At 40.5% G+C, this 143,779-nt stretch overlaps 2 protein-coding genes across 2 annotated transcripts; both read left to right on the forward strand.

Annotated features, from left to right (window-relative positions):
* Positions 1-3,865: 3,865 nt before the first annotated feature.
* On the forward strand, positions 3,866-83,446 carry UBR5 (ubiquitin protein ligase E3 component n-recognin 5). Its single transcript, XM_048939052.1, has 59 exons — positions 3,866-3,998; positions 16,689-16,733; positions 17,246-17,327; positions 17,510-17,586; positions 18,358-18,477; positions 21,646-21,835; positions 23,855-24,014; positions 30,016-30,165; positions 32,132-32,343; positions 35,719-35,835; positions 35,917-36,027; positions 36,755-36,909; positions 39,106-39,223; positions 40,168-40,352; positions 40,888-40,997; positions 42,379-42,491; positions 45,449-45,592; positions 45,686-45,797; positions 45,960-46,114; positions 47,023-47,220; positions 48,606-48,816; positions 52,114-52,240; positions 52,841-52,992; positions 53,364-53,459; positions 53,847-53,970; positions 54,322-54,419; positions 55,544-55,692; positions 56,091-56,182; positions 57,127-57,273; positions 57,374-57,492; positions 57,585-57,711; positions 57,805-57,934; positions 58,473-58,633; positions 59,160-59,399; positions 60,271-60,394; positions 61,081-61,192; positions 62,277-62,408; positions 63,298-63,555; positions 63,930-64,198; positions 66,249-66,460; positions 66,814-67,044; positions 68,255-68,328; positions 68,820-68,992; positions 69,092-69,205; positions 69,745-69,965; positions 71,619-71,739; positions 71,829-71,927; positions 72,213-72,456; positions 73,014-73,125; positions 73,646-73,790; positions 74,077-74,207; positions 74,435-74,495; positions 74,816-74,991; positions 75,343-75,427; positions 76,751-76,906; positions 77,291-77,404; positions 78,540-78,684; positions 79,180-79,265; positions 80,491-83,446. Exons 1-59 carry the CDS (start codon positions 3,937-3,939, stop codon positions 80,701-80,703), a joined length of 8,397 nt encoding a protein of 2,798 aa, XP_048795009.1. The 5' UTR covers positions 3,866-3,936; the 3' UTR covers positions 80,704-83,446.
* Positions 83,447-87,496: 4,050 nt separating this feature from the next.
* Positions 87,497-103,564, forward strand: RRM2B (ribonucleotide reductase regulatory TP53 inducible subunit M2B). The gene is made up of 9 exons (XM_048939644.1): positions 87,497-87,599; positions 91,248-91,397; positions 93,012-93,128; positions 94,030-94,163; positions 95,140-95,234; positions 97,177-97,310; positions 99,632-99,736; positions 100,738-100,851; positions 101,291-103,564. The coding sequence occupies exons 1-9, from the start codon at positions 87,546-87,548 to the stop codon at positions 101,441-101,443; spliced, it is 1,056 nt and encodes a 351-aa protein (XP_048795601.1). The 5' UTR covers positions 87,497-87,545; the 3' UTR covers positions 101,444-103,564.
* Positions 103,565-143,779: the final 40,215 nt, after the last annotated feature.

Consider the following 143,779-nt stretch of genomic DNA (forward strand, 5'->3'; position numbering starts at 1 on the left):
AAGCCTCTTTCAGCCAAATTTTGGCTGGTCTCAGAGGCCTCTGCTAGCTTCACTGACCCAACGAAGGGAAAGAATGCAGCAGATTTCAATGTTTTTTAGTTATTGGAGAATCCAGAGCAGAGAGCCATGACACGTACTTTACCAGACCCACTATAAGAAAAAACTTATGCGAAACAAGTTTTCATCGACTCTGAGCCTTACTAAACTACCTTATTTTTTTTTGTGGCCTCAAACAACAATTCTTCCTCAAGACCAGAATCATTTTGATGAGAGAACAAAGAAATGATTTTTCTCTTACAGCAACCTTGTCACTATACAGCCAGATACAAGTCAGAAAATTAGAGATTATAAACAATACCTGGCATCTCTTGGCATCAAGATGAAGTTTCAGCTATCATGTCAGCAACATATTAAAAAAATCAGGCTATTAAAATCTGAGATGAGAGCACGACAGAATGTAACCCAAGACAGCAGAAAGCAAATGACAAGCAGCACAGACCTCCACGCCTGGAATTTTTTAATTCCTAGTGTTAACTCACAAACAATGGACAGCTAGTTTAAGTGATGCAAAAAACACTGATGTGGTTTAAAACTTCATATTCCCACCCCAAACAAAATACTCTTACTCTGTACCTAGACAGAAGTAGCAAGGGACTTTCTTTGCTTGGGTTTGTAGCACAAGGTGCTAGGAACAAGATTTCTTTCTTTGTAGTGCACCTTGCTGATCACTCTAGAAGCTTCTATTCAGTCTTGGGAATCATCTGGAAGCTGAAGTTTTCTATGGAGCACTCTTGTTGACATTTCCAAGAATGTCGGCCTCATTTCTTCTATGGCAAAATATCATGTTAAGCTGCCAGCCTCATGTCACCTTTGCTGACATCCGAAGTTAACAGCCTGGAAGATGCACAGTAGTGTCCTCCTTGGATGCCTGAGGCTTTTGCTTTTGTTCAGGGCCTCTTCCCTTACATCAGTGTGCTGCATCAGCCATGGGTACCATTGCCGATGGCACACGCGCCACCACCTGCTTCCACTGTTTACAGAACAAAGTCCCTTCTACTCCAATCCTCCCACTTCTACCGAGTTCCCTCCCTTCAGGACTAACAGATTTGCAATAGAAACCACCAGACCTGTAGCTGTGGAGTGAGTTGAGCAAGCTGCTGGGAATAATCCTGCCCTGTTGCACATTTTTCAGAAGATGTTTCTGGTGGAAATTTCCCATCCACTTGAGCTGGGTGTGCCTTCAGCAGAGAGCTTCACAGGACGGCCTCCAGAAGCCCCTTCCACACGACGTGCTTCTCAGATTCCAAGAACTTCAGATGCTGACAATTGTCAAAGTTCCAATTTCAGACATGACACAGTAAGTCCACAGGAGTTAATTTATATGGCATTTCCAAGCTGGCAAAAATTCAAATTACACAAAAATACCAGCAAGAAACTTGTTCTGCTGGTTGGGTGTTGGTGTATTTATAGCTGCACCTTCACAAGGAAGCTTCTCTGTTATCAGTAGGCCTGAAAATAGCAACATTTGTGTGCAGAAGAGTTGTGCAACAAAGGGAACTGAATTTCTTAGGCCAAGACAGAAGTCCTGTCTTAAAAACACACTTTATAAAGCAAGAAAATGTGGCTGTGTTCTTGAGTTTTTTTCATGACTTAGTAAATACAATTTTTTTGATGTTGTCATCCAGCAGACTTGGACAACCCAAAGGTTTTAGGAAAAGTCATTTATTTTGAAGTCCTTAACAAACATGACTGAATGAACAGTCCTACGATCAGAAAGCAACTCTATCTGGATTCATTTCAGAGGATTCAAAGGTCCAACTAACACCATCACCTATGTGATTCTTACAAAAGAAATACACCAGCGGATAACGGGAGACATTCCAGAGGTCAGTTGGTGAAATGTAGCCTTTCATCCTTGTTCTAAGGTGCTTCTGACAGTATGCTGAACCTTTCGTTGTGTTACACATTCACATCAGAATAACAAATGTCAGCTAAACATTAGGACTGATGTCCTCTCATCTACATTTGGGATTATCTGCCATTTGAAACAAGGTATAAACTCTTGGGGTGAACAATAAAAGCTGAGATTTGCATTACTGAAGTTTATTCTGGATCTGAGCACAAGTTCCAGTGGAATCAATTTTTTCTTCCCTTTTGCTTATGCTGAGTGTTTGTGTTGGCACAGCCATAGGCAATGGCTAAAACTGAGGTTCAGTCATAATGTAAAGAAAGCCACAGAAAACGACTACTTAGAAATACCAGCAGCAGACTGCTGAGCTCTAACAGACATATGCTCCATTTGGACTTTTCAAGCTCTTTTCCTGTCCTTTATCTGATAGGCTTCCATACCCCATTAACTTTTAAGACTTGCTTGTGAAGGGCGCAAGGAATAGAGTAATTGAAAGTAATTGAAATCTCATCCTTATGCCCAACCCTTAAGAGAACTCCATTGAACAAGTCATGTTATTTGGAAATGTCAATGCTTTGGAAACTAGGTTTTAATCCTGGGAGCAAACATAAATTAACTATATCTTCCCAAGTTCCACTAAATATAGTAGAAACACGCCCAAGGATGCAGCAAGACCTACCACAGGACTTCACTTAGCCCAACAGCTCGACAAAAAAGAGAAATGACTGCTAAAAGCAAATATGCAATTACTGTCTGTCGAAAATAAAATAAATACAAATTGAGCTGCCAAGTTTTTAGGTGACTGTCGGAACACGCCAGAGATTGTGATAAAATGGCTGAGGTTGTGACGATTTAGAAGAAATCTCCCACTGCAATAGACAACGGGAATACTTCAGGGAAATCGTCAGCAGTGGTAATAAAACATAACAAAACAAATGCTGTGCTATGAGTTAAGTCATCCAGAAGGTCCTAGCTCCGTTCTAACAGGAAAAGAAGAAAAAAGAAAAGCATCTGCCCGTTTCTAAAAGCACAGCTACCGTGTTGTCTCAGCACAGAGCAGAATCAATCACACTCCACGCCCCGTGTATCGCTAGAAACCTGTTAGGCTCTGCCTTAACGACAATCTGAATAGCTTACACGTGCAGCCCCGGCCCAGGTGTTGGTTTCTATAAGGATAAGCGCGCGTTTTGCTGACTTTGTTACTCAGTTTCCACTGAAGTGAGATGGCAAGGCGTTACGCGCGGCTCCCTGCTCAGCGCTGCGGGACGGAGCTCTCGGCGCCGCACGGCCGCGCGCTCCTCAAGCGTGAGGGGCGACTCCGTCACGGAGCGGCCGGGCCGCGCCGCCGCGAGTCATACACGCGCCGTCAGCTCCGGAAAACGACCCAGCGCAGGCAGCGAGAGGGCAAGGAAACCCCACGGCCGGCACAAGGGCGGCGAACCCCACCCCCGAGAGCTGCGGGCGGCCCGCCAGGCACGGGGCTGAGAGGACGCTGGGAGGGGAGGGGGAGGGGGAGGGGCGGCGCGCGGGTCTCCCCGAGGCGCGGGCTAGGCTCTCGCCGCCCCCCCTCACGTGGTCTACTACGGCCCCCGCGCATGACGTCACCGCGCACGGCGCGAGCCGCCTACCTATCGGCGGCGGTTTTAGTGAAACGGCCCCGCCCGGCAGCGCGTCCGCCACTCGGTGCGAGCGTTGCAGCGTGGTTACGCGACGCGGCCCCGCCCCGCCCGGCTCGGCGCACGGAGGGAGGGAGAAGGGCCCGCTGGAAGTTAAGATGGCGGCGCGTGTGTGAGCGCGGTGCGGGACGAGCTTCTTCCCGGCGCCGACGCAGCTTAGCCGGATCTCCTTCGAGTCCTGCGCGTCTCCCAGCGAGCCCGGCGCTCCGCCGGCGGCTGCGAGCACTCCCGGGGGAGGGCCGGAGGCTGAGCGCCCCCCTCCCCCCCGCCCCCATTGTGTGCCCGGCCCCCGCCCGCCCGCCTCCCTCTCTCCCGCCGCCGGGGGGGGCGGCGGCGGCGGCGGCGCCGACCATGACCTCGATCCACTTCGTGGTGCACCCGCTGCCGGGCACCGAGGATCAGCTCAATGACCGGTGAGGGGCAGGCCCCGCGCGGCGGGGGGCGGAGGGGAGGGGCCGCCGGCGCGGCTCGGCCCCCGGCGGGGCGGGGGAGGGACCGGGGAGCTCCGGGAGGCGCGGAGGGATCCCCCCTCTTCCCGTACGGCCGCCTGGTGGTTGTCCCGGGGGGCCTCGGCGCCCGCCTCTACCAGAACCCCCGTCTCTGCGCAGCCTTGGCCCCAAAGTTTGCCCCCCCCCCCCCCCCCCGCTCCCCAGAGAAGCTCCAGGCTGCGGGGGGGGGGGCGATGCGGGGCGGCCGTAACGGTGCGGGGGGATGGCTGCGTTACGCTGCGCTGTGCTGCTCTGCTCCGCTCCGCGCTGCCTGCCGGGCTGTGCGGCTGCTGAGGCGATAAAGGCACGGCCCGGCTCCTCCTGATGGCCGCTGCGGGCGGCTCGGCAAAGATCGGCCGGGAAACCTCGCGGCCAACTTTGTTAGTCGCCGCGGAGGGAGCCAAAGCGGAGCACTCGGGAGGAAATACATCTTGGGAGCGAGGTCTCCTGCCTGCTTGGTGCGGATTTGACAGCACTGTGCGTTGCAGCCCAGTGTTTTCCTGCAGTAATTGCGGTCAGCCCGCATCGTAGTTTGTAAATGCCACCGCTGCGCTTACCTCGTCGTTCCTAAGAACGTGTAGGTCCTAATCTTTGTTTCTTACAGACATATGTGCAAATAGCTCTGGATTTTTAATCGTTTCTGTATAAAGACTTAAATTTATTATTTTTTTTTACACTGCTGAAAAGTGTTGCTTATTTTTTATGAATATCTTCTTGATAATTATAATTTATAGAAGTGCAGGCTTGTATTGCCGTTCCTCTGGTTTCTCATCTGACCAGGCTGCAGGGTAGGTCAGGGTCCAGCTAACTTTGCTGCTGTTGGCACTTTGCATTAGGAGAAGTGGCAAATCTCTGCTGAGACATCTCCATTAATGCACAGCTGAGGTCCCAGAGCTTATGGCACGGAAAATAGGTCATCATAGAGATAAAACTTCTGCCAAACTGCATCATCCCTGCCCTTACAGAGGGAAAGGAAACGGGTCCTGGACTTGAAACATCTCAATGTGATGTGTTTGTTTATTTGTTAACCTGCTGATGCGTTTTTCAGGACCCAGAGGAGGCCTGCCCATTTGTAGGGGGTTGCTTGGCTGCCTGCTGGCTGCCACACAGCTTTGGCATGCATCCTGCACCCTTAGAGTGACAGACAGACAGGTGATGCTGTGCTAGGAGTTCTGTTTCCTCCTTGGGCTGTTTTCACTTAGGGCAGTGGTTGAGGACTTTCAACTTGAAAGGACCCCAGTGTTTTTTCTTTATCTTTCTTTTTATTTTTTAATGTTGATGGACCTTTTAGAAAACATTTAGTATGTAATTATCGTGCCTTGTTTAGAGTGAGAGAGCTTGTCAGTTTTTTCTTTAATGTTATGTGTTTTATTGACTTACCATTTAATATGGTGGCCCTGAAGTCTTGATAATGCTTCCCAAGTTATTTTTTCTGCTCCTTAATGCAGCAGCAGCACTTGTGACTTCTGGTTGATACAGGAAGCTTCATCAGGTGTGGTAATTAATATGTGGAGAAGGCAGTAGAGGTGCCCTGAAGTAGTGTCTTATTCAGAAAAAATCAGGTAGCTCTTGATCTGAGCTGCAAGGCATACATTTCTATTTCATAAGTGTCATTTTACAAGTGTGGTGGCTGTGCTTCAGAACTTATAGTGCAGTGAAGTTGCAACGATTTATAAATAGGGTGCTGGAAATGCCAGGTCAGTGTTAGCAGTAGCTGTTCTGTCCCTATAGATCAGGATCAAGAGAGCTTAATGAATTTTCATATTTATGCAAGTAGCAGTTAGGATCTTGGAACTTATCATTTCTGTATGATGGGATGCCCCATCCCTGGAGGCATTCAGGGCCAGGCTGGATGTGGCTCTGGGCAGCCCGATCTAGCGATTGGTGACCCTGCACGTAGCAGGGGGATTGAAATTAGTTGATCTTCGTGGTCCTTTTCAACTCATGTTGTTCTATGGTTCATTCTATGATGTTTCTTCCACCCTTTGCCCATTACAGTCAGTGCTGCATATGGTGGCCATAGCCTGACTTGTTTCCTATCTGCTTTCTGAGTAATGATCACATCTTAAAATCTGTGCTGGGGACTATGACTCTTTGTTGTGTAAGTTCATTAGTAGTGCACAAAGAACATGGTCGATTATATTCCTTTCATGGATGCAGTAATCACGTTTAAAACCTGTTTTCTTGATGTGTTCAGGATACTTGATGGCTTTCAATTTTTTATAAGAAAGTATTTGATAACACTATGCTTAATCATCTTTGTAGATATGGTAAGTGGGTGAATTGAATTTGGAAAGCATCCTTCTGTTGAAGTATTGTTCTTACGCTGTCTCCACAATATGAGGTGGCAGTTCTCTTCAGCTGGGTTTGGTGCAGTTTATGTCATTCTGTCCTGCACTTTTTATTCACTTTTCTGTGCAATTAGGTATCCCTTTTACTCATGCAGCAACTTGGAGAGCAGTGAAAAAGTAACTGTAGAACCCAACAGTTCGGAAGATGCCTGATTGCACAGGTGTAATGGGACAGTACTCCTTAATTAGCATTTTTGGAAATGGTTAGCATTGTGTCTTGATGGTGGTCACTGGAATTCTCTCTGCTTCCAACGTTTGCTTGTTCATGGTGCTTGTTCAGATGTTCAGAAGCTGGAAAAAGCCCATGGAGTGCACTGTTAGGTTTGCTTCTGAAGCTGAAGCTGTTAGGATTCATTCGCTTGAAATCCTAGAATCGTGGAATCAATAAGGTTGAAAAAGGCCCACAGGAACACCCTGTCCAACCATCCGTGAGTGACAGACTGTGCTTGGGTTTTGGATGAAGTAGTTAAGACTTTTCTGGTAAATTTATTTGGGAAGATGGGCAACTTGGGGTTCCCCAACCCCAGCATTCTGTTTGAACTGAATATGAAAGCCCTAATGTGAGGAAAAATCAGTATGACCTGCAGTTTAAGAAACAACTTCATAAAGCATTTGGGACGTAAATAATTACTTTAACCTTTGAAAAGGAGATGCCTAGCTTCTGTTGCAGTGTGAGTTAAATATATTTATTGGTTATCCACCTGTTCCATGTATGTTTCAGGGTTGGGGACTTCGCACTTTGTAAAGGAAGCTTGGCACGCAATTGGATAGATACCAAGTGTTAGTTAATGGCTTTTTTTTGGTTTGTTTCCTATTTTTTTTATTTTATGTTAGGGTAGGAAATGGGTATAATGATGACAAATAACCATTTCTTGGCTGTTATGAAACCTCACAGGAGCAGCTGAACTTGCTGCTGTGTGGAAAGGGAAGTCTTTCACCTTGCATTAGGCTTTGTGGCTTTCTGAACACGAGCTCCCGTTAAGGACAGGATTTGTCTTAAGGCTTTGCCTTTGCTATTACATTCTTACAAGAAAATTTTCATCAGCTAAGCCATTCGAGTTACAGCATAAAGAAGGTAAGATGCCATTTCTGAAGTGGTTATTGACGCATGGTTAATAGGCTTTTTTTCTCCCCTGTGAAGATGAGACCTAATGAATTTAGTTAAACTGGGTATTCTGAATGTAAGGTGAGTGGTATGAAATACGTTTTCTCACGGTACGCTCTTTGAAGTAAGTAATGGGACTGAGAAGGCTCATTCTGGGCTTCTGGGGGTATTTATGCGCAGTCAGCTTTGGGGGAAGAAAGAAGTCTCTTGCTTCTAAGTGAGTTTATTCTCCCTTAATACATTCAGTGCCTTTCTCTGTTATCTGAACGTTACTTAATTTAGGCCATGTCTAAACTGAGAAATGAACTCGCATTCTAAATTTACATAGTCCATGTTGCTTATGCTCTCTGATAACCAACCTCCATGAAAAAAGTACCTGGCAAGAGATATTCTTTTAAGCTGTGCCTGTGTGTCTCCTTGCTTGGGTACCCAAAAGCATCATTTCCAAGTAATGGGCGAGTGAAGAATGGATGCGTGGGCTGCTGCTCCAGCAGACTTTCTATCCCCTCTGCGTATACCGATGAACAAATCAGTTAAAAATCCCTAGCAGATGTTGCTGGAAGGAGCTGGGGCAGGGTGTGGTGTGGCTCTGTGCAGGAAGCCAGCAGGGATGAGGAGCTGTGTCCTGGCCTCAGATGCCTGCAGGAGAGGGAATGTTCCAAGTGCCTGAAGTCCAGAGCTCCATCTTCCATGTCCTCGGTCCTACTGGGAGACTTCCTGCCCAGGAGAGGGAGGGGTGCACTACTGCAGCCTTCTGTAATTACTTGAGCTCCGGTCAGTGGTTTATTTTGGTATGCTTTAAACTGCTTCCTAATCTAGTGTAGCACAAGTGAAATTAGCTTACCTCTAAGAGAAATAGGTGTGTTCGTTTGTGGGGAAACATTGCTAATATGGCATTTGAATTCCACGAGTTACAACTGCTTCATGAGCTTCAGTGACTGGAGATGTGCCGACTTCTTCTAGGCTGGAGTGAGGGAATGGCAGGGCTGTCAAGGTGTTATTATTGCCAGACTTTAGGTTTGTACCACCAGTGAGGTTCATGCAGTAGAAAGCAGGGCGTTAATGTTTGATCTCTTGATTTCAGTATTGCTTAAGGAGAATAATTTGGGAACTTGAGCATGTTCTTCAGTTTATTATCATCTTCATCTATGAACCGAAGTAGGTTCCGTCGAAATTCTGCCTGCACATTCTTTCTTTACTTTCTTAAATGTGTGAGGCATTTTTTTTTCTTTTTCCTTGTAGATCTGAATAAGAAATCCGACTCATCTTTGGGCAGCCTCATTCTAATTTAGTTGGTAAATAAGAATATGATTTATTCCACACTTAAACTAATTTAACTTCTATTGTTTAAACAGCTTAAATAAATTGCGTGTATGTATACTTCATAACTTCCAAGGCAAATTTTTCACTAGCTGCTCAGAGTTTACTTGTGAGCATCCTTTGATACTTGGCTGATTGTCTGAGGTTACTTACACATACATTGTCTGTGCCTGTTTGGACTTTGCTTTGCCAGGGTCCTTTTCTGTCTGTATTTTGTGCTGTGGCCCAAAGGCTGTTTCCTTTGAGCGCAGGTGTGATTGACTGTGAATGTCCTTGCTGGAACTTTGATGAGAAAGTGTAAATCAAAGTAACTGCCCTCATTGAATGAGAAAGGTTTGTTTGTCTCACCTCTCATGTTCCATCAGCTGTGAGTCTGATCCCACAGTGAATGGCTTGATGGTAAACTACAGTAAGCACAGTTTTGTGGATTGATGAGTATAACTCTGGAGTGGGTACACATCAGGGTAGTGTTCAGTCTACACTGAACAAGGGAGGATTTTGGAAAGTGCTGCAGGAGGGAGAATGGGAGTGAAGAGCAAGGGAAGAGGAAACGAGACTGAGTTCCTTCCATTTTGAAAGCAGCAAGTTTATTTTGGCTACTGTAACGCGAAACTGCACTGTGAATGTGATCTGGGATGAGAGTAGTTGTGAGCAGTCACGAGGAACTCAGGAAAATAGCAATTGGGCCACAAACACAGCCTCGTTTTTCTTCGTTCTCAAATTATCTGTGCAGTTTGGGCATTTTTGTTGATTCTACCAATGAAGAAGTAAGGATTAATATCTTGATAGCTGTGTTTTAGGGATGGCAGTGTATGTCAGAGCTGTCAGAAAACAACTTTAATTCTGAGAAATCTAAGCTATCAGTCAGTGTCCACGTTCTAATTATTTTCTAAAGGTTAAAGTCTGTGATCAATTGCATATTTCTAAGGCAACTCTGGTATAGTAAGTGTGTTTATTAAATCTTGCAGAAGTATGCTTTGTGGAAACTCAAAGGAGGTACGTCATAAATATATAACTAAGCCACGTGGTTTAATGAATGTGCATAATACCCTTTTTCTTAAACTTTCTGAAGTTTGAGTAAATAAATGTGATTGTGTACTGAACAGTTATGTAAGAAGTTACTTAATGCTTCAGTAAAGCAACCAAAGATGTACCAGAGCATGGCAAGCTCTGCAGTGTGCTCTAGCTGTGCTGTAACACTTATGGTCAGCTGTTCTTGAATTAAATGAAATAGAATGTGGGATGTGTTTGAAAATGGGGGGGGGGGAGGGCTTTGGAGTACTTTCCATAGTGGTGATTACACTGTCTGCAGTCTTGGTAGCTAATTTTATTCTATGTTAAAAGTTCTGTCTTTCCTTGTATCAACTCAACAGCCACCTTAAGGGAAAGAAAATCAGATAGGAAAAACTACATGTGCTTTTCAGTTGATTGTTTTACACTTGAATTCAGTGAACTCCTATATGGGCTTGGTTTTGATTAATGCACATAGAAGGCCACGCTCAGTGGGCATCTCTGTGCCCCAGAGAACATGGGGCCAAGGCCTAGTTATAGTGGCTAGAGGATTTTAAAGTGGGAAATTAAAAATTGAAGGTAAGGAAGTATTGAATTAAGCATGGAAATGGAATTTTCAAGGTATGCATGTTTTTGGGGCAAGGTTTTGAACTAATCAGTTTAAATGAAAGTGGTCACAGTACAGATTAGTCCACTATAGCAACAGTTATTCACCTTTCACATCAATTTGGTATCTTTTTGGCCTAGTGTTATTTTAATATTATTTTGACAATTAAAATGTAGAGCACAGTGTTAAGAGTTTGTCAGTGTTCCCCAGTAGCGTTTACTTCACTCTTCCCTTCCAGAGACAAAAAAAAAAAAAAAAAGAAAAAGAAAAAGAGCAGTTTTGTATTTATTTCAAGATCTTTGGTACATTTGACAGAGAAGTTGTACCCATAGAAAGGTATGGAGCTTGCCTCTTGTTGAAGTGCAGACATGCTCAGTGGCTGTTTTTGTAATCCCAAGTCTGTTATGTTATACCATAAGATGTCTCTTGGAGACTCCTATATTGTGTGTATCCAAAAATAGATGAAATTTGGGTAGCTCTTTTTCAGTAGGCCAGTTGCTACCTGTTGCCAGAAAAGATGCGTCAAAATAGCCTTGATCCCCTGCATTTCTGATATTTAACTTTTTATGTAAATCTTATATTATAGAATGTGGAATAAAAACCAGAATCACTCAAATGATTAATGCTATTTTGGAAGTTGACTGTGTTGGAGCTACCAACTATCAGTGTTGGTTTATTGCCAGCCATGAGGTCTGCCAACTGAGTTTTGTGACAGCAGTAGTGTAACTCGGCAGATGATTGCATGGAGGCTGCTGGAGGCTCTCACCACTTTATGAAATCTGTGTCTTTAGGAAAAAAGAGTGGAAAGGAGTACATAGGAGCATACTTTGTTTGATTGGCTTGGGGTTTTTCTTTTTTCTGTGCTCCAACCATCACCGTAGACACTTGGGAATATCACAAGTGATCCAGGGCTGTGATGGCCATACAGCTGCAGTTGCTGGAAAGCAGCTCCTGGGGAAGCTTCAGCGCTCTGTGCTCAGGACTTTGTGGTATTGCTTTCTGCAGCGTGTTTGCCTTCATCTCAGCGGTGAGGTGGATCTTAACTGGGGTCTCTGAACACTGTTACATGTTGTTTCATCACATATTTTCCTCTGTGGAGTCTGACACTGCTTATACATAGAAGTATCTGTTCTACACTATCTTTTATCAAAGCTTTAACTGGAAAAGAAATATTTACTGATCTGGAAGTGGTTTTGATGACAGCTGTAGGCCTTACTCTTATCGCTGGAAGTTGCAGATTTGTGATGCTTCCTTTGGTGAAGGTGGGATCAATTGGATTGCTCTTCATCTTGCAAGATTTTGTTTTCTTAAACATCTCTGTGTACGTTCTTTCGTTTTCAACATGCAGATTTGCCATTCTGTATCAACTGTGAAAATGATCACAGGTACATCTTTTTCTTTCTGGTAAATACAAAGAAGTTCAAAAAAAAGAAAGGAGAGAAAATGAGAAAAGAATTTGAGTTTTAATTTTTTTTTTTTTTTTTAAGCTCTTGAGAGAGCAGAGGTGTTGTCTGACCTTCAGTGAAGGTCTGAAGATCTTTCTGTTCAGCTTTGACCTCACTTTAAGCATCACTACCTGCAACCCTCCCTGCCACCGAAAGACACTGACACAATTTGCTGACTTTGGTGAACTGTATCTGTTTCTACAGCAGGGATTTAAAGGTCCTTAATGAAGCATTCCAGTGAGATGAGCCATGTAGTGGGGACAGATCATGTGTTGGGGATTGCCCTCCCTGGATGATTAGGTGTGGGAGGTTAGCAGGGGTTTGCTGGTGTGCTGTCTGCTTCTCTTGTGGCACTAAGGTGTATTGAGTGAAGCTGTGCCCTGAAACTGGACTGCTGTAGGCCAGATGTGAAAGAGGAGGTACTGTGCTGCTTTACGAGCTCCTGTAGAGGAGTCAGAATGCTAGCTGCACTGAGGGGAAGCACCTGGAGTGCTGTGCCTGCAGTATGGCTGGAGAAGAGAGAATCTACTTTTCAGCAAAGCAGAAAAAGGGCTGTGATGAGCTGTGCGCCCCAGAAAGCCCGGTTTGCTTTGGAGGGATTTCACCTATACTGTAATGCTGCAAAGGAACAACTTCAGGAGAAAAAATGAAGAGAATCCTTTGATACTGTGTCTGGGACTGCACAGTGTGGGAACATCTTTACTTCTCTGTATTTAAATGCCATGTTTGGATTGTTTCACTTCAGTGAGTTTTGCGGTGTGTTCTTTAAATACCCAGTTGACGCTTAGAAATTTAGGCTAAAGTTACAGAGAGAAGTGAAAAGTTGCTTCCTCTGCTTCAGTGAAGGTTTTCATCTTGGAGATGGTGGAAATTGCTTTAATTGTTTTAATGTACTCTTATTAGCCTAAAGCTGCAACACGTCAGATTAGATGTTAGCACCTGTAAATGTTTTTTGTTGCTGTTCAGTGGTGAGTAAGTCTTTGAAGAGAATATGATGCAATTCTTGCTGCAGCTATTGGATGAGATTTCTATTTACAGTGCATCATGCTTTCATGATACTTACCAGATTAAGAAGGTCTTGCACATGTCTAGTGAGTGTCAAAAATGTTTTTCCTTTCTTTTTAACTACTAGTTTCCTAACACATGGCTTGGAGAGGAAGATGGACGTACATAAGTGGAACAAGTAAAAAAATCCTTAGAGTGGTCAGGTAGTTTGGCTCATGTCCTCTGGTTGCTTTGTTGGGCAGTGAGCTGAGCCTGGCGTGATGAAAGTGCTCATGAAAGATGGCTGTTCCCAAAGGATGACCAGCAAGGGATGCATTTTGAAAGCTGAGTGTGGTGAATGTTTCCGTTGAAAGCCTATATTAAATCTTAGGACAGCTTGCTTACTTTCATGAAGAAAGCTTCCATTCTTATCAAATGGATAAAAGTTATGAAATGAAATTTAACTTGTGTGAATTTCAGCACTTGTGTAAGTTAAGTAAAATTGCTTTAAAATTTACAGAAGAACTTCAGTACTGTACCTGGTAGTATGAACTGAGTTTGCTCTGCAGCTCTCTTGCATTTCTGAGCCTTGCTTGATTTTCTGTGGTGAGATAGCACAGATGGAAGGCTCCTCGGATAAATTTCTCTGGAAAGATAAGCGTATTTTGAGAGAAATAACTTCTGGTGCATAGAGTGCCCCATGTGAAGGCTGAGCTCCTGTGATCCTGACCTGGAGTCTTTTGTGTTGCTTGATGTGAGTGTAGCTCCTTTCTCTACTGCTCAGTTTGAAGAAGCTAGAAGTTGTAGCTGCTCAAACGGAAATAAGGGAAATCCCGACATGGCTGCAGGCTGACTGCTTGTCTTTCTTCACAACTGATTTTTGCATCAGTTTTGGCTGGGCTATTTAAAGAATGTGCATCTCAACACAGAAGCCATCGACACTGACATTTTGTCCAGTGTATTTCACCAAAAATCTGCTTGTGAGCCAAACACACAGTGCTTCAGCCTTTATCCTTTGAAATAGCTTAACTGCCTTTAATGAGATTTTGCTTTTTAAGGCTTAACCTCCCTGCACATTCATATTGGAGATCAGATATAAGAAAGATTGAATAAGAGATTTCAGTGTTGGCATTCCTTAATGCAAGAATTGATTAAATCATCTCTGCCTCTGTTTCTGCTTTTGGGACACCATCAGTGGAGATGATGGAATCTCACTGTTACAGTTAACCTGATCTTAAAGCTGCACTTAGCATTTGTCCTGTGAAGGGTCTGTAGCACAATACCCAGCAGCTCTGCAAGCACGGTAATGGATCGCTGCAGGAAACAGTTTTTGTGAAACGATTTAGAATTTTAATTGCACAAACACGTTCTCTGCATAAACATCCAACATGGTTGTTTTATGCTTACCTTTCAGCGGGCTTAGTTCTGTGATTGTGGTTGGCACAGACCCCAGTGGCAGCAGGGATGAGGTGAGGCCCCTGCAGGGACGGGGCACTGACCTCCTCCTGGCTTTTTGTTTGGTCGGGGCATTTGTGTTTTTTAAACTTAGTGATGTTCTGTAACAAATTCAAGTCTTTGTGGTTCAAGTCTGATACAGCAGCTGCAGAACAGATGGGGAGGTTTGTGCAAGCATAATACTTTCAGTATTGTAGCTTATAACCTGCTCTCACTCTGGGTGTTGTCAGAAACCTCTCTGAGCCATGTTAGCTCTCTTTTGATCTTGACTTGTTGCAGGTAGATCTGCTCTTCAGACTGGCATTGCTGACAGTCTCATAGAACACGCAACTCTTACCTTGCTGAATGTTTTCCCTATCACTTTTTTTTTAACAAGTTAAAAAAAGGTGAAGATGATTTTTTACAAATTGGGTAAGTCTCTTACTATAGTCATGACATAAAGCTCATAAAGGAGCTAGATGTTGTGGGTAGACCATTAATAACTGTTCCCAGTGAAGCATTACTTTATGTGCTGCCAGCTTTTCTTCAGGCAATGCTGTGAACTTAGAGGTGGTTTTCCCATTCCTGCTTGCCAAGAGGAGGAATGCTAACAGAGACCTAGTCAGTATTCCTTGTAATCTCCTGGTGATACGTTTAAGACATGAAACCTCAAGGATGTTTACCTAGCCATATGTTGTGCAGCACATCGCTGCTGGTTTATAGGACTTTGTAGCATTTAGACTATGTGGCACTCATCTTTGGGGTTTCATTCAGTATCCCACAGTAATTCATAACTGGTATGGGGTACCTTCTATGGTATATGGTGGAATATGAAGTTCACGTTCAGTAGTCGCTTTTTGGATGCGGCCTTCACGGAATCTTCCTTTCTCTGTGTGAAGAAGCTGTGGCTGGTAGTTGGGATGCTGCCACTGCCCCCCTGGAAGAGCAGCAGCTTGGCTGGGAGTGCAGAGTGTGGCTGCCAGTGTTTGCCTCCTGCCTGCTCCCCTTTCACTGGGATACTTCTATTTTGTGCTTGTATTGAGTGTAAAGCTATTTCTATCAGCGTAAATTATTTTGTTTCTCTAACAGATGTGGTTTCTTTCTCCCCTCCACTCTCCATCCTCCCCCCCCGGGTGCTGTGTAGTTGGTTACTGGATAACCTAACTTGATAACTAATCTTGGTATTAAGATAAACATAATAAAGAAGAGTCTTCCATTAGGAAGACTTTTATTTTACAGGCTTCATCTCTTGATTTTTTTTTTTTTTTTTTTTTATGTTTCTATAACGCAAATACTCTAGCTAAAGTTTGGAAGGTCTGTAGGAACTCTTTCAGGTTGCTTGTATTTTGGAAGGCAGAAGCCCAAGATTTACCTGAAATGCCTACCTGGTATTATGAGAGCATCTTTTCTAGGTCAGTGGTAAGGGTAGGAATTACTGTGTTGGTTTCTATTTTGGGACTCTGTGCTGGCTAAGCAGAAGTAGTCTGTGGATTGACCAACTTTTTGGGTTCTTATCTTCCACTTTGCTGCTGTACCATACAAGTGAGCTGAGCTGGAGGTTCTTTTGGAAACAGTTTCCCTTTTAATAAATGTGATATTTTTAATAATCCCATAGAGAATGATGAGTTTTATTTGAGTTATTTTTTCTACTGGTCAGTTTTTTGTTTGTGCCTTTTGATGCTGGCTTTTGTATGTATTTTCCTGTCCATTTGGTTCTGGGGAGCTTACTGTTTAGCTCAAACATAGCATGTACTTGGATTCCTTAGAACGTGGAAATCAAGTCTGCTGTGGGATTCTGTATTGAAACTCATTAGAAGGAAGTAAAAACGTATCTAGAGTTAGTGCTTGTTGCTTCCTCTGCTTGTGTGTGAAGTTATTAATGACTGTAACAAGGCACTCTTCTGATAGTGACTTGTAAAAGATACCAAAATGCAGGAGAAGGAGGATTCTGTGGCAAGGTAGTAGGTGGAAGGGTAACACTGTAAAACAAAAAACCTTCAAAACAAAAACTTAATTTGAAACTGAGTACCCTCATTTCTGATGTAGTCTCCGAGCAGTGAGTACCATTTATATTAAGCTTCATTGCATCTGGTAGTAAATTGATTCCAATAATGCACTTTCACTGTCCCCTACTGTAATGTCAGCGGGTTTGTTTGCTGTTCAGCAGATTGTTAATAGTTAAATGTGAGATTCAGATTTTCTATTTAATCAGTGTGTAGTATCTTGAAGTATCCCTGCCAACTATGCAAAATCATGTTGTAATTGTGCCAGTTATGTGGGTGTTATGTACAATAGAAGGATATTTCTCAAATAACATCTAACATCTTCATTTCTTTTTTTTTTTTTTTTTTTTTTCAGGCTAAGGGAAGTATCAGAGAAGCTGAACAAATATAATTTAAACAGGTAAGGTGTATTACATGATGCTGTAAGTAATTTAGGAAAGTATGATATTTCCAACAAGAATTTAGTCTGTATTGTATCTGTAGCCTTAAAGCTTCAGTACTAGTACTAATGTTCAGAAATGCCTTACGTAAGAGAATTGTTATTAAGGTGAACATGTTACATTTTTGGTGATGATATGCTAAATTATTAAATACCCACTTTATTAAATGACTCCTGAAATACGGCACTTTTTGTTAATGAGCAAATCAAATGAAGAATCTGTCATTTTTAATGTTTTGTTTTACATTTTCTGTTCTTAATAACTGGAAACACATCACAGTTGCTTTAACCGATACATGTTTAGTCATTCTTGAATGTTTTTATCAGTGACCTTTGCTGCACACTGTTCCTTCCATGTACCACTTGTTTGTTTGTTGCTTGCTTTTTTTGTTTGTTTTTTTTTTTGTTTTGTTTTTGTTTTCTTCCAGGCTTCAAAAGTTTAAAAATATTACATGCTCACTTTTTGTTTTCAGCCACCCCCCTCTGAATGTATTGGAACAGGCTACTATTAAACAGTGTGTGGTGGGACCAAATCATGCTGCATTTCTTCTTGAGGTAAATGATTCAATCTGTTCAGATAACAAATTTGATGCTGTAGAGTTAAAACCAATTCTTCAAATGTCAAATTGATAAATATTCTTCAGCAACTGAAAAGTTGTTTTTGCTTGCTTTTTTTTCCTGTAACGCTGTCTTGCATTTCAATTTTGTACGCTTCATTTTCTTGTTTTTAAATATAGGATGGTAGAGTCTGCAGGATTGGTTTTTCAGTTCAGCCAGACAGATTGGAATTGGGTAAACCTGATAATAGCGATGGGTAAGAAACACTTTTCTTTATATTAAATGTTTCTTTGAAGTGTATAAGCAGTTGACTGCTTTTTTGGTTTGGTATTTGTTTGCCTATGGAATGGGTATTTTGAGTAGATACATAACAGTTACGGTGATGCAGCCAAACAGCCTAGCTTGACAAACTGGTGTAGGAATAAACACTAGATTTGGCTCTAAAACGTAAGTGAGATAGGATGTCAATAAATTAAAGAAACATACCCTACCAAAAATAGTCATTGTGAAAGAAACTGTTTTAAAGTGTTAAGCCTGTTGTAGAATCCACTCTGAAAGCGGTCCCATCTGGAAAGGCTTACTTTCTAGATCTGCTACTTTCAGCTCCAGGTAAGTCCTCAACAGGACTACGTAACAGTTACTGTTTGGATGTAAAATACTTATTAATCTTGAAGAAGCAAATTCAGGCTCAGGTCTACAGATAGCATATGTGTACAAATGATAATTGCCAATTCTAACTGAAAACACAGTGGCTATCTCAAATCACTGATTAGCTTAATGTGTATTTGCAGCTGTGCTGTTACGGATTGCTGGTGTACATACAAACTAGTAGACATGCTTTCCATTTTCTTTCTTCAGTTTACCTCTTAATATACAGTTAGATTAGTTTGGAATATTCCCCAAGGGTGTTGCTTAAGCTGGTATGTTACCAGACTAAGTCCCTGAGAATTTAGACCTGGGATTCCAGGTTTTGTTCTTAACCCATTTGGGATTGTTTTGTGACTGATTTACCATCTTTTACTTTCAGTTCAAAGTTGAGCAGTGGCTCAGGGGCAGGAAGGACATCCAGGCCAGGCAGGACTAGTGACTCCCCATGGTTTCTGTCTGGTTCTGAAACTCTGGGCAGACTGGCAGGCAACACCCTTGGGTAAGTTTTGATAGGATTGAGGCTGCAATCTGTTTGTTCCATATTTGAGTATATGTGTATACACATATATAAATTGTATGCAGTATGTGTAAGGGAACATATCATTAATTATACAGCAGTTGTATAGATAGGGTATAATAAACATTATTGACTTGGTTAAAATGACAGATATGCAAGTGACCCTTCAGTACTTAGGATATGGAGCATTCTTCGTGTATGTGTGGAAAGTAACTTGTTTTGGCTGTGTTGTCTTCTTCTGACTGTTTCTTTTGGTTACTTCATTGTGAAATACAGTTTCTTTAGAGGGACGCAATCAATTTAAGCTATCTGATAGGATTGTCTTGTAAAGTAAAAGGAGTGCACTTCTGCAGGAAGAGTCTTCATTCTGTACTCTGTATGGGCTCATGTACTCAGTTTTATTGTGCCTTCCCTTACTCCTGCCCTAAGTAATAAGCTGCATTTTGTTAGTTGGGGTTTTTATCCATATTAATAGGAAGGAAACATTCTAAAAGGTTATCACTTAGGACCTTTGAAGTTTTACTATGTACTGAATCAACTCTACAGACTCAATTTTTTAAACGTTAGCTTTAAAATTGATGGTGTCCCTCCATATAGCAATTTTAAATAAATCATGTGTACGTAATCACGTACAGATTCACAATTCAAAGTAAATTGTTACGTACTTTTAGAAGAAGTTGAACATGCTTTTCTGAGGTAACTGACCATAATAAAGAGCTTTGCTTTTAGAAACTGTACTTTCTGCATATGAACATCTTGTTAAAGGGGGAGAAGAACTACAGTTTTTCCTTCAATGTGAATTTATTACCACAGAAGCTAATTTTGCTGGAAGATTAGTTACATGAAAGATACCCCATACCCCAGCTTCCTGTGAAACTTTAGTACTCCTGAATTTAAATTCATTTGTTAAACTTTAAAGGCATATTAGTCCTGTTGTGTTTAAAAACCTGCTGATGAAAGTGCGAGATGTCTCTCCTCAGATCAGGAATGTGTTGAACTTATTTTTACCTGACCGTAACCATTAAAATTATGCATGCACCAAATTCATAGAGTAACATTGGGTACTGTAACTTCTCCATTAAGTGAGAGTGCTTGCCTCATAAACCGAATCTTAAAATATTGAAATGGTGGAGTCCTTAAGTTAGATGGTGGGATTTGGAAGATGGCCGTCGTTCTAGTGGGCGGTGGGGAGATGTGGGAACATGAAGACTGCCATTCAACGTCAGTAATCTCTTTAGGTTAGAAAGCTTAGGTCAGAATTATGTCCTTATGGTTGTTTTGGTTTTTTTTTTTCTTCCACTGTTGTGGGTGAATGCAAGTTTACTTGAAAGGTGTCTGGATAGAGGGGGGAAGAAAAAAAAAAGGCTTTGCAAACAAAAGGGAGGTGGATTTTATGAAGGTGTTTTTGTACCAAGGTTATATAAAGGAGTGCGTGTATTAAATGCTATAGAGTTGAAGGAGTTAAGCCTGTCTCCTGTCGTTTTTTAAAGAACAGGTTTCAACCACATTTTAGTTATCTTCTAGTTACACTAAAATTAATGCCTGAAGATGGCAATGCACTAAGTCAGTGGGTGTCCCCAGACCTGATCTAACTTGAGCTAGTACAGTAAATAGCTGGTGTGGTGTGATTTTTTTCATTTTTATTTTTTTAAAGAAAACAGTTTTCTGATGCCTCTTAGTTGTCAAGATAGGACACACTTGGAATATTTGAGCCATTATATATATACAAATATTTTCAACTGTTAGATCTCTCAACTGTCATCGACACTGAAGTAGAGAGATGCATCGGTAGTCAAGTATTAACATGTAATACATAAGCTTTTCTTAAACCTGTCTTCCCTGCCAAGAGTTGAAATGGACTTTCAACTTGTCTTCTCTCAGCCCTTTTACCAGCCTGCAGAAGCAAAATAACTAGCTTACTTTAAATCAAATTTCTCTTTTTTCTCCCTGCTAGTATCTTTTTGTGAGCTCTTTTTCCAAATCATGAGATAAGACATTTGCTGATGTCATGATTGTATTGCTTATTGTCTTGTACTGAGCTACTGTCTGTGTGTTTGCTGACTAGAATCCTGAAAATGTGGTTGTGTCTGTGAAAGGGCCTCACCTTAGGTAGATGCTTGAGTTACTCTGTGTGGTCTTGTCAGAAGGAAAGAGAAAGATGTTGACAATTAACTTAAACTACAAAATATAAGGCAGTTATTTTTTATTTTAATTAGCTTTTTCATCTGCAGATGATACACTTTTAATGTGAATTTTAGATATTGTTTCAGAGAACATTTCTCTTGTCTTGATAGATTTTTCCATACTAGATCTTTGAAAATTATTTTAAAAATAACAATAATACCATGTGCAATACCCTTTACAGTTGATTTGTGCAGTAACCATGAAGACAAACTGGAGTCTCTTCTAGCTTTTCAGGACAACAGAGCATCTAGTCTTACTTCCAGAGCAGATTCATTTAACTCAGTTCTATGGTGTTAAGATTAGTAGGAAGTTGTAATGCTGTGAGATGTCTGTTTCCACGAATCAGTTTTTTATTATCTTGTTTTAATACTGACTTACAAAAAAAAAAAAAAAGCTGCTTATTCAGTCAGTTTCTGCATTTCTGGAGAGTTGGTCCTGATTTCTCCAGTAGCAGTAGGGCCAGAGTAGAGTATCTCTTGAAAACCTGTGTGAATTGAAGAACTACCTGGTATCAGGTTTGTCTTGCAGTCAAGTCTGTTACATGATCTTTTTCAGTGTAGTGTAAGGCAGTTTATTAATGTGAATCAAGTCTCAGAATTTTGAAGAGCCATGGGAGTATAGAGACCTTATGTCAATCCACTGACCTTGGAGCTTTGCTTTTGTGCTTTTATAGTAAAAAGTTAACAGTTGAGTGTTAGATATTATACCTCTGATCCTGTTGCTTTTAGAAGCTCAGGGAATTGGCCTGGGCATCTTCCACTTGGAGTCCTGCTTTATATGTCTTGTCTGATTCAGAACTTTATCAAATAACCTTGTGCTCTTATCAGTTTTGTGACAGACTTTAGTAATGTCTGCCTATGAAGTCAATCTCTTGTACTTTTTAGACAGTCTACAAGTTATTATTAATAGTAAAACTGACGCCATATTTCTGGAAATGGTGCCATAAGAATATCTAAATCCTTCTAGGAGCCGCTGGAGTTCAGGGGTTGGTGGAAGTGGAGGAGGATCTTCAGGGAGGTCATCTGCTGGAGCTCGAGATTCTCGAAGGCAGACCAGAGTTATACGCACAGGGAGAGACAGAGGATCCGGTCTGCTGGGGAGTCAGCCACAACCTGTGATTCCAGCATCAGTCATTCCAGAGGAACTCATTTCACAGGTACCTGAGCTTTTTCTCAAAAACTTGAGCAGGAAAGTGTTTTAATAGTACTGTGCTTTCTCCAAGGGCTGATGGTATATAATGCTTGCATTTTCATTTCCCAAACTTTCCCTAAGACAAGATACATTTGTAATCTGTTCAGTGTCGAGGAGGAATGTCGTGTGTTCTTCATTTGAAGAGTCAAATATTTGAAAGTCATAAAGTGTGTAGATAACAAAAGTTGTTTCTTGAGTGAGCGTAAGAAAAGGGGACAGGCTGAGGTTTGTTGCTTTTGTTTTTTGTTTTTTTAGTGAAAGGAGCAATCCCTATTAGATTTAGGTGAAAAACATTCAACCTATTTAATCTTATAAATATTTTTTCTTCATGAAAACCTGCACTTAATTGTTTAGCAAATGGAACTGATTATTTTCTTGTATAAATTGTTCTTCTTTTACCTGTCAGTGCACCACAACCTGGATAAACTGATGGATTTTTTGTGATTTATGAGTCAGTAGTTTCTTGAAGCAATTTCTTCTCCATGCTTCAAGAAAATATGTTCAGAATACGCAACAAATTAATGCATTTTAATTCTTAGTGCAAGTTGCTGGTCTGCTACACTTAGAATACGTATGCTAAGTTGCTAGGGCAAAGATAATCTGCTCACATGCTTTCTGTGGCCTATAGCATGGCTAGCACGAGATAGGAACCAGCAGGCTTAGTATTTGCAGACACACCAGTAGCAGGCTGATTTCCTGTCTCTTCTTTAATTGCAAACGTAGTAAAACCTGGGAGCTTCTGTCTTCACAGCAGCAAGATACTGGAGGTGTTAGTTACCTCACCTTAGCCCTGCTTTCAGCAAGTTATGTGACCTCCAGATATATCTTTAAGCTGTGCTTTTTGTTGTGTCTACCTTGTTCGTATCCACATGGGGTTGTTTTTTTTGAGAGCTTATGGAAGTATTTGATATCGTACATAAAAAAGAAGCACTGCTCTGTTCTGTATTTTAATATGTGGCTTGTTGGTAAAGTCTTAGCATTGCTTCCATTCCTATCATCTTTTTCCTTTTTCTTTGTATATTGTATTTTTTAAAAAGCATACTTTGTCTTTTGAACAAAAATGTTTAAAACAGACTAGTGGGAAGGAGCTCCAGAGCTGGTCTATAAAACATACATTCTGCTGTATACCAAAAATTTGTAAATAACTTCTGGCATTTAATATTATGGCAAAGTTTGCCTTTGTACCCTGTTAAATCTTGTTCTGTTTCCCTCCCTTGCCTCCCTCCCTTCTTTTTCTTATTACCAAACTATTTTATTTGGTGCCTCATTTTTACAGTATTATGAGAACGTCCAGTAGTAGTTTAGTATTTACCTTCGTGTTGCTTGTAACCTTCCAGAAGTCTGTCATCTTTTCTGCGAGTAGTCAGTCTGGAAATGTAAAATGCTCTGGGGCCTTGAGTTTGTGGAAGAAACCAGAATGCTTCTGTTTAATATTTGGAAGGTTTCTTTCATATTTATGCTTTTCTAGTATAAACCCAGGAGAAACTGCTGAAAGTGAGCCTCTAGGAACAGAATGGTAAGAAAAGCAGAGGAGGTGGCTATATGTTAAAGAACACTGGAAAGAGAATCGAGTGTCAAAAAAACAGGGATTGAAGTGTAGTTTTTGAAAGCAAAAATCAGCAGAAATCTGCTGATTGACATACTTTAACACTACTGTGGAAACATACAGGAAATTCTCAGAAATAGATTGTTTCAGTGTTATTCCTTGCCTACCACATTAAGTGTTTCAGTGAGTAAATCCTAAGGTGACCCATAAGGAAATGCAGCACCAAGGTTGGAGTAATTCAGCCTAAATTAAAATGATAGAAAGTAAAATATCTAGTACAAGGTGCTGAGAAAAGAAATGAGTCTTTGCATGTATGTACTGTCAGTGACTTCTGAGACTCTTGGTTTTTGTTAGACTACCTCTAGAATTAAGCATCCTTATCTAAGGAAAAATAGTGAGCTGACCATGGTTAGTAATAATTATTCTCTGTACTTACAGGCACAAGTTGTTTTACAAGGAAAGTCCAGAAGTATTATCATTCGGGAACTCCAGCGAACAAATCTTGATGTAAATCTTGCTGTAAATAATTTGTTAAGTCGGGATGATGAAGATGGAGATGATGGGGATGACACAGCAAGTGAATCATACCTTCCTGGAGGTTTGTATCCTGTAACTTTTGATAAGGAAATATCAGTATGTTCTTATTTTTCTGCATATAAATACTCATAGCATGCTCCGTGCTGTGCAAGGTGTGCAGTGAAGACAGTTATTTCAGGAGCAAAGTGTAAAGATGCACAAAACAAAAGATGCAGTGGGATGTTTTGAGGGATTAGATTAGGCATTAAAGGATAACTTGATTCCATGGATGGCATGAAAGCGATTTATTTTTTAAGAACCCTAGCTTTGTAACATGAGCATTTCTTACATCTGTATTTTGCTGCTTGATGAGGTGCTGAGACTGCTATGTGGCTTGTAAAAGCTAATTCTAAGACTTTCCAGTCAGTCACCTGCATGTTATTTTTAATACTAACGCATATTCTCAAAGTGTAGCGGTTAAGTGAGGGCAAAGTGGTTTGCAGTTGTTACAGTTAAACTGAGAATTTGTCATCTCAAGTACCTCTCATGAACAGTGTAGTATTTGGCAATACAGATTTAATGCTATAATTGAAGTCCAGCTATTCCTGAAATATTGTCTGTCCCGTGTAATTGATTTTTTAGGAAAGACTTTGAGTCATTTCATTGGCTAAATAAGGTAACCCAATTCTTGCCAAGCAAACATTTGAAAACTGCAGCCAAATCTACTGTTTGTACCAGGTGCACTGTGTGATAAGAGCACATCTAAACTCTGGCTACATATTAATTCTTTCTGTGTGTCAGAATGACGTTTTGCTGTTTTTCTAACAGATTTTTTTTTTTCTGCTCATCTGGTTCACCAGGAAGATTCATGGGCTTCCTTCATCTTTATCTTGTCCACCATGCAAATAGACAAAGGCTTTTTTGTTCTGCAGCAAAGCTGCAGCTCTGTCAAAGCTTCTTTGCTCCTTGAGTCTTTATTTTAGCAGTCAGTTTCATAGCATTAGGTGCATTGGTGTAATTGAATTCTCTTAATGCTTTGCATGTATTCAAAGCAGTAGTTCCTACTACAAATGTACCAGGTCTAATGACTGATGACTGCTAGTAATCATTCACAGTAAATGCTCCTTTTAACTGTACTAACCAGCTTTCTACAGCACTATCTATTGCCTTAACACCTCTTGGGATCATAGAGGTCAGTGAATAGGGGACTACCTGACAACCTGTAACTAGCTGCTTTTATTTTTAAGGTGCCTGCGCTGCCTCTCGTAATTGAGATTATAGGTTAAACCAGGGTGCAGAGTTTCACTGTCTATGGTAGCTGTCTAGAAACCGACTTTGTGGCTGAATTTTTAAAGCATCTCACCTCTTTAGGCTAATCTTTCCTGTAAGAGATGAATGTTGTTATACGATGAGATTAATATGAATATTTTTTCCCTTTTATCCCACAGAGCAACTGAGCTAAATTTTGCCAGTTTTTGTGGGAAAAGAGATGGAGTTTCAATTGAAATGAAATGTTATGTCTTAGTACCAGTCTGCAAGGATGTAATTCACAGTTCTTAGAGCTTGCGGTGTTTTCTGTGTCTGTTACTTTTGCCAGTAGTACTCAAATAACTTTGTTGCACAGAAATGCACTTTTAACGGAATGTGATCAAAACATGAGGAGAAGTGGAGCTGAGCAGTGGTCAGTGCTGTTGTGACTCCACTGCTGGTATATGACGTGGTATAAATTACCAGTCTCTACTTGTATCATTTGATTACAAGAAAACCTGATGACTAGAGAACCTTGCCTATAGGAGTGTGGCAAAAAAACCAACAACGTTTTGCCCTTCAGAACAACGTAGAACCAATTTTTAAGTTTTTTGCTCTATGAGATTTCCATTCTTCTTGTGGTCTTGCCTCTGTATGTTCTTTTTGGACCTGTAACAAAGTTCATAGAAAAAAAATGTAGATAACTAATAATTGCTATTTGCATTCTATTTTTAGTCAGGGTATCCATAAGTGATTCTGAAAGGTGAAGAGCTTTTGCTTTTTATGATGTCAGATTAAAAGGTTTTATTCCTTCCAAACACAACAAAAGTAAATGACAAGGCTGCTCCTTGCCTTGGGGTTTTGGAAGGTCTGTGTTTTAATTAACAAGAGTATGCTAATTTCTATGTTCTCCCTTTTGCATGTCTGGTGCTGTTCTTAAATTAAGCCCTTTGGGTTACTCCTCTAAACTTCCCAAGGCAGAGAGGTTTGGTGTGCTTTTTTATTTTTATTTTTTAAAGAGAAACTTACACTTGGTTTAAAGTAATGAATGAAAGAAAGAAATTTCGCTGTGGCTGGAAAATAAGTTTGTGTTTAATACATCAGGATTTCATTGGTATATCAGTTGTGCTATAGTTCCTGTTAGAATTTGTAAGGGTTATCATCTGATTTTTGTTTTTTATAAAAGAAGCAATTCTTCACAAGTGTCTTAAGAGAACAAAAAGTGTCTTAAAAGCTTTCTGTACAAATTGCTCTAATGAAGTTCTCTTAGTAATTGTATTTCTAGAGCCTTATGTACTCTGACTTTTCTGACGAGTCCCATTTCTTTTGTTTTATGGTAGTAATGTGAACAGAGTGGGGTTTCGTTTGATAAATAACAAATATATGAGGAAAAATCAAGGAAGAAGCTGCATAGAATAAAATCATTTCTCATAGCAAAGACTCAAAGTTGCGTAGAAAAAATTTCCTGTTCATTTCAAATTGTGCTACAGGCTTCTTCCAGGCTTTGTGCTATCAGTGTCTGGTTTGGTAGAATTCAGATACGTGCATATTTGCTTGGTAACTTCCGCTTCATGTATTAGGTTCTCACTAGCGGAGTTTGTGAAACTTGTTTGTGAAACTTGGTTTTGGCAGCATCCGGAGTACTTTGACTTTTGGAATCGGAGATGAATTGTTTAAAAAAAAAAAAAAAAAAAAAGAAAAAAGAAAAAAGTAAAAATCCACTTTTTTGGAAGAGAGAAGAGACTGGCTTGCATCAGCGGTATTTACTGTATTGGTTTGCAGTGAGGAGAGGTGGGAACCAGAACAAAGTGTAGGGATCAGTTTAAAACCTGGGTGTTCAGTGGCTTTCCTTTAGCGAGGACAGTTATGTGCATGTTAGCTATGGTTTTGTTAGTGTGCTTTTTTTGTTTTGCTTTTTATTTTTCTTCTTGATTTTGAGGATGAACATGAAATTTAGTAATAGTTTGAATAAACATAAGTTACCAAGAAATGAATTCTGGAGTTCTGCTGATGTCTGGTTGACTAGGAAACCAAAATTTTGTCTTTGGTGTCACAGTATTGCCAGTTTGAAAGAAGTGGAGAAACTGAAGACTTATTTCTGCATGTTTCATAAAAATATGCAGCTGAGAATAAGGAAGACCTCATGATTCCCTCCTTATGTGTAAATATCTGATGTGAGCTCTGCTGGATGTCCTGATCAGTCTTGGCAATGCCTTGAAATAATGGATCTGTAGGAAATGGTGTTAATGCTATCCATGGAGCTATTGGAAAATAGAAATATTTTCAGTACTTGAATTGGTGTTGATGTATTTACTGGTAGTGTCTTTTCCTCATCTTTTTTTTTCTTTTTTTTTTTTTTTTCTTTTTTCATTTCTTCTGCCCTGGCTATGTTTTTCATGCCAATTTTCAATCAAATTTACTCAGGAAATGATAGGTCCTTCCTTACTTAAATGGACTGATCAGAATCATCATCACATCTAAGTTAGTATTTGAGGGGTTTGATTCTGATCTTTCACTGCGCAGGAAATGAATGATATCATCTTATGGGACTCTCCTGAAAAACGGGGGAAAAAAAAGTCATAGAAAGGGTTTAGTGGGCTTTTTTTTCTTTTCTCCCTCTGCTCCCACACCTGGATTCTTAAACTGGATGTAGCCTTGCAGTATCTGTGTTTTCACAGAACTAAAAAATTCCAGTGATGTTCGGAGGGGACTGGATTTGGCTCTTATCCCTACTGGTTTTAGCACCTTTGTTTGCTGGTATAGAGGATGGCAGAAGGGGGATCTCTTGCAGAAATATTGGAAGAAAACTTAAAATCTGATTTGAAGCTGAAAGAAGAGGGTAAGAAAGGTTTGATTTCTTCACTTGCATTAATGCGTATGTAGCCAAAAATGCATAGTTTTGGTTCTTGGATCTGATTGTTTGAATTTTAACTCTCCTGTTTGGAAACAAGGCTCAAGATTTTTAGAATACTTCCAGGGGTGTGTGTGTGTTAGTGTTCCAAGTTAGTTAGTTCCAAAATTCTCTTAGAAGAGAATTTCTAGCTTAGCGTAAAGCACACACCATGCATTTTGAATGAGGCTGGCAAGTTCTTTTCTGTGCTGACCAATTCTGTTCCTAATAGAGATCAGGATTATTTTTTTTTTTTCAGTTCATACCTGGGTGCAAGAACAAGTTGTGAGACTGTATAAAGGTTGGAGCTTACCTAGGAATAAGTGATAGGGTTGAATGTGGGAAGAGGGAAGACCAGCAGTGTGTGAACATCAAAATGTACAACAAAATATTGTCTGTCTTTCCAACTTCTCAACTATTGTTCTTACAAGTTGATGCTCTTAAGGTGAGGTGTTCTGCTACTTCAGTGTTTCAGTGCAAAATGGATAAAACAGGCAGTAGGTAAAACCACCCTGAGACATCTAAAATGTTCTGGTAAGGTGGAGCATGTTTGCCAAATAAGACTTTTTTCTTTTACTAGGCTTCATGAGCAGGATGACTTTCTAAAATGTACTGCATGGACTACTCAATTCCAAATGTTGTGCTTCTAGCACAGACTATGCTTTTAGTGGGTAACATTTTTTATTTATTTATTTATTTATTTATTTATTACAAAAATCTCTCCCAGCATGTTTTGAAGTCCACAGAGCTCACTTCTATAGCTCTGTTTTTATGTCAGCTCATTTCTGCTGGGGACGACTGATGGCTGGTATATATTGAAGTTCTAAACTTTCTCTGAAAAATGCAAGGATGAGTGTTGTGATTTGCAGGGGTGTGAATGTCTCTAACACCTTTCGTGTCACTAAAGGAAACAGTTGAGCTCTCACAGTGAGTGAGGATATCAGGCAACTGTTCAGTTTCTGGATACCCTCTTGTTTGTATGTTAGTGGTTGTTTGTTTGGCAAGTTTATGGCCTGAAATTACTTTTTTTAGATTCGGATTTCCCACATTGGCCCAAGGAGATTCCTTGCCATAGAGCTAAAGGAGAGAATTAGGACTGTTCCTTCTGTAGCAGCAAGATGGTCATCTGGTTTACTTGTCTTGTTGGGCAGCGTTCTTGGACTTTGCTAAATTACATGCATTTTCAGTAGCCTTGTGTGGTAGCTAGCTATTGGTTATAAGCAGAAGGAAGTTGTTTGATAATTCAGTGAAATTCACTATTCAGAGAAATTTGGGTTTTTAGGAGTAGCTCGGGTTGTCACAAGATCATATAGTTTCATCCTCTGGGTATTTTTTTTTTTTTTTTTTAAATGTGTGATGTTAAATAAATGGAAACAAATGCTTTTCTTCCAGATAACTGCTGTTGTTCTTAATGTAGCTACCATGTGAAGATTAAGTATGTAATTGTCTGAAAGAAACATTCAGTAGAGGAACTGTAGTCTTTGACATCAAAAATGCGGCTTTGCAAAGGCCGGCTTTCACCATCCTTCCTTAATTCTAGATCATCTTAAGAGTTTCATGTGCACGAGTGCTGTGCACATCTGTGTACTTGTATCCACCTTGCTGTAGGTCTTTGTTCTTCCAAGTGAAAGGCTAAAATTTGAAAAAAAAAAAATATGAAAAAAAAAATGTTTTGGGCAAGACTTGTGTGTGAAATGTGGTTAGATAAGAGACAGAGAGCAGTTTTGGTAAGGAAGCTAGTTTTGTGCACTAGACCACCATGCTTGATTGTAAATGTGGGTGTGTAGGAGGCACATGAGTTGGAACTGGTGAATCTGAAGAGCAGAAATTCGACTAATAGATAGGTTGTTTTGGTTTTTTTTTAATGTTTATTTAGTTGATGGTCTCTCTAGCTGATGTTTTAAGTAGCTGATTATTCACTTAAGACCCTTGTCTCCTCTTATAGAGGATCTTATGTCTCTTCTGGATGCTGACATACATTCTGCTCACCCAAGTGTCATTATTGATGCTGATGCTATGTTTTCAGAAGATATTAGTTACTTTGGTTATCCATCCTTTCGGCGCTCATCACTTTCCAGGCTAGGCTCATCCAGAGGTAATTTTGCACCTTTTTTTCTTTGTAATAAGTAGTTTACTGTGCAAAGCTAGTGGTAGTACACAGTGGTGGTTTAGATTCCAATTTAACATGAAATTAGACTGTGATGCCATGTCAGATACAGAGTAGACAAGTAGATTTTTTTTGTTATTCATCAAAATTATTATTGAATTCTGAGCCTCAGCAGGTAAGTTCTATAAGAACCTTCATTATCATGTGTTGTTAAAAATCTTATTGTTGATATTGCAAGGTGCAAAATTTCTGCATGCTAAATTTTTTTTTAAACTCTGTAGTGTTTGCTAATATATATTATGCAATACAAATATTTAATGTGGTTCAAAAATAAGCAACAACTCATGACATGCAGCATTCTTAATCAATTTTTTCCTGTTTTGGGTTATTCTTTACACAGTGTTTTTTCACATTTCCTGAGGTAATCCATGACAGAAGTTAGCTTTGTGAAATGAGAAGTGTGTAACTGTCAGGGAGAGAGAAGAAACCTCATTTTTTTTCACTTTTTTTTCTTTGAAGGCGTTTTTGTAGCTGGTTTGGGAGAACTATTGGCAGTTGATATAAACACCTTCATCAATGCTAAGGTGTTTTTTTTTTGTTGTTTGCTTTGTAAAACGTATTACAGTTATAACATTTAAACAGAACATGTAGCAACTTGGAGCTTTTTGAACCCACTGTACAAATGCCTAGAGTATTTCCAGACTGTTAATCCAACCTCTCCTGTGCTTTTTTTTTTTAGTACAGATTTATTGCCTTTCATGAACCTGTTTCAGTATATTAATTGTTGAATGAGTAAGTTCCAGTTACAAAATGATTAGTCAAGGGTCAGAGTGATGTTTGCTAGAAAAGAAATAGAGTATTTTATGTAATATATCTGTAAGACAAGCTGTTGTGTTTGGCTTATGTAAAAACTTTGCCAGTTTTCTAATACCCAAGACTTGGCATGATTTATTGAAACTATGATACAGTAATGTGGTCATCTCATCTCATGCATATAATTCCAGTTGACTTGTGTAAGCATAAGTGAAGTATTGAATAGGTTAAATGCATTATGTGCATGTACAAATATTCAGCATCTGACTTGACTTCTTCTAAATTCCTCCTTTTTTTTTTTTTTTTTCCTTTCCTAAGGTTATTCTATATAAGACGTTACCACGAATTTTATAATCCTTATTTTCCATGCATAGTTGACTCTTGGGAAGTTAGTTTGATTACCTGATTTAAAAAATTTATCTGCATGAGCGAACTGCAGAGTACTGCCTTTAGACAGTTTGTAGGCCAATTGGAGGGGAAGCATTTTGGTAAGGAACGTTTTCCTACAAGGATCCTTTTTAAAACTTGTCTGACTATTGAAAAGTTTTCATTTGATCTACTCAAAACAGATGCACTTTAATTTATTACATCCAGTCCTATAGAATATTGCTTTAAACAAAGGGGTTGGATTATCAAGCTTGTATACCAAGAGCTTTTTTAATGCTTGCTTTCTTTTAACCTTTTCAAATTACTGTTTTTGGGAAACATTATTTATGAAACTCTCTAATAAATACTCTTTTTGGTTTGCATAAATGAATCTAACAGACAGTATAGATCAGTATTTTTTTTGTTGTTTCTTCATTGATTAAGAACAATACTACAAAAATGCATATGATACTGTAAAACGTTAAATTGCTGTTTTTCAAGTATTTGGCCTCTTACAATGCAAGTAAAAGTGCTGTAGCATTTTTGATAGCACACAAAACTCTGAGACTTCTTTATTTTTAGCTTACTGTTTTTATATTTAGTAATTCTAAAGTACACATGCTTGGAAAGGTTATTAAACTGAATGTTGCATGTCAGGACTTTATTATTTTTAATCTTTGTGAGTAGATTTAACTGCTGTTAGTTGCATCCTGAAGGGTCTTTACTAGAGAGTGGCTTACTTTTATCCCACTGGTGTGACCCAATTGCATACCAGTTCTCCTTCTTCCCTTAGAGAGAGACTCTGAGCTGTTGCGTGAACGTGAGTCCGTTTTACGTTTGCGTGAACGAAGGTGGCTTGATGGAGCCTCATTTGATAATGAAAGAGGCTCTACAAGTAAGGAGGGGGAACCAAACCTGGACAAGAAGAATGCACCTGTTCAAAGTCCTGTTTCTCTAGGAGAAGACTTGCAATGGTGGCCAGATAAGGTACTGAAAATTTTTGTCTGTTTTATTTGCAATAAGCCTGTCTTTATTTTTCACCAAATAAATACTGTGTTTTCTTCTTGAATATTTCATTTTAGCTTGTGAGAGAGAATGCAATAAAGTATATTCTTTGTTATAAGCTTAGGAAGATTATAAATAACTAGTTATTCCTTTTGATAGTTAGTTGTTCTTTTTTAATCCTGTTTTTATTTCCTTATGTTTTGCATCCCCTGCTAAAATCATAAGATTTGTTGTTTTTTTTTTCCTTTTGTAGGTATTAAAAAATTTAATAGGCACTAGGAAACTCATAAAGCAACGGATTCAGTTTAATGCTTTATTATTTTCTTGCCTTTTTTTTATTTTTTTTATTTTTTAATTTTCTTTTCCCTTTAGACACAGCATAGATAGATTGAAGAGGGAGGTAAACTTCAAATCTTATTACTGTTTACAGCCATTCACCTCTAATTCCTGTCTTGGTTTTGGTGTTCGAATTGAGAAATGTAGATACTCAAAAAAAGAATAGCTGGTCAGATGATTCCTCTCCCAGCCAGACCTTGTCTGGCAGTTGACTTTGAGCTTCCGTGTCAGTGAAAATTAGCAGTGTTTGTCCCTCTCTTTCATAATTGTTGAATGGAAAGGTCATCTAACTTGGAAAGAGAGATTTTAGGGTTTTTAACATAAGAGAATAAATTAGTTCATGTTAGGAATACTGTACTGTCTTTCTCATATAAAACGCTGTTGTGTTTTTAAAACGTAACATTATCATCATCATTATTACTGTTTTATCTTATTATTCTGCTACTTCAGGATGTTTGTCCTATTCATTCCTTCTGTTTTCCACTCAAGATGTTTTTATTTGCAGACTCAGCAAGTTATGCCCTATGATAATTACTGCAGTCTTTTATTGGATGTATTTTATGGAATTAACTTGCTAGAGTATGTAATTTCATAGTTGTGCAATTTAAGTATATGGAACTTCTTCCCACAGACATTTTTGCATATGCAGTCTTGTAATCCCTAGCTTCCAGTTAAATGAAGGTGTGCCTTACTGGAAAGGCCTCTCATCTTTGTGCAACATTAGTCAATCCTTCTATTCTGTCCTTCAGCTGAACATCCATAGCCCCTTTTTTAAGTTCTGTTGGTGGTATTTCCTGACAGAAGTTCTTCATGGTAAATCATGAGGGAGGTGATTTAGTTGAAAGGCCATCCCAAGTATTTCTTCTGTTTTGAGAGTCCTAAAGGAGATGCTGGAGATATGGAAGTTAAAAGCAAGTTAGATGAAAGATTCAAGGATGTGAAGAATTGCTACGAAATAGGCATTTGAGACAGAGCTGTATTACTCTGTGGTAAGGATGGATGGTAAATTTGAGTTTATGAGAGGTAGAATACCAACAGAACACTAATGTTGTGAAATACGTTGCATACGGAGTTTTTTTTCACCAAATTAGTAAAGTCAGATGTCTAAGAATTCAAATAAACTAATTCTAATAGATCAAATCTTATTAGATTAGAACTGCTGATATTTTAATGGGAGAAAAGACTTTGAATGTTGAGTCTCTTTAGTCTTGAATTTGTCATATAAATCTGCTTATAAAAAATTATAAAACAGATCAGCAAGAATAAAAAATCATGGTGAAAAATTGCTTTTCCTACTGAACTTCTGAAGTCTCCTTTGTGCTGATGAGATAGAAACATGTTTTGTTAAGACTACAGTAGGCTCTCTTTTGGAATATGCAATACTTACATGACGGCAATTAATCATGACTTGGATTCGCATGCAGGTTCTGTGCTGCATTGAGAGATGCCCTCTGGAGCAAAACTGTTATGACTTAACTAATTTTAGATTTTGTTATCATATTATTAAAGAGAGTTATTTGTGATTTCTTCCATTCTTGTCTGTTGCCATCTTTCTCTTCTTTCCCAAGATATTGTTGAACTACTGATAAGAGGCATAATAAATTTTGTTATTGAAGGGATATGCTCATATTCTTTGAAGTGTCTGTATTTCTGTGCATGAAAATAGTGAAATAAATAATCTTTCACAAGAAAGTGAATCCAGATTTATGAAAAACCAAAATAGGTGGTGGCTTTTTCTTGTGTTTTTCTTTGTTTGTTTGTTTTTCCCCCCAGTTGTGAATTTCTGAAGCTGAAAGGAAAGCCTTGTAATTTAGGGAGCAGATCAGTGTACTGGATGGTGGGTTCTGTTAGTAGTCTGACATGGGTTCCCATCAGCTGGCTGAATTGCTTGTATCTTTCAATTCAAAAGAGGCAGTTAAATATGCTAATGTGTATGATCTCTATTCTACTGCAGGTTATGTGCACTTCCTTCAGATTTTGAAGCTGTAGAAGACAGAATTTTCTATCACTTGATTTTATACTAGTTTAGGTTATTGTTTCATTTTTAAGAGCTATATTTTTCCCCAAGTGAATTTTTACTTCCTACCAGCAGAAAAAAAAAATTCAGAAAAAACAAGTATTTTTCTTTTAGCTGCAATTGCTGAGGAGTGTTAAATGCTCTGGCCTTGCAAATATTTCTCAATAAGCAGAAGTAAATTTTTTGTGAAGCTATCGCTGTTCCCAAGTCTGTAATTTGAAATTCCTTTTCATTGTAAAGGGAAACTGAAATTTGGAGAGGTGTTGTTACAACTGTCGAATAGTTGATGTAATGCAGATATGCAACCAAATGCAAGAGAAAAAGGGGCCTGTAATATCCAGGTGGTGTACAGTACAAAGTGTTGAGCAAAGCAATGCTGTCTGGAAGTAGGACGATGTTGTATGACATTTCTTAAAACAAGAAGAAAAAAAGAGGGAAGAAAAGTAACCTATAATCGAAAGCTTGTTTGGCTTGCTAGATATTCGTGATGCATTAAAGTGATATTTAGCACACTGATTTTTTTTTTTAACTTTTTTTTTCTTGTTTGACCTTGTTTGTTATTTCTCTTCAGACACAGAAGATAGAATTGTTTTATTAATGGGGTAATGGATTTGAAAATTCTTAGAAGATATTTGCATGAGAATGCTTAGGAATGGAATAATGGGATTTCATTGCTTTTCTATTCTTTTCAGAAAGCTAGACTTTTAGAAGCAATCTGTTTTTAAGATACCAGAAATCAAGGGAGATTCCCATCATTAATTCCACGAATAGTGTTTTATTCTTAAAATATTGTGGAAATTCTTAGTAAATGGCCAGAGGTAATTGCCAAATATTTTCCTGCAATTAAACAATAAAATGTATCTGAACACTTTTTCTTTCTTTCCTCACCCTATCAATGGCAGTACCGCAGGTTTTCTTGTTGTTTGAGGTAATGCTGAGCTTTAGACAAGCTGAATACATCTTTGTTTTCGAGTTCAGCAGACTTCATATGTCTGTTTTCGCAGGATGGAACAAAATTTATCTCTATTGGAGCCCTATATTCTGAGCTTGTGGCAGTTAATAGTAAAGGAGAGCTCTATCAATGGAAGTGGAGCGAATCGGAGCCTTATAGAAATGCACAGGTACTACTCGTCTTTAAGTCCCACCTTCAGAATGTTTCATATGCTCTGAATATCTAAAATACTGTTTTATTGTCTCCAAAGAATCCTTCCCTCCACCACCCACGCGCCATGTTCTTGGGATTAACCAATGAAAAGATTGTCCTCCTTTCTGCAAATAGTATTAGAGCAACTGTTGCCACTGAAAATAACAAGGTAGGAGACGTACACCGGTTTCTGAATTTGACAATGCTGGGGTGTGTTTTTTTTTTTTTTTTTTTTTTTTTTTTTTCCCCCAGATATTGCAGTGTATCTTAGAGAAGTTGATCCTTCACAGTACCTGAGCTTCAACAGTAGTAGAAAATACTTCACTAATTTGTTCATCTCTCTTCATTTTCCCCTACTGTGGTATTAAAAAAAAAAAAAAAAAAAAAAAAAAAAAAAAGAGAGCAAATACCCAATTGATGTCTTGTAACAGTGCAAAAAAGTTAACAGTCAGGAACAAGCAATGAAACCAAAAACACAACTAAGCAACCAAAACCACTCAGATCTGATAGACTTGCAATTGAACAGTTGAGAGAATGTCTGAAGCATATCTGTTTAACCTCATTACCTGAAATGCTTGAGTTCTTGCTATTACAGCAGAAACTGATGTGGAGTCTGGAGCAAAAATGCTTGTTAGCATTCTGTATGTAAGAACTGGAAAAACTAGGGACACTGAAGATTTCAGTACTGCAAATGAATTTATCTAAATTCACTTTTCTACCCAGTTGAGTGAATGTGAAACTCTGAAGCTTTTGGTTTGGTGAAGTACAGCCTTTGCTGTATTTTTATGACACTTGTCTGCATTTTTGTCACTTTTTTTGTTGTGTTTTCTGATTTATTTTTTTTATTTCCCCCGCACTCCTTCCATCTTCTGTTTCTTTATTCCTTTCTCCCTTAGGTTGCTACCTGGGTGGATGAAACTTTAAGCTCAGTAGCATCTAAATTAGAACACACTGCACAGACATACTCAGAGCTTCAGGGAGAACGGATTGTTTCCTTACACTGTTGTGCTCTTTATACATGTGCTCAGCTAGAGAATAACTTGTACTGGTGGTAAGTAAATATTGTTTACATGTAGTAGCAGCTGTCTTCATCTCCTTGCTTGTGAGAAATGTTGCAAAATTACTGAACCACAGTTCTCTTAGATTCTGAAACTCTCCTCTTGAGCTTAGATTCCCTTTTAATAATGTGTTTATTCTCTTCTTTCACGCCTAAAGCTTTTTAGCTGAGTTATACCATCTTTAAGAGAAAAAGATTATTCTTTTAGGGGATGCACACAAGTGTTTTAGCATTTAGTTGTATCAGAACTACATAATATCAAAAAATAACCTTTTTAGGCTTTTCATGTGTGTTTTTTTTTTTTTTTTTTTTTGACTAAAAACAGGAAACTTACCCAAGGTCCACCTTCTTCTGTCAGTTCTGTTAGAAGTTCTAGTCTGTTGTTTGTGTTCCCATTCTAAAGAAGAGAGGAATAACATCAAATGCTCCCTCTGGAACTTGCTGTTGAAATTATCTAACTTATAAACATTGTAAAATACAGAATGTTAAAATATTTTAATATTTAAAAGATTTTCGGTGGAATCCTCAGAAATAAGACACTCAAAAGAGATTTGACACTTATTTGTAATTTGAATGAATTAGTTGAATATTACTAATAAGTTGTCAGTATGCATTATTTTTGTCAGATTGTTAGGAGTAGCACACTGCGTTATACATTGTACCCAAAGCTTCAGTAGCTTTTTAGACATGGATTGAATTAAATGCTTGAAGATAAGTTGGAAATTGGAGCACTTAAAATTGATTCTGTGAAATAGCTTTCTTACTAAATTCTCATTACTCTGGACAGTTGTAACTAGGCTTGTAGTTAAACACAGCTATATTTTATTCTAACTTGTGGTCTCAGATAACAAAATTACATTTCTAGTTCCTGGTGCTTTTGTTATGCCACTGTTGACATACCTCATTTAGTTTCCAGAGTTATTACTCTGATAGCATTGGAGATACTTGTCTGTTAGAAACAGTAAAAGCATTGAATTCTGGAATGGTTGGTCCAATTTATAAAAAGGCTTGCTAGCCCTTACTCAGAGAGTGGTGAGAATCTGGCACAGGCTGCCCAGAGGAGCTGTGGGTGCCCCATCCCTGGAGGTGTTCAAGGCCACGTTGGAGGGCACACTGGGCAGCCTGATGTGGTGGTTGGTAGCTGTGCCCATGGCAGGGTGGTTGGAACTGGGTGGACTTTAAAGTCCTTTCCAACCCAAACCACTGTAGGATTTTATCATTCAAATTTCTATTGAAGACTGTATTTATTTATAAATTGTGTCCTTTCTGGAAATATTGTCATTGGTTTTATGCTAGTAGGATGTAGGGAGAGCCTTGTGCTGCTAGTAGTGTATTAGAATGTATTTAAAGTTGTTTGTAGTATATTAGTCAAGATTTTTGGTCCCTGCAACACTAGCAGTTGTTGCATTTTGTCTTTTACTTACTATAAAGAAGGATGGTTTCTAAGAAAAGCATCCAAAGCTTTAACCCACTGGTTAAAACGTGAAGCGCTGCAGTTCTGTAGTATCAAAATAAGCATGCCAACTGTGCATGTAAATGTTATTTTCAGCTGAGCTGAGTGGATATCATTATAAAAACAGTGTTTTGGTTTCTTGCGTGGTTTTCGTTCTTTTTTTTTGTCTTGTATCAGCTTGTCTGTGATAGGAGTCTGAAGTCCCTCAGCCATATCCCCAGAGAGGAGGAGAGGCTTTTAAAAGCTTTTTTTTTTTTAATTGAAAAAAATATTTTTTTAATTTAAAAAAAATATATTTTTTATTTAAAAAAAAGAAAAAAGTGCGTCCATCTCCCCAGTAACTGCAAATTTGGACAGTACCCACTAGTCATAGGAGCGAGGATGCTGCCAAGATAAGAGAGGAGAATGTGCAACTTTAAGGCAGTGACTGGAACATACCATCTGAGATAGAGATCTCAAAGCACATCAAACTAAAATGAAAGTCTTTCAGCAGCTCTGTGTTTTGCAGACTCTTTCTATTCCTCCTTCTCCAATACAGTGACTGTTGGAGGTGAATTTGGTAAGTGAGGATGAAGAGAGAGAAACGTGTCGTTTTTGCAGTTCTTCAGGTTTTTGGGGAAAGTGATGAGGGCTTGTATATTGAATCATAAGTACATGAAGCAGAAGGAACAAGTTGTTCAAAGATAGAAATAAAATTTCTTTTGCTGCCTTTTAAAAAAATATTTATTTTTCCCCAGGGGTGTAGTTCCTTTCAGCCAAAGGAAGAAAATGCTAGAAAAGGCCAGAGCAAAAAATAAGAAGCCCAAGTCCAGTGCTGGTATTTCTTCCATGCCAAATATAACTGTTGGAACCCAGGCAAGTGTAACTATCACCTGATGTTTTTCCAGTGTTGTATGATGAGCTTACAAATAATAACAATATAAAAGTCAGGTTCCATTCTTGTTGTACACAAGTATATCAGTAAGGTTAAGGTGGTATACTTCAATTACACGTCTCTAAAGTGAGGTGGTGTGACCCATTAATGTTACTTCTTACTGGTATGGAAATTGCTGCAAATGTGGAGGAATTAACTGTGCCTGTACAGGATGGGGTTTTCTGTTGGTTTTTAACTCAACGACCAATTTTGTATTTTGAGAAGGTGAAATTTTAGTAATACCGTGAGGTATCAGGTACCGTGAGGTAATAGTGAGGTACCTGGCTTTGTAGTTGTGTGGGTTGGTTGGTTGTGGGGTTGGTTTTCTTGTTCTTTTTGGTTTTTTGTTGTTGTTGTTGTTGTTGTTGTTGTTTTTTTGTTTGTTTTTGCGTTTCAGGTGTCTGCAAAATCAAGACCTGGGATTTATTACATATTCAATGGAAAATTGAATTTGAAGCCTTTACCAAAATGGTTAATAGCTGATTCAGAGAGAGAGCATTCTTTGTGTGATTATTATTAGAAGTAGTGTGAGAGAAAGCAATCCCTTCCTTGGGAACACATTTCTTTTGGTTACCAGACCATTCTAGTCAGCTCTGGGATGAGTCTTTGTTTTCAGCTGAATCATTCCTTTTGTTGTTGAGCATCTGAATGTTGTGTATTAAACAGTTACGCTGCTAAAGCTGTTGTTTTCAGCTGTGAATTGCACAGTAGTCTTTCTTCTAGCAAAGTGCATAGTACATCATGCTGACTTTTCTTTTCACCTGCTTCCATAAGGTTTCTTTCCTATTTTTTGATTACTACATATGTTACCAAGAAAACGCACACCAATGTGGTTTCCTTTGGCATAATGGATTCTTCTCATATAAATGAATATTTCTACCTGTAGGTATGCTTAAGAAATAACCCCCTGTACCATGCTGGAGCTGTTGCTTTTTCAATCAGTGCTGGAATTCCGAAAGTGGGTGTGTTAATGGAATCTGTTTGGAACATGAATGACAGCTGTCGATTTCAGCTTCGGTCACCAGAGAGCTTGAAAAATATGGAGAAAGCTAGCAAGACTACAGAGGCCAAGTAAGTGTGTTTAGATTGAGAATGCACACACACAGGACGTGTATTTGATATTCTTTTGAATTGCTGATTGATGCAGACTTAAGGGAGGTCATGTTTTTGAGTTTCTAACTTTCTTGCAAACTGCAGAAATGCTCTCTGCTTGAAAGGTGTGTCAGTGATGTAAAAGCTGAAATGCAGAAGGGCTGTTAAATGAGAATTTTTCCTCTCATGTTTCTGAGGTTTTATATTTGAATAACTGAATAACTGGAATTGTTTTTGTTTATGGAGCTTGAGGGCTTGAAAAGATAGTTTTCATGGCATTGAGACCTTTTCCAGCCCCTCCAAGGTTGGGATGGTTGTTTGGATCAGTGATAGCAATTTATTTTGAGAAACTAGCAAAACTCTTCTTGAAAAACCTCAACAGTAGTTCTTCTGTGCTGCTGCTATTTGAAGTATAGAACATGGCTGGTTTCTTGGACACAGTGGCACTTCATCCATTACCATGGAGGAGGCGACCTTTTTCTTTCTTAATTTTAAATAACAATTTTCATTCTAGGCCTGAAAATAAACAGGAACCAGTGAAAACTGAGATGGGTCCTCCGCCTTCCCCAGCTTCCACTTGCAGTGATGCATCTTCAATAGCAAGCAGTGCATCGATGCCATATAGTGAGTAGCATACAGCTCGTAGTAACATTAAATATTTCTATAGATAAGAACCTCTTGTAGAAGGCAGTTCTAGAAAGATACTGTACTAACTTAAGAATCTAATTAAAAACTGAAAAGGCTTTTCATATTACAGTCTGGCCCACAATATATGTAAAGGCTTAATAGTCTTTAGATAAGCAGCGAATTATCACCGTTAAACGTAATTGTAGTAGGACAAGCAGTGACTACTTGATGCAAGGTGTATCTAAGCAAATAAAACATTCACTTCTCAGAATAAAAGTATCTTTGGGACATAATAAAATAAACTTAAGTATGTGAAGTTTGTCTTTTTACACAAAGTGCATAAAACCAGATGTTATGTACTAATGTATAAAAGCACTCGGAAGTTTTTGATGGCATCAGCTGTTCTTAGCAGGTGTTTTTTGTTTTGTTTTTTTAATGTTTAAATCCACACATCTATAAGTGGTTAATTACAATACTGTCAGTGGAAGGAGTCTTCTTTGCCTTCGTTTTGTCTATATAGTGCAATTTTAAGAAGTGTCGCTTAAAGAATTAAATGGCCTCATTTTGTGACCAAGAGTCATTTGTGCTTAGATGTGCAGAACTAATTTACTGAACGGTACGAGTGCTCGCTACTGATGTGTTCTGCTACATGCATCTGTAATTAATTACTGAATAAACTTTGCTTGGGATTTTGATACGGTGTTTGAAGTTAATCTCATAGCTTGTTCTCTGCTTCTTGCTTTCAATAATTTGATTGTTTTCATTACACTTATAGAAACTTCAGTAGATAAAAGTTCTTGGCTTAATTTAGCAATAGAAGCTTAAATTTGATACTGAGTTGATTTGAGCTTCCTGTGCAGATAGCTATTTGGACAGCATTTGCTGCTAAAGACACTATTTTCTGCCTCACATGCTGCTCATTTAATTGCTTACCAAATAATTTGTAACTTAGTGGACAAACAGACTTTATGCAAGGATGATAGAAGGCACCGTAGCAGAGTTAAATGAAGAGTCTTACAATGTCAGTCATGTTACCTACAACTTGAATGCCTGAGCCCTACCAAAGTAATTTCTTGTAATTATTTTGTTTAAAAGTCTTTAAAACTAGCTTTCTTTATCTAGTAGTCTTTATTTGCCCTAATCTCACAGGAGGAAAAAAGCATTGAAGTGGCATAGTATGCTGTTAGGTATCTCTAATGTCTGTAACTCCAGCTTTCTGTTAACCTGTCCTTAATTTCTAGATTTGAACACTGATGTTCTTTTGCAGAGGAAACAGAGTTTGATGAAGAATGCCTTTTGGTACTTTGATTAAATATTTCAAGTAGTTACTTGAAGAGTTACTACTCTTTTTTTCAGTAGTTACTTTTTCTTGTCTCAGAGCGACGACGATCAACTCCTGCTCCAAAAGAGGAGGAGAAAGTGAATGAGGAGCAGTGGTCTCTGAGGGAAGTTGTGTTTGTGGAAGACGTTAAGAATGTTCCTGTTGGCAAGGTTTGTCTGAAATCTACCTTTTTTTTTTTTTTTTTTTTTTTTATTACTTTAGACAAACTAATTGTCCAAGTGGTATAGGAGTTAAATCATCTAGGCAGTTCAGTGCTAAGCTTGTCCAAACCAAGAAAAATGGGAAGGCCCTGAGAAGTTTTCCACAAGTTTTAAAGACTGGGTTGTTTTCAGCTTCATTCATGGAGGACCTTACATACATAACATTAAGAATTGTATAAAAATCCAGAATAGGAACTGATTGTCCAAGAGAAGGCAGTAGATTTAGCCAAGGATATTATAGTTCCATACTTAGTGGTATTACTTGTACAGAAGTGGAAGATGTGCCTTGAGCAGTACCTCTGAGTGGAAGAGACCCACAATGAATTTTTGTGTTTTAGATAATTTTTGCATGAGGTCTAAAAAATGAGGTTTTGAGGTCTCATTGAAGTCGCTGACATCATTGTTTGCCTCTTAAATAAGCTTTTTAGTTCTATTTGTAATGGTGTTTGTGAGATGCTTCAAGACACAGTGCTGTAAGAAATAGAGAACAGTTTGAATTTTGATGTTTTCATATTTTCACTGAAGTGCTTGAACCAATAAGTAGAAAAAACAATGAGTAGGATATCTTCTGAATAGAATGTCTGATTCCAAATCTATTTTGTAACTGTTGTTTATGATAAGGATGCTTCTTTTCTCGTAGAGCGTGCTGCTATTTGCAGTGATGTATTCGGTCATTCACTTTCTTCCTGTCACTTTTTTTTGTTTAATGCTTCATCTTTGAAGATCGAATAAAATCCTGCAGGCAAAACCGCTACAAGAAAAAAATAGCCCAGTGATGCCTCTTGAAACACAGTTCATACCATGTTACGTGTTTTACATGCAATTTGGATCAGTTGTGGCGAAAAAAAGGCTGGAAGCATCTCAGTCTACCAAAGGGTTGCTTGCTCTTTGCGGCGTTTTCCTGCAGGCTTCTGGAATTGTTGTTTCTACTCATTATTAAGTAGTTATGTTAGAATACAACAAGCTGAATTAAGCAGAAAGAATCTGACTGCTAAAGAATCAGGCTGGTCAGTGTGTAGATAACTTCTGAAGCATATGGAAGTTTTGGCTGCAGAAATGTATTTAAATGAGTTTGGAGTCATTTAAAACTTTCTGGGTTAAGAAGTACTGGCCTTTTAGAGTTGTAAATATACTTTCAGCTGGTCTTGCACAGCCATCTGTTTGCTGAATGATGTTCTAAAAAAATCACATCTTTGATGTATTGCTCTGGGTGATCTCAGCTTACAAAGCTTTGTGTAGCAGCTTTGGTCACTTAGAAAATATAAAAATTCTGCATGTAAAACTGGAAGTTGTGTTTGAACAAATGGCATGTGATTTCAGGCTGTCAAGTTAGTTCGACTGACTGAAGAAAATAAAATCTAAATGAGCTTTCATTAAATTTTGTAATCAAACAGGAAGCATTTAGACAGTGCTCTCAGATGTATGGTTTAATTTTCAGGTGATCATGTGTGGAGCCAGGAGTTGATGATCTTTGTGGATCTTTTCCAATTCAATATACTCTGATCCTATGATCTTTGTCTAGAGTCTTGTTAGTCTCAGAACAAATGTTTGTATGTTGTAGATCAGTCGATGTTCATGAATCTTGTGAGTAGGTCTGAGTTTTCAAAGGTTCCATAGCATTCTTGCAGCTAGCACTGTTGCTCTGCTGATACAACTAGCAATTCTGCTACTCGAGTAAAATTTCATTATGTGGTTACTAAGTGCTCTGACTATCCATGATACTCTTTGTAGTAGAAATTTTCTAACACCTTCATGATTGTCAGTAAATCCTTTTCTCTTGTGTACTTGGTAGAGAGACAAATTGGGGGCAAAAAGCAAGGAAATGCCTGGATTGTTATTCTTTTCTATATCTTGAAAGTTGCTTTTTATTCCTCTTAGATAGTAAGCTTATTACGGTTAGGTTTTATTGCTTTGTAGGCACTTTCTATGTAGGAAATATTGAGAAATCAGAGCCTGGTCAAGACTGATAGTTACTAGTATCTAGTTCTGTTGTAACTGCTAGTTAGCTTTGTTTTTCTTTTGAGAAGATTATGGTCTCAGGTGGAAACTCAAAGGGCCTTGCTGTTTGGTGATACTCTCAGCTGTCAAGGAAAACTATTTTGGCAGTTCTGATTAGATATGCATGGCAGCAGTGCTTCAGAGAGGCTTACAGTAGCAGAAATAACTCTGCAGGTGCAGGACAGAAAAAAATCATTTCCTTGGGGGGAAGAGAAAGACATAATACATGTGAAGTGTTTCTGGATGGACTTTATCCTTCAGTCCTAAGGGACTGAGTGGAGAACTTTATTACTGAGTATAAGCAATGGGTAGTAAACTCAAACGATTTTTTTCATAATGCATTCACCTTGAGGAATGAGCACTAAGACACAGAACAGACTAAGAACAAAAACCCAAAAATATGGCAGAAAAAAAGTGATTTCCTGTTTTCTGTAGTAAAAGAGCTAATAGGCAGTTAAAGTCTACATCGACTTTATTCAGCTGTTAGATAATGTTCGGAATTCACTGCCAAAAGATAGTGTGTGTTTCCAAAACTGGTTAAACAAATCAGTAAGAGAAGTATGCATCCACGGTATTAAACCTGAAGTTGTTACTGCTGCTTCCAGTAGATGAAAAGATGTACAAATAGAATAACAGTAGGAACTTCTCCAGTCAGTTGCATTGGTTTCTGTTGGAGGTAGGATACTGAAGGGAAGAGGCCTTCATCCTGCTTATGAAATAATTAAGTTTTTAAGTGTTCAGAAACTTCAGCAGAACAGCAAGGCTAATGACCAAGAGCTGTAGGGTTTTATCACTGATGGTCAACTTTTTTATTTTCCTGACAGAAGTCTGGTTTATTTTGAAGAATGTTAGGCTAAACAGTGTCTATTCAAAGCCTTAATTAAAACTGTAATGTTTTCTGCTTGTAGGTGCTAAAAGTGGATGGTGCTTATGTTGCTGTCAAATTTCCAGGCACCTCCAGTAATGCAAATTGTCAGAGCAGTTCTAATTCAGATCCAGATCCCTCCTCTCTTCTCCAGGATTGCAGGCTGCTCAGGATAGATGAACTACAGGTGTGTATTTGTGAAATACTGAAAAAACGAAGTGTTTTGAGATGTCAGCAGGATGTGTTTTACTGCATCTTAATGTTTTATGGATGTTTCTAGGTTGTGAAAACTGGGGGAACTCCGAAAGTTCCAGACTGTTTTCAAAGGACACCTAAAAAGCTGTGTATTCCTGAAAAAACAGAGATTCTAGCAGTAAATGTAGATTCAAAAGGTAACTAGGAATTAACCTCTTAAAGGTACTCCACTATGTCCTTCACTTCCCTTCTTTCTCCTTAGTGGGAAACTGTAACTGTTAGATTCGATTAAATAGTCATTTTCGTTGATCTCAGTAATGCAGTAGTTAAAGAGGTTTTTTTTCCATGTATTTCTGAAGGAGTTCATGCTGTCCTGAAAACTGGGAATTGGGTTCGATACTGCATATTTGACCTCGCTACTGGAAAGGCTGAACAGGAAAACAACTTCCCTACTAGCAGCATTGCATTCCTGGGTCAGAACGAGAGAAGTGTTGCTATTTTTACAGCTGGACAGGTTTGTGGTGTTGCATTTCAATCATTTAACCTCACTGCCTTTCACTCTAGTCATCTTTAAGTGAAATGGTGCAATCTTTCTGTAAGGCCTCTCTAACTACTGGTAGCTTTTAAAGGAGTCGATTGTGAAAAACTTGGTACCACCATTAGTGTTTTGAAGGGATATGTGGAATAGAAGTCTAACACACACTTAAGCACTTTTTAGTTATATTATTTAAAATACAATTTTAATAAAAAGTAAGAAGGGAGATAGCAACCACTGTCAAGTTGTCTGTTAGCATAAACTCTCTATTCAGCTAAGTTCTGGAAGCGAGACAGATAAAAATGTTGAAATTGAAGTTCAGAAGTGTTCAGATGGAAGTGTTAACAAAAAATCTGCTAGCAGAAAGGATAAGGTTTTGCGCAACTCTTAACTATCTATTGTTAAATATTCTGTTTTATCGGTTATGCAGCTGATTACACTGTGCAGGAATACATCAGTTGATCCTAGAAAAAATTAGTGAAGTCTTTCAGTGATAAACTTAAGGTAGTTGAAAGAAACTTTTTTGGTAAAGGGACTGAATTTTTATTGTATTTCAGCATATTCAGCTTTATTGGGAATATTTAAATAATCTGAAAGTGTAATGTAAGTACTATATATGTGTTTCATTAGCAATGTTTCTTTGTGAACACTTGTAAAATAGGTACTCTAAATAATATTTACTGTCTTAAGCGAATCTTGGGCATTTGAACAAAGGAGTTTACTGTGCTTTGCTGCCTTGTTTGGAATTATAGGAGACAATGACATAAATGAGAGTTTTAGGTCAACTGTTGTTTCTGTTGGCAATCAAGTGTAAAATGGACTCTTTTGTGAAGTGTAATATTTGTAAATTGTGGAGTTTAATTCTAAAATACTGTTTCCCAATGCAGGAATCTCCTATTATTCTTAGAGATGGAAATGGTACAATCTATCCAATGGCAAAAGACTGTATGGGCGGGATACGAGACCCTGACTGGCTTGATCTTCCACCTATTAGTAGTCTCGGAATGGGTGTTCATTCCTTAACAAATCTTCCTGCCAACTCAACCATCAAAAAGAAAGCTGCAATTATTATTATGGCTGTTGAGGTAAAATAGTTTCTATAATACAGAATTATATTTCTCTAATTTTTCTCTTGCTTTTATGAAATTATGCTTCAGGCAATTTTGTGTTTAGATACCAGTTTGTGTTTTTACTACATAAACCATTTCACAGAATCACAGAAACACCAAGGTTGGAAAAGGACCTACAAGATTATCCAGTCCAACCATCCTATCACCACTAGTTCTCACTAAACCATATTCCCTCAACACAATATCCAAATGTTCCTTGAACAGCTCCAGGGTCGGTGACTCCTCAACCTCCCTGGGCAGCCCAAGATTCTCATAGAAACATGAAAGCACAAATTGATGTAGTAAAGTGGAAGATCCATTTTTGGTAGTCCATATCTTCTTATCAGGTATTAATAAATAACTCTTATGTACAACTAATATACAATTTTGTTTCAAGGGCTCAAAGCTTCTCTGAGAGGTCCAGGCATCTTATTTTTTTTTTGAAAGTAGCACATTTTTGTACCTTCATATTTACCATAAATTATCAAAATAATTGACAAAATAAAAAAAAAAAATTTTTACTTGAATTTCATAGAATTTGCTCAGGTTGGAAAAGACCTTAAGGATCATCGAGTCCAGCCACAACCTAACCATACTACCCAAACTCTAACAACCCTATGCTAAATCATGTCCCTGAGCACCACGTCCAAACAGTTCTTAAACACATCCCCACCTCCCTGGGGAGCCTATTCCACTGCTTAACAACCGTTTCAGTAAAGAAGTTTTTCCTGTGCTCATCCCTGGTGCTGAATGAACAGTTTTAGCTGTGAATTTATCTATCATGCTAACATAAACCAATCATTGATTTGTTTGTTTGTTTTTAGTTAAATCTGTGCTGTGGTGCTATGCACCCGTTAGGCTGGGACTGATTTCACAGTGGAGTATTCAGCTGCTGAATATAACCATGTTACATTGGGGATGAACCTCCCAGACCTTCAACAGCTTCTAGTTATTTACTCCTCAGCGTGCATTATCATTTCTCTAAAACAAATATGTAAAAGCTAGTTCATGTTGATTTTTTTTCAGTTATACCACTTTTCTCATGTTAAATTAAATGGAAGTGATTTGTCTGAAGAACTTATCTGCAAAGCCAGAGGCGTGCTTTTGCAAGTCTTGATAACTTCTGCTGCTTGAACCTGCCCTTCCTTTTAATTCCTGTGCCTGGCTGCTTTTTTTTTTTTTTTGCCGTTTTTTAGTAGTGCTGTAACTGAGATTGTGTTCTCAGCAGTTCCTGCTCAGAATGTCCTATGCTTAGGCTATTCTTTTAATTTAAAAAATTAAAGATGGGAAGCACCTATAAAACTTGTATGCCTATGGTTTTTTGCATTTTCATTTAACTTACTCTATTCTTTTGAGTACAGAAACAAACCTTAATGCAACACATTCTCCGATGTGACTTTGAGGCTTGCAGACAATACCTGATGAATCTTGAACAAGCAGTTGTCTTGGATCAGAACCCACAAGTGCTGCAGACATTCCTTGGCCACAGATGTGATGGAAACCGCAATATTCTGCATGCTTGTGTGTCTGTATGCTTTCCAACCAGCAACAAAGAAACAAAAGAGGAAGAGGGTGAGCTCAACAGAGTCATGAAAATAGTTTGAAAGTAAACTTTTATGCATTGTCCAGATAACTTTATTTGAAAGCTGCATTCCTCAGATACGAGTACCTTAAATTTTAGCACCTAAAATGTTTCTGAGCCTGCCAAAGGTGATGTAAAGATTTTAAAAGAATTCAGTGGTTGGGAATACTATTTTTACTCATTATAAAAGGCAAGGTTTTTGCATCCCTTTTTAATTTTAAATGAGAGCAAACACTTTTTTCCTTTGTTGGTAGTATCCCTGTTGCATCACTAACAAGCTTTTAAAGGAACAGTATTTAATATTTTTCAAGTGTTAAATGAATGCTTCCAATGTTACTTGCAATTGACACAGTAAGAGACGAGACTTTTTGTTAATGCTAATCACTGACACCATTTAAAAATGTTTATTAAATACTGTTATGCATAAAATATGTTAACAGAACAAGGTTGCTAAGTCAAGCACTCAAAAAAAAAAAAAAAACCCCCAAAAAAGACCAACATAACCCTAACAAAATAAAAATAAAAATTCGGAGATGGCAGAATTAAGTTGACCCAGGTGCTGTACGTGGGTATGCATTGTGAAATGGTCTTTAATTACACCGTCATACTATTTTTTCCACAGGACTACCTCATTCAGTGCACAAGATGGACGGTGCTCACCGAATGGGTAGCTATTCAATATTTCTTTTTATCCTCATCATTCAGTGTGTGGCCCCATTCCTTACTTATGCACACCATACAAACATGCACTGAATAATGAATGAACTCTCTTGTGAGATTTTTTTGTATGGTGTTGTCATTGAGTTTTAGTCATTTGTAGACTTCAATTGTTTCTCAGTATCCCTATCTATTTGATAGGGATAATGGTACAGATTTCTTATCTTTTGAAGATAGTATAGCTTGACATTTTTCTGCATTCAAAGCTGTTGGCTAATTTTGAGAGTTCTGTTGGAGAAACCAGGGCATAATCTCACCTTCTTGTGTAGGTGTTATTTTAAAACGTTTTATTCCAGAGATGGATTCAATAGTAGTTTTATTTGTTCTGTGAATGTTAATTATTTCTGTGAGTCAGGCACCTTTTATGTGTCCACAGTTGAGTTAAATGTATTGCTGTAATTTATGAAAACGTGTTTAACAAAGTTCTCTGTGCTGCTAGATGTGATGGAAATAGGATCCCATTCTCCAGAGTGGTGTTCAATGATGTTAAACACAGGACGGTGCTTTCCCCTTTCCTTTCCAAGCTGTTAATGCTTTACTACATGCTAATCGGGCATTGCAGCAAACAAGACACAAACAGCTTGCCCATTGTACAACCCTTCATCTCTAGTGTGTCGTCCATCCTGTGCACTGATTGAGGCAGGGGTCTTTTTGAGGGGGAAAAATAAACAAAACAAAGCAAAAAAAGAAAATCACCACCACCAAAAAGCTATCTGCGTAACTGAAGACTGTTTTGATTATAAGCGCATCAGGAAGCTGAAATAAGGATGCATGGGCAAATTAAATCTGACTTTTCCTGATTTGAGTGCTTGTCTTTGCAACCTTGGCATTCTTTCAGTAATTTCATTTGGATGTAATTTAACTTTCTGAAACACAAAAAATGTGAATCTGATGGACTTCAACACCCCTCTGCCTCTCTCTCACAAATGTTGTTTATAAGAGGGTATTCATGTCTTTATATTCAATTCACATTCACCTTCTACTTGTAACTGCTAGTGAGTGATACTAGGACAAGCTTATTTTCTGTGCATCATCTGGAGGGCAGTGGTGATTAATGTTACTGTCTGTAAGGTATGCAGCCATTTGTTGGACTGAAAGAAGATTGATGTAGGACTAAAGGCTTTAATTCCAGGCTCTGGATTTGATGTCCCTTGGCAATTACGGAACATAAGATCCCTTCTCAGCTGGTGCCTGACTGAGACCTTTCTGTCTACCTCCTGAACTGCCAGAAAGGGAATAAGTGAGGGCAGGGATAAGTTTTTTGTCTTCTCAGATCTCGTATCTAGTTGTCTCACAGCTCCTGCTTTGGATAAAAGAAACGCGGGAGAAGTGGACCTAGACCATACGGAACTGGGGACAGGTTACTGTGTTTCTCTGTGATTTGATGTTTCCTGAGTCTAGCCAGTAGAAGTGATTTAGGAAAGACAGGTCTAGAGGAAATGTCCAAAGTAGGTAAAATACTTGAAGACTTAGATGGAGAATTTCAGATAACTTTAATGAATACCCATGAACTGAGTATTGTTTGTTGGTTTTCTTTTGAGTGAGCAGTAGCTGTAGCAGCTATAGGAAGTGTTCTGAAAGAACGATCAGATTCACTTCAAAGATTTTCTTTTTAGTCAGAAAGGCACCCTTTTCTTGTAGGTTGTAATAAAAATAGCTGTTGGCTCTGTTGACATGAAAGTTGTCTCTCTCCTGGCCTTTGTCCTGCTAAATGTAGTTTCTCCTTCCATTCTTTTTGGATCCATTGCAACAGTGACTTGTAATTTGCTATGTAATGGCTGTGTCATCCTTGCTAGTAGTCCTAAAGAAGGGGTGGCTGTTAGTTGTGCACAGCTGACTTTCTACCACTTTATTTTGTATGTTTTTTGCAATGAAATTTAGTTTCTTGTTCAAGTGGTTGCTTCAAGTTGTACTATGTACAATTAGGTAGGATTTTCTAATTTGTACAGCACCTGGCACAACTCAATCCTGGCTATGACTAGGACTTTTAGGTATTGTGGTGCTTAGGTTTTAGATACCAGAAATAATGCTTGTACTTGAATTTGAACTGGTAGCAGTACCATATTATATTCTCACTGCAGTTAATTTTCCTAAGCATACTCATAAGTAGAGCACATCTTAGAGGCTTGGAACTGTGTTGCTGCTCATTGTGAAGTATTTTATTTTTTTTGTTTCATTTTGTTCTGTTTTTGTTGTTGGTTTTTTTTTTTTTTTTTTATTGTCATTACTTTGGAACCTTGTACTCAGCAAGTGTCTGCAGTCAGCTATATTAGATCCTTGTCTGATGATACTGAAAACTTGTTCTGGAATGTGTGTACTTTTTATTTCCTTCCTTTTGGAAATCAAGCCCTGTCAAAATCATAGCTAACGCTTGTCCATTTAAAAAAAAAAAAAAAAAGCAAAATAAAACACAGGAACAGAAAAAAAATCAAAAAAAGAAAACCCAAAGTAACTGCTTGAGCCTACTGTGTCCCTCTAAATCTTAATAAAATAAATTGCAGGGAACGTATTACGATTGGTGGCATTTCTTACGTTATGCTCCTTCCTTATAATTTTCTTATTTTTTTCAGAAGCAGAGCGCTCTGAAAGGAATACATTTGCTGAAAGGCTCTCAGCTGTGGAAGCAATTGCAAATGCAATTTCAGTTGTGTCAAGTAATGGCCCAGGAAGTCGAGCAGGATCATCAAGTAGCAGAAGGTAAACTGACTAATGTTTTTCTCTTGTTTTCTGATTTTTGGTACTACTTCTAACCTCTGATTTCTTTCCTTCAGTATAGCTCAAAAATGGCTCTCTTATTAGTTTGAAGTCAGATCTCACATCTTCGAATAGTCCTTCTGGATTGGTAGCTAATGGGATATTTCTGAACTAATTCCATTTTCTGGGGTTTAGGTGTTTCTTTTCGGTAGCAAAGTGGAAATGTTTCTCCTTATGAGGAAAGAGAATTTGAGGATAAGCTCTCATGTTCTTCAAGATGAATTAAGTATCTTGGAAGTACTTCAATGGTGAACAAGTTTGTTTTTTTTTAAAAGAGAATTTCTGTGGAAAAATGGTCACTTAATCAGATAAATAGAACATGAGAGGGGAAGAACTGATTTGGATTCTTTTTATCCTAAACATCATTGTCATATAGTTGTTTTTATTGAGGTGACTCTGAAGGATAGGCTTACCTCTTTGTTCATTCTAGTCCATGCTGAAGAAGAGTTCGGTTTCTTTTTCCAGTGTGAAAGTTTGCTTTAAGATGTTCTAATTGTAGATTACAATTTTACTATCTTGACTCTTTTTAATTTTATTATTCAGTCTGAGGTTAAGAGAAATGATGAGAAGATCCTTGAGAGCTGCTGGACTGGGCAGACAGGAAGCTGGTGCTTCATCGAGTGATCACCAGGACCCAGTTTCTCCACCAATAGCTCCTCCCAGCTGGGTTCCAGATCCTCCTGCGATAGATACAGGCAAGTCTGCTATTGCAATAAATTGAACTGTAAAATGAGAGATTTACTGAAGGAACCGATGGCATTTAAGGTGAATTTATTAGACTTCATTTTGAGACTTAAACACTGAATGTCAGTGAGGTAGCAAGAAGTGCTTTAAGAGTTTACTGAACACTCTTTTTAAATTTAATATGTGTTTTTCTAGTGCTCATGTCAGACTTTAGTAAAATATGCCTAGTAGTTGATTGCTAGTCTAGGAACATGGCCGTTTGTAGGAAAGAGTACCAGTTAAATACAGAAAACCTGCAGTGTGTTAGACATTGCAGAAAGAGCATGTTGTCAGGGATGTCTTGATATATTGATATACATCCTGCTGTTCTGTTTACTGAAAGATGGTGACATTGATTTTATCCTGGCCCCCGCTGTGGGATCTCTTACCACAGCAGCGACCGGCACCGGCCAAGGACCGAGCACCTCCACGATACCAGGTGAGAGCATTGTGCTTATCTGATAATGCTTCAGAAGCAAAATGAACTGAAAAGATGGAAAGCTTGCACACACCTTCTACACATGCAAATGCCTCTTACCAAATGAAGACTGTGTTGAATCTGAACTTCATGAGTGTGCAGAATACGTGAAGTTTTAAGCAAAAAAATTATTCTTAGCTAAGTAAAATTAGACTTACCGTCTCTTTTTAGGAATGTAACTTGGGACTGAAATTCTCAGTACTTCAGTGAAATATTACTGCACCTAGCAAACTGCTGAATAGTCCTACTGATTAATCACCCAAGTAAAACATTCTATTATTTGCCTTTAATAGATAGTCATTTTTTGAGGGAAAACGACTCCTGTGCACTTTCATTTTGTCATTATAGGGCCTTCTACTGAACCATCTGTAGTGGAATCAAAAGATCGGAAGGCAAATGCTCATTTCATACTGAAATTACTGTGTGATAGTGTTGTTTTACAACCTTATCTTCGAGAACTGCTCTCAGCCAAGTAAGTGTTTTCGAGTACATTCTCACTATTCCTTTAATGTTATATCACATTAAGTGTATTGCACAGAAGCCCTTTAAAAATGTTATTTAAAGGCACATTTTGTAAAATGGAGAATTGCTACAAAGTTGTCAGTGTTTGCATCTTGACATGCTTTGAAATTAGATTTATTTCATGGAAGTAAACTGAGTAAGAGTACTTAATCTTACTGAACGTTTTTCTGGTTTGCATGAGGTTAGCACTGTTGAGCATTTGTATTTATTTTGTACTTTTCCTGTTTAAAATGAAATGAATTCAGTGTTTTCATTTGTTTGATTTTTTTTCTTTAAATTTTTTTTTCCTCCCACCACCCAGGGATGCAAGAGGCATGACACCATTCATGTCGGCAGTTAGTGGCCGGGCATACCCTGCTGCAATTACAATTCTAGAAACTGCACAGAAAATTGCTAAAGGTACGCTAGTTTCACAAGTTATTGGTGTGTTGTTTCCTTCTCAGGTTTGGCCCTGACATGTATTCGGATTCATTGCTAACAGTGTATCATGTTTGTGAGATTGTGTGTTTGAGCTACTGATGGTTGGACTCTCTTTACAGAACAGTGTAGACTGCTGCATGTTTTGGAAAGCTTCTTATTTCATGCCAACTTAGATGCTGTTACAGAGAAGACTTTTATGCAAATACAGACTTTGTGACTTTTAAGCAGCAGTGTTTAACTAGTCATATATGAAGCTAAATTTGAGGGTCATAAGCAGATTAGAAGCGATGTGTGACAGCGTCTTTCAGACTGCGAGTGTTCCTTAGAAGAATATTGCTCGTAGATAATTTTTTAAATCCTTCAAAGTGGTGATGTCTTATACTGATCAGTGTATCAGTGAATTTAAAACAGGGAAAGAATTGTTGGCGATAGCAGCTTCTAAACACCTGTGATGTGACCGTTGTGGTTTAATCCAGCACGTAGCTAAGCACCATGCAGTCATTTGCTTGCTCCCCCCACGTCCCAGTGTGATACCTATATAGATATCTATATATAGATAGATATAGTGATGCACAAGCAGTTGCTCACCACTGATGCCCCTCTAATTCCTGCACAGTGGCAGCCAGCCCAATGAACTCCCTTTTTTTAGTTTCATAGTTTTCTTCTGTATCTTCTGTGTGATCTCATATGGTGTGGAGTATCCCTTTGTCCAGGTAAGATCAGCTGTCCTGATTCTGTCACTTCCCATCTCCTTGTTTCACCTCAGCCCCTTGCTGGTAGGGCAGCATGAGAAGCTGAGAAAACTAAAACAGCCTTGACTCTTTGCAGCACTGCTCAGCAACAGCTAGAAACATCAGTGTTTTTCTCCTAAAACCAAACCTAGCATCATAGCAGACACTATGAAGAGAATAACTGTCCCAGCTGAAACTAAGACATGACAAAAAAGGGTTTTCTCAAAAAATCTGTAAAGAAGACTTTAGTGAAACTTAAAATTCTGTACATGATTTTGTACTGTCATTCCTCTGTTTTGTATGGGTACTGTTAGTGATTTTTATTGTGGTGTGTTCTTTTTTTTTAACACTGGTATTCTACTGTTCCTTTAGCTGAAGCAACTTCAAGTGAAAAAGAAGATGATGTATTTATGGGAATGGTTTGTCCTTCTGGTACAAATCCAGATGACTCTCCTTTGTATGTTTTGTGTTGTAATGATACATGCAGTTTTACCTGGACTGGTGCAGAGCATATTAACCAAGTAAGCCTTTTTTTTTTTTTTTTTAATTTAAATTATATTTTCAGCCACGTATTGTATTGGTCTAGTGATCTGATTTTTTTCAAATGATTAAAGTGATATTGTTCTAATTATTGTAACTGTTAATTGTATATTGTCATTGCCTCCCCTGGTTGCTTCTTACTTTTGAGGCTGGCAGTATTGGTCAGACTATTGCTGTTAATGGGTGTAGTTTTCCCCTCACTATCTTTAACAAAAACTTTAATGGAAACTGCTCTTTGAAAACAGTCAGTATTCTAGCGCCAGTTTCACTTCCTAGAACTGACTGACTGCTAAGTGAAGACATCATTTTGAACATGTGCAATTTTTTTAACCTCTGATGTTCTGACAGAATTACATAACATTTTGGTTAACTTTTTTAGGATATATTTGAATGCCGAACATGTGGTCTATTAGAATCTCTTTGCTGTTGCACAGAGTGTGCAAGAGTGTGTCACAAAGGACACGACTGCAAGTAAGTATTTTGTTCTGTTTCTTACAATAAAACTAATCTTGTGGCTTCATTTCTCTCTCACAGATTAATTGGTTTAGGTTGTTTTTTTTCCCTTGGTTAAAGTCTTTAGATACTATAAGATTAATAAACTATTTTTAATGCCTTTATTTTCCTTCTCTTCTCTGTAAAATTGATTTTATGGGTCAGAATTGAAATAGTAACATAGTGGTCTTTTATTTTCCACTTTATAAAATTCAGAGTAAACAAGCAAGTCCAACATCCATAAGTGCTTAATTATCTAAGAGTAATATTCTTCATTTTGGGTATCTCCAGAAGTTTGCTGAAGCCAGTGAATCCCAATGACAGCTCATTCTGTGAACTTTCAGAAAGAAGTGTAGTATATTCATCCCTGAAATTAGAGGATTTCAGGTAAAAAGGGAGGAATGAGCTAGCAGTTAAATAAGCAGTCAGAATGTCTGATCAGTCTAGTACAGCTTTGAAGTTGTAGATGTTTTACACCACTGTTACTGTATGTAAACATTACCATGTTAATATCCTTGCTGTAATAAACAGTGCTAACAGACTCAATTATAAAGATTTTTCTCAACATTATAAAATGACTGGGACTTTACTGCATGTAGAACAGATTCTCAGTCTAACTTTCTTAGCTGTGTGCTAATTTTGGATGTGTCTGTTTTCTTGGATGAGCTTTAAAGCACTGTGAAAAGCTGTCCAGTGAAGCTGCCTTCATAAAGTGAGCATAAGAAATAAGAACAGCAAATGCCAAGTGTAGAAATACACAGTTCTACACTGCTCTTTTAAGCCGTACTTCAGTATCTTGCTAATAAGGGAAAGCTCTAGTGGGAATCTTAATATTTACACTTACACTCCAGCCTGTGTAGGAAATACTTGATGCATTGTGGACTGCTGTAACATTGCTTTGCTTTTTTTCTTCCTTCTTGTAGACTGAAGCGAACATCACCCACAGCTTACTGTGATTGCTGGGAGAAGTGCAAGTGTAAAACACTAATTGCAGGACAGAAGTCTGCTCGCCTTGATCTCCTTTATCGTCTGCTTACCACCACAAATCTTGTAACTATGCCAAACAGCAGGCAAGTTCATACATGCAATAACTAGAGCAGATTAATCTTTATTACTTTAAAATACATAGTATATCATATCTCCATTAACTGACTTTTTTTTTCATTATAGGGGAGAACATCTTCTGCTGTTTTTAGTACAGACAGTTGCCAGGCAAACTGTGGAACACTGCCAATACAGACCACCTAGAATTAGGGAAGATCGCAATCGTAAAACTGCAAATCCTGAGGGTAAGGATTTCACTTAATAAATGGTATTTATAATAAATGGCAAACTCTGTATTCCAGTACCTCCTTCTTATATTGCTTTTTTCTCTCTTTAGATTCTGATATGCCTGATCACGATTTAGAACCTCCTCGATTTGCCCAGCTTGCTTTGGAACGTGTTTTGCAAGACTGGAATGCACTGAAATCTATGATAATGTTTGGCTCCCAAGAAAATAAAGACCCGTGTGTATTTACAAATAGTCATCAATGTAAAATTTGATCTAATGTTTGAGACCCGCTGACTTACATGAATTTTATTTGTTTTTCTTTCCCAAGTCTTAGTGCAAGCAGTAGGATAGGCCATCTTTTGCCTGAAGAACAAGTTTACCTCAACCAGCAGAGTGGGACTATTCGCTTGGACTGTTTTACACACTGCCTTATTGTTAAGTGCACAGCTGACATTTTGGTAAGCAGATTTAGCCATGTCTTACGTAGATTCTGAATAATTGTAGAACAGCATGGGTTGGGAGGAACCCTTGAAGATCACGTACTCCACCTGCCTGCCGTGGGCAGACATATTTCTATTGATCATGTTGCTCATAGCCTTTTGCAACTTCAGAAGCTTCCATTAACGGGCTGTATGCAACATCTCTGGCAATCTTCCAGTGTCTCACAACCTTCATCATGAAAAATGTATTCCTTATATCTAGCTTGATTCTGCTTTCTTTCAGTTTAAAGCCATTGCCTGTCGTCTGTGTCAGAGCTTGCTAAAACGTCTTTTTCCATCTTTATACAATCCCTGTGATATGATAAGATATTCTAGGGTATTTTTGGTGAAACACTTGGAGACTAATTTAAAAAAGACTTGAAATTAGTTGTGTGGTTGTTGTGTTTTGTTTTTTTTTTTGAAATCACATCGTTATGGCTGTGGTCTGTTTTCTTGATTCTTAATCTGGCTTGTTTCACACATACCATTATTGGACTCTAATGATCTGTTTCTGCAGCTCTTAGATACTCTACTGGGTACTCTTGTAAAAGAATTACAAAACAAGTATACACCAGGACGCAGAGAAGAAGCTATTGCTGTTACAATGAGATTCCTGCGCTCTGTGGCAAGGGTATTTGTCATTCTTAGTGTCGAAATGGCTTCTTCCAAAAAGAAAAAGTAAGTATGGAGAGTGTTTGTTTTCATTGTTTGCTTTTATTCATTTTTTAATTCTCTCTCAACATGATTTGATACTAATCACCAAGAGACAGAAACATTTGAATTAATTTACAGTCTACAGACAGCATTGTTTATTATGTGTGTACATCTGAACTGCATAATAGCTGCTGCTATCATGTAGTTTGTTAAGTTTACTTATTAACATAAATGCTGAACTTCCGTGTTTAAAACTTTAGGATTTTTGTTGGTAGGTTTTCTTAATCTAGTTGATTAAAAAAATGATAATAATAATACAGTCTATGGCTGTTTGTCAGTGGTAATTTAAACCTCCAGCCCTAATCTCGTTACTGAATGATGAGTGTTTTTAACTGACTTCACTAGCTTTGCATATATATGTACATACAGCATCACTATGTATTAAAGATAACTGTTTCAACTTTCTGAAAAAAATTAATACAAAGAATTTTTAAGAGATAACCTACTTAACTTTTTTTTTTTTTTTTTTAATTTTTTTTTTCCCCTCTAGCAATTTTATCCCACAGCCAATTGGAAAATGTAAACGTGTATTCCAGGCATTATTGCCTTATGCTGTTGAAGAGTTGTGTAATGTAGCAGAATCTCTAATTATTCCAGTCAGGATGGGAATTGCACGTCCTACGGCTCCCTTTACTCTAGCTAGCACTAGTATAGATGCCATGCAGGGAAGTGAAGAACTGTTTTCCGTGGAGCCTCTACCACCAAGACCATCATCTGACCAGTCTAGCAGGTAAAGCTCGCTGTTTGTTTTCAGAGAATGTTCAGGGTGGTTTTGTTGTTTACGTTATGTTTTACTGTTAGCATTTCACTAACAGGAAAGTGGTGAAGCTTTTTATTCCGGCCAAGCGTTTTGGAAGTACTTCCTATTGACAGATCTCTAAGTGATTTAGGTTGATAGTGATGTCCAGAGATCTTAAGTTATAACCCTGCTCCTTTTCCTGCCTGTACCCCCCAAAGTTCCCACTCAGGTTTTGTAAGATCACTCGGGCCATAGTCCATTTGGGCTCTGAATCTCTCCAAAAGTGGGAATTCCACACCATGTTTTGGTGCAATTTTTTCAGATTGGTAACTGCCCTAACTATGAAAACTCTTTAAAAATCTTATTTTTTTAATCTAACAGGAATTTCTTGTTTTAACTTTCAATAATTTCTTCCTGCTTTTCACTGTTTATCTCCGAAAAATACCAAAAAATATTTTTGCCAGCTTTTATCTGAATGTAATTGGTCTGCTGAATTTGGATGTATTTACACATGAAGCTTGGAGTTTCTCTTACTAGTTTAAAAGATTTTACTGGCTTTAGGTGTTCCAGTTATGCTAACTTACTGTTTCAGTTTGGCTTTGCTGTCAGCAAGTTATTTGGCTCCTATGCACCCATCTAGGAATAGAGTTGATCATACTTTCATGATAAAGCTACATAAGTTTGTTGTTTTTTTTTTTTTTTGCCTCTGTCTGCTTTTTGTCTAGCTATTTCATTGGGTTTTTACATCTCCTTTTTTAAAAAAACATATATATATCTGAAGTGTTGCTTTGTTTCTTAATGTTTTTTTGTTATAACACCTTCTCCTTCTTCCCCATTTTATTTATTTGTTTATTAATTAAAGTTCTAGCCAGTCTCAGTCATCCTACATCATAAGGAATCCTCAGCAAAGACGAATCAGCCAGTCGCAACCAGTTCGTGGCAGGGATGAAGAACAAGATGATATAGTTTCAGCAGATGTGGAAGAGGTCAGTTTTCTAATTATTTTACTTCCTAAGCATGGCACCTGATGCATTAGCATATGCTTTAACACCTGATCCAAAATCCATACATCAGGACCTCCAATTTGCAAAACTGAAACTATCTCCTCCGGTACTGTTGAGTTCATAAAATGCCATGAGCATTTTGCTTTCACAGAGCTTTGTAATCAACATTGTTTTGTATTCAACAGTAGTCTCTTCAGAGTATGAGATGTGCCTTGAGTTTGGCCGAATACGTCTTAGTCTACCAATAAATGCATCTGTAGTGTCAGTGTAGTAATTTTACACTGTATGAGAACTCCCCATTCAAACACTTTGAAGGTATATGGTTACTAAAGGATGGTAACTCTTCAATATATTGAAATGACTTGTAGGTTTTGTAGTCGGTTTTATCCTTTCAGCGTAAAAATCTAATATCCAAAGCTATTTCCTGTCTGTGGGCTTGGATTTATTTTGTTTTTAAGGTGCTGTGGCCTCAACTGTAAACAACCACTGTGGCTGAAAATTCATTTATGTCAATTCAATTCTGAGGCCATCTGAAATGTATTTCTGAAATGTGTTTTCTTTTTCAGTAGTTATTTATATCAAATGTTACACTTGTTTGTTTCTGAAAATACGTAAATCATCTTTTATAAGGAATTTATTGTAACATAAAATTAAAATACTCTTTCCAGGTTGAGGTTGTTGAGGGGGTAGCTGGTGAGGAAGACCATCACGATGAGCAGGAAGAACATGGTGAAGAAAATGCTGAAGCAGAAGGGCAGCATGATGAGCATGATGAAGATGGTATGTATAATGTACATTGTGCATGTTGCTGGTTAGGTTAACAAACTGTGCATCAACCACTAATGGTTGTGATCTATGAGACTGACATGAGCAGAGAGAACTAAAGGGCTTAGGAGATGATTTTAGGGTAAAATTATGTACAGTTCATATTAGGACCATGCGGAAGCATTTTTATTTTTCTTTATGCATAAGAAGAGAATATTGAAGTATCAAAAAATAAAGAAAAAATGTTTTGGTACCAACTTCTGTTTTACCTTTTGTATTTGCTGCTGCTGACTGTATTGGTGCAGTTTCTTACACAAACTCTTTGGTGGATTGAAAAATAATTTACTCTCAAATGGCTAATGATAAAGTAGTGGTTATAGCAGGTGTTTTCAAAAGGGTTCTGAAGCATCATGAGCTGGTTTTCAAATCAGTCATGTTACACTAAATTTTGGATCAAATTTTTAATAGATAAAATTAATTCAACTTTTTTGCCATTAATGTGATTACCTTGCATGAGTCATTTTGGGATTAGATAGCCCAAAGCTATGATAAAGAAAAAAATGACCACCTCTCTTACTGTGCCTTGTGTTTCCAGTCAGCTAATTTACAGGACAGGAAATGAATTTATTTGCTTGTTGAGGATGTAGAACGCTCAATCTTGAAACTTAAAATTGAATAGAACCTGTATTTTTAGTTAGGTTTACTTAGTTATTTTCCAGTTTCCAGATGTTTGTTGGATATTTGTTTGAAACAGCTTGTGGTAAATTGTCCTAATACACATATGGGAGAAGTCATGAAGTCTTTTGAGTTTAGTGATGCCGTGAATCCTTCAAGCCTTAATTTTCAACATGTGTGTGTTGAATGTATATGCACAGTATTGAGTGAGAAGGCCAGGGATTGCTAACTACTGGAAAATGAGAAAATAAGCTACAAGTATTGCTGCATATTTGCACTCTCTCTGTGCTCTTTCCCTGCATATCTGTTAGTTTTTGCTATAGCAAGAGGCTCTGGGTTTAGTTTAACGTCTTTGATCCACCACAGCCATTCTGTTTTTTTCTGTTTTTAAACATGAGATTTTTTTTTTATATTGTTTTTGTAGGCAGTGATATGGAGTTGGATTTGCTAGCTGCTGCTGAAACAGAAAGTGACAGTGAGAGTAACCACAGTAATCAGGACAATGCTAGTGGGCGCAGAAGTGTTGTCACTGCAGCTACTGCTGGGTCAGAAGCAGGTATGCCACATCATCTCGTGTTTCATCTAGCTGTTGAGGTATTAAAACTAAGTTACACAGGAGAAAGAAATGATAGTGGTTTCATTCAGCTTAACAAGGGTGGGGCTGTTTTCATCTTAAAAAACATTATCCTTCATGTTTGGATCTGGACTCTATCTGGCATTCCAAAGATGCCCTGGAGAAATTTACTTTGCAGTTAGATTGAGCAGAGCAAGAATTACCTGATTATGACATTTCATAACAAATACCTTTTCCTTGTAATCTTATTTTCCCTTTCTTTTTCCTCTTCACCCACCTTCTTCTCTCCCACCTCCATCTTTCCATTTTTCTTGTTTTTCCTTTGCTTTTCCTTTGCCAGTAGTTGGAAAAAGCTGTGCAGACATTTTCAGAACTTGTGCTAAAATTAGTCCTGTTTTCTCTACTCTTATGAAGCTTCAGCCTGTGTTAGTTAGCTAGAAATTATTTAGTATCGTGAAGGGCAATGAAGTGTTTTCACTCATTTTTAGTGTAGCAGTTAGCTGTGGTTTGAAAGAGAACGTGAAACTTGGCCAGTCATTTTAAGGCTTCTTTGAAAGAAACTGTTGTGCTGTCCAGTTTTGAAAGCCCAATTTTAGAACTCATTGCCTGGGTTCAGTGAAGTTTTTAAGAATTGAATTATTTCTTAATTTCTCTTCTGGAACTCGGATAATCTTAGTGGTTTGTTGTGAACCTGCTGTGGAAAATTTACAGTATGTCATAAGGATAACTTGTTAAATGAGCAGTTGTGGCATCTGAACTTTTATAGTATGTGTAGTTCTCATGAGAACATTTACAGTGATTACATGATATATGCATGTGTGTATACAGCTGTGGTTGTCAATTACTGCTCATTGCTTGTTTTCTTTAATAGGAGCTAGCAGTGTTCCAGCATTTTTTTCTGAAGATGACTCTCAATCAAATGATTCTAGTGACTCGGATAGCAGCAGCAGTCAGAGTGATGACATGGAACAGGAGACCTTCATGCTTGATGAGCCTCTGGAACGAACCACAAATAGCTCACATGCCACTGGTGCTGCCCAGGCACCCCGTTCGATGCAGTGGGCTGTACGTAATACCCAGAACCAGAGAACCACTAGCACTGCTCCTTCCAGCACATCAACCCCAGCAGGCAAGTATGAGCAAAATGCGTGTGTGAAAGTCAGTTAACTCGTGGCTTTACTCTCTTCTGTTTTCTTTTGTTTTCATAAGAATGAAATGTTATGTATTTCTTTCAGAAGGATAGCAATGATATGTCTTGACTGTTCCAGTTCTGGGCTTGAATTTAGCAAAAGGAGGGATCTAGTTTAGTTCTTGAGATGTTACTAACTACAGTAAGCGTACTTATAGTTCTTTTTTGTAGATAGTAACTTTTTAATAGGTATAGTTGTTAAGATCAGTAATATTTACAAGTTTTTTTCTTTCCTAGAAATGTTAATCATATTAGTCAATACATAAAATGCATGGCAAAGCTTACATTAATTAATGTCATACTTTTATATTTAGCGAGTTCAGCAGGCTTGATTTACATTGATCCATCAAACCTACGCCGGAGTGGTACCATCAGTACGAGCGCTGCAGCAGCAGCTGCAGCACTTGAAGCCAGCAATGCAAGCAGCTATTTAACTTCTGCAAGCAGTTTAGCACGAGCATACAGTATAGTGATACGACAGATATCTGACCTAATGGGGCTCATTCCCAAGTACAATCACTTAGTGTACTCCCAGATCCCAGCTGCAGTGAAGCTGACTTATCAAGATGCAGTTAACTTGCAGGTAAGAATATACTTATCTGCAAACTTTTGGATAATTTCAATACAGTGGAATTTTTTTCTGCGGTAGAATGATAGAATTGTTGAGGCTGAAAGGGACCTTTGGAGACTAGCTAATCCAAATTCACTGCAGTCTAAGTGGAGAAGGCTTTTGAGGACTTTGAAATTCTCCAAGAGAGTGAAAACTTCTCAACTAATCTGCACAACTTATTTCAGTGCCAGACAGATCTCACAGTGAAAACAGTCTTACGTTTAAGTGAGTTTTCCAAGTATTTCAGTTCGTGCCTGTTTCTCTCTGTCCATTCACTGGATACCACTGAGAAGGCTTTTTACCTTTTAATCAGGTAAAGAGTCATTAAGAGCCTACTGAGTCTGTTTCTTGAGGCTAAATTATACCAACTCTCCTGGGCTGCTCTTCTTTAAGAGAGAGCATAGATTGAAGTAGCTCTAGTTTTCTAGTCCCATTAAGTTGTTTGTATATTTATATTAATATTCTTGTTTGACCTGAGCTGTTGAGTCTCATAAAATATGAAAGTTAGCGAGGTCCAAATAATTGAGGTGAAGAATTTTGAAGATGTACTTGCTTGCTTTTGCTTCTTGCAGGGGCATAATCATCCCTTCCCTCTTATTACATATTTTTTGTACTCTGCTCTTGACTGTTGATCTTTGAAAGTAGATGTGAAATGCAAAATGCACCTTTAGAGAAATAATTGGAAGGGAGAATTAGTAACTGGCATGCATAGGCAGAAACTAGTCTCAGACACTAAAAATGTCTGAAGGAGGGACTTCAGTGTTTTGACTGTGTTTATAGGTTTGAATATGGGCATACTGTATAGAGGCAAATAATCTATACAGACTTTAGTACAGAAATCAGCTGTAAGAGTATTACCGCTGCTTTGGACAGTTCAGGAATTCAAGCAGTGAGTTTTTTTTTTTGCTGTTAGTAGTACTGTGTTCTGGGGTGTGGAAACAATGTAATTACTTGTAGTTGTGCCGTGAGGTATCTGTATTGGCTGTATTTTCATAGTGCAGTGCAAGGTTTTTGTTAGGGAGAGGATTGATGTGTAGATGTTCCTGTACTTCAGTGATTCCAGAATAAATATGTAGGGAAAGAACTAAGAGACCCCAGATTAACTACTGACGAGGCCAAAATAAATTTCTGTGCAGAAGATTCTTTGTGGGACAGTATTGTTCTGATTAGAGATGTTTTGCACTTGTTATGCCACAAGTGCACAGGAGTGTTGTCTAGCTGAAGCAGCGAGTAGTGTGTATTGGTCTGTGGAAGTCTGAGAGCTGAACTTGGAGTTAGAAACAGAAATATGGGTTGAGTTAGGGTTTTGTGTCTGCTGGATATAAGAAAATGCTTGAAGCATGAGGGATGATTTTAAAGACGAGAGTATAAAGAAGGTTTGTGTTGGATTTAAAAAAAAAAAAAAAAAAAAAAAAAAGGGGGTGGTAGGGGGGGAATGGAGGAGGGGTTAGGTAGAATAAAAACCAATATGGTGGAGTTAGTAAATGGCAAGAAAAGCAGGCTGCAGAGCTGGTTTTGGACCAAACGAGGAAAAGACTGAACTAGAAAGGGAAATCTTATACTCAGGCATAGATCTTTATGTAGGTCTTAATTCTGTCTTTATGGAATTAGTTGTGAGTGGTGAAGGCTGGGGAACAACATTCCAAGACGGGGACTGAAAAGCTACCAAAACAGTGGAAATTAGACCAAAAATTAGACCCCAGAATGTGTGCACCTGGGAGGTGCTGTGTGATCACAAGGTGAGAATTAGAAAAAGTGCCCGAAGAAAAGAGAGGAATGGTGAGAATGCTTTACAGACACCAGGCTAGTAAGTGATGAGACTGTACACCTAAGAAGTAAATCAGCTGTCTCACTAAAGATCTCAGGATTTTTAAATTTTTTCACTCCTTAATGGGCTTTTACAACCTCTTTGTGGGAGAAGTGATGTAAATGTGAAAGCTGTGGATGAGGGCTTATGTTGAAATTGCATTCTTATCATTTAAGTCTGTTGTTTGTAAAACTCACTAAATCTCATTCTGTGTAGAATTATGTAGAAGAAAAGCTTATTCCTACTTGGAATTGGATGGTTAGTATAATGGACTCCACAGAAGCTCAGCTGCGTTATGGTTCTGCATTAGCATCTGCTGGTGATCCTGGGCATCCAAATCATCCTCTCCATGCTTCTCAGAACTCAGCTAGAAGGGAAAGGATGACAGCCCGGGAGGAAGCCAGCTTAAGAACACTTGAGGGAAGAAGGTATGAAAATAGTCTGATTGCTAGATGTGGTGGAAGTGCTATTTTTTACAGTCAAATCTTTACATTCACAGACTTTTAAGGATTTACTTTGGTAACGTAGCAGTAGTTTTGATGTTTGCTTTTTGTGATGTTACAATTTAGTGTATTCTGATTTACTAGATTGGTCTCAAGTATTAACTGTTAGTAATATATTGCACTTGAGCCACTAGTGCATTGTGAAGCATGAAATGGTGATCATTACTCTTATCACACTTCTTTGAATTTTGACATCAGTATTTCAGATGCGGAGACTAACTTGGAAAGGATGCCTGTGCTGCCTAATTCCTTTGTATTCCTTTCTTTCCTTTCACCAGACGTGCTACTTTACTCAGTGCCCGTCAGGGAATGATGTCAGCACGTGGTGATTTCCTAAACTACGCGCTGTCTTTGATGCGTTCTCACAATGATGAGCACTCAGATGTTCTCCCTGTTCTCGATGTCTGTTCGTTAAAGCACGTAGCCTATGTTTTTCAAGCGCTTATTTATTGGATTAAAGCGATGAATCAACAGACAACATTGGATACTCCTCAGCTGGAACGGAAAAGGTATCAAGTCTGACTCATACAAACTAATTTTTGTAAACTTTGCACATGCCCCCATCTTTCCATCTTTGGAGGTGGTAATCAGCAGCTCAAACACTTACGTTTATCTGTATACGTAACTCTGAAAGGAACGCCTCCTATTTATTTCCATGGAAACTACAACAGATGCAAAGAGCACAGTATTACTAAGTGGTAGAGCAGATTTTCAGGTACAGAATGCTTTTTCAACATGGTTACCTCCATTACCTGTGTGCTTTTGCCAGTGATGAACAAAAGCAGGTATACCACACTTGTAAAACTCTGCACTTGTGGAGGCGACCCCGCTTTCACAGCTAGCATCATTGCTAGGATAGATGTTGCATCATTGCTAGGAAGATGTTGCCTCTACAACCCATCTTTTATTGGCCTGAATAATGGAAGTCATAAGGTGCCAAATCCAGACTATACTGTGGGATGATAAGGACTGTCCAGCCAAGATTGGCAGTGTCCTCCATGATCTTCAGACTGGTATGAGGCCTGTAATTATTGTGCTGTGATTGAAAGATTTTCTTCTCTGGCCTGACTCTGGCAGCTTGAGCCTTTAGCTTATCACAAGGCATCAGTCAGAGTTGGTTGAGATGGTTTATCTGGTTTCCAGGAAATCCAGAAGGACGTAATGAAATAGGAGGCAATATTTTGGACAGCCCTTGTAATTCCGGAACATATTTGAGAGTCCACGCACTGCCACAAATGAATACTAATCAAAGTTCTTGATCCTTTCTATAATACAGAAGAATCCATTTATCTAGTAAGAAATTCAGAAATGTGATAATTTTTATATATGATTGGCATTATTTTTTAGATTATCTAGTGTATTCTACACAAGTAAATATATTATGGACTATTATTCACCTGTAATTCTTCCCCTAATTCAAGGTTCCCAGTTTTTTTTTTTAATATTGGGGTAGTATTTAAAAAAGAATATACCTACTGATGCCTTAAGCTTTAACTTCAGCTCAAACTCTAGAGATGGTGAAATGGGGTAAATGTGTGAGTAATGTAGTGATTATGTAATGAAAAGTACTCTACAGCTCTGAACACCACCTCCTCATGAACAGCTCTACTTATTCACCAGTCATTGCAGAGTTATTATTTATAGCTTGCAGATATAACTCTTGTTTAGGTCTGGCTTTTTATTGACTTCTACAGCTGTAAATGCTTTTTATTCTTTTAGAACTCGAGAGCTTTTGGAACTGGGTCTTGACAATGAAGATTCAGAACATGAGAACGATGACGACACCAATCAAAGTTAGTTTACAGAAATGATCCCTTAGCATGCTAAAATACAACACTTTTGTAATGTTTTTGTCCCAATTAGCTAGTTGAGACTTTGAATAATTCTTTTTTATACTTGCTATTTCGTCTACTTTCTCTCAGAGCTGCAGTTTGTGCCCTTGAAGTTCTGTGCAATTTGCAGAATTCAAAATTTGAATTTGAGTTGAACTGTAACAGTTTTGATTTGTTGAAAATGTTTCTAAAAATAGTGAAGTGTGTGTAGAGGAGCAGTGCACATTCAGTAAAATTTGTTGCAGTAAGAGGTATAAAAATGACAGCTAAACAACTTAAAAAATAAAAATGGGTGGGGGTGGATCAGCAGAAACATCCTTAGAACTGTTGGGAGGTGGCTTGCATTCCTGCTCCTCCAGTCATATAGCTAAGAAGGATACTTAGTTCTTGATAATTTGTGTTCTTTTTGCTTTTATAACTGAAAATTGAAGTGGCATCTTTCTGATATTTAGGTGCTGCACTCAATGACAAAGATGACGACTCCCTTCCAGCAGAGACTGGCCAAAATCATCCATTTTTCAGACGGTCAGACTCGATGACATTCCTTGGCTGCATTCCACCCAATCCTTTTGAAGTTCCTCTGGCAGAAGCCATTCCCTTGGCAGACCAGCCCCACTTACTACAGGTGACACCAGAGATAGCATTCGGGAAGATAACTGAAATTTACTTTTTCTTTTCTAACTGAAGTATATTATTTACCCAGAATGCTTTTGTTAATTTTCAGCCAAATGCTCGCAAAGAAGATCTGTTTGGTCGACCAAGCCAGGGTCTGTATTCATCTTCTGCCAACAGTGGGAAGTGCTTAATGGAAGTTACAGTGGATAGAAACTGCCTCGAGGTAGATTTAAAGATTTTATTATTTTAAAGAACGCGATAATTTAAGCTAGTATCTTAATTCCCAAAAAAGATGCTTCAATTTATAGTATAAAATGTTGAGTAGCTTTCAGAACAGTAATTCAAAAGCACTTCAAGTGTGAAAACTTTTGACTTCTATTTTAATTTCTCCTTATGTTTTAGTTTTTTTGAAATGTAAGAATTTGTATAGTTTCTGATTAATAGCAGATTTCAGGCAATATTTTTAAAGGCTACAGTATGATCCATGTTAATTTTGAAATGCCAGTTGAGTAATGATTTATAATAAATATTACCATGTGGGGTAGATTTGACATGCCTACATTATGCCTACGGAACATTATGAAACAAGTATATGAAACATAAATGTAAAACAGGAAAACTGCATTTCCTATTTATTGAAACCAGTGAGTTTGTGTATTATCAAAGCAATTGCAGTTATTTTTCTGTGTTTTAAGAATGTGTTTCCTGAAAAAGCCTTTGCTTTCAATAAACTGTAATTAACTTTGACTTTTCCTTGTTTAGGTTCTTCCAACGAAAATGTCTTATGCAGCCAACTTAAAAAATGTTATGAGCATGCAAAATCGGCAGAAGAGAGAAGGAGAAGAACAAAATGTGCCTACAGAAGAATCTGAGAGTTCAAAACCAGGGCCTTCAGCTCATGACCTTGCAGCACAACTGAAAAGCAGCTTGTTGGCAGAGATAGGACTGACAGAAAGCGAAGGGCCACCTCTCACATCTTTCAGGTAGTTGGACTTAAAATTACTGTATGAAATGTTACTGAACTGATAAAAGAATATTTAGGATTCTAAAATCTTTTAAATTAAAATGGGTATCTTCGTTTGGATTGAATGTTTGTATTTAGTAGCTTTTAAATGAACAGTTGAACAGTCTCGAGGTCTGTGCAAACTACTAAAAATCCTTTACTACCTGACTTTCTTTTGCATACATAGTATGACTTATTAGTAAGCCATGTGGAAAATGGGAATTGACAGCCCAGAAGAGTGCGTTCCAAGCGGCAATGAAGTTGTGTGCTTTTGGAGTAATTATCTTTTTGAAGCAAGATTTGAATTTCAGCTGTGGCAGTGTTCTATTTTAGCAACTGTTAGCCAATGTAAATTTAACTTCTCTGTTTAAATCAGCATGTATTATAGGAGACAGATAATTTAATAAAGGCTTTATAAAGATTGGAAGGATTAGGGTAAGTTACCATTAAGTTATCATGGAGAGTAGGCACCCAGCTGAATTTCTTTCTATGAAATTCAAGTTGATTTGACTGGCTTCATAAAAATTACATGCGTAAGTACTTGTGAATATTTTAAAACCTAGAACCGCTAAAATTTGCAACTGGTACAACAATACACAAAATCCTCAGCCTCAGTAGAGGATTCTCGAGCACAGCTGTAGGAGCAAGGAGTTAGGAGTTATGTTTAGAAGATTGGGGATTACAACACAGAACTGAAAAGTACTGACTTAAAAATCTTAAGGTTTATAATTAGCGCTTCAGTATGAATGTCCAGTCTGCTCTTCCTGTTTAAAAAGGAGAGCTGTAATGCAGCTTTACATAAAAGGAGGAATGACATACAGAAAGTTTTTTTCATCTTTCTTTCACCTGTGGCACAAAATATGGGATAATGTCTCTTTTTCATGACCACATTGTGAGAAGAATTCTGAATTGAAAAAGTTAATTTGTCTAAATTACTGAAACTTCTTAGTCTGGAGACAATGTCTAAACTAAGTAGAGCTCACAACTTGTTCACTGGAGTGGAGGAGGAAAGACTCCATTATGTCAGTGTTTTTGATATTTTTCTCCTTGGTAAATCTGCTAGACTTTCACGTTCAATTCATTTTGAAGGCTTTTTTCCTCCATTGCAATTCTGCCAAGTTCTCCTACTCGTTCTTTGTTCATTCCAAATGCGTATCAAGTGATTAGCTCCTTCATATGCTAATACACAGTAACTGCTTAGCACAGTAGGCAAAAGCCATTTTTAACTGGCCACACTCTAGGGCATTGTAAGACTGGGCTCAGTGTGAATAATTCCACATATATTAAGCCAACTTGTATTGGTTGATCCTGTGTAGTACGTGGAAAGACCTCTCAAGAGGATTTATGATCAGATTATACCTTACTGTAGATAACAGGTTTTATTATTTAAAGTGTATGGTTTTATCTGTGGGTGCAGTGTAGAATGTTTTAACTCACATCTTACTTAGCTTGTAATCAAGTAATTAACACAGTTTTGACAATTTGAGCTCTACATGTTCCTCTAGAGTATAGTTGGGTGGTAGACCAGTTTGTCAGAAATCAAGAACTTACTTGGAGGCAAGATGTTACATAAAAGTAGAAGTACACCAAATGTATCTAAATTTAATTTTATTTTTTATCCTTCTTTTATCAGACCACAGTGTAGCTTCATGGGCATGGTCATATCTCATGACATGTTGCTGGGACGTTGGCGTCTTTCTTTAGAGTTGTTTGGTAGAGTATTCATGGAAGATGTTGGAGCAGAGCCTGGATCGGTATGTTCTTTTTAGTATGAAAACAATTACCTTTCCAACTACGTATGAACTTCTCTTATTCTGATTTCGGTTTTACTTTTTATTTTAAGATCCTGACTGAACTGGGTGGCTTTGAAGTGAAGGAATCAAAGTTCCGCAGAGAGATGGAAAAACTTAGAAACCAGCAATCCCGGGATTTAACGTTGGAGGTAAAAAATGTTAGTTGTTCTTCCAAATTTGTCTCATTAGAACTTGAACCATAAGACATTGCATTAACTTAATAGAAGAAGCTATATTTCAGAATCTGCAAGCAGTTGTCTTAAACCTTACTGTATGAACTCTGTTGCGATTACGGTGTAGTTTTTCATTATGTGTTTGGTATTTTTTGAATCTATGCAGAAGAGTCCAGATGCTTCCTTGTGAAGCTGAAGTTCTCTTGATATGATGATTGATAAAGAACAGGAAAAAAAAAAGTTTTTTCTTTTTTTCACTAGGTTGATCGAGACAGAGATCTTCTAATTCAGCAGACCATGAGGCAGCTCAACAATCATTTTGGTCGCAGGTGTGCCACCACTCCGATGGCTGTCCACAGAGTGAAAGTTACTTTTAAAGATGAGCCTGGAGAAGGCAGCGGTGTAGCACGGAGCTTTTATACTGCCATTGCACAGGCTTTTCTGTCAAATGAGAAACTGCCAAATCTAGATTGTATTCAGAATGCCAACAAGGGTACCCATACAAGTAAGTGAAATGCTGCAGTTAATTTATAGATAGTATTCATAAAAGCATCAAATGCTTTTTTTATATGTTGAAATGCTTGCTGTTCAGTCAGCATAGAAACTATGAAAACTGTGTATGTTATTTCTCTGAGGCAAGAAAATGGATTTTCTTGTTTTCAGAACAAGAAGTTGATGCTTTTCTAGAAATGAGTTCACTTTAGAAGTTCTTAGCTTTTTTTGAGCATCTTTTTCTCCAGTGGATTATCATGATTTTATGTCAAGATTTTACGTAGTGCAAACATTTAAGGTGACTGCTGTATCTGGCTTGTCACGAATATTTGTAAATGTTTTTTGAAATTGTATAAACTTTTGGGAGCTTTTTGCATTTGTAAGTTCATACAAACACTTCAGGTTCCTTTCTTAAGCTTGGCTGAACCTGGATCGCTACGTTAATGAGAGAACACTTCTTTCATGTCTTTCAAACTACATTTTGAAACTGCATCCTTCTTATAGTGAAATTTAGGACAGAGAGAGAAGTATAAAGATACTGAGGGTTATGGTTTTTTCCTCCTCCTTAAGGTCTGATGCAGAGATTGCGAAACAGGGGGGAGAGAGATCGAGAGAGGGAGCGTGAGAGAGAAATGCGCAGAAGTAGTGGCTTAAGAGCTGGTTCTCGGAGAGACAGGGATAGGTAAGTGATACATTTTGAGTTTGTCGGGGCTGATTTGTCAAATGGAATAACTGCCTGGGCTATCTTCAGAAGGATACTTCTGCTAACTCAAGTAAATGTCTTTTTCACTTTCAAGACCAAATTATATTGAATTTAAAGAAACAGCCAGATGTACTTCTTAAAAAAATTATGTAGTTGATATTAGTGTTGATAGATGGTCTCAACAGCATGCCATGAATCTCTCTGCTAAAACAATAAATAAAAAGCTTGTGTACCAGCATGAAGTTACGGGATGGTTTAGAAACAGTATTGTCATTGGTGGCACACTTACTGCTTCATCTGAAGTACTGATAGTATCAAAATATCTGTTTTATTTTTATTCTCTGATTCTGAATAACTCTCTACATAGCTATGAGAAATATTCCTGGTATAAAATCTAATGCTATTTAGAATTTTTGCGGGGGGGAAATAAAAAAAAAAAAAGTCCAGAGTATTTTTATTTCTTCTGAAATTAGTACAAACTGCTTTAACTTTTTTTAAGGGACTTTAGAAGACAACTTTCCATTGACACAAGGCCTTTTAGACCAGCTTCAGAAGGAAATCCTAGTGATGATCCTGATCCACTTCCTGCACACAGACAGGCGCTTGGAGAAAGGCTCTACCCTCGAGTGCAAGCAATGCAACCAGTATGTGTTAGCTAGTACATTAAATGATATGTCAAGTATCCCTGCATCATTTAATTGAAAAATTAATTTCCTAGTCAATTATTAACTTACCTGAACATAGTTGAACATGTATGCCTGCTTTGTATTCTTTAGGATATTCTTCAGGTTTTGCTTCTGTAATTTGTCATGTAGCCTGTGAGGTACCTTGTAATGCATTCTGTATTTTAAATCCTTAAACTTTCACAAAACTCTGTTTGAAAATGAGAGAACTGGCAGAGAATAGTAATGTGTCATTCTGTATCTCCAGGCGTTTGCAAGTAAGATCACAGGAATGTTGTTGGAATTGTCCCCTGCTCAGCTGCTTCTGTTACTAGCTAGTGAAGATTCCCTTAGAGCAAGAGTTGATGAAGCGATGGAACTCATTATTGCACATGGCAGGTAAAGTATTGAGGATTCTGTAAGCGGCAAAATCTGATTTTGTGGTTAAAGCACTTTGTACTGTGCTAAATTTAACTGATACATCTACCTTACTTATTGCTTTGTTCAAGACTTTTTTCCTTGGATAAGTGACTTGTTGACTTTGGTTTAATTGAATCTGCCTGGTTTCAGAATGTTTCTTATTGTGAAATTAAATCATCATTGGCCTTTGTTTTTTTCCTGTCAAGGGAGAATGGTGCTGACAGTATATTGGATCTTGGATTGCTAGACTCTTCAGATAAAGTGCAGGTAATGTACTGATGCTTAAATAGGAAGTTAGGGGAGATCCAGTTATCAGTTCTAGAAACTGGCTGAAGCCTTCTTTCATCATGCAATGAGAAGTTCTATGTAATTATCTTGTGGAGTTATCAAGAATATATCTTTATTCAGATAAAATTTTTTTTTTTGCTATTTGTTTATGCCTTTGAAAAGATTAAGTAGTAATCACTCAAAAATATAAAACATTGCCATTATAAAATGTAATGTTTGAGTTGGGTTGCAAGAGCTTGCTGAAGTGGCTTGGTAGCTAGAAGTACATTTGTGGATTACTATTCTGGCTTTCTGAACAGGAGAATAGAAAGAGACATGGTTCCAGCCGTAGTGTAGTGGATATGGAATTAGATGATACGGATGATGGGGATGATAATGCACCACTCTTCTACCAACCTGGAAAACGAGGTTTTTATACACCAAGACCTGGTAAAAACACAGAAGCGAGGCTGAATTGCTTCAGAAATATTGGCAGGTAGGTGATTAACTTACTTGTCTGGAAAAAAATGTAAAAGATGAGTATTCAAAGTACCAAGGAAGAGTGCTGTTGATGCAAACTGCAGAAACTTCATTTATACTTTATTTGCTCTGTATCTTGTGTGGGTGCTGAATAGTGGAGAATTTGCACACCTGGATGTTTCTCTTCATGTTATAATTCATCTTTTTCAACAAAGTTAAGGTTTTATACTGTAGAAAATACAATGTCCAAAATTTTCTTCTTTGGATAAATAGGACTCAAAGCTTAATTCTTATTTTAAATTTTTTAATTGAAATATCACCAATGTAACTTGTGTCACACTAAAACAAAAATCATGTTTATTTTCAGAATCTTAGGATTGTGCCTGTTGCAGAATGAGTTGTGTCCTATCACATTGAATAGACATGTAATCAAAGTTCTTCTTGGTAGAAAGGTAAGTTGATCATACAAATTTGAATTTTATTTATTCATGTAGAAACTCATCTTCAACTGCTTTTTCTTCCTTGTGTGCGTTGACTAATAGAGTTAGTCCTGGAACTGTAAGTATGCTTTTAACTTGAAGAAGTTACTTTATTTTAGATAGTGAAATGAGTAGATCTGCTTGAAGTAGCTAGAAGGTGTTTGAGTAAGATGGAAGGATTTGCAATAGGTTATCTGTTGAGTTAACCCTAAGAGTGATGGCTTGAAGAGGTGCGGTTGGACTGTATCAACATCACATGTTACCCAAAAGGATTTTCCTACTTGATGGAACTAATTGAATTGGATTATAATTACAATTTTGTAATAATTTAAGTAATATAAGTGCAGGGATAAATTAATTCAGATTAATCGTAATCTAAAATTCAGCAAAAATGCCTTTACCTCCTGCTTCCCTCCCCACCTGCTCCCCAAAACACCTGGCACTTAATCCTGCACGTTTCATTCATTAGTTAAGAACATCATAAGATTTCTGATGCAAAAACTTAAGCCAAAGTTTGTTAATGTTGGCCTTCTGTAACAGAAAACAATTCTGATCACATAACCGATTACTCAATGTATGATCTTAAATAGTGTTAGTGACAAGAAGATATGTTGTCTCCACTGTACCTTCCAAGAGAGATTGCCCCTGAGGGTTTTCTTTTTGAATATATGTTTCTTCCAGTTAAATGTTCAGTGCACCCAAGGATATTTTAGTTGGTGAATAATGGATTACTTTTCTTTACAGCCTGCTAACACTCAAAGCAAGAAGCAGCAAAAAATAGGTGGTATTATACTAATTTTTGGAAGCTGCAGTATATGTCAGTCTTTAAACATATAACAGCAGTTATAAGTGGAGAATAGTCTTACAGTGTTTTGGAGCACTGATGCAAGTCGTTTCCAACTTCAGTCAGCCACCATCAAATCTGTACTGATCTATGTGATATGCAGAAGAATTTCTTAAAAACAAAGTCCCCTCATACCTCTCCAAAAACAAGAAAACAAACAGAAATCCACAAACCATTAAATTTCTTTATAAGATCTATGCCCATAATAGCAGAAAAGGCTTCACAAGTCTGTATGTAATGCTAATGCACTTGAGTATTCTTAAGCACCTTCGACAGCATGCTGAAAATAGGAGTTTGACTGCTTATTTTTAAGTGTTTGTATGCTTTGTTACACAAGTTATTTTGTGTTGTTACACCTGCACTGTTGTATACTAGCAATTAGGCACAGGTCACATAACTTTGAATATATCTGTAACTGAAGGTGTGGGTTTTTTTGTTTATTTTTTTAATAGGTGAACTGGCATGACTTTGCTTTTTTTGATCCGGTTATGTATGAAAGCCTTCGGCAACTTATACTTGCTTCCCAAAGTACAGATGCTGATGCAGTGTTTGCAGCAATGGATTTAGCATTTGCAATAGACCTCTGCAAGGAGGAGGGTGGAGGGCAGGTAAGGACAAAAAGCTTTCTCGCTGTAATTTCAGAATTTTATAACTTATGCGTGTTGTCTTGTACATATGATGTAGGTTCTTGTAAGGTTTCAAAGCTGATCTACCTTTTTCTAGATTCAAATGCAGCATTCTCTTTAGACACTGAAGTATAGTGTTCCATTTGGTTGAGTTTTTCTGTCTTTCCTTGAAGGTGGTGTAGGTAGAGCCTACCATAAAACCTACAAAACTACATTAGCATGTAGTAGTAACGGTACCAGTAGTAAATTTTATTTCAGTTTGGAGAAATATTGAACTATAAATCACTGATCAACGTACATGTCTGTTGTAGTAATAATCTCATTTTATCTTTCTTTCCTCCAATGATCTTTAATATTTTGCCATAGGTTGAACTTATTTCCAATGGTGTAAATATACCAGTCACTCCTCAGAATGTTTATGAATACGTCCGGAAATATGCAGAACACCGAATGTTGGTAGTGGCAGAACAGCCTCTGCATGTAAGTTCTTGGTGGAGTGTTGTAGGCTTTTTTTCCCCTCTCTCTCCTCATTATGGTATTGCTAATCAGGTTCTTTTTGAAGTGTGACAGCTTGATTAAAAAGAATCTCTTTTTTTTGTTGTAGTTGCACCTCTAGTTTTATGGTGCTGTGAAGAATGACCGGTTTTTTTTAATATGATCAAAGATAATTCCTTTTAAGTGTGATCTCATTGGTTAAGTATGTATGATTGCTCCTTGAGCTTAAATGGCCTCTTGGAATTCCTGCTTTGGGTTTAAGAGCTACTTTATACTAGTAATCTCAGTCAACTTTTGCTTAGCCTTACAGGCAAAAATGTATATAAAACACCTTGAACTTCTGACTTGATTGTATTTTTGCTTTAAAAGGAAGAATCTGTTACAAAACACAACTTTGTTCTTTTCTGCTGGTGTAGCAAAAAACTATTAATTGACTGTAAAACTATATTAAAAACATTTTTTGAATCTCTTTTAAAAGAGTGGCATGCTACACCTAAACTTGGCAATTTTTGCTGCAGTTCTGAGTTAGGCTAGCAGATTCTAGATTACTTCTGTGCAGATTAGGTCCAAAATTCTACAAAAAAAAAAAAAGTGTTCCTGGAATTAAATCACTCAGTCTCTGTGTCTGCATGAATTAATAAGTATTTCAACTCTCTCTTTATTATGAGTTGAAAATTGTAACGCTTATGTTGAAACATGTATGTATGTGTACACACACATGCATGTATATTACATTTTTAAAGCAGAAGAGCCACTTGAGTGACTGGGAAGCAAAGTGGAATTAAGATGCGATGTGCATTTTGTAACTCACTAGATTCAGAATAGGTCAGTAATATATCTGATATTTTCAATAATAGAATATAATTTGCCTATGCTCCTGTGATTGGTGCAATACTAGCTCAAACCATTACTGTTTTCTTTTGCAATCATATACTTGTACTGCTCTGCTGCTTAATTTGTTGCATTTCTTTGTTATAGAAGATTGGCATCCCAGATCATAAACCTTTGACAGAAAAGAACAGCTAAGAGTATAAGAAATTTCAAGTTGATAGGGAATTGGACATGAAACTTGTCAGTAAATGATATGGCTGTAATGTAAATCTTGTGGTTTTTACTTAAGGCAATGAGGAAGGGTCTTCTGGATGTACTTCCAAAGAATTCATTAGAAGATTTGACAGCAGAAGATTTCAGACTTTTGGTAAATGGCTGTGGTGAAGTAAATGTGCAAATGCTTATCAGCTTTACCTCTTTCAATGATGAGTCAGGTATGAAACAACTTATCTCTGCAACTCTGTTTGAATAACTTTTAATGCTGTCTGTTCTACATGAAGTTACCAGCTTCAAGCTGAAACTACCTCTTAGAATTTGTCATCAGTTGCTAAGTCACTCAAATTGATGACAAAATTTCTGTGTTCTTTACATACCTTTTAAAGTATTTACCTTGAGTAAAGGCAAAAAAAAGGCACGTTTTCCAACCTCACTGTGACTTGGTGTGAAATAAAAGAATTATGTTACTTAAACTCTAGCTTTTACTGGACTTTTTGGTTGGGAGGGTGTGATACACTGAGGTACGACAGATTTAGCCTTTATACTCAGAAACGTGTATATTAGTTTTGAAATGAGTCTGTCTCCAGTATCAGAGACTTGCTGAGATCCAACTTGCATGCAGTAAGTATATTTAGAACAGATCTCTTAATATTTATTGTTCAGTGCACCAACTGAATTACATAAATACCCAATGTATATTTTTTCTCAAATAGGAGAAAATGCTGAGAAGCTTTTGCAGTTCAAGCGTTGGTTTTGGTCCATAGTTGAGAAGATGAGTATGACAGAAAGACAAGATCTGGTAAGTTGTTCATTCTTAGTGGAAGCGTGCAGAACAGCTGGGATTACTTTTGTATCATTACTGTTCATTCAGTGTGTATACCTACAAAGACTTTGTATGCTAACAGTAAGGTGGCAGGCTATGGTAGTAAGAATTGATTCAACTTTGAGTTCTGGAAAAATTAAGGTATGAATCCTAGACCTTGCAGCTGGAAGTAAATGTGGTGTTTCCTTGCCCTTATTTACAAATCTGTTATGTGGAAGCATGCTCACATTCTTTGCAAAGTAGTTCTTAAGCTAAGTTACTGTTAGTCAACTGTTTTCTGGGCTGGTATATTAGATTTCTTGAGATTGATTTTTTTTTTTTTTTTTTTTTTTTTTTTTTTTTTTTTTTTTTTTTTTTTCCCTTTCCCTGGATTGGTTGCTCTCTTAACTTCTGTGTATCCTGAGGGCAGTGCATGTGTCCTGTCTGTAAGATGTCAGTAATGATATCATCTCCTTTTTCTCAAAGCCCTTTCAGAATAGCTGATGAGAAGCATGAAAGAAAAAGATTCTGTTTCACTTTGGAAAACTTGCCTGTACATTGTATCCATTCGCTTCTTAAAACTCCTTGCATTTAACTTGCTACTTAAGGTACTATCTTTCCTTTACGATTTGCTAACAGGAAACAAGGACTAATCTGAGAAGTGGAAAATCTGGAGCGTAATTGTTAAGGAATATCTCTAATTATACTTTGGTAGTGACTCTGCTCTGCAAGTCATTATTTCACCCTTGAGACTATAAACCAAATATTCTCCATTGTTGATTTCTGTCAGTACGAGTGCTATATCACCTGATCATGAACTGGCTTGGGAGCAATTTTTGATGTGAGAGTTTTTTTGTTGTTGTTTTTTGAGTTTCATATTGTTGACAGTTAAAATCTTCCCAATTGGAGCTGGGGGCATCGTATTTACTGAGGATTTCTTGATGCAGGATCATCTTGAGCGCTGCTTTTATCAGTTTTAGCAGAAGTGTATAATATAATGAGCAGCACAGGAAAGGGAATGAAGGAAGCTATTACAGAAGTATACAGCATGACCACTGAGTTGAGTTGGCATATACTGACAGGATTGTGCTCTGATCAAACTACTGCAACTATTCTGTGCAGTTCTTTTTTTCTTTAAACCCATGGCACAGCAGTCATTTGTAAGCAGTGTGAATTGTAGCCTTGCCCATCGCAATTTTAAATGCTGTCTTCTTTTTATCAGGTTTACTTCTGGACATCAAGTCCATCATTGCCAGCCAGTGAGGAGGGATTCCAGCCCATGCCATCAATCACAATAAGACCACCAGATGACCAACACCTTCCTACAGCAAACACTTGCATTTCTCGCCTTTATGTCCCACTCTATTCCTCTAAGCAGATTTTGAAACAGAAGTTGTTACTCGCCATTAAGACCAAGAATTTTGGTTTTGTGTAGAGTATAAAAAGTGTGTATTGCTGTGTAATATTACTAGCTAAGTTTTGTAGATTTTTCCATTTGTCTATAAAAGTTTATGAAAGCTAATGCTGTCATACCCCTGGTGGTACTTTAAAGATTTAAATGCAAACATTCCTGTACTAAATTTGTAATGTAAAGGCCTAAGGAGCACTGGCAATATCTGATTGCAACAGTTTGCTAGTCAATAACTCCTTGGACTAACCCCAGCCAAAGATGACAGCAGAACAATATAATTTACACTGTGATTTATCTTTTTGCTGAGGGAAAATATGTAAAATGTTCTGAAAATTCACTGCTGCCTTTGTGGAAAGTGTTTCAGCAAAGGTTCTTGTATAGAGGGAGTAGGGAATTTCAAAATAAAAAATTAAGTATGTTCTGTGGTTTATTTTAACTTTTTTATGGTGTTTAATTTGTGGTTGGCTGCGGTTGTGTACCCTGTATATTGAACTTGTAAAAAAAAAAAGAAAAAAAGAAAAAAAGAAAAAAAAAAAAAGGAAAAAAAAGAAAAAGTTCCTGACAGCTCAGATCCCAGAGTTGTGATCGTTCACTTATGAAACCACTTTCATTGCAATTTTTGCTCTAGCTGCATTGAACTCTGGCACATCAGATGCCACCACTAATATTCTGCATGTAATCTGTACCTCCAGTGTTTTGGGTTTTTTTTGTACATATGCTGAGGCCAATGCACAGTATTTCATAGTTCACAATCAACATTTTGTATCCCTTTTTCAGTGAACAGACAGTCAGGAGATTGTTCCACTACCAGTTCTAACCCAACACTTGTACTACATTGTCTAACTATGTAAACTCAGCCTGGGCACTTTCTGGTAACTGTAAAATGTTTATAAGATCATGATTATTGAAGATACTTTTTTGGAAGACTTTAATGTTCGTGAGCAGCTTAACTTCTTTTGTATCTAGCCTTTTTTTAAGTATCTTGTTACAGTTTTTTAATAAAGAAATTACAGACAAAATACCAAGTCATACTGAAGAAACAATAGTTTTTATTTATTTAGCCATTTATATTTTAGCTAACAGCATGCACCAAGCACAGTTGTTCATCAAAATCTGAATTTTGTAACTGAAAAATTGACATGCAGAAGATATTCAACCCGCATTTTACAGTTAGCAGAGAATCTTGAATCAAATGGGCCAGGCAACCCCTTCTTCTGACAGTATTGGTTTGAAGGGAAGGTGGCTTGTTCTGAAAAATCTCAAGGTTATTAGTTTAGAATAAAGGTTTCAAACTGTGTTGTAGTGGGTTCTACTGTATTTTGACTCTTGAAGTGGTTGCTTTGGGGAGGGCAGTCATTGAACATGGCCTAGGTCTTGGTTTTCCCAATGCATGCATGTCTTTGGAGACTTGGGGTGATAACTAAAGGCAAGAGCTGCTTTTTTTCTGTATCATAGATTTCTGAAATCTTAGTGGACTGAAGAATTGAAGCTTAAGGGCTTACAGGGCTCCTTCCTGCTTTTCCAATGCCATGAGTCTGTTAGTAAGTTTTTTGTTTTGTTTTGTTTTGCTGGACAGAGTTAATTGATGTTTCATTAAAATCTGAGTGGAAATCAATTTTGCAGTTCCACTAGATTTTGCAGTTTCCTTTCTGTCAGCTAGTTGAGGATGGCCAGAAGTTACCTATGTCTGTGGTTGGGTTTTTTGGTTTTTGTTTTTGTTTTTTTTTTTTAGTTTTCATTATTCAGTACCTGCAGATGTGGAACATGGTTGAGATCAGAAGTTACAATCATCAGTTGCCAAACATGCTGAAAATCTTATTTACTAGGTAAAACTGGCTGTTTCAGGCTTATGTAGTTACTCTGCAGATAGATCAATACACAGATGTCAGTAAATACAGAAATAATTCTACACTTTCTAAATCACCCATTCTAGAAGAGAACTGTTTCAGTGTGTGGGGATTGGAGTCTGTTCTGGATTTTTTGTGATCTTCAGTGTATCTTAAATGCAAAATTATATCTGATTTCACTATGCTAATACTTTTTTTTTTAAAAAAAAGAGAAATCGCAGTACAGCTACACAAGTCTAAATTTAAGGGGCAGTATAGAGGATATCTGTACTGACATGACTGTTCTCATATGCTAAGGAATATAGCTAGAGAGGTACAAAGCATTGTGTGTCTTCTGCCTGGGTTTCAAACCAGTATAATTATTTCATTACCAAAAATGCCTCTAATGGGAATGTTGTGAAGTTGGTAGAAAGCAGGCATAAACAAAAGCAAACAACAGGGACCTGTTAAGAATAGGCCTCAGTTCTACAGTCTGTAAAACTAAAGCTCCATCCCTCACAAAGCTTTGTGAGACTTGATGTATTACAAAGTATTCAAGGTCCTTGGATAAAAGGCCATATATAAATGTAAAGTACTGTGTGTATATATATATGTATTGTGTGTATATGTATATAAGTGTATGTGTATGTATAACATATAAATATATGTTATATGTATATATATTTCTGTATATAGATTAAACTTTTTTTAAGTCCTGTAATGTATAGCTAGACAAAAAATATGCAGATAACTCATAGTAGCTCACCATATATACACACAAGGCATTCTGATGACAGAAGTGGAGAGGGAATCTAGTTTGATTTATGCTGTGGTCATTGACTTGAAATGTGTATAAATAGCTTTTTTCCTCTGTATGGTATATTTAAACTATATCAAGATTTTAATAAGAAAAAATGTTTATTAAAATCATACACCTCGTCTCCCTTTGACTTAAGCACTTCTATTAGTTCACTTCCAAGATGTGGTGGAGAAACAAGTTAAAGCAAAAATCTCTAATACTTTTTATGTAGTGCAGATAATTACCTGTATTTATAACTACTGAAATAGGAGATGGTGGTAGCAGCTAACAAAATGTTGCCACCAGCATGCCAGTTCCTATTCTGAAGCTGAAGAGAAGTGACTCCTTAGCATGGTCTTCCAGTAGTTAGTCCTCAGTGATAGATTCTGTTGGATAGTTTACTCTGTCCAGTCCAGAAGGTAGACTTCAGATTGGTGACCTTATCAGAAATGAAAAATTACATGGACTTTTCTTATGGAGTGGCCTTTTTTTCCACTTGGTTTGGGAGTCATTTTCTTCTCTGCAACTAAGCTGCTGGCTATAGGTACCATTTACTGGAAAAAAGTGAGCTTGTGAATCAAAAGTGCAATCCATCTTGTACGGAATCAGTCATTCAGGGAGGTGTAAAAAATGAAAATTTCCTAATCCCTTAGCCTACATTTATCTTTTAAAAGATGTGTGCAGTTGTGTACAGATCTACTGTTTTAAGAAAAGTTTGCTTCACTGTGTGTCCAGATAGAGGTGCAGAGAATAACGCGTAGAAACTTCTGATTTCAGTTTTATGGATGGCAGAAACATACGAGTCACACCGCCTTGTATCTAGCAGGTCTGTTTCACGCAGTGCTCTTTTTGGAGGCCTAGTTTAGCACAGCTTGGTCGTTTCTAATGCTCAGTACATGATTGCTCAGTACATGAGGGCCTTGGTGAGGCTCTGGCACGGGCTGCCCAGAGAGCTGTGGGTACTGCATCCCGGGGCCAAGTTGGATGGGCCCTGGGCAGACTGAGCTGGGGGTTGGCAGCCCTGCTGCAGCAGGGGGCTGGACTTGGACAATCTTCAGTGTTCCTTCTGTGATTCTACTTTCAGGAATCTTATCTGCTCCTCTTTCCTCTTAAAGCTGTAGATCATGTCTCAGTGCATGAATTTACCTAAATGGCATTCTAAACCTTTCTGCACTCACTGACGCTTTCATTTCTTCAGCTTACTATGGCAAGCAGCTACCTAGCTTACTAGCTTTGTTTTGCATTCTCTTTTTAAACTGGATAATTTGACCTTTTAATCTAAACTCTTCAGTTGGCTTAATTTTTTTTAGTACGTGGTCTGCCAAACTGAAATATAGAACTTTGCAAATTCTAACAACTGGATTTCAGCATGTGTAGTGTTCACTTATCTTAAGCTCTGAGAGTCCACGTGCACAAATCTGGGTGCAGATTAGTCCTCCAAAAGCTTCACTGAGCACCTCAACCCTCAGTGCTAGAAGTTCACGTGTGCTCTGTATGGGGAACTTTGTAATCAGAATCTGTTCTAAAAGTGACTTGCATCGCACTGTCTCTTTGTCCATGATTCTCTGATTGTAACGCTCATTTTTGTAATTAACCACAAGTAACCATTGTAATATCCTGTTTAGTAAAAACCAGTTGGTTGCTACCCAGTCTTTCAGAACTTCTCCATAATGTTGGAATTTCAGTATCCTTCATCCATGACAACATCTAACACAGCGTATGTTTGAATACAGTAGTCAGTATGAACTTACTGGAAAGCACATTGCTGCCACAACCTGTGCTAGCTTCTGTGCAAGGAGACTTGTAAGGTGGTTTTCCAGGAAATGCTTATTTTGGATGTGCTGAAATTATTCGCATACTGATTTGGACACAGTGAACAGTTTTCAGCTAGGAAGATTGATTTGCCTTTGATTTATAAATGAAAATTCTTCAACCTACCTAAAATAGCATTCTTTATATAAAATGCGATCTCTGTAAATGTATTTTTTAAAATACAGGCAAATATTCTCAAAGTAAATAGTATTATTAGGTGGAGGGAGGGAAGAGGCACTGTAGCTCAAATTGTGATCTGCGTTTTGGATGTTATTGTTGACAAATTTCAGGGACATCCTGCTCTGGATTTCCGCATCCTGCTCCTTTGGATAATGCCCCCGCACTTTCAGGAGACATCTATGAAAGTTTAGGGAACATGAGTACTAGGGATTACATTTCTTGGTCCAGTGCAATGGTAAGAGGAACACTGAGTTGGTGCTTGTATGCTGTCTTGAAAAAGAGCAGGTATGACCCTGAGTTCTGCTGCTGTGCCACCAAGTAGGTTAGGAGCTGAAGGAGGAAAACGTCCCATTCACCCGGTGATGTTTTCAATAGAACAGTACAGCAAAGCCATGCACGATGCTACATGTATTTAATCTGGATGTGAACTATTCAACTGTTCCACAATGCTTTCCTGTATTTCATTATCGTGTACATTATGTAATTAATTTATATGAAGTTGACGGAAGTTGGTGGATTTTTGTGGAGATGTGAGAAGAGCCAACTGCTGTTCTTCAATCCTCTCTTTCACGGTACATGTCCTTTGCCGTGTTTTTCCTCTGTATTATTCTTCAGGCACTGTGTAAATAGATGTTTGCTGTTCATCTGTAGAAGGGGAGGTGTGTCTCTAAGAAATTATCCCTAAATATTCAAAGTCCTTTCTGTTTTTAATTACATGAATTGTTGGTATGGTTAGGTTTTTCAAGACAGTCCCTAATTTGGGGGTGACTGGATTTAGGGGCGGAGAGCGGGAATTATTACTAGGCAGGTCAGTCTAAATAGTATGATTGATTGGCACTTGAGTTTTGGTGCTTGTTCATGTTGAGGGGGAAGCATGAGTTCCTGGGAAATCAGCACTGTATTGGATGCACCAATGAAATTTGTTGGTGTCGATGGGTTGTTTGGGCTTGCTCCAACTCAGAGTTCCTCTCATCATTTGCTCTGGATGAAGAAATGGAATCCCTGGTACTCGGTGTGTATAATAATGGAGCTGTAGTTGAACACAGACATTAGACAGCATGTGTGGGTACGCTTGGGCAATGAAACTTTAAAACTGACTCAAAAAGAACAGTAGTCCGGTAACAGCAAATGTTTGTATAAGAGTGTATTCTCTCATTTTATGCCTGTTATATATTCTGGTATGCTGTTTAGTGATGTGACACTTAGGCATGTGTTTCTTGTCAGAAAACTCCATTTAAGGAAACCAAACCTGTTCTATGCTTGGGACCAGCAGCCACTTGGACTCAAGAGCCCCGGGCAGTGGTGATGGGGATGGTGCAGTGAGTGCGGACTCTTTTCCATGAGGAACATCAGACCTCCACATCCTCCTCCGCAAGTGTCTATTCCTGGCACTTTAAGTGTTCCTCTCTACTTTTACAGAGCGGCTCAGTCCTGGATCTGTGTCAGCTAACTGTCTTGGGTGCTTGTCAACTATTTTTCTTTCTCAGTGGTGTTTGCTTTCATATTTTGTCCAATTTCAAACCGTTGTACCAAACCAGTCCCTGCTGTATGGAGCAGGGCTTTTCTTTTTTCTTTCTCCCGCCTCCCTGGGATTGTGTTGACAAATGCCCTGTGCATCCACAGGAACTGGAGCCCAAGGGCCTGGCCAGCCTGGAGACAAGGACGAGGAAACAAACGAACTCTGGCAATTACAATCTCTTGCAGAAATCTCTGTTCGTAAGAAGTGACTTGCAATAAATGACACAAACATTTGAGCAGTGCTTTCACTCTCGCTGCTTGCTCTCACAGCCCCTGCAATGAAGTCCAGGGGAAGGGGCGAGAGTTTTACAGCTGGGAGCAACTACGTCTGTAACACGATTGCTTTAATTTATTCTGAGGTTTGTATCAAGATATAAAAAAAAAAAAAAATGTAGGTTTCGTTGTTGCACGGGTTGATGGGGTTCTGCTACGCGCTTTTTAGCGTTTATCCGCTAGCTGACGCTTTCAGGCGATGTACCGGCGCCAGCTAAGAATACCGTCTTCCTAAGCGTTCCCGCTGGCTGTCAGCGCTGTCGCGCCGCCGAAGCCCGCTCAGGGCGGCACTCCTGCCGGAGGCAGGGCTTGGCTCGGGCGGGAACGCCGCGCCGGGGAGGGCCGGGCCGGGCCGGGCCGAGCCGAGGCTGCGCCTGCCGGGCTCCGCCTCGCGGAGGAGGGGCGGCCGCGGCCGTTCCGCCCTCAGCCGGCGCTCGTGCGGCCCAGTCGCCGGGGCCATGGGGGAGCGCCGGGGGCGAGCGGCCCTGCGGGAGGCGGCCGGGCCCGAGCGGGTAAGGGCGGGCGGGGCGCTGAGCCGTGTGTGCGGGAGGGCTGCGGCAGGCTGCCTTGGGCGCTGCGGGCTGCTCGCACGGCGGCTCGTTGTGCGGCTGCACGGGATTCGGCCCCAGCCTCCGGCCCGGCCTCGGGGTTCCGTGGGCTGCCCGCGCGGCTGGCCTCCGTGTCGGGAAGTGCGAGCGGGAAGGAAAGCGCAGGGAGAATCCTGTCCTTACCGCTGCGGGCCTGAAGGGCTCTGCTGGGGAGCTGCCCGAGGCCCTTTCAGCGTCCTCAGGGCACGGTCTGCACAGCCGGGCCTGAGAGCGTGAAGCTGATGGTGTGTGGGCAGAAATACACCTGGCCTTCCAAAGGCTGGGTTCCGGCCGTACCTGAGCTGATGGAAACGGGGATGTGCTGTGTGAAATACAAGCCTGAAATAGACATCTGTACACGCACACTTATTTCTTTAATCAGTACTGTGCTGTTCCCCTAATGCAGTTGGCTTATTCTGGCCTGCCAGAAACAATTAGCAGAGCTATGCTCTTCCCTCTAGGGTGCAGGGGATCTGCCTGGTCAGGTAAACCCATCTGCTGCACATGGAGCCTCCACTGCCCAGCGCTGCCCCAGGCCTTTGGGAGACTGTGGCTTATAGGGCAGCATGGAAGGCATGTTTCCTTGTGCATCCCAAGAGATTTTTTTAGACATGGACCTGTTGTATCGCAGGTGTTCTTCTTTCTCTTCCTTTGCTGTAACTAATGCAAGGTACATAGCTGAAATTGGTGCTGGGACTGGTGCTATTTCGTGTCTTTGTGGGCAACACGGACAGTGGGATTGAGTGCATCCTCAGCAAGTTTGCTTAGAGCGCCAAGCTGAGTGGTGCAGTTGGTATGCTAGAGGGAAGGGATGTCTAGAGGGACCTGGACAGGCTTGAGAGGTGGGCCCATGCCAACCTCATGAAGTTCAACAAAGCAAAGTGCAAGGTCCTGCACCTGGGTCAGGCCAATCTCAAGCAGAGGTACAGGCTGGGTGGAGAATGGCTTGAGAGCAGCCCTGAGGAGAAGAATTTGGGGGTGTCTGTTGATGAAAAACTCAACATGAGCCAGCAACGTACGTTTGCAGCGCAGAAGGCTAACCATATCCTGGATTGCATCAAGAGAAGTGACCAGCAGGTTGAGGGAGGTGATTCTGCCTCTCTACTTTTCTATTGTGAGACCCCGCTTGGAGCACTGCATCCAGTTCTGGAGCCCCCAACACAAGAAGTACATGTTGCTGTTGGAATAGGTCCAGAGAAGGGCCACAGAGATGATCAGAGGGCTGAAGCATCTCTCATACGGGGACAGGCTGAGAGAACTGTGGCTTTTTAGCCCAGAGAAGAGAAGGTTCTGAGGAGACCTTATAGTGGCCTTCCAGTACCTGAAGGGGGCCTACAGGAAAGCTGGGGAGGGACTTTCTATAAGGGCATGTAGTGACACAATGAGAGGAAATGATTTTAAACTGGAAGAGGGCAGATTTAGATTAGATGTTAGGAAGAAATTCTTTACTGTGAGGGTGGTGAGACGCTGGAACAGGTTGCCCACTGAGGTTGTGGATACCCCCTCCCTGGAAGTACTCAAGACCAGACTGGATGGGGGATGTGAGCTACCTGGTCTAATGGGAGGTGTCCCTGTCTATAGCAGGGAGTTGGAACTGTATGATCTTCAAGGTCCCCTCCAACCCAAACCGTTCTATGATTCTATGAGGTACATGCATGTATAGTCCAGCAGTTACTACTATAAGGCAGTGATTTTCTATATATATATACTAATATTTTCCTAGTGTGCTGAATATGAAATTCATGGAAAGAATTTCAGTACCACTAGGCAATCTTCGTTAACTGTTGGGTTTATTGACTTCACTAGCAGCACTTAACCTGCAACAGTTGCAGAATAGCTGGAGTTTGGTGAAAGGCTAGGAATGTAGAGTGGAACCTCTGTCAGACACCATGAGGCTGGGAGAGCTCAGCCTGCTTGGAGAAAATAGAGGAAATGGAGTCAGATTCTCCTCAGTGAGGGGCAGGAGGCAGTGACAGGAGGTTCCACTTGTGCATTAAAAACCCACTTTCTTGCTGTTCAGGGGGTCAAACACTGGCACAGGTTGCACAGTGGGGTTGCGGAGTTCTCATCATTGGACTCAGACTGCCAACTGGACACTGCCTTGAGCAACCTACTGACTGTACTTTGTACACCTCCATGAGATAAAGGAAAGAGCCCGGAGTGCTGAATGGAAGCAGGAGGTGTACTGGCGGTGTGAAGATAACCTCCCCAGCTCTGTGTTCCCACACTGCTTTCTTGGGGTCAGAAAGGCAGGACTGGGACTGTGTCATGCTCCTGTTGCACAAGGGGGCAGCAAGGGGAGCCCTGGCAGCGATCAGCTTCTACTGTACCACAGAAGTAGAAATTGGAGAGTCGTCTGTGTTTGTTCAGCTGGGTGGTACCAGGGGATATACCAAATTAATGAACAGGCTTGGTGGCCGGTATTACTCTGCTAAATTTTTGCTTGTAGGAATAGAGTTCAGAACTGAGAGACAGCACCATGTCACAGCAGAATTTGCCTCCTGTGAATGCAGAGACAGAGCATGTGTGCAATATTCCATCCTCAGAAGAGCTTAGATGATATCAAGGGTGCACAGAGAGGGAGTCCCCAGCATGGTGTGTTCTCTGTGGACCAATTCTTCCTTGTTCATAGAATCATAGAATGGCCTGGGTTGAAAAGGACCTCAAAGATCATCTAGTTCATCTAGTTTCAACTCCCCTGCCATGGGGACCAACTATGCCAGGCTCCCCAGAGCCACATCCAGCTTGTTCTTACATTTTTTAAAAGTATAACTATTTTTTAAACTGTTATCACTTTCTAATTCTGCAGTGTGGTCCTTTCTGGGGAGCTCTCACTGTGAGCCTTTAGGTCCTGGAAGCCATGCTTCATTTCCCTGCCACTGGGACTCTCCAGTCTGTGTATACTGCTTCCTGGCCCGCTTCTTCTGTTACCTTTTTGTGCCATGTGCTGACAGCACTACTGGCATGCTGTTAGAGGCCACTGGGAAAGACACACAGCCTTGCCTCAGTGTTAATCTCCAGTTTTCTTGCTGTGCCTTCCCTCCACTTCTATACACCAGAAATATTTTCCAGGTTATCTTTCTACATGATGGGCCCTGCGTGCTGCTTTTTGAATGGTGCAGGAACAGCACATTGCGGATAGGGAGCAGAATGGGGATTTGTGATGCCAGGTGCAGGCTGGCCTTGAGGAGCCGTTGGGCAGCACTGTCGCCTTGCATGCCTCCCCACTGTGTTTGATGGCATCTTTTGAGGGCACAGTGCAAGTGCAGCTGCAGTTTCCTCCTCATACTGCAGAAGAATGTTCGCTTTGGTACTTGAGAGGTGCAGCTGCTCAGGGACTGGTTGATGTGAGAGGTGCAGGACAGAGCAGGGCAGGAAGGCAGTGCTGCCGCCTGAGCAGGGCACAGATGGAAGGCAAAGGGGTGAGCAGCCTAGGGAAGGGTGATGCAGCTGCCTGTGGGGAATGGGTGAGTGTCTGCCTGAGACATTGGACTTTGGGGCTGTATTTTTGTGACAGAGGGAAAAGCAGGGAATAATAACAGCAGCCTTAACCAGGATTGAGCTTTATTTTAGAGCTCCTCTCCAAGTGAAAATGGTTTGAAACTTCACGAGGAGCCTCTTCTCAGAAAAAATCCTCGTCGGTTCGTCATCTTCCCCATCCAGCACCCGGACATATGGAAGATGTACAAACAGGCCCAGGCTTCCTTTTGGACGGCAGAAGAGGTGAGCTCTGGGATATGGAGCCTGGAGTGTCACTCCTAGCTCTGCTGCTGGCTTGTGTTTTGTATGGGTTGGGATTAATTTTATTGAACGTGAGGCGCCTGGACCAGAGTAGGACTCCCTTCAGGGTCAATGGAAGGAAAGCTGCTTCCTTCAGGTGGTTCAACTGCCTGGTTTGAGTGTTTGGTTTAGGATCAGGTGGAATTGTATCCTGGGGCACTTCTCTGGGTATAGAGGGAGGCTATGTCAGGCTGTGACCTGCTGTGATCACCATGCCTGCAGCTACCTCCTTGCTCATGTAAAAGGCTCTGAGCAATTTCATAAGAATGCTGCTCTTTAACATTAGGCACTTGTTTTTCAGAATGGTGGTGGTAATCAGAAATACTTGCTAACAGTGCATGTAATTTGCTGGTGAGTGCCCTGGTTAGATGCTCGTCGCCATGCTGGAACTGACTGTGAGTTAGGGCATGTCATTTTCCTTGAGATTGCTGATTAGCCAGTATTGACCTGAGCAGTACTTGCTCACTTGCTCACTGCACTTGCAGAAATGGAGACTTCTGGATTTGCATGGATTATGTGCCAGGTGAGCAGCTTGTTGCAGCTCAAAGCTTCTGTAGTCTTTGTTCATCTGTGAGCAGAATTCTGCAATTGGTAAGGAATGACAGACTCTAAATAGTCCAGAAAGCATCCTGGGATAGCAATACTGTGTAGACTTCATTCCATTGCCTGCTGGGGAGGCTGCTGTCTGATGTCAGTAGAAGTTGATTTAAACAGTTATGAAGCACTGAAACTCCTGCCTGAATTGCACTACTCATCTCTGGTTCCTTCTTCTACTGTCCTCCCATCTGTCATCACATTTCCAAATGAATTGGAAAGTTAGACGTAAAATTGGTTTGTGTGTGTATTCATGCATGAGCATGCATATATATTTGTACATAAATTGTACACACACACATACAATTCTAAAAGCTTTTTTAGGCCTTGCTGCAGTTTTCCCATCTGGCCCTGCTTAACTGCTGCTGTGGCTCAGAAACAAACAGACAAAGAAAGATGGCCAGTGCTAAGGAGCTTGTGGTTTTCTGCCATGGTGAGAACCAAGTGTCACAGGCAGTGCAGTTCCATAGTATCTACACACACTCTTCTGGGGTGGCCTGGAGGCTGAACCTGTCAAGGGCAGCATTGCCTTCCATGTGTCTTTTGGCACACTTAGGCACAGGTTTCTTGCAGTGCCAGCATTTATTTCAAGTAGTGTTTGTAAATGTCTCAGAGAGAGATCTGCTTGTTGATGCATGTTCATACTTATGCCAGCAAGACACTGATGCTTTTTGGAATCTGGTTTATTTATAACGTGGAATAAGAACAATATATATTGAATTACAATAGTGTAAACTGCAAAGCAAACACAGGATGTTGCTGTTGCAGAGAGGCAGCAGTACTGCAGCTGTTTGTCGTGCTTGATAGTCGCACATATTTAAATTCTCTGCATGCAAAGATTGTGAAAGCCAGTGCCAAAGCTCTGTCTCAGTTGTTTGACAAGGCCACTTTTATTCCTACAGAATAACAAGCTAAAGGGATGGTAACATTTTTTTTCTTTTTTTTACTATCTCTTTTCATTAGGTTGATTTATCAAAGGACCTTCCTCACTGGAACAAGCTAAAACCAGATGAAAAGTACTTTATCTCTCATGTTCTCGCCTTCTTTGCAGCCAGTGATGGAATTGTAAATGAGAATCTGGTGAGAAAGCCTTACAGTTTGAATACTTACTTTATTAGCTATTGGCTTTTCAGTTTGGTTTTCTCATATTAATGCATAAGATTGTTAAATGAGTGTATTTTCTTCCCATCGTCTCACCTTTGCCAAAGGAAGTAAGCAGCTTGTTCTGCTCATTGTCTGAGATACATTGGAGCCACTGTTGTCAGCAGGACTCCAAATGATGCCTCTTGAACACAGTTTTGAAGCTCAGACTTGTGCCTGACTGTGTTCATGTGCAGTTACTGGTGAATTAATAGAACCCACGCTTCTTCACATACCTGCGTTAGATGAGAAGTAGGAGCTGATTGTGCTGTGCCATGCTCTGTGTTCTTTATTTAGGTAAAACTCATTTTGCTCTCACTAAATGGCATCCTGGAATATTTCAGGCATACGGGTGGGTGCTTTTGAAATGATGGGGAAACCTTTCTGCTGAAATCACTTCTGGGCTGCAGAATGTCTCACTGCAGGTTGTTGTTAGACCAGAAATGCTCATTTTAGATCTTGAGTATCTGTAACTTAGATTATATGATAACAAATTTTTATATATTGCATGAATATGTCATACTATTTACTTCTTAATGGTGAACAGAAAGTGTGAGGCTTTGTTTGCTATGAAGTTTTTACTGCTGCAGCATTTTGCTCTTTTCTTCCTGTGTGTGCCATCTCACATCACTGCAGTTCTTACACAGTATGTGTAGCAGGCGTCTTTACTTCTAGCTGGCTTTCTCTATTTGCCACACCTATCCTACTGACATATTTGTTAATAAAGTAGGGCTGAATTGCTCCCTTCCCTTCTCTGTTGCACAGGTCTGTTGTCTCTCTTATTTGGCTGACGCTGCACCAGTTTTGCTGTACTTGCTGTCATGCTTTTTGGTTTTGGTAGGTGGCACGCTTTAGTCAGGAGGTGCAGATCCCAGAAGCTCGTTGTTTCTATGGCTTCCAGATCCTCATTGAGAACGTTCACTCGGAGATGTACAGCTTGCTTATAGACACTTACATCAAAGATCCTGAGAAAAGGTAAGTTTCTGAATGTGCTGCAGCCCCAAGGGAAATCTTTCAGCTAGTCTGGTGGCACTGTGGCTGGGTGGTAACAGCTAGTTTTCTGTTTCACATTGACTTACTGGAGAGCTTCCTTAGAGCTTTCTGGGCCATCGCTCCTGGCCCCCAAAATGAAGGGAAGTGTTACTGACCGATGACCTTCCTCAGGAGTGTTCAAAAGGCTGGTTAATATTTGTGACTGCAGGCAGTGCAGACTGTGAAACTCTGTTAAGCATTAATCAGCCTCCTTGTGGTTATTGTGCTCCAGAGCTACTTGTAACTGCCGTTTGTAACATATGTTGATCAGTGCCTTGCTTCCTTTCAGCTTTTTTATCATCAGTTGCTTTTCCACGCAACAAGAGCAACTTATTTTTAAAGAACTGGTTTGTTTGGAGAGACCCTACACCTTTGTGGTCTGCAGATGTGCCTAGTTGAAAAGATAATACATTTGGAAAAAAGTACTTTCCATCAGAAATGCCGTTGTGGTGATGGTCAGACAGAGCTCGGTTTCCCACGGTGGCATCCTGTGTGTTGAAATAGTATCCTGCAACCCCACAGTACAGGGCTAGCAGGAGGTCTGCAAGGTTTTCTGAGATACTTAGCATGGGAACAGATCTTGTGCCTGTGGGACCTGTCTGATTCCTTTTGTGGAACTGGGAGAGGTGAGGGTTATCTCCTTGAGCAGGGTCATGCTGCTGTCTGTCTTGGTCTGAGAGCCAGCAGAGTCTGGTGGATGGTCCCACTGGCATTGGAGGTTTGTGTTCCCATCTCTGCAGCTTCTCTGAGACCTTGAATACACCACTTTCTGCACATCTGCCTCCCTGTTCTGCCTCTTGTTGTCATCATCCCTTCAGGGCAGGAGCTCCTACTTGGATAATTTCAGAGCTTATAGCGTAATAGCGTAAATCCATTCTTTGCTTTATTATTCTGGTGTTCTCTTTCTTTTCTTTTGTAGAGATTTCTTATTTAATGCTATTGAAACAATGCCTTGTGTCAAGAAGAAAGCAGACTGGGCTCTGAAGTGGATTGAAGACAGACAATCCACTTTTGGTGTGTATCTTCTTAAGAACTTGTTTCTGTTGCACATCATGAAGTTGGCTCCTATTTTGTACTCCAGTGTTAAGAACTGAACAGCTGAAGCATTGCAAGTCCAGGCTTTCTATGTGTGCACGTTCAGATAGACAAATTTGTGTGTGATATTATCGTTTTTTTCTTTTTTTGCAACATTATGAATGAACTTGGGAAAAAAAAGATTCAAGAGTTCTCTCTCTCTCTTTTTTCTGGGTCACTGTTGTGACTAGCTTCCCAGCTACTGTGTCTTATCTCAGAGCTGGGTCACCAGGTCAGTTTCCGTCAGAATGGATGCAGGACATCCCTGCTAATGTTCAGCTTGTAATGTTAACTTTAAAATATGTGTTGTATCTGAAATGAATGGTGGGCAGACAGGTGAATTTTCTGAAAGAAATATCCTCTATACTTGACAAAAGTGTAGGAGATGGTGAGATTTGGCAAGACTAAGAAAATGAATGTCATTCTGCATATCATTGTTTTGCAACATCCATGGTTCACAGCTTTTGTTTTGGGTGTAGTTCTTTTCAGAGCAGTAGATTCTGTTGTCCTGAAGTGTCCTTCTGCCTCCTTAGTCTGGCTTTGCTTGCTTTATGTTGAGTCTCTGAATCTCCTTCATTCAGCTCCTGTCAGCATGGGGTGTGCAAGGAATCAGAAGGTTTCCTGGCTGTAAAAGCAGTGTGCTTTTTCTTTCTTTCTTTCTATTTTTAATTCCTTCTCTCTAAACTTCATCGTATCCAAATTTTGTAAAGTGTGTTTCTACTCTTCTGCTTTTTTCATCTTACTGAGAAAAGTTACCCAATCTTAAAACATTCTGTGGGCCCGGACCTTATTCATATGGGTTGTGAGATATGTTATCTGAAGGTGGCATGCTTAGTGCTTCCTTCCGGGCTGGAAGGCTGGCCTTCAGCAGGGTAGCTGTGTTTGATTTCTTACACTGAAGGATTCATTGCTGTGTTTATTCTGTGGACTCTCAGCCTCCCAGTGTGTGCAGACATCACGTGGTGCTGCTGACAGGAGATTTTGTTTCAGCAGAACTCGTTTATATGAATGTTAGTCAGGTGGAATGCAGTAAAAAACACTGGTGTCCAGGAGGTGTTTATGCAGCATATCTCCCCTCCTGTTTAGAACTAACCTCGCAAATTTTAGTGTTGTCAGATAAACTCTTTCCTTAGTAACTTCTGTGATACTTTTAAGTACATGTTGAATTTCTTCAGATAAGCCAGCAGGTGGCATTTGCATCTCATTTGAGGAAGCAGAACAGATGGAATTTGGAGTTCATTGTTTTTATTTTTTTAGAGCAAAAGTCTGTGCAGTTCTCAGTGGTGAAAAAGACAGCAGCATTTAATGCAAAAGTTCTGCATATTGAAATATTCTCAAGAATCTTCTGGAGTTGTTTAAAATAGAGCATATGCAATCAAATAGTCTTGTGGTTTGAAGAAACACATTCCTGTAGAGAACAGAAAGAACCGGGACTGATAATGCTGTGATTTTCTTGGATGAAAGGTGGAATAACTGAAATATTTGTGACATGGTGAAGGCTTTTTGTTTATTTTATAGGAGCTTTTCCCCGTTCTGTATATTAGCTACACAGCCATTTTTCTGCCTCCTTAGAGAAAGAGATAAAGCTGTACTAATACCTTACCTGCTTCTGACACTTGTGGCTTTTCCCTTCTCATTTTCCTGCAGCAGTTTCAGTGGGTACCCTGGTTTTGTTCTGCTTGGGGTTGCCTGTGGCTGAGTTCTGTTGCACGTGTCAACCTTCTGTGCCATAGGATCTGCTGCAAGATGTGGTCAGCTACAGCACCTGCCGTGGCAGCAGATAGCTTCCCTCCAGCATCAGTCTGTTTGATGCAAATGGTGCACTGTGCTGACTGGCAATACACTCTTTCATGTCTAACGGAAAATGTGTTATGTTCAACAGGTGAGAGGGTGGTTGCCTTTGCTGCAGTTGAAGGCATCTTCTTTTCGGGTTCATTTGCTGCTATATTTTGGCTGAAGAAGAGGGGCCTAATGCCTGGATTGACTTTTTCCAATGAACTTATTAGCAGAGATGAGGTAATGTATTGTGTCCTATGTATTGTCTTTAAAGAAAAGTGAGTTTCAGGGAGGGCAGAACATTTGTAAATAACCTATAGTTTTGCTAGAGCAAGTCAACTCTGTGGAGGTGGGTAAGCTTGGAGCAAGCTGAAAAGCAGAAAGGGAACAAAGCAGGTGAGTGGGTGCAGAAGTAGCATTTGGGCAGGGACAGGTGAAAAAGCGAATCCAGCAGTGAGTAGGGGATGCATGTCTGGGTGTGGTGAAACCCAGCTGACAGTGCTGGAGGTCAAGGTCCCTTATCTCACCCCCATATTCCCCAAGTTATGGATCCCACAACTTGCAAACAGCCACCTGCATCCATCACCTGGCCAGCTGTGGATGAGCTGCTGCAGAAACAGCAAATGTTGGTCCTCTCTGTGTCCTTACCCTACTACACAGGGATAAAATCTCCTGGGAGGGAGCAGCTACAGGTCTGTGTTAGAGAGCAGTACCTTTCAGCTGCAGATGTGAGGTGTCTGAGTGGTGCATGTCAGCACACTAAAGGTGGCTGTGAGACTGTGTCTTCACGAGTGCCCTTTCTTTTCACTGCTGCTTACTAGTTGGCAGCAGTTCCCTATGGCTGAGACTTGTCTGTAAGCAGCACACAATGTATGGCACTATCAGCACTGAAAAAGCAGCAAGATCTGTTTTATTTGCAAGATAAATCTGCTAACAGTTGAACTTATCAAGTACTGAAGGTCTAAAAGAATAAAGAGCTTCCATAATGGAAGTAATCTCTGTGGGTTAGATAAACTGATTTGAAAGGAGACATCTTGTGAGATGTCTTTAATTTGAAAGACTTTTGTTGAAGAAAATGCTACAACTGGTAAATAAAGCCAAACAATTCTTCAGCCTTGATTTCCTTGTGTCTTGTTTCTGTGAGTCATCATGAGCTGATCCATTAAAATAAGGAAGTATTTCTTTGTTAAAAAGATGACTTGCAGATGAACGGGATGCAAATTCCCCACTACAGCAGTATTACTGCTTCTCTGCAGTGTTGAAAAGGTGTAGGATTTTTTTGAGTTGGCATATTTCCAGCTGCAAAGCTGTTGATTATGAAGAGTAAGGCACGGTCCACACTGCACCTGCATCAAAAAACAGGAAATACTGTTAAAAAGCAGTGACAGTTAAAGAATCTACACTGGAAAACTACAACATGAACATTTTCTGATACATCTGAGCAGATAAATGGTTGATGCTCAGTATGGTTTTGAGCTGCAGACTCCTTGAGCTGCTAAGAACTCTCATTCTTAGAGGTGCCAACCTGCCCGAGGCAGCGGTCAGCACAGCACACTGGTTTGACCAAGAAGCCAGTCACCTCCTGCTGGTGGTCCTGCCCTGCAGCAGACAGCTAATGTGTCCATGGCAGGTGCATGTGCCAGATTATGTGGTTTCAGGACTCTTTCATGACCTGAAGCATGCAGATTTCATAGCCTTTTTGAAAAACTTTTTGCTTCCAGATTTTGTTTTAACCCTTGTTCATGATAGCAGTGGGTTGTCATTTTTACCCACAGCCTGCCAGGTCATGCTGACTAGTTTGCACTCTGAATGTGCCCTCATGGTACTCGTGTGCTTTAATCAACAACACATTTTGTGTTGTCAAGAGGAGAGGCATGGTGTCACAGTGCTCGTTTGGAATGAGTGCAATTTGTTGGGCTCTGTGTTGGGTAGCTGGGTGAAATGTGCAGGCCTATGTTTGGTGGGTTGAATTGGGATGTGGAAACCAACATTGCAAATCTATAGATGGCCTGGTAGCAAGTCCTTCACACTAACTGCATTTTGTGTGGAGAGAGACATGACTTATCTCTGATTTGGTGACTCTAATCTGAATCTACTCTTGAAAATGCTGTAAGGAATAGCAAGGGAAGAAAGGCTACTAAAAAAATAAAGATTGATGTGTAGGTATCTCAAAGTCAAGAATGGATAGCAAGTTTATGCTGACTGACATTTCTGCAGGTCCATCTGTAGGAGTCTTTCCACAAAAGCATCTCTGATAGGAGGCAGGAACCCAGTGTGGCTCTGCATAGAATCCTTAGCGGTAGAACAACTCTCAAAATGGGACTGGAGAAAGTGTATGCTGATTGTTATTTTGTTGTAGGTGGCACCTGTTGGATTTCAGATGTTACTAACTGAGTTTTTAACCAAAAATGCCCTTACAGGTCAGTTACATGTAGTAACGTTAGGACTGTCAACAATCAAGTGTATAAGAAGCTTAAACCTAAATCGAGGCTGCCTCTAATTAAGAGCAGACTGTGTGCAGCAGGGAAAAACTCTGTTGTTGTTGTTCTCTGTTATTTCAGGGTCTGCACTGTGATTTTGCTTGTCTAATGTTCCATTATTTAGTGAACAGACCATCAGAAGAGAGGGTCCGGGAGATCATTGTTAATGCTGTTGAAATTGAACAGGTAAGTCTGGCCAGGACAATATCACGAGCAGCACAGCAGGAGGTGTATGTGCAAAAGTAAGCAAATTAATTTCTAACTTTTGGAATTTCATATTTAATGCTTGGATCCCTGATGCATTATAGCATTTTTTTCCCTCTTCCTTAACTGTGACAATAGAAAGCAGGCACTTTCTGATACAGCTGTCAAGTAACTGTGAGAAGCTGAAGCTGGCAGGCTGCTTTCTTCCTCAAAAGCCAAAAAGAAGAAAACATTCTCTATTGGAGAAGAGTTTGTTTACCTCTGACCTTTAGGATCTTTGTCTCTCCCTGCTCGTATAACCATAGCTGTTTGTCCTTTGTGAGAGCCCAGGGTCTCTTCTGGATGTGGGTACAGTGGGTTAGTGTGTTCTAACTTTAAAAAAAATTGCTGTTCTTTCATAGGAAGTGCTACCCAACTTCAGCTACGTGTTTCTGCATTGCAGAGTGTTTTGCAGGACTGTAGTTTACTCTTGTCTGTTGTCATCTAACTGCTGTGATGATAACAAATGCCTTGCCTTACAGCCATGAAAGGTCTTGCATCAGCGCCTAAAGATGCACGTGGTTGAGCTCAGTGCTCGTGTATCACTGTCCTCTGGTTTGTTGTTCTGTAATGGCTGGAAGCCAAGGAAAACTGGAGATTTCTGGATCTATTCCTTCTCCCACTCCTCTGGTCTGTAGGTTTTATTGAAGTTGGAACTCAAGCTTTCACTGAAGCTTGGGATCTAGCGGGGAAAAAAAAAAGGAGGTGAGCACTCAAAAAAATTCTTGTACCTTTTCCAGAAAAATGTGCTAAAAATAAAGGAAGATACAAGCAACTACTGAAAGGAGGAGATACTTGTTGAATTTAGTGATGCAAGTTATTTATTCAGACAACTGCCTGGGGAGCCTGGAATATCACAAATTGTGTTACTGTGAAACACAGGTGTCTTCTTTTCTCCTGTTAAATTTCATTTCTCTAAATGTCATCTGTATTTTAACTTCCAGGAGTTTCTCACAGAGGCATTACCTGTAGGTCTGATTGGAATGAATTGCACTTTGATGAAGCAGTATATCGAATTTGTTGCAGACCGGTTACTAATGGAGCTTGGGTTCTCAAAGGTAAGAGATGACACTGCAGAAATGCTGGCCTGCTGGAGCAGCCAGGAGAGCTGTCAGCAGAAGTACTTTCCTGATGTACCTGCAAACAGGTTGCTTTTAGTGCTTGTACTTCTGTGAGTGACAGATGAAACCACAACATTAATATATGCACTTCCACATTTGAAAGAGCAAGAATAGTTCAGGCCATTGTTTCTCTTCAGTTGCTCTGCAGGTTGGTGTTGGGAAGTTATGCTGTGCTCTTAGAAGGCTGACAAACACCTCACACAGAGGAGCTTCAAACTTCTGGGGGCACACAGTATTGAACTTGCTTACATTGCGCCCATAAATTCTACAGCATATTACAGTGAGGGATGATCTAATCTGAAATACATACATATGTGTTTGTTACACATGGTTAGCTTTTCAGAATCAGCAGTGTAATAATGTTTATTTTCCCCAGGTTTTTCATGCAGAAAATCCTTTTGATTTCATGGAGAATATTTCTTTGGAAGGAAAAACAAATTTCTTTGAGAAGCGGGTTTCGGAGTATCAACGTTTTGCTGTTATGGCAGAAACAATGGACAATGTTTTCACTCTGGATGCAGATTTTTGATGCCTTGACAAATTAGCACTGACTGTCTCCCTCTCCCTTTCTGCTGTGAAGTTGTCTCCATTTCCTCTGCTGGAGTTGGAGCCTACTAGGATTTTTTTCCTGGGTTTTCCTGGCTTTTTTTGAAGAGTAAATGCATTTTGCTCTGTGTCACTAAGAAAAAGAACAAAAAGGAAAGAGGAATTCTTTTTAAAAAATTTGTAAGGCTTTTTAAAAGGACAGCCTTTTTAAGATTCATATGGTTACTCTGCTGTAATTGCTGTCTTTAAAGATGGTCTGGGTACTGCTACTTTTTTAAAGACTTCTGTACTGTTTTAAGAAAGCAAGCAGCTTACTTACCTCCTGTTGTAGTACTTTAGTCTGAAAAAACAGATGAAGTATCACTCTATGTATATATGTTGCTATAAATTATTTTCATGGTTACTGTTTTCATGTTTATAAATCTGATTGACAGTAAAAGCTCTTCCCTTTTGTCCTGCTGCAGATAGAGTAATAGGGGATTCTGAGAAGACATGAGTTCAATAAGATAGGAGCTTGTTACACCCAGGGGTACAGTTTGATCTCTGCATTAACCTAGGTTCTATCTGGAACAGTTTTTGCTCAGTTTGCAAACACGATGGCTGTCAGTAGGAGTACGAAACAAATACATAGGAGTTTTGTATTGCAGCTGTTGTGAAGCGTGTCAGCAGACCTTGAGTGGTCCTTGACAAAGCAAGCCTGTTAATAGTGGAGAAAAAACACATGCTGCAGTTCTCTGGCTTGTGCTGTTTTTCACTGCTTCTATGAACAAGTGCCTTATAACAGTTTGTGGTTCTGCCGTGCTGCGCAGCTGGAACAGCAAGCACTGGGTGTTGTCTGTACTTTGTTGTGTGGTGTGGATGTTCTCTCCTTCTCCATTTCATTGTACACTGATGAGAGGGAGAAGGCATATTGCTGCAAGGGATGGTTCCTTGAGGTGCTACAAACGTGCTGCTTGAGCTGTGGAGAGGCACTAATGACGTACTGAGGCACTTCAACTTGCGTGTTTAATGTGAACCATTCAAAGCATTGTCACAGTGGAACTTCTGCAACAAGGTATTAAATCTTACAGAAACAAATCTTGAAGTAGCATGGATTGGCAGCATCTTACAAAGGACTGCTGTTGGGTTTTTAGTGTGCTCCAGTTTGCGCCCTCACGATTTGAAGTCCCTTTACACTGCATGCTGAGAATGGAGCTTTTGAAGAAGACCTTAAAATACTGCAGTGATAGGGTGGAAGGGATATTATGCATGTACAGGTGGATTGTTTGCAAATAGAGAGGTTTTTTTTTTTCCCCCAGGATGACATAAGTGTGAATGAGCCAGACAAAGAGTTCTGCTTGATTAAACCCCAGCATTTTTTCACAAGATTAAGCAATTTGTATGCGAGCTTTTATAAGTCCTTTCTGTTGTTGCAAACAACTTGTGCTGCACTAAATATACCTGGCATGAGATGAGCTGGCAGCATTTAGTGGTGGTGGGGTGGTTCAGGGTTGTTTCTCCAGCAGCCTAGATTAGCCACAGCCCCAGGTAGCTGCGCTCCATGAAGTGAGTTCACTGCAGTAGCATAATTCCTAGTGAACAGCTTTCTCTGCTGTGAACATTAGAAGCAAAACTGACTTTTTGTTTGGCCACAGTGAGATCATGGAATACGTAGTGAGCATATGAACAGGACAGCTTTTTGTTTTTTCCTAGAGAAGAGCTTGCATCATTTGACATAAACTACTTGTGGGGACAGAGGGAGACCTGGAAAACAGAGACAAAAGTAGATCTGCTGTCACTAAGTAATGCTCTGTAACTGCAAGAGAACTGTGGAATCCAGAGTTAAAATCCAGCACCTTTTGCAAATACTGTATTGATGTTGGAGAATATGCTGTAAATGGTTCAGTTGTTGGAGGAATGGAAAATGTTTTGATGTCACTGAAAGAAATAAAAAGCATTTGTTTTGAGTGCTGTCAATTGGGAGTATACAGATGGTTTAAAGATGAAACTATTCTGTGCTCAGATTTTCTAAATGTACACAAGATACCAAAGTGATCACAGCTCATACTCTATTTGTGTGTAAAATATCTCTGTAGTTTCAATAACACTTGAACATGGATAGGAACATGCCTTTGTTTGCCAGTTGTGTGCTTTATTGTGGTCTAAAAGGATATAATTAAGCTGTGCCAGAGAAACTTGGTGTTCTTAGCTGGTGGTTTCTGGGAGAAAGCTAAATGTGCCTGTATGCTGTTTTCTGCTTTGTGAGCTCTTGACTCGCTGTTTCTTGTTCTAGAGTATGCAGTTTAGGGAACAGAGAACATTTTTTGTCCTGGAATTTTCTGGATTAAGGAGAAACCTCTTGGGAGTCCTTCAGATTGAAAGAAGAAATACTCCAGGAAAGTAATTTCACTGTGCTGTGTCTGATACCTGGAGCTGGAGGGAAGCAGCCCTCTGCCTTTTGGGGTGGTTGGTTACTCCTCCCCTGTTCAGTGGCTGGAAAAGTGTTTGTTTGGGGAAAAATACCTGAATATCAGGAGATGGAGATGTTGACTGAGGTTGTGATCGCAATGTCTTCTCTTCAAGCTGGCAGCCAGTTGGGAGTGGGGTACCTCAGTGATTGATACAAGGCCCTGTGCTATTCAGTGTCTTCATAAACTATCTGGATGGTGAGATTGAATGTGCCCCGATGAAGTCTGCTGGTGACACTAAATTAAGTAGGGAAGCAGACACTTCTGAAGGGAGAGCCACCCTACAGCAAGACCTTGACAGGTTAAGGGAGTGAGCTAACAAGAACTTATGAAGGTCAACAAAGACAAGCATTGGATCCTGTGCCTGGGATGGCATGATCCAGGAGAGTTGGGATCTGCTGGGCTCAAGAGCAGGGCTATGGAAAAGAACCCAAGCTCAACAGAAGTAAATACCATGCTGCTGCTACAAGAAGATGCCAGGAGAAATGCAGCATTATGCCTTGCCAGCTATGAAGGGGCACTTAAATGAGAGCTGTGGGCTCCATCCTGTCCTGGTGGGATGGGTTAGCACTGTGTGGCACCACGCAGTCTGCCTGCCATTCCACAAGGCCTCGCTGCTTGCCCCACACCACTCACTTTCTGTGGACTGAGATGCAGCTGTTCAGAAGCCTTGAGTAAGGACAACTGCTTTTATATTACCTGCAGCCACCTTTGCAACTCCTCATGTTTTCTTTCAAGCAGAGGAACATGGGTCTGAGGAAAAACAGATAAACCACAGGTGCTTAATACAAGCTGACGGCATACTCCCAGCCTTCACAAAACTGCTGTGAAGTTCAGTAGGTAGGTGATAATTCCCAGCTCTTGCTGGAAAGAAAAACAGTGAAAAACGGAGTGAGGACAATATGCATAGCTGTACCGGGAGCTGCAGCCAGCCCGGGCAAGCTGATACCGTTCCCACCCATCGTGGTAGGCTAAGGGCTGAGCAGGGCTGGTTTTCCTCCTGGTGGAGCCCTCGAGTCAGCAAATACTCATTTATCAGCTGCTAAGTTCTCCAGGGCTGTTTCTGGGAGAGAAACATCGGCTGAAGATGCCCAGGTGATAACAATAGCCATAGCCTGCTATGTTAGCCAGAGGGCTGCTTGTGTGATAGGGGTGGCACTCTACGTTGTGTTCTGCAGAAACAGCACATGCATAAAGCGCATGTCAGTTTGTACAGGTAGGGAAGCACAGTGCATGTATGTGAAATGAGAGCTGGGGAAGAAGCAGGCCTCTGGGGAGCGGCAGAGCAGTTGGAATTTTTTTCTCTTCTTTGCAGTTGGCAGATCCAGGAGAAGCGTTAGCGGGCAAATAGTTTTTATTCGTTTGCTGAAAGCCTCTGGCACTGGAATCAACTTGAACTTCAGAGCTGCAGGAGACGTTTGGCTGCCCAGAGAAATTTCTTAGTGCAGTTCCAGATTTTTTCCTGCCCAAGTACTTCCCTGTGATGCTCAGTGTTGGGCACAGCCGTGCCTCAGGAAGCACTGCCTTTGAGTTGTGTTATGAGGAAGAGGGGATCCTCTGTCAGGCAGTGACCAGGGTGCAGGAGCTGCCTGGCTGCAGCACAGTGCCCGCCCAGCAAACCTTTCCACCTGGGATCTGCCACCATGGCACAGTCCCACTCTACCAAAGCTAGGATGGCAGCATGGTTTGCACCACGCTGGCTTGTGTTTGCCCTTTCAAAGTCTCAGCAGTATTTCAGAGCACACTAGAGCACAGGTGAATTTTTTTTGAAGCAGAAGCCCATGAGGAGACCTGTGAGCGCCCCTGGGCCATGATGTGCCCCCACAGGGCAGGAGGCTACCAAAGGGGCTGCACAGCTGGGAGGGGGTTCCTTTAGTTCTCAGTGGCATCCTGAAGACCTCATCTGGAGCTGATGATTTGTCAGCAGCAGCTGTCCTGATTTTATGGCGACTGGGATGAAAGGGAGAAACACGAGGCCATGAAAGAGGGCCTTGGGCTGGGGATGACCGGGGCCATGTCCGTCCCGCGGGTCTGCTGGCTGCCAGCACACAGCCTTGCAGAGAAGGCTGGCAGGGAACCCCGCATACATTGCTCTTGGCTCCTGGGGCTGCTTCCATGGCAGGGAATTTACAGGCTCATAAATGTATCTGAGGGATTGTTAGATCAGCCAGTAAACTTTCCAAGGGTCTTGCAGACGTGGTTCTGCTGGGTAAAGGGTTGCATCCCAAGGGTTCCCTCTGGCCAAGCACACAGTGGTGAGGAGCCGTGCCCCGTGGTCTGGGCACTATGGAGTGAGTGCAGACCTATGGGCAGAGCAGGGCTGAGGGGGCCGTTGTGTCAGCCCAGGGGGTAGTATGAAGGCAGCTGCTGTCTGTGGGTGAGGTGGGGATGGCAAGCACTGTGGTTTGCAGCAGTTCTGTGCTAGGGCTCATTCTGTGCCTTTCACTGACTCTGCTTACATTGCCTGCAAGAAAAAAAGAAAGAATCATGCAGAAGGCAAATTTACTTTACCAATTAAAAATAAACCCCAGCCCCCTGCTCAGCTGTTCCTTGGCATCCGCTCCCACGCAGCAGCAGCGTCTCGTGGCCCTGCTGCTGACGGGTGGTTATTTTTTTGTTGTTTTTTCCTGGGGATGCAGTCACCAGCTGCTTGAGGTGAGGAGGGCTCCTGATCAGGGTGGCAGCAGCCAGAGATGGGGCTGTGGGGGGGAGGGTGGAGCTATGGAGAGCACTGGGGCAGAAGTGGGGCTGGCCAGTGGAGAAAGTCATGCTGCATCTGTATTCCTACCCACTTGATAATGTGAATCTTGCACTAGGAGCCTAATTAGTGTGAGTTCTGTGCCAGGAGCTGCAGTGGAAGCTGGCTCTGCAAGCATCAGGAGAAGTGAATGAGAGGAATCCCAATGTGACCTGCTGTAATTGGCACCTTGCTCACATCCTTGCAGTTCTTCCAAGCTCAGAGATGCAGTAGAATCTTCACAGAATCACAGAATGGCCGGGGTTGGAAGGGACCTCAAGGATCATGAAGCTCCAACCCCCCTGCCACATGCAGGGCCACCAACCTCCCCATTTAATACTAGACCAGGCTGCCCAGGGCCCCATCCAATCTGGCCTTGAACACCTCCAGGGATGGGGCATCCTCAACCTCTCTGGGCAGCCTGTTCCAGTGCCTCACCACTCTGTAAAGAAATTCCCCATGACATCCAACCTAACTCTCCCCTCCCTCAGCTTAAAACCATTTCCCCTTGTCTTGCAGCTTTTCAAAGAGTTGATTCCCCTCCTGTTTGTAGGCTCAGTACCTCCCTTTTGTAGGTACTGAAAGGCTGCAGTGAGGTCACCCTGCAGCCTTCTTTTCTCCAGGCTGAACAAGCCCAGCTCCCTCAGCCTGTCTTCATAGGGGAGGTGCTCCAGTCCCCCGATCATCTTTGTGGCTCTCCTCTGGGCCCTCTCCAACAGCTCCCTGTCTTTTTAGTACTGGGGGCTCCACACCTGGACACAGTATTCCAGATGGGGATCTTGCTGTAAATCACATCCATTGATGAATACAATTTATGGAACTCGCAACACAGAGATCAGGGTAAGTTATAGCTCATTAACTCTTGTTCTTGTGTGCAGTATCCTCTCACATTTGTGGACAACATCCAGCCCAAAGCCTCAGCACTGCATGATGTGCGGGCTCTATCTCCAGGCTGAGGGATCCTGCAAGAGTCTGATGGAAACTGGGGCACCAGTGGTTATGCAGAACATTTGATATATATCTCCTGGGTTTGCTGGAAGACGGTGCTGTTCACCACTGAAGAGAAGCTGTTGCATTTTTGGGTCTTTCTGACAGAATCTTTGATATTCACTGGCAGATCTTTGCCATTCCTGAAAGTGGCATGAGGGAGCAGTTCAATCAATCATGTATTGTGTTAGAAGATCCAGGAAGAATCACAAAACATTTGCCAAGTGCTACATCAACTGTGAGCTGTAGGTATCAAGTACACCAGCTATGGTTGCTCTGTAGTCATTGCATTGCCATTATCTGTTTAACACATTATTTATATTCTTCCATGGGCATGAGAAAACATGGCTCATGCCTGTATGGCCAAACTCTTCCCTTCTCCAGTCCCGCAACCACAGCGGCTGTGCCCATGTTCCTCACCAGAAGTCTGCTCAGTGCTGTTGCTGGGCAGGGACTGGATCTGTTCTGGTGGTTAAACACTGCAGGTCAGTGCTTGGAACTGTTCAACTCTCTATGTACATAGAAGTGTACAGCCCGTATGTCTGGCACTGGCTCTGCATCAAGCCAGTGATGAGAATGGATTCCTGCAGAACAACCTGGGTTTAATCATGACCTGATGGACTGGGCTTGAAATGTCTTGTATGCGTTTTTGAACCTAAGTCATACTGGAAATCAGATCAGATGGTCAGCATCTGGTTTAGAAATGCATCAGTCCATGATCAAGAACCTCCATAAACAGAAATGTCTCATGATGAGGATGATTTCAAGGCTGACTCAGCTTAACTTTCAGTGACCCTGAGGGGTTCCCCCAGGTCTTAGTGGGGCATGAGTGCAGTCAGGGCATTGTACATGGAGGAATTCACTTTCAGCTTTGTGTGTCTCCTGGCTTTGCTTGAAAGGAGCTGGGTTTGACCCCTCTGCTATGCACAGCAAACAATGTTCTTTAAGAAGAAATAAATAAATAAATAAAAGGCCCAAATCTCTTCTTACAGTACAGCTCTACCCTGGGTCATTCAAGGCAATGTCTTTTTCCCCAGTTTCCTGCTGCATATCTCAACTCATTAGGTCTGTCACATCAGCCTCATTTGGTCTGTTAGATGTGCTGCATGGCAAAGACTTGTCTCTGCACAGAGAAAGTGCTCAGGGAACTCATTTTGGATTGCATAGACTTCCACACCAGGAATCTACTATCTGTCTGATCCTTTCAACTGTTTGTCATGGTGGGGTGTCAGCTCTTCCTGAGCTTCGTGATTCCCTTATCTTTTAGTCCAATGACTTCAGCAGCTCCTGTGTTTGCTACTTGGGGCTGGAGCTCAGAGGAGAACTGGCAATTCCCTTTGCATGTGACGTTACCTGACACTATTCTGAGCTATCAATCACTTCCATCTAGAGGAAAAAACTCCAAATTGTTATATTCTTTTGGAAAGTGAAGATATTGCTATGCTGTAGAGGGAGAAAAAATGTATCGAATACTTGGCTATCAAACCTCTGCACCTCTGTCTACAGCACTGTAAGCTGTAAGATATTGTGGGATACCAGAAGAGCTTTATTTTATTCCATGCAGAGCTTTCATTTCATCATCATAATCAAATGCAAGGATTTTTATTGTATGCATTACTGAACTAGATAGTATGTAATTTTACAAGACTATAACGCTGCACCTCATACATTTTTGAAATCTAAGATGATTGTTATTACAATATTGATGGACATTCTTTCCTCTGAAACATCGCTTTTCTAAATAATTTTCTATATCTGCATCTCTTTTCCTTCCCAGTTCCACTTCCTCTTCCTGATGCAGCTATATGAGAAGACAGCAAGACCAGGTGCAGTGATTCTGGTGTTTTGATATTTGCAGAAGTACTTTTTTGCTTTGCAGAAGTACATTTGCTTCAGAAAGCTGAAAAGGGTCTCAGGTAAGCATAAGCTGCTGAGTAACAGAGGAGCACCTAACAGCGAGGCTTTGACTGCCTCAGCTTTGGCTTCCTGTTTCCTCACTGCCTGCAGGCTAAGGGACAAGGCAATCTGCTTCTGCTTTTGGAGTCATCCTCATTATCACTGACAATAGCTCAAGCCATGTAAACAATGGAAAATGAAAATAAAGTGCATCTAAGATCTACCATTCCTTTTTTGGTGGCTTTTAAGGTTGCAAAGCTGCTACAATTTAAAGTGAAATCTCAAATTATCTGTTATAAGTAGCATTCATTTTAAAAATTCAATACCAGTATTTGATTAAGTTTTGAAGAACTGTGTGTGCTGGATAAAAAGATGAAATTGCATTAACAAGTCATAATTTAATTTCTCATTAGACTTCAAATGAATTTTCTACTGATGCATAACAAATTTCAAAGTTGTTATGGTTCGTCTTCCAAATGTTCCCTCTTTTTGAGGTTAATGTAAAAACACATTGCACAAACCATGGGACAAGGCAAGCAGGGAATAATTCCCTTTGGTGTCTTTCTTGGAGAGCCATAGGATTTTTTCTTATTTGTAAAAAAACATATGCCAAAAGGAAAATATTTTATGTAACTGGATCAAAAATGTTTATTTATGATTTTCCTTTCTCCTAAGATGTTTCTGAACTATCTTATTAACAGACTAGTAGAGATTATCTATTTATTTATTTATTTGTTACTTAAAACTCTTAACTGGAACTTAACTCTCTGGGTAAAATGTGGCACAGATAGCCTGGGTTTTGTTTTGTTTTGGTTTGGTTTTTTTTTGAAGTGCCCAGAAATACAATTAACTGTTTAGCATTGCTCTGAGCATGAGTTTCCTGCAGTGATGTCAGAGAGGTTAGTAAGGTAAACTTCATAGGATTAAATTCAATCTACCCCATTATATGTGAAGTTTTTGCTGGGTCTGTAATAACCCGACTGGGTAAGAACATGGTGGTGCTAAACTATCCTGTCCAGAACTAATAAAGCCATGGTTCTATTAAATTAAAACTATTCTCCGTCAACTGTTATCTGGCAAAAGTTTTTGTTTTCATCAGCCTTCTAAGGTGCAAATAGATGAAAGGAAAGGTAAACAGCATTGATTAGAACAATGTGCTGTGAAAGAACAGAGAAAATGATAGCTTTTATTTTGAAGACAATAACATGGTAGGAAAGAAAAATACATAAAGAAAAACTTTCCACACAGGTGTAGGTTTATCATTGCAATTTGCTAATAAAACTGTTGATAGCTCAGCCTCAAGGCAGTGTCCAAAGCCATAAGCCTGTAATTGGAATCTGTAGGCTGATGGAGATCTATTTTGGTCTGCAAGTGTGAAGTGCTCTTGTGCAGAGAAGAGAAGTTTATCCAAGAAATGCTGACAAGAGCACTCATTAAGATTATTCTAACTAAATAATCAAGGTGATAACTGTTACTTCGGTAATAAATGTCACCACCACAAAGATTTCTATAAGGTTCAATGGAGTTGTGAGTCACTGAAGATTAATTTTGCATTAAGAGCAGATTTTTACCTCCTAGAAGTAAGTCAGATTTTGGTTATGCTACGTTGCCATGCTGTGTGCGTGCAGCCCAGGCCCATCCTTGGTGTTGCAGGGTGGTGGTGCAAAGCTGGAGCTATTGAGCTGAGAGCGCATTGGTACCACACCGCGACTTGGACCTTTCCAGTTGCCAATGGGAAGGTCTTTAAGTCACAGAGAGAACTATAGCATAGCCCGAGTTGGACAAGACCTCCAAGGGTCATTCAGTTCAACCTCAGGCTCCACAGAGGACCATCCGAAATTCAAACCCCGCATCTGAGACCATTGTCCAAACACTTTTTCATTTGATCACAAAAGATCTCAGCACAAAATAAATAATTAGTATACGAGGTCTTTGTGGCGTGAAGAATGGTTTTTGACACCTTTAATTTTTACTTTGTGGTGTGTCCCACAAAACCTGGTTATTGCATGAACTCCTGCCTTGAAAGCCACGTTTGACTTTTTAGCAAAATGCTGAGATTAATTGCTCAGCATAAGTGCTGCTAAGCCAGAAATTCCCACCTTTCTTGTCCCTGGGACTGACCTCTTTCCTGATGTGTAAGTCCTCTTGACTTTGTGAAGTTCATTCATTCCAGCTTAGGCTTTCAAACTATATCTATACTCCTTGAAGATGCCCAGGGCTGTTATCTCCAAGATCTAGTTGCATCTGTTTATGCCTCTTTTGTTTAATTTGCCACCTATCAGACACTTCTTAGTGTCTTGCAGATAACCAAGATGAGAAGCAGTAGTTATGGTCTTTTCTCTTTAATCTTGTGAAGTCTTCACCATGCATTTCCCCCAGACGTTGTGGTTGGTTTGATACCTCACTCAGACTTAACAAAAAATGGCTCGCCCCGTGCTGATCCCAGGCTCCATGGTGGCTCCAGTCCCATCTTCCTGGTCAGGGTGCACAGCATCGCTGCCTGCTGATGGCCAAATGCAATAAAGGGGTTGGTCTCATTTGGCAGTTCTGTGAAGATTATGATAGAGAATATGTGAATAAAGGCTATTTCTTTGCCGGCAATCTATTTCCAGTGCATTACAATATTCTTCTACATATAGACTTACTATAAATATCCTGCTGCAAGTCTTCTCTACAGTACAAATAAAACAGTATGGAGTCTTCAAGTCCCACTGGCAAGTCTGTCATCAGCAGAGACTTGATTTTAGTGCAGTTCACATGCAGTGTGGAGAAACACAGCAGCATAAGGTGAACAGCAGTGAAAGATGTTGTCTTCTTGCATCTGGGCACAAGGAGTAGAAAAACAACAACTGCGAGGCATAGAAAAATAGGATTTCCTGGGGCCTTGTGACCTCCCCAGTCCTTCTTTTGGAGTAAGGCAGGGTGAAGAGCACTCCTGCTGTGCCTGTGTGCCAACCATTGTTCCCTGAGCGTAACCCAGCCTCCAGCACCAGATCCCTCAAACAGTGGAAAACACAAAGAAAATGAACAGAGAGACAGAACAAAACTTCTGAAACGTGTATCTCCCAGAATCAGTTTTTCTGTATGACTGCAAGTCCTAAAGCTGGTCCTAGGGCTGCACCCAGGGCTGGTTTTCTTTGAAATGTGTGCTTTGCTGGGGAAGAAGTACAGCTCCCAGAGCCCTTTGCTAAGATCCTCTTTTGAGGTGGTGGGCATTATTTTTGAAAGAAATTACCACTCTGTTGTCATAGACTACACAAACACAACTGACTTAATCCTTCTGGACCTACTCAGCCTCTGGCTCCTCACAAACAGAATCAAACAGATACATTCTGAAAAAACATAATTCCAGGTATTTTCTGGAAGGATGTCTGAAGATTCTCCCCAAAAGTTTGCCTCAGTTCCTGTCTCTGCAGCTAATCTCCCTTTTCTTAATCTATGAACACACATTTTCTGAGAACAAGGTGTATATCATTCCAGATCTGTGCACTGAAATTGGCCACTTTAACTCACATTCAGCCATAGCTGCAAGAAATCTGTGGGTTACTTTCCCATTCATCCCTCCCTTCACCCAGCTTCTCTCAAAACAGAGCTGGCTGTGACAGTGACAACCAGGGAAGCGTTGCTCTCAGAGGTCACTGCCAGCTGTGGTTTGCCAGCAGCTTCTGGAGACATCTCTGATAGAAACCAGAGCGTGGTGGTGCTCCACGGGGTGTGCACCTCACAGCCACTTTGCTTTGTCACTTCTCGGGACACCATTGGAAATGACATTCATGTAATGTGCTCATCCTACTGGATTTAATTAGAAACACTCTATTTTAATTAAGTGTTTGTTTTGCGTTCCCTGTAGTTCTATTTTGATAAGACTTTGTCATGTAAATCCTAAATGAAGCTGAAGAAGTAGATTAGTGCATGTCATAGCTGCTGGGTAATGATTGAAAACAACGCAGTGTGAGATACAGTCTCTGGGAGTGGGAGGCTGCTCCGTCTTTGTGTTGTTTACCTCATGCTATCCAGGATTCCCCGTATCATTATTTCTCATACTAATGTTGCTCATTCTTTGCTTTCATCGTCATTCCCCGCTGACTGCAGGGTTTGAGGGGGTGCAGTGGGGACAGGTGTGGAGGGCATTATGGGCTGCACAGTGCCATGGACTCCTCTCCGGCTTTCGACTCAGAGTACATGAGGAGAGGACAGTCAACAGGACTCCATCCAAAAGTGGTAGGACCTTCCCCTTGCATCTTCTCAGCACACCTACGATGTTGCTCTTCTTTTTTTTGCACAGTTTGAGTGCTTTTCTCATGGAGGCATGCTAGTTGTGAGCCCTTGGTACAGAGTCTAAAGGTGAAAGCATCCTCAGAAACATCCAATGCCCAGGGATCCATGCAGAAATTTGTATTATCAGAGCAAATACTGAAGCTGATGAAGAAGGCTCAGCCTTGACCTCAGAGTCCAGGATGCTGCTGTTTTACCAGGGGTCTGCCAGCTAATGCAATGCAGTTGCTTACAGACAGGCACACTGTGTGCATCATACATGTCTGGAGTTAGTCATTAGCAGTACTGAGCTTTAGCCAGAGATTTTTTTTCACATGAAAGAATATAAATACTCATTTTCTCTCCCCTTCTCTCTCTTTTTCTTTTCTTTTTTTTTTCTTTTTTTTTTCCCCCAATTTTTCCTTTTTTTTTTTTTTTTAGTTTTAGTTTTTGAGGGAGCTGTAATGAACAAAATCAAAATGACAGGTCTCAGACCCAGGAACATAAATCAGCTGATGAGTGACACCTGTAAGTGTAATTTCCACTTGCATAGTCCCCACAGCCTGGAGCACTCCTTGATCACATTCTTCTCACAGAACCAGAAAATAATCTTGCCTGCAATGATGGAGTGACGGCATTGGTGGACAAAGGGAAGGCGACTGATGTCATTTACCTGGACCTGAGCAAGGCCTTTGACATGGTCCCCCACCACATCCTCATCTCCAAATTGGAGGGAAGTGGATTTGATGGGTGGACGACCTGATGGATAAGCAATTGGTTGAAAGGCCGCAGACAGAGGGTGGTGGTCAATGGCTCTATGTCCAGGTGGAGGCCGGTAACAAGTGGTGTCCCCCAAGGGTCTGTCTTGGGACCGGTGCTCTTTAACATCTTTATTAATGACATCGATGAGGGAATTGAGTGCACCCTCAGCAAGTTTGCTGACGACACCAAGCTGAGTGGTGCGGTTGATACGGTGGAAGGAAGGGATGCCATTCAGAGGGACCTCGACAGGCTGGAGGGCTGGGCTCGGGTGAACCTGATGAGGTTCAACACGGCAAAGTGCAGGGTTTTGCATTTGGGCCGGAAGAACCCCAGGCACCTGTACAGGCTGGGAGGAGTGGTCCTTGAGAGCAGCTCGGCAGAGAAGGACCTGGGGGTCCTGATGGACGAGAGACTGAATATGAGCCAGCAGTGCGCTCTGGCAGCTCGAAAGGCAAATGGGATCCTGGGCTCCATCAGGAGAGGGGTGGCCAGCAGGGACAGGGAGGTGATTGTCCCTCTCTACTCGGCTCTTGTGAGGCCCCATCTGGAGTACTGTGTCCAGGTGTGGAGCCCTCAGTACAAGAAAGACATTGAGATTTTGGAAAGGGTCCAGAGGAGGGCGACTAAGATGATCAGGGGGCTGGAGCACCTCCCCTATGAGGACAGGCTGAGGGAGTTGGGCTTGTTCAGCCTGGAGAAGAGAAGGCTGCGGGGTGACCTCATTGCATGATCCTTGGGGTCCCTTCCAACCCGGGTGATTCTGTGATTCTGTGATTCTGTAATGCAGCTTTGGCCATCACTCAATTCCTTCTGTGTATTCAGGAAAAGGTTTCCATGTTACCCTTCTCCACTGCCCAAATACAGCCCTCCCAGCTTGATTTCCCCAAGCTGATGTACCTCAGTTAGCACTACAGGGCCCAAGGGCCAGCCATTGCTCTCAGTCAGGCAGTCATCCCTTTCAGCCTACAAACAGGGACATTCCCCAGCCCAGCAATTTTCACAGAAGAAATTCATGATGTTGGCCAGAACTAGCTCTCTGAATGCGTACAATGCATAGCAAAATCTCTAAACTAACAGTGAAAATGTTAACAGTATTCACGTTTTGTGCAATAACATTTTAAGGAATGAAAATTGCCTTCTTTGAATTTATGTTATCTGGCCTCCACCGACTTAACATGAGGAGCAGGCTGGACAAACCACCAGAGAAGTTCCCGTGACGTCCTGGAGGCTGCTGGCTACACCTTGCTCTACAGCAGAAGCCTTTACAAGTCAGATTTGGCTCCAGGTTTAAAATATCCCTTGATCAGGGAGAATGTTTAGAAAGGTAGGAAGTGAGGGTTACCACACAGCTGCTCTGCTTTCTCAAACATGTCTCCATGCTGTGATAAAACCTGTACAGGTAGAAGCCTTTCCCTGCCTGAGCCTGAATTGTCTTTACTGGAGGACTTGGGGTTCACCTGGGCATGGGCATGGACATCGACTGGAATATGGCCGTAGTCACGGGTGTAGACACAGGCATGAATATGGCTGTGGGCATGGACATGGACATGGGCATGGATGGGAGGACCCCTTTCTTCTCTGTACAGCAAGTGTGATGCTGGAAACCTCCCTGACAGGTGTGTTGAAGGTTTATAAGGATGCACATTGTTGTGTTCCTGCAAGGCAGACTCCTTCCTGCTCCCTTCCCCTGCTGGGCATCTTTGAGTTCCACCAAGGCACATCCTCTCTCACCAGCGCCAGCTGGTGCAGGGGCCCGACTCCCTCCTGCTGAAATCTCACCAGCCAAAGCATTGCAGCTGCCCCCAGGAGCTGCCCAAGCCAGTACCGAGCCCCTGGCACAGCCATGCATTCTGCTTTCCAGCCAGGGCAGAAGTTAATTCCTGTCTTCTGCCAGATTGAGAAAAAACAGCGGGGAATAATGGTAGGAAGTGTGGATTCAGTGCGGATTGCATGAAGAAGGAGCCCAAGCCCTTTCCAAATGGTTTGTTTTTCTGGCAAATGATTTGAAGAAAAACAAGGCTTACATAACTCTGCCTGGGTAGGTGAAAGTTTTCTCATAGCTCTGTCCTAATGCAAATTACTCGCAATTTACTTTCCTTTTGGCTTGACAAATATAGCCAAAGCAAAGAGCTGTTACCAAAAGCAGCCCCTAGACGTGAAGCAGGAGATGACATTGCAGACCCTCCTCGTCCCCTCCCTGTGGAGGAGAGGATGCGATGCTATCACACATCTCAGTGCTTTGCAGCCTCTCAGAGTTAGCCTGTCCCCACCGTGCTGCAGTGCCCGGCTCAGCAGTGACTGCGATAACTTCCCATGGCACCACTTCCCACACACATCAGATGTACTCTTGCAGCAGTGCGGAAATGATTATGCACATTCTTGTGTGAACAGCCCACCCTGCCTGGCAAAAGGGTTACATAAAGAGATGACAGAGAAGTCTTAATCATTGCATGAAAAACCCTTTTTACTGTTGCCTGTCTTGCAAAGTGGAGCAGCACCTTTAAAGCTCTGGTGACATTTCCATGCTTTAAGCTCAGAATCTTAAGTCCCCTGCCATCTATTAGCCTTGATATCTGGTACAGGAATTAGAATTTATGTGTCAGATTTTAGTTAAAGAACTCGAAGAGCATTAACTGCTGTCAACATTCAGGTCTTGGCTCCCAGTCTCGTTCCCTACTCTGAAGATATCCTGGGTCAGTAGAGAAGACTCACTCTCCTTTCCTAAGCACGTATATATGCACATGCACTAAGAGGCAGTTTGCAGAGCTGAACTAACAAGCCAACCATTTATTAATAACCATTTCTCAAAGAGATTTTGGAATAATTCCCCACGTAAGCTTTTATTTCACACCAATGTTTATACCGGCAGGTTACAACAGAACAGCTACAGTGCAGCAGGGCGGACTTTCCCCTAATGACTTTCTGGGAACTCACTGGCACAGGGCTGCCAGAGATGTGGCGGAGTCACCGTCCCTGGAGGAGTTCAAGAAAAGTGTAGGTGTGGTATTTCGGGACATGGTTCAGTGGGCATGGTGGGGTGGGCTGATGGTTGGACTAGCTCATCTTTTCCAACCGTAATGATTTTATGATTCTAGAATCACGAGACTCAGAATCTGCTTCCTCTGCATTCCTGGTGGGGTTTGGTATCTGTCTAAACGCATGGCCGCCCCGAGGCAGACACCTCATCTTTGTACCTCCAGCACTCAGCAGATGTTTAGGAAGTAAGGGAATAACAGCGTAACAGCCATAACTGCACTATAAAGATATGTGGCTGTAATAAAAGTTGTGGTAGCAGTATTGGATTTTTGTGGTTTACATTTCCAGCTTTGACTTTCAGAAAGTGACATTTATATGCACCCTGGGAACATGAAAATAATCTTAGTATGCCAAAGTAGTTTTCTGGTTTGAAGGATAATGTAAAATAAATTAATTTCAGTTCTTAGATTAAGCATCTCCCCTTCCCTAGATGGCAACTACTCAAAACTGCTATAATAAAATTTAATGGCTGCAGCACTGTGATTTTTTTTTCTAGTTTATGGATATTTGGTTGCTAGCAAAGATGGAGTGAAATTTGGACAAGTAGACCCAGAACTATTGGCTAAAGGTCTTTCTGTACAAAAGTAGCTCCTAGTGTTGGCAGTAACATCGCTTATAAATTCTAATTGCACTGTTAAAGCAAAAAAAAAAAAAAAAAAAAAAAAAAAAAAAAAAGAAAAGAAACAAAAAAAAAAAGAAAAAACAACCCAAAACTTTGTTTCTACAGATCTCTGTTTGTGTGAACTCTATTTTTTCCCTCTTAAAATATTTACAATAACATTTTATGTGAAGAATTTTTGGTGGAAAACTGCCCAAGAAACTGCTTGTAGATGTAGGGAATGACCCCAGTGGGTATTGGCTACATATACTACTGGATTTGCTGAATGTAGAATGTGGAACAAATGCTAAGAAGACCCCAAAGTTCATCACAGGCTGAACACAGCATGTCCATCAGATGCACTTACATTTTCCAAACCTCTGATCAGATGATTGTGGCTGTTCAAGCTGCTAAGGTCTGGAGCAGTAGAAAGCTATTAAAGGTGACAGGAAGTGACAGAAATGATCTAATGAATTTCCCAGCTGAACTGTATTAATAATGTGATGATAGCTTCCAAGGAACACTTTTTAAATCTCACTCGGTACAATAAACCATCAGAAAGAGAGTCATTAAATTTCCACTCTGTAATGAAGTGGAGGTGCTCTGCCCTAGGAAAGATTTTGGAGGTGATGTCCCCAGCTTGGGGCCTGCAGGGAAAGGGTCACTGTAAGTGTGAGAAGCACAGATACCACTCTGCACATGTGAATGGCTCCAACCCATTCTTTGGCCACTTAGGGACTCTTCCTATTGCTGAGCATGTCAACAGCATACAGATGCACAACTTCCCCAGTAAGCATTCAGAAATGAACCGGCTCACCTCTGTGTAGATATGTTGTTCATAGAAAAAGACAGTCTGACTGTGATGACATTTTGGTACAGCCCTGTGTGCAGCTGCAGTGGTTAGCACGCTTTGGAGGCTGGCAGGAGTTCATGTGAATGTCTTGGGTTGGAAGGGACCTCAAAGATCATCTAGTTCCAACCTCCTAAGAATGCCTCTGTTTTGATCTTGTTCACAGATAATACGGAGAGGCACACAAAGAAGCATCTTTAAAAGATGCTCATGATATCTACTTGTCTACATGGCCTGAGCAGCTGAAGCTAGAGGAGCATGGGGTGGCCACACAGGGCTGGGTGGTTTGAGGTCTGAAACCCAGAGCTTTCCCAAAGTCCCAAAGATGGTTATTTCATCTGGATCCCTCGTGTTCTTCTCCATCACACACAGATGCTGTACTTCTCCCAGAGAGCAGAGCCATCAGCCTGGTCTACACAGGCACTTTGCTCTGATTTCAGGCCACAGTACTTGCCCCTAATGCTATGCCGTAGTGTAACTGATGGGGCAAAGCTCTGGCTTCTCTGTGTGGTTGGATTTAGGGTGGTTTGATGAACACAGCAATGTTGATGTAGGTTGCTTAGTTGTGGTGGTTTTCTGCAGGCAGTGATCACCGCAAAACAATTGTGGGAATCAAATGTTGTTTCTGCATTAGAATTGGGTAATATTATTTTTATTTCATGATCTCTGCTATCATAGTTCTTTTTGGGAGTCCTTCTACTTAACGTGGGGAAGATCGCTGATAGTTTACATCACTTATCCTCTAGACGAACCTTCCCAGGAATGCACACTCTGTATATAGGTGTATAGATGTATATTTTGTCATACACACTGCAAGAATATCCTGCACAAGAGCAAACCAGAGAACTAGCCATGGTCTGCCCGAGGAAGCGCCTGTAGAGACATCGGAAGGCCTGGTATCATCCCCCAGTGCTCTTTGTTTAATGAAGACTTTAAAGAAAATCACCATATCAACAGGACAAGGAGAGCACCGAGACATCTTGGAAACAGCAGGATGACTACTGACTGACACCAGATAACAAATAAATGAACAAGTAAATAGCAAATGTAAACCTTCTGATAAGGTTGTGAACCTGGAGTACCCAGCCAGTGGGGAGTAGGGGAGGGGGGTGGCAAGGGGGAGAAAATGGTATAAAGGCTGTCATGTTGTGTCCATAGGTGCGCTCCTGCTTGCGGGATGCCCGCCATTGCAATCACGAATAAAATCTGCTTTTATCAGAGATACCGTCCTGACAAAATTACTTGGATATTTCCAACACTATGTTGCAAGTAACTTCGCAATTCCTGATAGAGCACAACAGCTCCTGAGCAGTCAGGGTATTGTCAGAGTCTATGGGGGAGAGAGGGAAGAACACACATAAGCTTTCAGACTTGACTTTTAAGACCAATTCCCAGCTGTGCAAGTCTCTTTTTCTGGAATGTGAGTGAAGGGCTGTAAATCAAGAGTCATCTCTAGTTTAGCAAGACATATTGTGACCTTTCAAGCACATTTCTTGCCAACTTCAGAATTACACAGACTTGTCTTAGAAATGAATAGAAGCAATGTAGAAGTGATAAAAAAAAATTAGGGAAATTGCAGAAGATGCTTCTTCGGAATATTTCTATTTTTTGGCAGTGTCTTCCTGTTGTCCTTCCAAATGCAAAAAAAAATTTGTTTATCAGCAGAAGGATTAAAACTAAGGATATTACTTAGTCATAAAGCAGAGGATTAACCACGTTCAAAAACACAATTATCCTAGCCAAGGCAAACAGGGGAAGCCTTGTGTTTTATTTACAGTGAGATAGCTGTCCTTCAAATATTTACAAAAAATGAAGGCAAATTCAAGTTGGCAGAAGGATTGGAAGCAGCAGTGAGCATCTTTGGGTAAGATTATTATTCTTGGGGTGAAAAAAGACTTTGTATAGAATCATAGAATCATAGAATCACTAAGGTTGGAAAAGACCTAAAAGATCACCCAGTCCAACCGTTCACCTATTCCCAGTAGCTCCCACTAAACCATGTCCCTCAACACAACATCCAGTCTTTCCTTGAACACCCCCAGGCTCGGTGACTCCACCACCTCCCTGGGCAGTCCATTCCAGTGCCTGACCACCCTTTCTGAAAAGTAATACTTCCTAATGTCCAGCCTGAATCTCCCCTGCCGTAGCTTGAAGCCATTCCCTCTGGTCCTATCACTAATGACACGAGAGAAGAGGCCGACCCCCAGCTCACTACAACCTCCCTTCAGGAAATTATAGAGAGTATTAAACATTAATTCTGAAATTATGAATGTAAGTAAGAGGAAAAAATATTTAACCCAGTAAGTGCTAAATGAGTTCTGGATCAGTAGTCATATTAGTTGATGTTACTCTTTCAGCATATTTGATTTTGGGAAGAGTGGGTGTCTGAAGGAGAAATCATAGAGTAGTTTTATTTCTGTTGTTTGAGGACCGTGGTGGCTTTTTTTCCTATCTGACTTACGGAGGAGATTCCTCTTGTCCTTTCCTCTCCTTTCCACTCCAGTTTCCTTGAATCTAAATTGTCAGAAGGAGTTAAGGACAGAAGGGATGTTACTATCACACAGGCAGTGAGTGGTTCACCTCAGTCCATAGCTCACAGACTTGCTGGTCCCAGAACCTCATTGCTCCAGCAGAGAAAGAAATAATTTCCATCCAAGATACATTTGGGACCAGTTTCTATCATTTTTTTTTTTCTCCTGTGATAAAGCTATCTTTCAGTCTGAGCAACTCCTTTTATTCCCTGATATTCCTCTTCCTCCAGTGATATTTAAAGAAAGCTATCCTCTCACCTTTTGGCTTTTGCTCATTTAGGCTAAGCAAGGCTTCACTCTCAGCTTCCCCAACAATTCTCCTTTTTCTGCACCACTTCCATTTTGAACACCTTTACTTCAATATGGCTGAGTGGACAGCTAGAGCTGCTGTATAGTGAGGAGAGTTTGATTTAAGGTGCTACCTATTTGCACCCTGCTGTGCGTGTAACAGCATGACCAAAGTAAGCTCAGCACTGTTCATTGCTGTGAGGTAGATACATCCATCTTTAAGACTGGGCTCAGGTTGTGAAAAGAAAGAAAAAAGGCAGTAAATCTGACACAGGCAGAATTTAAATGGCTCAGAGCCATTAGAACTTGTGAAAACATTATCTGAAATCCACACCTTGATGAGCAACACTGTGCTTGATAAGCAAAGATATGCAGGCCTGCCTTATCTACCTGGCAAACACAGAGATCTGGAAATATATTGGAGAGAGAGCTCCTTGGGCCTATAGTAGGTGAAGCAAAGACCTGTCACAGAGCAACAATCGATCTCATTTCCACTGACACCACTGCAAAGACCAGAAACTGCTGGCGTTATCGGGCTCTTCCCTTGAACGAAGGCCCAGTGCGCCCTGATCCAAAGGGAGAACTGCGATGATTAAACAAGACCAAACTGTCCTCTCACTGATGTGGTTCTGGCAAGCGCCAGTGGCTCCGAAGGTGCCATGGCTGAGTGCTGCCCTGGCCCTTCTGCCCCAGGCCCACCTGCCCAGGCCCCAAGGCCTCTCTAGCATTGATGAACAAGCACGACATGGACCAAGGTGGAGATTGATGGCAATAATCTGTTTCTATTTGTTGTACCCAGATCAGGTCAAGCTGCTGATGGCTCTCACTTGCCATCTCGCAGTGCATTTGTGCTCTCATATTTGGTGCCAAAGTTTATCAAAGTCCTCTTGTGCCCACAAATATTTCCCTGTGACACATGTTCATGCTATGTAAGAGATGTCTGTTTATCTTCCCAGTCCCAAAAATTGTGGGACCTGGGTTGTTGTTTCTGTTCAGCTGATCCATTTTCTTGACCATCTGAAAAATATTATAATTGAAGGAATATTGATACTGCTTAATAACTGAAAAAAATCCGGATGATTAATGAAGTCAGAGTGTTCTGCAGTGTGGTGGCCAGAAGGGATCAGTCTCCATTTCCCTTGGGATCTGGCATAGCAGAGCAGTGTAAGTGTTAAACAGGCTGATGTTTACACAGATGATAAGCTTCTTTGTGTGCTACCTGGTTGGCCGTGTTATTCCTTTTCTATGCTCCACACTATTTTTACTCCAATATGCATCTTGATGCTATTGTGCCATGAGGCAGAGTGCTTTCCAACCAACAAGGCCGACTTACCTGTTATATATCTTTCCTCCTCCCAGTCATAGCAGTTCATCTGGTCTCTGGGAAAGTTCTAAGATTATCTCAGCTGGAGCACCAGTTTTCATACTGTTCTGGTGCCTGGTTCCTGTATGTGGATTGTTTTCTCTTTGCACCACATGCTCGCCCACTCATGGTCTCCTGCATTATCTCTCAGTCCTTATCTTTGTGTCATCTTCCTTCTCTTTCCTGTTTCTTCCCAACAATTTCTCTTTCAGTCCTTACCTTCCTTGAGCAAATTAATGTTCATTTTGTTTGCCTTGGTGTCTTTCACTTCACACAGTCCCTTGGTGTTATCATCCTTCCCTCATCCATTTGTTCTTTTCTTTGATCGTGGCTCAGTTTTTCACACATGCTATGATGTCTTTCTGGCTGTCCCTTCTGTGCTTACACACCGATTCCCATCCACATCCGTTCCAGCAAGCTTTAAAGGCTGGCCATTGACCTCCCACCTGAACGGAACAAAACCTTCGGCCGGTGGGTGGGCAGCCAGCTGCCACAGTGCAGGGGCTGCTGAGGACACCACATCACAAAGTGAGGAGGGGAAGAGCAAACCACCCCATGCCCCCTGCCCAGTGCACGTCAGCCTTTTGCCATCATCCCTGTTGATGTCAGCAGGAGCTGGCGATGCTCATTAGCGCTTTGCAGCAGCATGCGGCACTGCCAGCCCTGCTTAGCCATTGCACAGCAGGTTCATGGAGTGATGTGGTGAGTGATGTAATGCCAAGAGGCAGGCTGAGGGGAGAGAAGAGGCTGTGGGAGATGGATAGAGGATGCAGGGAGGAGGGAGGGTGGAGGAAGGCTCCTGCTGCAGGAGAGTAGGCTGCTCTTGAGTGTTTCTTCAGACAAACAGAAAAATCAAAGCACATCTCTGACGATGTTTGTATGAAAAGTCAATTTGATGCATTAGAGTGGGAAATCAGAGAGTAAGAGAAGTGCAGAAATATTCAACAGTTTGGGGCTCACAGGTCTTGCCTTGAAGATCTGCACTCGTCAGAGGAAGACACCTGCAAACAGTCTGCCCACTGTGCAGGGCAGCTCCTTCCTCCAGATCCTAATGCTACTTTCCTTCACCTCTTCTCAACCTGCTTTGACTTCCTCCCTCTGCGTCTCTTTCTTATATCTCATCCTGCTCCCTGAAGATGAAATGCTATTTCATGCCAGCCTCTACAAGAGCCTTGTATTATTTTCCCTTTTGGTTGTTGTCTTCATATGGAGTGGAAATACCAGGAAATGAAGCCTTGGTAGCAATTGCAGTAGAATTTAGTGCTTGTGGAAAACTGCAGAGCTCCCTGAAAAAAAAAGAGAAAAAAAAAAAGAGGGAAAAAATATAATATTGGCTCCAGGACAAATCAAGAGACAGAATCTACTGGAAGATTTCAATGTGCTTTCAAATTTGGGATTTTTTTTTCTAAACTGTAGTGAATGTAGATCTGTACCTGTGACTGGCAATGGTGAAAACTGCTTTCAGCATGTGGTTGCAGATCTTACCAAATCCTGTGGATAAACTGCTATTAAACTTAAATCAAAGCAAGGGAAAGCTGTCTTCATTAGTATTTCAGCCCTGTCCCTAGCAGTGTGTGGCTAATCCAGACTGATGGGTGCATCTGCTGTGCTTACATTTTATCACAGAAAGGTGGTTCTTAGATTTCCTTTTTCTGATTATAGCTATTTGCTACTTTGTATTGATTTTTGGATTTGTTTGTTCTCAAAAAGTAATGCTATATTTGAGTATGATATTTTACTTGTTCCCACTGCTTTTCATTAAACCTTTGACAGAACTCTTCCAATGCTCAGTACAGGAACAGTGATTAGCATTGCTCCAGCTGTTTTGTATGAAAATTGCCTTGTGTTTCTAGGCCAAAGTACGAAGTGATCCTGAGTCATGCTAAGAAGTCTAAACTGCTATGAATTAAATAAGATTTCAAGGCATTCATCACTTCACTGGGGTTAGTCAACTGCATAAGACATATTTACAGTTTTACTTCAAAATGTCATCAAGCTGTAATAATTTCAGTGATTTTTTAATTAAAATGCCCTGGAGCTTCTTCATTTGTGCTCTGATCTTGACATGTCAATATTCTCTATGCTGTAAATCATAGCATCATAGAATGGCTTGGGTTGGATGGGACCATCAAGTTCTAACCTCCCTGCTGCAGGCAGGGTTGCAAACTGCTGGAACAAGTACTAGATCAGATTGCCCAGTGCCCCATGGAGCCTTGCATTTAACATCTCCAGGGATGGGGCCTCCACAGCCTCTCTGGGCAGCCTGTGCCAGTGCCTCACCACCCTCTCAGTAGAAACTTCCCCCTCACATCTAAACTAAATCTCCCCTTCTTTAGCTTAAAACCATTCCTCCTTGTCCTATTACTATCTATCAGTCTAAAAAATTGGTTAATATTCTGTTTATATACTGAGAGGCCATAACGAGCTCTCCCTGCAGCCTTCTCTTCTCCAGACTGAACAAGTCCAGCCTCTTCAGCTGGACTTCGTAGAAGAGGTGCTCCAGCCCTCTGCGCATCTTTGTGACCTACTCTGGACCCTCTCCAAAAGCTCCACATCTTTCCTGTGTTGGAGCCTCCAAATATGGACACATACAGAGGGCAGAGTAGAGAAGGATAACCCCTTCTTCTTACTGTTGGCCGCCTAACATGCATTTTGATGCAGCCCAGGATACCATTGGTCTTCCAGGCTGAGAGTGCACACTGCTTGCTCATGTTAAGTTCTTCATCTACCCTAAGTCCTTCTTAGCAGGACTACTCTCAAGTTCTTCTCCCAGTCCGTATAGATACTTAGGATTATCCTGACCCAAGTTCAAAACCTTGCTCTTGGTTCTGTTGATCCTCATTAGGTTCATGTGGGCCCAGCTTTTGAGTTTGTCAAGGTCCCTCTGAATGGTGTCTCTTCCTTCTGCTGTAACAACTGCACTGCTCAGCTTGGTGTCATCAGCAAACTTGCTGAGGGTGCTCTCAGTCCCATCATCTAAGTCACTGATAAAGATGTTAAAGAGTACCAGTCCCAAGACAGATCCCTGGGGGACACCACTCATCATTGACCACCATGTGAACACAGAGCTATTGACCGCAGTCCTCTGTCTGTGACCTTCCAACCAGTTCCTTATCCACCAAACAGTCCAGCCTTCAAATTCATATTTCCCTCCAATTTAGAGAGATAAGGATGTGGTGCAGGACCGTGCCAAAGGCCTTGCTCAAGTCCAGGTGGATGACATTGGTTGCCTTTCCTTTGTCCAACATTGCTGTCATTCCATCATAGAAGGCCATTAGATTGGTCAGTCATGACCTTATCTTGGTGAAGCCATGCTGGCTGTCTCAGATTGCCTGCTCATCCCTCATGTGCTGTAACATCTCTTCCAGGAGGATCTGTTCCACGATCTTCTCAGGCACAGAGGTGAGGCCTGTAGTTCCCTGAATCTTCCTTCATCCCTTTCTTATAAATGGGAATGATATTTCCCTTTTTCCAGTCTGGCAACTTTGCCTGACAGCATGGAGTGGCTCAGCAGTCATATCAACTGGCTCCCTTTGGACCGTGAGATGAAAATTGTTTGGCCTCATGGGCTTAAACACGTTCAGTCTCATGAGGCAGCATCAGACTTGCTCTGCCCTTATAGTGGGGAAGAGTTTGCTCTCCCAGTTCCCACCAAGAGTTTCAGGGATGTGCCTTTCAGGAATGTGAGAAATATGAGAATCCTGCCTGTCAGTGAAGACTGAGGCAAGGAACTCATTGAGTACTTCAGCCTACTCCTTATCTTCTGTAGCCAGTTCTCCTTAACAGTGTGTTGTTAAACATCCAAACAGATTCATTTCTGAAATGTCCACATAGGACACAAAATCTGTCTCGCTGATCTCAAAATCTCACTGACTCTTCTGGAACAGCTGTAAGTCATTGGTAGTTAGTGCATATTCTCTAACACAAATATGCACAATAGTGCATATTCTATCACTAAAATGATCTCCAAGTCACATCAAAACCCAGTCAAGCAAAACATTGTTAAATAGAAATATGTGTTGAGTAAGTTCACTGGTTTAGAATATCCGTAAAGAGCTGCACATGATTGTGGCATTGAATATTCTATAATCTGACAAAATCATCAGGAAAATACTTGAAGGATCTTCTTTCTTTATTTTCAGTTCATAGGAGCATTTTAACAGAAAAGAAGAAAAAATGTGCTATACTTTCTGAATGGTTACAAAGCAGGATTATAAAGCACTTATGCAACTTCTGTATTGTTCAAAAGCCTCTGCTAGTACAGACAGACTTAAAAACAACTGCATCTTTCAAAGTAATGTCATTTTAATGCTCTTAACTTGATGAGTTTACCATGTTTTTCAAAATTAAACTTCCCCAGGTGTGCACGCGACCAGCAGCGCCAAAAGCAATGGTGAGTTCTTGAGAAATGGGGTGCTTCCGCCATGCTGCAGTCAGCTGGTTTCTATAATTTCTTACTATGAAGTGGCAATTTGTGCTTTATATCTGAGGTGTCTGTCGCTGTACTGTCTTGACATCTTGAAAACAGAGCATGGAATGATTAAGACCACAAAAGGAACAATAAAATCTATGCAAAGAATGACGAAGTCTACTCAAGAAACAATGACATCTATTCAAAGGGTGCATCCTCACATTCAGAAGCAGCTGCAGGAGGCAATGAAGGAGGCTGCACTATCAATGTGACTTACCATGTGTTTTGAAAGGAACAGAAATTGGCTATCAGCCATTTTATTGCTGAGTGTATCGTTTTGGAGTTCAGATATTGGATTGTCATGGCTGACCCCGCTGTTCTGCTGAAAGGAGAAGGTGGGATCAATAGGTTTAGGGATGTACTACTTCTACTACAACAGGAAAGAGGATCTGGCAATCTGAAAATCCCAGTGGGATTACTGTGTTTTTTTACCTCCACTCCATCTCACCAGTAGAAATCGTGAAGAAGAGTGCAATGTGCATCAGCTCACGCTTGGGACAGGGAAATATTACTCTCCCAGAAGTCACTAGCCACGAGGTGGGCAGGCCTACACGTAGGTCTGTTCATCAGTAGGAATTACCAAGTTTCAACTGTAGTTTAGAAATATTCCTGGTGATAGGACTGGATCTGATTCAGCTCCTAAAAAAAAAACAAAACAAAAAAAAAAACAAAACCTGGGTTAAAGAGTGAAAAAACTTCAGATATCCATGCCAACCCATAAACTCATGGCAGACCTTCGTCAAGAATACGTGGTAGTCCTAAAGAAAAACAACTAAAAATTCTCCATGTAATGGAGATGGTAGAATCAATTTCCATGGGGGAAAATTGGGTTTACCAATTTACCAGATTTACCAAATGGCAATTGCATGAAAAGAACAAAAGAACATAATAATGGTGCATGGAAGGTCATGGGGAGGGGCATTCCGCACCCAAAATTCATGAAAATGATGTGTTTGGACAACAATCTCATACACAGGGTTTGAATTTTAGGCTGTCCTGTGTGGAGTTGTGAGTTGGACTCAGTGATCCTTGTGGGTTCCTTCCAACTAGGGATATCCTGTGATTCCATGAGCAGCAACTTGCTGTTTTTGCAAGTGTTATTCTTTCTCTCTTTCCAGTGATAAGGAAGCTTCTGAATGAAAAGGATAAATAAAAACCTTTTTGAAGCAACCTTGAAAAATAGTTTTCCTTTCCAAGTCTCTGTATTTACATGTTCAGTCTCTGCACAAATAATGTGCAGAATGTGCAGTATTAGCGGCTGTAGGCAGTAATGCAAAAAGCAGAGATATGAGCAGAGCTGGCCCAGAACTCCACCACCCCCACGTACAGTGGTCACATTGGTGCTGCTGAACACAAAGGAAGAATAGAAAACAATGATTTCTGGAAGTTTTCCAAAGGACTATAGTGCAAAAGAAGAGATGTGAGTAAAAACTTCCTTTTGCTGTTTCATGCCTCCAAGGCAAAGCACAGAGTTGTCCTGCTGTTAGGGTTTTGCAGAGCATACGTGTGTGATCACAGGGTAGGGAGGTTGAAAGGAAAGTATTATGAACAGACATAACATGGAAAAGGATTCAAATTGCAGCTCCCCACTGTGAAGGGAAGAGCAGAGCATCTTTTCTAGCTGTCACCATCCATCATAGGTATGGTGAGCACATCACTGCTTGCATGGGACACAGGGATGAATGGGGCTGTAACTGAGCTCCATTTCTACCCAGCAGAATGCCTGCCCAGCTGCTGTCTCTCTGGCTTCCAGTATGGCAAAGCCAAGTCAGCATGATCTGAACTGTTGGGTCCCAATGGTGAATGTTGGGGGTGTGCTTTTCTGTGCAGTGCTTGATCAGAACTGAAATGTGTTTGGAAGGAGTGAAAGGCAACACATTTAACAGCTTACTGCACTTCTGCTTTGGGTGATTTTCTTATTTACCAACAGAAGTGTCACTTCATCATTCAGCTCTGCTTCCTAAGGCAGGGCCATTTATTTTTCCCATTAAATCAATAAAGATTTGTGATATCTGTAGTCTGGGGGCATTTTATTCCTTAATGATGGGCAGGAATTCACAGGAATCAGTTTGCTGCTATAACTAGGGGTTTGTCTTTGTCTAATCTGCAGCTGTTCCTAGAGCCAAAGATCTGTATATTGTCTTAAAAGATTTTAACTGCAGAAATGGAGTGTTTAGTGAGAAGTAACATCAGTAACATCTTTCTTTTTTGTGGCCCAGATTTTGACCCTGGCTGAATTGGCACTTGGTGACACACCTGTATCATGCAGTGATAACCATGGAGCTCCTATGAAAACGACCAGCACTGTTTTCTGAAATTCCCTGCAATAAGGATGCTGCTTGAAGAAAGAAGATCAAGGGTTCAAGACATCAGAGTACAAATGCTGCTGGACACACCGTGATCAACCAACCATCTTATAACTTCTTATAGACTGGGCTACACTGAAACCCTGATGCAACATCTTGCCTGCGACCTTGTCTTCATAAACCATGGTATGCCATCAGCATCCATACTTTCATGTTGGTATGCAATGGTTGCTTGTTCTGACAGATTTTAAACCTCTTCACATGTTGGGGCTTTGCCTTTCTCTGGTATAACATGTCAGAGGACCCCATTTTAATCACTGTCTGCTTGGACAGATTATGTGGTGTGGGCAGACCAAACCTCTGCTGCCAGCTACTGTGGGATGTCTCAGATGCTCTCCATATCTGCGTCTCCATTCTAGATTTTCAGCTCCAGACTTCCTTCCTTCCTTCCTTCCTTCCTTCCTTCCTTCCTTCCTTCCTTCCTTCCTTCCTTCCTTCCTTCCTTCCTTCCTTCCTTCCTTCCTTCCTTCCTTCCTTCCTTCCTTCCTTCCTTCCTTCCTTCCTTCCTTCCTTCCTTCCTTCCTTCCTTCCTTCCTTCCTTCCTTCCTTCCTTCCTTCCTTCCTTCCTTCCCGCCTGCCTGCCTGCCTGCCTTCTCTCTTTCTTTCTCTCTTTCTTTCTCTCTTTCTTTCTCTCTCTCTCTCTTTTTTTAATTTGCCAGAACCTAGCTTATGAAGAAAGTCAGTTATAAAAATAAATATTTTTTTTCCTGTGGTTCCTGTCCATTTAATGGAATCAGTTTTCAGACAACCTCTGAAAAAAAAAATCTAATCCAAGACCCAAATTTCCACTTTCACATGGAGTACTTTGCAGCTGATTAATGTTACAGTGCTGGAAAAGGGTATCCAAGTGGATGAGGGGCTTTCTGGAGTAGAGGAAACGTTCTTCCCAGGGAGTTGGTGGGATTGCCTGTCACAGAGAATTATCAATATGGTGTGCAGGTGAAGGTTGCAATATATCACACATGCACTTCCAGGAGCTAATAGAAAATTTTGCATGCATTCCTTCTTCTTGTGGGCCTCCAGGACTCGTTCTTGAATGCTTTATTAAGGATAGAGATGTTTCTAGTGATGTTGCTGCTAGGCATGCACCTCTTAGGGTCAATCTTGTGCTGTTTCTCATGACCTAATGGTGCTGAATGAAAGTACAGGGAAAGCAAGGTATCTCCAGATCAAAGCTTCCCAGCACACAACTGAGAACAGTGTGGTCTCATGAGATGGAGAACTCACAGTCAGGACTGAATCTCAGCTAACAGAAATTTGGGCAGGCAGGGGCTCAGCTGACTGTTCTGACTGTGGCAGCCTTTGCTGTACAGCACATCCATAAGGCACGGGGAGTCCCTCTGGAGCTGTGGTGCAGCTCAGGGAGGAAGGCAGCGCTTGGCGGTCAGTTCAGGTTCCTCATTCATGTGCACATTGCCACGCTCTGTCTTTGAGCAACATCTGTGTTGTAAGTGTGCACAGTAGCTCAGCCGTGACACATTTTTCCCTCTGTAAAGACAACGCCTAAGGCTGCTCCATGAGACATCAGCTCTGTGTTAAAGCATCTTTTTGAACGCTGCCAAAGCTCACACGGGCTTCTCAGCACGAAGTTCCTGTCACTCAAAGCTGCTGGGGGAACTGCCTTTTCAGCTGGAATTAATTTAAACAAGCAAACAGGAGATGTGTGCTTGGGCCTTGTAGAAATTTTATTTCTATTTTTAAATGACAGCTCTTCCTCTCTGTCTGGCAGGGCTAGCTCAGATGTCAGGCACTCCTGTGAAGGCATCCTTGGGATCTCCAGCGAGGCCTGGGAAATGCTCTCATCCCCTTTGGGGTTAGGGCATGGGGACCATGCTGGAATGCCCCAGCAGACCAAGGCCTGGCTGCTTGACCAAGCCTGGCCCACCAGCTGCAGGCCCCACCAGCTACACAGGCAGCATGGCAGGACCAGGGCTACCTCCAACACGGGGCAGGAGATCGTGGGCTGGCTCTGCTACAGTGCTGAAAACAGGATTTTGAACTTCGTGTGTTTGTATTCTGCATTGCACATCATAGGGCAAAACAAACAACCGCCTTCATGGCAATGAGCATAAAGTAAATTTAAAGAGGAAGAAATCTCTGGACAGCTCTTCTTCTCCCCTCCTATTTACATCTCCCCCAAGCAGGGCAATGGGCTGATATTGGGATCCATTTGAGCCTCCTTGAAGAAGCACCAGGAAACAGCAGCTGCCCTGGCTTCCTCCAGTGCTTCCATGGATGTTCATGGCATTGCTTTCCATTCAGCAATGGTGGGCTGTGAAGGATTCCATCCTGCAAGGAGGGAAATGTGGGTGGCAGCTGCATTTCCCCCTTACTCAGAGCCTGCTATTCATGCATTTTAATTTGTTTTCTTTACACTGAATTTGGAGGCAAAATCAGTGTATCCAAGACAACATAACAGTTTTGTTCAATAACTTTGCCTCCTACTTGTGCTTTTTGAGATCACCTTCATTTAGCAACATCAAGGTGAACATGTTATAGAGATAGACCTGTGAAAGTTGGGAGACAAAGGTTGGGAGGCCCATAATAAAGTGCAATTTGAATAATATCACATACCTTCAGCTTCTTCTATAGTAAGAGTGAAAAGTCTGATGGGTATCACTCCTTATGCTGAAACACGGCTGGAGATTGCTGAAGTTTCTTGACACATCTGGTCTTTCCTTTAGTAAAATAAAATATGGTATCAGGGTGCAGTGAGGACACTGTGGCAGCCCCAGCCCCATACATTGAGTGTATCCTGGAGATGGGAGTAGGACATGGGGTTGTGGGTGAGAGTGAAATTAATATTTCTGCATATCAGTAATAGAATTTCTACAAATTAATTCCCATAAATATTCAAAGTTGTGGTTTTGTACTGTTTCTGAATATAGAAATCTCAAAAGGCCCATTTTAATTTCAAAGTAGCAGCCAGCATTCCCTCATTTCCATGTACCCATCCTATCTTGTATGGAGCAGTCCCGGTGTTTGTTCTGCCTGCGGCATGCAGGAAAAGCATCACTACGCAGCACAGTGTGGCACAGCATGACATGGCAGCGTTCATCTAAAAAGATTGTCTTAATAGCCTGTCAAGCTAATCGCTTGGTCTTAAACTTTCCATACTTATTCTCCCTCAAAGCAGAGATTCTGAGGTTTGCAATTTTAAATCCCACTCATCCATTTTTTTCCTTACCAAATGTAAGAAATGAAACAGACAATTGGACTCTGACGTGCAGCACCATTCTGAGGCCTCTGCCATACCATCAGGGCTGTGTGCTTATCAGACCAGATTTTTTGCCAGTTGCAATAGAATTTGAGGTCTCCAAATATGAACTCCAGTGATACGGGAACACATGCTTGCTGTTTCAGTTGCCAGCACAGTCTCTGGCCCAGCCATGCCACAGAGCAACCCAAAGAGCTCCCAGGCACAGCGCAGGAGTGCCAAGACCTTTCCCAATTAGTGAATAACCTTTCTGTTTCAATATGGCCGTGATCCCCATGCTTTAGAGCTTGAGTGAGTTTAAATACATTGATGAGTCAGTAAAAGCTGCTCTGTGTCATCAGACTTGAGAGACAGATAATATCCATATGGTTATTAGCAGACATGTAGCCTAGGGGTATCTTTCCAACACAATTTTCCCTGAATTTTTCTTCTTTCCATTGACCATTCAAGGTATATTTGAGTTCTTAGCCTTGTTTCCCATGGCTTTGAGGAGAGTGCTTGGTAGTTTCCCATATCCATAGTCAATTTTTTAAACATGTTTCAAAGATTCTGTGGAAGCAGTCATCTCAAAGCTATTAGACACCCAGAAGTCTGATGTAAATCTGGGGCCAGGTAGGAGAGAAACCTTACAGAGCTTCACAGGGGAAAAGGATGGTGTGAAAGCCCATGCCCTACCAGCAGCCAGAGATCTTATATGAGGGTTGGTAGATACTGTAAATAGCCCAGCTGTGTGAAAATCTCTAGGATGTTGTGTATGTGACAAACACACACACATGGGAGAGCAAAACGGATTGAGTGTACCCTGAGCAAGTTTGCTGATGACACCAAGCTGAGTGGTGCAAATGATACAATAGAAGGAAAGAATGTCATCCAAAGGGACCTGAACAAGCTTGAAAAGTAAACCCATGTGAACCCCATGAGATTCATCAACACCAGGTGCAAGGTGTTGCACTTGTATTAGGACAATCCTAGATATGAGTACAGACAGAACTTGAGAGTAGCCCTGCGAAGAAGGACTTGGTTGTTCTAATGGATGATGCAGCAGTGTGCGTTTGCAGCTCAAAAGGCCAACAGCATCCTGGGCTGCATTGACAGAGGATGGCAGCAGGGAGAGGGAAGGGGTTGCCCCCTTTGCTCTGCACTTGTCAGGCCCCATCTGGAGCACTGTGTCCAGTATGGGGTTCCCTAGCACGAGAAAGATGTGGAGCTGTTGGAGCAGGTCCAGGGGGAGAGCCACAAATGTGCTCAGAGGGCTGGAGCACCTCTCCTAAGAAGAAAGGCTGAGGGAGTCAAACACGAGCAGCTCGGAGAAGAGAAGGCTGTGAGGAGAACCTCACTGTTTATACAGAGGGGCTCAAACCTCCAGATTTACATCCTTCTTTCTTGATATGTTTGACTTGCATTTTTCATTAACACTTTGAATAAGCGGTCATGAAGAAATCATTCAAAACAGAGTTATCAGAAAGGCCTGCCAAGTTTCGGTATAGATTCTCTTCAGACCAGACACTCCAAATAACTGGGAAATAGAGTTGATTTCCTACAACCCAGTACTGAGCAATTCTGCACTTATACTGATGCTCCCTCCCAGGCTTTGTATCAATGCACATCCAGCAGAGGCTTCCCTAATGAAGTATGTTTATTTCCTGATGAGAAATCTGCCACAAGAACTGATTTCTGCTGTGACTAGCTGAAAGCCTATTAAATGGCGCAATAATGGCTTTTAAATTACTGCATGCATTGAGACAGACCTGCTAATAGGGCGGATTTTGTGTGAATTGAAATGGCCGTTTTTAGCAGGTTTGCGTTGCGCCTGTGTCCTCGTCCATCTGGAGTGGCAGGCTGCAGGGGGTGTTCTGAGAGCTTCATTGAAAAATGCTGCATGAAAACAATATGATGTGGACAGCAGGAGGGAGCAACCAGCCCTGCCTGACCTCGCCATTTGCACGGAGCAGGGGGCGAGTGCTTCTCCCTGCTGGCCATCGCTTTCAGTGCTTTAAATAGCTCTCCTTGACACATGGCAATGAAAATGGCTTACTGACAAGTTTCTCCTAGCCCCGTGGCTATGAGGTCTGTTCTCTAAAGAAAAATAGATGTGGAGACCATTTGGCTTAAAACCCCTTAAGCAAGTGGATAAAATTAATCAGCTGTCTTTTAACTCTGATTCATTTTTCCTCTAATTCAATTTACCAAAATGTGTGGGCAGAGCCTGAGCCTCTGGGCATATTAACATTAATAAAACACAATTAAGCAAATGTTATTATGTTGCCAGCAACAAAAAGAATGCCCCTGAGTGTACAGCTTCCCCTTGCTGTAATAAATATGCAGACATGAGTACTGTGCCTTGCAACCCGTTGCTTGAACAGTCTTAAAAAACCAAAATATCCTGTTCAATACAAAGAAACCGACAGGAGTAGAACAAAAGTTAACATACCAAGGCCTTTTGCTGGAGGAGGAGGCATGAGAGGAGCAGGTAGGAAAGTTTTGCTTATTTATTATAATGTAGAGGTCTCAGCTGGACAGGTTAATTGTAGGCAATAATGTTAGACCTTCGAGAATGATTGTATTTTCTTGCTGCTTCCACAGTGCATTACAGTCAAAACTCCACCCTCAGCAAAAAGAACAGAGGAACAAAAACAGCAAGGTAAGAAATCAGTGACACTAATAATCAAAGTAGAAATCTGATGAAAAATAAAAATTCTAGGGAATTTTTAATGTGTGAAAACAAACTACCTGAAACAACTAAAAATATACATATTCCTGTACACCTTACAACTACGGTTGTGCAAGGATCCTGATTAGTTAAGACACGTATAAGAAAGCTGATTTCTCAGTAACAGAACAGCTGATTTCTCAGTAACAAGACTTTGTAGCCGCAGAATAGTGACGCACATTGCTTAGGAGCTAGAAGGAACCCAATTTACCTAACTTTACTCTAAATTCCATTTATAATTATGCAAAAAATGGGAATTTACATAATGATACTGTCTTCAAAGAATTGAATTAGCCATTGTCAGATAATTGTTGAAAATACCAATAAAATGCAAAAATCAAGCCAACAGCATTAAAGTTGCCCCTTTGGCATTTCATCATAAATTTGAAAGTGCTTATTTGAGCAGACTGAATTTCTTAGCTTATGTAGTGGAGGGAGTATTTTCCCTGTGTTCTGACCCCAGGTACTGAGGTTATGTTATTTGTTCTTCTCTTGGACTCTTTTCCTCATTGCTTGCAGCTCTGCCAAGTTAGGATAGATGTTTATGCTCATGCTCTGTATGAATCTGAATCTTTACATTGTTTCGTCAGGAAAAAAAGCAATTGTTTACTTCTGAGAATGGGCCAGAGACTTTTTTCTTCTAGGATCCAATTCCTAAAGGCATTTAGTTGTGATTCTTTTATGATTTAGTCCTTTCGGAGAAAGAAGAGAAAAACAAGTTTGGAAGACAGATGCTCCAATTAACATGGGGCATGCTGTGGGGCTTTGCCCCGTTCTGAGTGTCACGTGTGTGACTCCTCACCCTCTTCCTGGATTGCATTCCAGCCGAGCTCATGGACATCTCCTGCATTTGAGGCAATTGAAGCCGAAGCTGCTGCTTTGCCCCTCACCATGCTCCTGCTGTCTTCAGCAGAGCCCTGTAGACATGGGTCATTGGGTCCTATGAGATCAACCCTTCCTGGAAAAGTCGTGGGTGCAGCCCCAGTGCTGTCAATGCTGCCTTGCACTGGGAGAGTGCATTTGTGGAGTGTGAAAGCCAGTACGAATCATAAAGAGCTGGAGGAGGCAGGAAGGAATACAGGTAAAAAAATACAACACCTGTAAGGTAAGCCTGAGAAAAGTTATGGTTATTTACTCAAAGCAAGACTAAAGGAACATGTGATAAGCATTTCCAAACACAGCAGTATAGTGTGCTGATCATAATGTTGGTTCAGATGCAGCAAGGATTGGAACAAGGCAGGTTTAGGTCAGAGATTCCCCATTGGTTTCCAGCTGCCAGGAGAGTCACACTACTGAGTGGAGTGCCAGGGGAGATGCTCCAGAATTTGCTTATGGAGGTTTGGGGAGGCTGGTAAGTAAAGCACTGTCAGTCAGGAATGGTTTGTATGCAAATTCTACTGCCTTGGTTCTTCGGGATGGACTAACAGACATATTGAGTCCATTCCAGCCCTGTTTGCTGAGATTTCCACATTGTATAAACTCAAGTGTAGGTCTGACCTAGCTGGAATGTTTTTGCCATTAAGTGAAACAAAAGGCTTACAGATGTGAATGGCAAATTACGTACTGCAAATTAAAGCTTTAAGAAATTAAGCATGGCCTTTTCACATTGTATTTATACTTTTTGAAAGTTATTTTAGTTCACTGCATATAAATAACAAGTTGAGAATTGCTGTTCTTAATTGAAACCATCCCTACTTTTCTATGACAAGAGATTACCATTTTTAACAGACTCTTTGTGATCCAGTGAGGCTCATCATAGGATTTTTTTGCATTGTTGCTAGGCAGCTTCATGCATGCCAGCAGACAGACACTGCTGGGTATGTCATGGCTAATTAGGAAAAAATCTCTGTACTTTTGAGTATATTGCAGCTCAAGTTTTTCAAGCTTGCTGCTCTGCATAAACACAAATTAATTGATATGAGGACTGACGAAGCGCCATCATGGCAACTGTGCTGTGCTCTAATATTTTTTGTTTACAGTCCCCTGGATCCACCGAGTGAATGAAGTTGTAAATATCTAAACATTATTTATTTGTGTTTCTGGGAAGAGAGCACCGAATGGAACTGTGCTAACATTGGCTTTGTCCTGGATATTTCAAAGAACTGAGCATCACATTCAGATATACATGATCTGCTCAATTAACGCAAGCAGAATATTTTGCAAAGATCAGGAATTTTTGGAGGGGTGTGAGTAGTTTTATTCCTACCAAGCAATTTGATAATGAAAAAAACCTCTTAAATGTTATTGCCAGTTCTACCCTGACTGTTTTTCAGCCAATGCATGGGGTATAAATGCCTCTGCAGAAGAGATGTCATAGAAAGATGTACAACTGCAGGTGAGCAATGCCAGGAGGCAGCTGCATCCACAGCCCATGGGTTGAGACAAAGCTGCCTGGCTGCCAAACTTAAAACTTGAGGTGGCTTTTCTTCTGGCTATTTAGAGCAGCTATCAGAGCACACAGTTAATGAATATTAGGGAAGAGTCCTTGCTGGAGTTAAACGTGCCTAGCATCAGCTATGATTGTTTTGACTGCTGTTTACTCTGAAGAGAGAGAACCAGAAACTTGTCATTTCTGTAAAAGGGGAATGTTGGCTGTAGGGTAAATCCTCATTAAATCTCTTAGGAAGTTATCATTTGAAAACACAGTGAATGCCAGGTTGAAGTACAGGGATTATAGGAGCTGAAGGCACCTGAAAAAGATAGAGATTTAACTTGTGCTTGGTTTTCCTCTTCCTTCAGATGGATTGCTTTTAATCTGGATGCAGTTCAGAGAAACAAACATCCTGAAAGAAGCTTTAAAGAGCTTCCACAGTCAGGGAAGAACTAGGTTTGTAGAAACTTCTGAACTATCCAGAGATGTCTTTTGAATAACGAAGGTGAAGCTGTCTCACATGCAAGCTCAAAACTGATAACAGAAACAGTTCCTGCCTTCTCTTCTTTTTCAAAGCCTCACTTCACCATTTTGTTTTTACTTTTCCTACCCTTTCTTGCCTGAATGTACTATATTTCTGTTACCTATTCATGTAAAACACAGTTCTGATGGAGACAGTGGGACTTACCACATGGCAGTCTGTCTTTGAACCTCGGGGGGACATCTGCATTGGCTGCTTTTCTTTCCTTTGACACCGCTGTAGGGAACATAATGGAATGAGAAAAGGATAGGGATAGGGATAGGGATAGGGATAGGGATAGGGATAGGGATAGGGATAGGGATAGGGATAGGGATAGGGATAGGGATAGGGATAGGGATAGGGACAGGGATGGGGATGGGGATGGGGATGGGGATGAAAAGAGAAGAGAGAAGAGAAGAGAAGAGAAGAGAAGAGAAGAGAAGAGAAGAGAAGAGAGAAGAGAAGAGAAGAGAAGAGAAGAGAGAAGAGAAGAGGAAGAGAGAAGAGAAGAGAAGAGAAGAGAAGGAGAAGAGAAGAGAAGAGAAGAGAAGAGAAGAGAAGAGAAGAGAAGAGAAGAGAAGAGAAGAGAAGAGAAGAGAAGAGAAGAGAAGAGAAGAGAAGAGAAGAGAAGAGAAGAGAAGAGAAGAGAAGAGAAGAGAAGAGAAGAGAAGAGAAGAGAAGAGAAGAGAGAGAAGAGAAGAGAAGAGAAGAGAAGAGAAGAGAAGAGAAGAGAAGAGAAGAGAAGAGAAGAGAAGAGAAGAGAAGAGAAGGGAGAAAGGGAGAAAGGGAGAAAGGGAGAAAAGGAGAAAGGGAGAAAGGGAGAAAGGGAGAAAGGGAGAAAGGGAGAAAGGGAGAAAGGGGAGGGGAAGGGGAAGGGAAGGGGAAGGGGAAGGGGAAGGGGAAGGGGAAGGGGAAGGGGGATGGGGAAGGGGAAGGGGAAGGGGAAGGGCGAAGGGGAAGGGGAAGAAGGGGAAGGGGAAGGGAAGGGGGAAGGGGAAGGGGAAGGGGAAGGGGAAGGGAAAGGGAAGGGGAAGGGGAAGGGGAGGGGGAAGGGGAAGGGGAAGGGGAAGGGGAAAGGAAAGGGAAAGGGGAAGAGGCTCATTTGGAATCGTGGACTGTATTCAGAGAGAAACTTGGGCTGTTTCTGTGCCACCCAATGCCTCAAGAAACAACCATGGTGGTGAAGGAAGGACAGATAGAATAGAAAAGTCTATAGTGGCAAGGATCTGTGCTGCTTCAGGATTGTTTTTGTGTTGGATTGCATGTGAGCATAGACAGCTCCTGTTGCCATGAAGAGGTGGTACTTACAGTCATTATTTTTAACACCTGTGGAAAAAGTGTTAGTATGATGTTCCATTTTCTGCATTCCTAGATGTGTACCTCATCGACTTCCACAAACACAGACAACCTGTTTAGTATTTATATCATATATTCCTTTAAATTCTGTTTAAAATGGTGTCTCTGTGGCTTTTTGGTATTTTTCCTCCCCTCATCAAATATTTCTTTCTCCCCTTGTTGCTCCAAAGGAAAAAAAAAATGCAAAACAGTCCTGTTTGATGCTGGGATAATTGACTCTGAATTCCTTCAAAACTGCTTTCCCAGCTATGTGGCTGAGACCTTGGGGCTGGAGAAGGCTTTCTTCCCATTCAGTCTCTGAGGCACTGAGTATTTCTCATGGAGAAGCCTTTTGAAATAAATGTGTTAATCCTTCTGGTATTCGAGTACTGAAGAAAGAGCTCCCAAGTTCATTTCAGTGCAGTGCCTGAACATCTAAACCTCCCAGCGGTGCTTTTTCCATCCTCTTAGCTCAGCAGGCTGAAAGGTTCTGACCACAGCAGTACTCTCCTCTGCTCTCCCTCCTCCATGCTGCACTTGGCACAGGCATAGCTACTCCCAAAAAACTTCCAAGAGAGACCTAGGTAGGGCAGACTAGGAAAAACATGATTTTGCCCAATTCTGTTGCTGGAGCAAGTCCAGAGAAGCTGTGGATGCGCCATCCCTGGATGAGTTCAAGACCAGGTGTGGTGGGGCCCTGGGCAGCCTGAGCTGGTGCCTGTTTCAGTGGGAGGCAGCCCTGCCCATGGCAGAGGTGTTGGAACTGGATGGTCTTTGAGGTCCCTTCCAACCCAAACCATCCTGGGATTCTATGATTCCGTGGGTCCAGCATAGCAACTCTGCTATGGAAGATGTTTTTGTCCTTATAGGTTAAAGGCTATCCGGTTAAGTTAGGACATAATTCAGTGATAAGAGGAAACCTGTCCAATATCACAGATTGGCAATACTCAGGACATTTATTTACCTTATTAACATGAAAGTCTGTTGTAGCTTTCACTGTGGAGTGAAGGATGGATTTAACTGCTTCCTGATTATTTGTGCAAAAATCACTTAGATTTTTCTAAAACTGTGAGAAAACAAGCAAACAAGCAAATGTTATTTCATATCTCTCTGTTACAATAAATTCATCATTTGGATTTCATTTTGATCACAGGAGAGATTTGCCGAAGTGGAGTCACACAAAGTGGTCTGGAGGTCTTTTCCAACCCTAATGATTTGTGAGTCTATGAGCACCTTCCATTTTACATCGTTGCCTGGGACGCACAGCTGGCCAGGCTGATGCTTCCCCAGGCCACCACTACATTTCACTGCCCTGTTTCTGGTGGTTGTGGAAGTGCAGGAATTATAAAATAACCCCAGACTTGTCAGGCAGGTTTCCATGTGGCACTGGTATACCCTTGGGCTTGCTCTTCATTGGCTTCTCAAGCAACAGCGCAATAAATATATGCCCATCAGACACTTGTATGTGGTTGATGTAAGCAAACTTCTAAAAAACAGTCCGTGATATTCCTTTGCATTGGCATGTTCGAGATCAAACTTCAGAGCTCAGAGCTCAATTTTCTATAATTACTCAGGTTTATGGAGCTGTCATCACCATGTCAAGACAGCTAAGAAATTAGAGTGTGGCTTTTTAATCCTACAAAAAAAATGTCTTTTAAGAAAAATGTCGCCTTTCATATTTCAATTGAAACAGTGTGGCCATTGTGGAACGGACTAGCAGTTCTTTTGATGACTTAATTTATATTCAGCTAACTACCGTTGAGAATGAACATGCAGAATGAACATACAGATTCTGTGCAAATTAAATATATTTCACTGCCTTATTTCCACCTTTCTTAATTTGCAGTTGGGGTGTATTAATTACAGCTTTGAGCACTGTGACTGGCGAAACAGAAGCCTGCATATTTTGTGCATTAAAACATCACTGTAAAACTTTGCTAGCTGTTGTCTCATCATAAAATGGGAGCCAGTTCCTCTTAAGTACTTACCTATATTTGCACCAGGTGCTATCAGTAGGAAGGTGAATGATAGAGATAATAACTCTCCACTAAATTGACGTGTGCTTTTTTATTTAATTTTTAAAAAGTGCTTTTGCCACATCATTACACACTTTGAAGAGGATCTTCTTTTCCTCCTCATTTTCTTCTTCTTCTTTTTTTTTTTTTTTTTTTTTTTTTTTGTATTTTATGAGTAGGATTGTATTATACAGGAAAATAGTTTGGTCCATAACTGAAACTGTTCAGGTTGTGAACTAGTTCAAATGGAGAAAGAAAACAGCACCCCAAGTACTAGGGGTCTGAATTGAAATGTGATATGCCAGCTCTACCCTGTTGTCAGTGCTCCTTAACTGATGGCACCTCCCATGGTAGCCTGTGCCATTGTCTCACCACCCTCTGAATGAAGGAATTTCCTAACATCTCATACAAATTTCCCTTATTTTCGTTTAAAGCCGTTAATGGCATTATCACCATCAAACCATGTAAGAAGTCACTTCTCTTCCTGCATAGAAGCTCCTGTTACGTACTGGAAGGACCTTCATATGTACTGGTCCTGCCTTCAAGGCAGCTCTGCTTTGACCACTGCTTATCGTCAGAGCTTTAAGATACTGCCAGGAATAATTGCCTTCAGGAAAAGATCCGTAGTGGGAGAACAGAATGCAGAAATAGTTGCAGTACTTCGGTGTGCATCTGCTGGTGCAAACTGCAGTGATGCTACTGTGCTACTTAAATATCCAAGGAGGGTGTAGCTATGATCCACAGACTCTGAGTTCATTTGTACCACAGACAAGAGCTCTAACATCACTCATGGAAGTAAAGCTGCTTAAGAGAAAGTAATTACAGTGAGAGAACGAGAGAGCTTAAAGTAACATGTCAGTACAAGGACATGTATTAAGAAAGTGCCTTATTAAGGGATTGCTTTTTGTAATGTAAGCAAAATATTTTTCAAGTCCAAATGTATGTTTGCAAATGTACCCATAGGAGTTAGTAACACTGACAGTGAATGTTCCCACTTCTTTACTTTGGTCGGAGGAGAAATCTAAAAAGTCATTTGCAGGTACACAGAAGCACACACTTGGCAGTTGTGTGGGATGTCTTGTATAGTTGTATTCCCATTGGGAACATGTGTGTCTGTATTTTTATGATCTGGACAAGGGTAATGGCCATGAGCATTGCCTGCTGCTCAAGTATTTCAGCCCCTGCTTCTGTGCTCCTGCATGGCCTCTGCAGGTTGGTGGCAGTGGTCTTCCAGCCTTAACCTTGAGTCCTAACTGCCAGAGGACTTGAGGTCACTTGTCAGAAATGCTGTGATGTGCTGTCTCTTATGGTTACAAAATCTGGAGTGATCGTTGAACTGAAATCCATCTCAAGTGGGTGGGCGTGGAGGAGTCTTCCATCCCTGAAGGTCAACATCAGAATTCTAAGGTTGGTTAATGCAGCAACATCAAGACCTGAACCCACCAGAAATAACCTGTTCTTTTCAGCTGACTCCTCTATGCTACAACCTCTATCAGGAGTCTAATGGAGTTTTATTATTAATGTTTGTTCCCCATCTCCCAATACTTCGGAGAGAAAGAGCCTTG

Source organism: Lagopus muta, chromosome 3 (assembly GCF_023343835.1).
Source record: "Lagopus muta isolate bLagMut1 chromosome 3, bLagMut1 primary, whole genome shotgun sequence".
Classification (NCBI taxonomy): Eukaryota; Metazoa; Chordata; class Aves; order Galliformes; family Phasianidae; genus Lagopus; species Lagopus muta.

Excerpts from the sequence above, each read along its gene's own strand:
- RRM2B (XM_048939644.1), top strand. The coding sequence starts at position 87,546 with ATGGGGGAGCGCCGGGGGCGAGCGGCCCTGCGGGAGGCGGCCGGGCCC. Across the intron at positions 91,398-93,011 it reads CCTTTTGGACGGCAGAAGAG|GTTGATTTATCAAAGGACCT; the intron begins GTGAGCTCTGGG and ends TCTTTTCATTAG. Across the intron at positions 95,235-97,176 it reads AGACAGACAATCCACTTTTG|GTGAGAGGGTGGTTGCCTTT; the intron begins GTGTGTATCTTC and ends TATGTTCAACAG.
- UBR5 (XM_048939052.1), top strand. The coding sequence starts at position 3,937 with ATGACCTCGATCCACTTCGTGGTGCACCCGCTGCCGGGCACCGAGGAT. Across the intron at positions 53,460-53,846 it reads GAGCACCTCCACGATACCAG|GGCCTTCTACTGAACCATCT; the intron begins GTGAGAGCATTG and ends TTGTCATTATAG. Across the intron at positions 76,907-77,290 it reads AGGAGGAGGGTGGAGGGCAG|GTTGAACTTATTTCCAATGG; the intron begins GTAAGGACAAAA and ends ATTTTGCCATAG.